The following is a 123,840-nucleotide window of genomic DNA, read 5'->3' on the forward strand; positions in this document are numbered from 1 at the left end:
TTGCGACAAACTGGTAATATAAATATTTCCATACCTGGAAAGCTGTGGTCCTTGTATTTACATTGGTTTCTGAGGTGCTGAGGTAGAAGCTCGTCCCACACACACTTGGCTCTTCACCCTGCATATCGTCTCCAGTGGAATCTCTCTGCACATGTGTAAAGCCTCCGAGGACTGAGCTAACAAACACTTCCTCATTAGCATAACGGGCTGATTGATTGCCTTAAATTACATCTCAGTTCTGCTGGTGACACATTTGGATTTGATGATGTGTTTAATGGACCTTAGCGACGTGTGAGCGCTGCCAGTTTAAAAGCTCGTGGACAACTGTTAGCGTGGAATTGTCTCCTCTCTAATGACGGCGGCGGCGACGGCACAAACGACTTCATTTGGTTTTATCTGAACCGACAGAAAACTGTTGCCGTGTTTATATCCCATCCCTCCTCTCCTTGCTTCCTCCTCAGCAGGTGTTGCCTTGCGATCGCAGCTCCGGCTTCCTGTCTGTCAGTCGAGAGCACTTCAAGGAAAAGGAAAACATGCTCTGTGCCAATTTGTCATCCTTCGTGTTCCACTCATCTGGCTGGGACGAGGACGAGCACGAGGACGGGTCGGGACAGCAGCAGCAGCAGCAAGGAGGATATCTGTGGAATATCTGCTTAACATCCTAATTGAAAATGACAGGCCCCGGTGGTGCGTTCAGCCCGGCAGGGGACGATCAAAGAGCCGGAGCTCGGTGAGACGCAGCATTATGGATCCCGACCAAACCCCATCCCCTCTCGCCTCGGCTAATTAACACCTGGCTCCTTCCAATTAGCTGAATCCACCCGCATTCCAGAAAACCAGTGGAAGGGAAAAGAAGAAGAAGCAGAAGAAGAAGAAGAGATGGGATTTACAACATGGGTTAAATCCCTGGAGCCCGTACCTGTCTGCAGGAAACAGGTGTTCTCTCTCTCTCTGTGGTGCCACACGGAGCGAGCAAATAAAAACTCAAGTTCCGTGTGTTCGGGGGGTTTTCCAGCCAAGTGTGTAACGCCGCCTGTTAAGTGGTCCCATCGGTGTTTGGCGCTCCACAGGATGTGAGTGACAGTTCTAGTCGACAATAATTGCTCCACTCGCTCCTCACTTGAAAACTCTTCATCAGAACTTGTTTTTTCATTTTCCCAACGTTGAGTTTTGGCAGCAGGAGTTTTTACATAAACACAAATGATGAAGCCTGAAAACGAGTGGGTTTGTACTTCTCTGTTGCTTCACTACAGGATAACAGTTTCTCTTCACAATGTTTCTTTTGATGGGAGTTTACCTGCGATTGCGTTTGCATTGATAATCCGAAGCTCCAGCGACGTCTCAGCTGGAAGAACGAACAAAGCTGCTGCACTAACTCTCCTCCGTTCGACTGCCTCGGCAACAAGAAAAACTGTAATTGTATGAGATGATGTATCTTAGCGGGGGTGCTGGGCTACATCCCGCCGGCGCTGATAAGTCTTAAGGTTGATCACCTCCCTGAAATTATTATTCCCTCAACAAGTGCTTCAACACCAGAATAAAGCAGTTATGCAACATACAGAGAATGAAATTGCTTCGGAAACTACCAGCGCTCATCTTATCACCTTTGCCCACTTACACATGTATATCAGTGACTGCAGTGAGACTGTGTGGTGCTGCATTAACATCCAGCAGAATATCAGAAGACTTTGAAGTCGTGTTCACAAGTTCCATGTATGATCCTCACAAGCTGTTATTGGGGCCTGGGAACCTAGAATCAGAATGTAGGGAGGATGATTGGGGTTGAGAATGATTTAGCTACAGTCCTGTGAGACTTCCAGATCCAGGCTGGTGATCATCTTGGTGGATACAATCCCAGGTGGCAGCAATACAAGAAGCTTGAAAAAGGGTCTGGAAGAGGAAATAGAGGAGATGTGGGAAGTGAAGGCCCCAGTGGTGAGTGTAGCTCCTAACCTGGAGAGAGAGATTCAAACAGATTCCACCATTAAGACGCAAGATCCAGAAGAGTGAATTCATTGGACTAGATAAGATACTGATGCTTGATGCATTTATGTATATATGTATATGTGTGTGTTTTGTGTATCCTGTATATGTGTTTATCTGTGTGTATGTGTGTGTTTTTATCTATGTATGGTGTATATCTGTTTTAATCTGTGTATATACGTGTATTGTGTATCTTTGTATATCTGTGTATTGTGTCTCTATGTGTATTGTGTGTGTATCTATATGTGTTGTGTGTGTGTGTGACTATATATCTGTGTCTCTGCGTTTATATCTATGTGTGTTTGTGGATATGCCTGTCGCTGTTTTTGTGTGGATGGATGTACATGTGTCTCTATGTGTATGTACCTATGTGTGTGTATTGTGTGTGAGTATGTATATCTATATGTGTATTTGTGTGTATCTATATGTGGTGTGTGTGTGTGTGACTATATCTGTGTCTCTGTGTGTATATCTATATGTGTGTTTGTGGATATGCATGTCTCTGTTTTTGTGTGGATGGATGTACATGTGTCTCTATGTGTATGTATCTATGTGTGTGTATTGTGTGTGAGTATGTATATCTATATGTGTATTTGTGTGTATCTATATGTGGTGTGTGTGTGTTTTGTGTATCCTGTATATGGGTTTATCTGTGTGTATGTGTGCATTTTTATCTAGGTATGGCTTTTAATATGTGTATATACGTGTATTGTGTATGTTTGTATATCTGTGTATTGTGTCTCTATGTGTATTGTGTGTGTATCTATATGTGGTGTGTGTGTGTGACTATATCTGTGTCTCTGTGTTTATATCTCTGTGTGTGTGTGGATATGCCTGTCGCTGTTTTTGTGTGGATGGATGTACATGTGTCTCTATGTGTATGTACCTATGTGTGTGTATTGTGTGTGAGTATGTATATCTAAATGTGTATTTGTGTGTATCTATATGTGGTGTGTGTGTGTTTTGTGTATCCTGTATATGGGTTTATCTGTGTGTATGTGTGCATTTTTATCTAGGTATGGTTTTTAATATGTGTATATACGTGTATTGTGTATCTTTGTATATCTGTGTATTGTGTCTCTATGTGTATTGTGTGTGTGTATCTATATGTGGTGTGTGTGTGTGTGACTATATCTGTGTCTCTGTGTGTATATCTATATGTGTGTTTGTGGATATGCATGTCTCTGTTTTTTTTGTGGATGGATGTACATGTGTCTCTATGTGTATGTATCTATGTGTGTGTATTGTGTGTGAGTATGTATATCTATATGTGTATTTGTGTGTATCTATATGTGGTGTGTGTGTTTGTGACTATATCTGTGTCTCTGTGTGTATATCTATATGTGTGTTTGTGGATATGCATGTCTCTGTTTTTTTGTGGATGGACGTACATGTGTCTCTATGTGTATGTATCTATGTGTGTGTATTGTGTGTGAGTGTGTATATCTATATGTGTATCTGTGTGTATATCTATATATCTGTATATACACCAAGCTGCAGTGGTTTCCTCCGTAGACACCAGTGTCCCGAACCTCAGCTCCGACCCAGCAGCTGTAGATTCTTCTCTTCAGTCTCACCTCTTCTTCTCTCTTACCTCTTACCATCCCCCCCCCCACCGTCCCCTCACAATTGGTGTTTAAAGTCAGATCCAATGTTTACCTGAGTGATGGAAATTGACTTAGCTTTCATTTGCCGCCTCTACACAGGAACACGCTGTGAAAAGACCATTCCAACACCGGCGCTTCAGGTAATGAGCGAAAGGAACCGAACCTTCTGCCGGCTGATTGCAGTCGGTAATTAAGACACCGATCCGGTAATGGAGGAGCGACAGGTATCTTGTGCTCTGAATGCTTCATCTCTTCTTTCCTAGCCTGTGGTCTGTTTTGTCTGTTTTGTCTGTTTTGCCGATTCTCTTTCCGTCCTTCTCCGCTCACGAGGGAGTTGTTATTGTACCAACACTGGAACCGGGCCACTTACCGCAGGTGATCAACTTGGAAAAACAACTCTCCTTCCCCTGAGTCGTGGAAAGATTTTGAAATTTTGTCTGAGTAACTTTTTCAGTCAGTCGAAGCTTTCATCCGTCGCTCCGTCCCCGGTCAATCTGTTGAGCTGTTTGTTGTTTGTCTGTCTCAGGGCTCGTCAGCCTCGAACTCCCGATGATCCTCCGCTGTCTCTCTCTCTTCTCTGTCTCTTTTCCTCTTCTTCCTCGTCTCCTCACTGCAGTGTCCAAGACAACCAGGCAGGGTTTCAAGAACCAGACATGCCGAGGCTCTTCTTCAAGTGCAGCTCTGTATTTTAGTGCGGAGTTAATTTTCACCCTGTCAAATATTTCAAACCATTTTTTCCCTGTGCCACCTCCACTGCCGGGCCTCAACTTCTTACATCATGTCTCGGCGTATAGTCGGAGCATATTATATTATGTGGTGGGGACAAAATGTCACCGTGAACACAGAGGGACAGTTGCTCTCTGAGTCATGGGAGGAATAATAAGTGAGATGTTTTAAAGTCGAGCAGGTTTTGTGTTACCTGCACCAGAGAAGTTGTGTTTTCATGCACGTCTGACTTCGATTTACACAAATCTACTCTCTGATATCTGTCAAATGTGGTGGGACGTTGGGCCGGATGAAAAAAATACATCATTTTTTCTTTAACTATGTTTTATGACAGATAAATAATTTGGGTTTTAAGGACATTTCACTTATTTTCTTGTTTTAAAACTATAACAAACGACATAAACATGTGTAGGATTGTTCAGACTTGACTGAAGGTCATAATAGTTTTAATCAATGTTGTTTGTTATTGTGCACACATCATTTTCCACAGATGATGGTATACGTGTATACAATTGTATTGATTCAATTTAAAAGACCATATCTACGTTGGAAGAATAATATGAATTCCTCAAGGCAGCATGTTCCAATATTATCAAGGGTTCATTTAGACCGACAGACAGAAATAGAGGACATTGCAAGAAATTATGATTTTTATATAAAGCTAAACAGCAAAAGAAAATGTGTTTTGATTAGGAGACAATATCTAGCTGGATGAAGATCACTTAAATAATTGAAACGCCACGTTTTCTAATGGATAAATGATGAACAAGGAGTCTGATGTAAAATAGGAAACCTACAATGAAAGATGTGCTTCTATCGTGTGAGTCACTGGGCAGATATAAAAAAAAGGAGGTATTCTAATTTTCCTTCTGGCTCCAGGCCTGAAACACTGGATACTAGCACCTTCCATTATGCAGCTCAACAGCGCCTGTCATTAGCCCCCCCCCCACACACTTGATAAACCCCCACATCATTCCAACTCCATGCTCAGGCACGAGACGTTAATGTTCTCTCTCCTCAATGCACAGCACATGCCTCAATTAACCTAAGATGCATTATTGGTTTCATGTAATTTCCATATATAATGGGCAAATATTAGGGATCAACAAAACAAATGCACTGGAGTGACAATGGAAATCAAATACACATTTAGATTAGAATCAAGTCATTCTGTGTTTGGTTGAAATGACATGTGCTATTTCAAATCATGTTTCAGAATGGAGCAGTTAAGCAGCTGATGTTGAGTTGTGTATAAATATTTGTGTGTAGTCAATAATGGACAAATCGAATAAAGTTTAACTCAATAATATTACAAATATGAGCCGTCTGAATATGTCAAGATTAAAAAGTGAATTCCGATGTTTACTTGCCCTTTTTTCAGAGGACGCCAGGATTATTGACTTCTCTTACTTGTCTCTGACTCACTCATCAGTGTCCATTCTTCCTCCTTCTGTTTGAATCACAGCGATTAAATCATAAATCCTCACAGATCAGAAGTCACAGGTCCGAGTACAGTTCAGCGTCTGTACTCAAACTTTTATTGTTATCGCGATGTGGGACGTGAACCAACAGCTTCTCAAGATCTCCAGACTTGTTTTATGTGATTAACGCTGCAACAAGTGAACCGAGCTCGATGCGTCACCATCAGGATTCCTCTCAATCTCACATCGCTGAACAAATCTGCTCATTAATCTTTGTTATTGTAATCTCGTCCTGTCCTTGTTTGATGGAACCGGGTCTGATGAGTCGCCGGCACATTGAAGTGATCCCATTGTTGCGTTAATGAGTGACCGAGTTCAAACAGACCAACTGATGAGAAGCAGCAGGGGGCTTTTATAATAGTAAAAATAAAATCGAATTACAGATCAGTGGGTTGCGCCACCAGCCGAGCGTTTAATACAGGGTTCTTTTTTTGTGTTTTGCTGCTGAGGCATGAAGGAGAAGCTTTTAAGGATCTGGGTTCTCTTTTGTTTCTCCGGGTTCAAGTGTTGCTCTTCAAGCGGCGTTTCTCCAAAAGCTCCAGAAGCTCCAGAAGCTCCGCCTCCACCGAGCGAGAAGGTGCAGCGGCTGCTCAGCGCACCGTGAACTTACAGTAATTGGAAAAATTTCATACATTTTCAATCTGTGCCGCTCACAACAAGGGCTTATTAATCAGTTTATTCCATCTCGGGGAGTGTGATGTATTAAAATATGATTTTCTTTGACTGAGATCTTTGTGTATGAAAGTTTTTGTGTTTTTTTTCAAATCACAGATCCAGAGCTATTTGCAAAAAGGGCGTCTTTCTCTCTCTCTGTCTCTCGTTCGACACCGGTGTTCAGTCGCAGCTTTGTAATTGTCTAAATGTCGACGTGACGACAGCTGAAATGTACTCGTTACTCTCAAGAGGCTCGATCTGGATCTTCAGAAGTTCAGAGCCTTGATGCAAACAAGAGCTTTACCAAAAATAACAAGTCACGAACTTTCAAAGACCAAGTTTTTCTGTGTGTTTTCTCCCACTTGAAGTTTGGATCTATTTCCTGCAGTGAGCTCATTCATTTATAGAGAACAGTTGTGTTTTTGATGATGACTAGAAAGAAGGAGAAGAAGAGACGAGCGCTCGGGAGCTTTGTTGGCAGAGACAGAATCGGGACAAAAGGGGATTTGAATCCTTTTGTGCCCTTGACGATGACCACAGCCGAGTCGGAGGCTGCTATCTGGAGCTGCAGGGAGAGATCAAATGCTCGCTGTGGCTTTTTTACTTTGACTCCTTGTGTTGAATTTCACCACCACCACTTGTCAATGGATCTCTGAGTGTGTAGAGTTTACACCTCGGTGAAATCAGATCGGTGTCGCCTGCCGCAAAGACCTAAATACTAAAAGGGACGCAGCTTCAAAAGACCCAGTGACACAATTTCAATCATCTGCTCTGGGAAAAGATGAAGCTACTGTATATTGGGGACACGTTAAAAAAAAAAAAAAAATCCTTCCATTCTCGAGACGTAGACTAAATATAATCCCTGTACAAAGCTGAGTATCCATGCAGTGTGAGTGAATAGGACAACTTAAAGAGTCGAGAGGTGAGCAGCTCCCTCATAGTACTCTTCAATCCATGAGACCATCAGTCACTGGTATAACATAGTACATTTACTTTCTTGTAGTACTTTGTTTGTGTATCTTTACTTGCAGATAGTCTTTGTCATTTATTTCTTCTTTTATCTTCTTGCACATGACCGAGAGTTGGAAGAACTCTTGTTAGCGTTTTCCAGAAATACCAACACCATGTTCATTTATTTTCCAGTACTTTTACAAATATACAGTAATATCTGTACTTTCAAATCCGCTGCAGTTTTGCAAAACACTCCACGATCCTGTATTAGATCGCTGCAATAGTCTACAGTCAAGTTGCTTTTACTTTTTAAAACTTCACGTGTATTTAAAAGCAAGAACTTAATTGAACTCAAGTAGAAAGGTTAACGTGGTACTTTTACTTTTTCAGTTAGAGTATTTCTACCTCTGTGCCTTGTCTGTCTGTTATGCAGATAAATGTGTGAATACATTTTTATAAGTCTTCTCTTCTTTAAACACAGAAAGAAGAAGAGATAATAGTGTTCATGGAAATAAGAAAAGTAAAAGATCGACCCTGGGAGTTGGATGTGGGGGAAAATACAATACACTACAATAAACTACAATAAAAGTTTTGACGACATGCACAGACGCAAATGAGTGTGAAGAGATTTGCGCCGGGTATTTATTACCAGATTCTCTCTCAGCGTTTCAGCTCGATTACGATTCAGGACCTCTTTGCCGTTTGTTAGATTTGTTCATTCGTGTCCATGCTTGGCTTTGACCCAACACGTCAATCTTTATCGCCACTTTGAGATAAACCTTTTGCGATATTGTCTGATAGAAAATAAAACACACAGTAAATAGAGGATAAATAAGAACTTTAGTTTTATGCCCCGACTCAATATTCTGTATTTATCCCATTGAATTGCTCACATAGAGCGACAGTGGACACATTACAGAAGATATTATTCCTGCAGGGGAAGAAAACAAATAAAAAAGTAAATTTTATTTCCGTCAGTCACAAGCTTCACGTTAATTTTGTGATGAACCTGCAAGTGTGTGTGTGTGTGTGTGTGTGTGTGTGTGTGTGTGTGTGTGCAGGGCAGTGTGGCACGACTCTATTTGTGTTTGCACAGTTTCTGGAAACAATTCTGGCACAAATCTGCACACAAGACTGGGGCAGATTTAATGGTTTAGCCCGACCCCTGGGTGCTGGTAATGGGTCGTTCCACTGCAAAGATGACAGAGACAGTTCGGTAATTGTCCCAAAACAAGTTTGAGATGACAGGATCTAAAATCAGAATATTTACATCATCTTAAACACATGATTATTTCATAGCATGACACAAAAGGTCCTTCAACATAAAACCATGTTAAACAAGAACGTGATCTTTTCTTAAACCCAAGTCTTGTTTTTGTGGCTTTGATTAAACAAACCAAACAGATTATTTTTATTAACCAGTTTACCCAGTGCTTTCCTAGAGGGTGTAGATAAAGTGATTTTGTTCGGTTTAATTATGGCACATCCCAACAGTCTCTTTAAAATTCAATTAGGCTTCGACCAAATTACACACACTCACAGATCCCATGATTCTACCTTGGTTCTGGACTTGTTGTATTTGAACTTACTGGTTTTCCTGTTGTATGAACTTTTCACTCTTTGTCTGTGAGAACATTATTTCCTATTTCACTTAGAATGTTCTTTCCTTGTGTCTATCTTACTTTACTTCCTGTTTTGTCCCTCTGTGCTTCCAACCGTCTTCCATCAGTTTGTTTGACACCCAGTAGAGAACATGAATCCACAAAGGCTCAACAGTCCTTTTCAAATTAAATAATTCAGCCCTCAATTGTCAAGTTATCACAGCTATAACTTCTCCTAATGGGCCTGAGTCTTTTTTTTCATCAAGTTCCATGATAACTTACCTTGGAAAATGTTGATAGAACACCCTGATGACGCGAAAACATTCCTGGCTCCTCCCTCTTATCCAGATCTATAACTAAATCTAATGGATTCTTCCCTGAACCGAATCGTTCAACCAAGTTTGGTGAAAATCCATTAACCACCTCTCTGGCGGAAATAGGCACCTTTCAGAATGATGTCACGGTCCAAAAGAACCAATAGAAATGGGAAATTGAGAGCAACATCTAATCCCATTGCTTTGGGTCACAATTAGCATTAATATCCATTGATTAAAAGACCAGAAGAAACACTGAGGGTCCAGCGTCGAACTTTATTCCTTTACTCTTCGCGAAATGTCTCCAACAAAACCCGTGTTCCCTCCTGCTGAAGCTTCTGTTCTCTGCCTGCTACATGCTGAGGGTGAGAGTCAGATCAGGACTGCCGGGACAATAGTCGGAGTAGTCGTGCTGTTTCAGAAGAGCCACTTAATACCGAGGATAAAACTGAAATCTGAGCACAAACACTAGACAAGTCTCTAATTGAATCCCCACTGAGAGAACCAGAATGAACCCTTCGTCGTAGCTTTAAAATATTCACCACCTCCCGGGGGCCTCTGAGAATTTAGTTTGATTCCAAGGTTATACATCTTTCACGAAGCCACATTGACGTCTATCAAGTTGGGATTATTTCTGCTCCCCTGCTTGTTCTCCACCCTCCTCCTCCTCCTCCTCCTCCTTGTGTGCCTTCGGCGTTTGTGAGTTTTATTAACCGTAATGCAAGTCAAGTACCACGAAAGACAACTTGTAACGGACAGATTGATTTTTTTTTTTTCAAGCGCCTCATAGAAGACGAGGGATAACAACACAACAGAGTGTGTTCGCGTTCTGGGAACTCGACCAATTCAAATTTCTTCCTCCTTCTTCTCAGCTCCGACGCCCGCTCCTCTTCCTCTTCCTCTTCCTCTTCCTCCACCTCCCACCAGCACAGTCTGTCTGAATACACCGAACCTCTGAGCGATTAAATACATACAGAGTGTGATGTGGACACATAGTGGGAGAATTTATTTCACCAAGAATTCAATTATATGCCAATAGGACCAATTTGACACAGCGTCTCCATCACCTCGGACGCTCGATTCCAGGAGAGTTGAAAATGTATTTTTTAGAAAACTGCGGCTCAGTGGATCAATGGGTGGAACAGCGTGTTTCCCAGTCGGCTTCATGAGAGATAATCCTTCGCCCACTTTAATGTTTGTTGTATTTCACATGTGGCAGCTGTGTGTGTGTAATCGGTAGAACACTGTTTGTTTGTGCCGATGCTTTGTGTCGCTGTGAAACCACGATTCCGCCGAGTGACTTGATTAAGGACACTTTGATTTAGTGGCCACGCGGAAAAATAATGACGCCACTTCACCTGAGAACTTGTATATGTTTACACTTGTGTCTTTTTTGTATTAACGTGTCGCCGGGAAGTAAACAACTGAAAAGGCAATTAGCACTTGGCCATCCTTCGCTGAGAGCATCACCGTTTGATAATGAGACTGTTCTGTCCCTGGTGCACAATTGCCTTGAGTGTGGCGTTTGATTGTATTTCTGGTAAGAGGACTCCACTCGGTTAGCAACGCAGCTCTGTGCCAGGAACAAGGGAATGTAGAAAAGGAGAAGAACCAAACAGAGGCATGTCTTTTCTATTCCATTAATCCTTTGTCCAATTCTCAGGTTTTGTGTTAGAGCATTTAAAATAATGGTGCCTGAGAATATAAAGACCTCCATTCTCTTCAGAGGTGGTGGAAGCACGTACAGAGGATACAGATTTGAGTTATGCTCGTGTCACATGTCTTCCTGCTGCTAATGTGTCCTTTACTAACCAAAAGGTTGGTGGTTCAATCCCCAGCTCCTCCAGTATGTGTTCAAAACTACTTAATCATACTGTTACTTGTCTATTTGTTAAATGTTACTGGATTTATTTGGTTCTCCCAAAATAGTTCATGAGCCCTAAGGCTAGCAACGCAACTCTGTGCCAGAAACAAGGGAATGTAGAAAAGGAGGAGAACCACAAACAGAGGCATGTCTTTTCTATTCCATTGTCAAATTCTCAAGTTTTGTGTTACAGCATTTAAAATAATGGTGCCTAAGAATATAGCAAACTCCATTCTCTTCAGAGGTGGTGGAAGCATGTACAGAGGATACAGATTTGAGTTATGCTCGTGTCGTATGTCTTCCTGCTGCTGATGTGTCCTTTACTAACCAGAAGGTTGTTGGTTCAATCCCCAGCTCCTCCAGTATGTGTTCAAAACTACTAAATCATTATGTTACTTGTCTATTTGTTAAATGTTACTGGATTTAGTTGGTGTTCCCAAAACAAGTTATAAGCCCTCAGAGGGTTTCAACCCCTTGTTTGGGAGTTGCTGTCATATTCAGTTGTGTTCTCTGTATATGAGCACATGTGTTGTCAAATTGTTTAATGTGCTTGTGTCGTGTCTCAATCCTCTGGACTGATTTAACATAGTAAATGCATGTTTGTGTTCATGTGCTTACTCTCATTCTCGAATCAATCCTAGAACGAGGTTTTTCTTTGTGCTTCTATCTGAACACGTTCCCACTTAGTGTTTCTACATCAAATCAAAAGCTCCCTGCTGCTGTAAAGCTTTAATAATACCACTTACCACTATAGCCTTGGGTTCCGTTCCTCGCCTATAGAAGTCTCATCTGCTCCACTTTGCTTTGTTGCGCTGTAATGAAGTCCACTTCTCCTCCGCGCTGCTAAAAGCTCGAACCCGGCGGAGCAGGAATCAGTAGATCTTTCAGACAACGTGCACGGGGACTTTGTGTCTCGCTGTGTGTGTCCTGCCTTGGGAGGCTGTACATCAGGGGGAAGCACCAATTTAGACAAAAGTGGTATTAGTTGGGGAAGAGAGGCCCAGTTCTGTGGAGTGATTGCTCCCCACGAGAGACTAAAACCTCCACATGAGGTTGTTACACATGTTTTTTCTAAGTATAAAAGCACGATGGATTGAACCCTTGTAAAAGACGAGCAACAGCATGTGTCCACCGACAAGCAAACAGAAAATACACCAAAATACAAGCGTTCAAGCCCAAACTAGTGTTAATCAATGAATTCCTGGCTGCTGCAATTACTGTACGATGCACCGAAGACGAGTAGAAATGAATCATGAGAGGCTTCTGATTTCAAAACTGATGAACTGAATAAACTGCTTGTAGGATTTTGCAGTAAGACGGAACCTGGAGTCTTTAAACCTTGGATGGAAACATCGTGTTCCATGCAAGTCGGTCTAAAAGTCAACGCAGATATTTTTCCGATGCTTCCTTTTGTTGGAAGATGAATCGGAAACTGCAGCAGATGAATCCTTCACCTACCTGTGATTTCCCCTATAGACCAAGGACGAGTACAAACATAAAAGGAAAAACGCCACAGATCTATTATTTACTCATTAAATATGCATTTATTTCATATGCAGTTTTTATTATGAATTCATATCAGAACAAATGGGTGGTTGAGGAAACTTATTAAAGGGTTTCGTAAGATAAGCCGTCCCAGAGAACTTCTCTTTTTTATTTTCCCTATATTTGCAAGTGCTTTCACTTTTGTTGCATTTCTGTATTTGTCAGATTCTCTCGTATGTGATTCGTCCCTGGGGAGAAAGACATAAATAGCAGCTCAGATAGAAACAGATACAGCCTCACTAAACAGACCTTATATGAGAATATTAAATATTCCAAAGAGCTATTTGCACATCTGGATCTCGCTCATTTTATGATCTTGAAACATCAAGTTTCATCTCACCTGTGCACCCACTTCATGCTTTATGTGCAACCTGCACATTGTTTCCTGAAGTGTTTGTATTTCCATCTCACCCCGATTAACAATATGGTTCAGACGAGATTCAAACACCTTCAGTGGACATATCCCAGTTTTCAAGATTTAAAAAACATATTTTTGATGCACTTGGTGTTTTAAAGGTTACTTTAGACATTTTCTCTGGACACATTTGGTGCAGACTTTGTGTTTTGTTCAGGAAACTTTGTTGACCTTCAATGTGCATCTTCAAATCTGTCTCTGTCTCTGCAGTTGAGTTTCTCCTCCGCTCTGTCACTGGGGGGGGGTCGACTCTCCCTTCAACTGAATCCTTTACAGAAGGAAACTGCTCTTTCCTTCTCTCATCGAGTTTCCACATTTGAAATGCATAGTCCACTGTCATCGTTAATTCCAAACCATTTAATAGATTTTATACGTTTTAGTTTTGAATATCCAGCTTTTTAAATAAAAACATCCTAATGTAGGGTTTCTTTATTTTGGGAAACACTTAGAAAAACCCCTGCATGAACGCACAAAGCAAATGAGAGCAGATAAAGCACAACATGTAAATTCTATTTTTACATATTGACTGCTCGTTTCAGGTCAAGGGGAAGACGCGGCGGCACAGTGAGTAACAAGAGAAGCGCCGAGGGGAACAGGAAAAGAGCTCCTTCTATAGAGGGCGACGATTGTGGATGGAATCTACTTAAGCCCGATGCAGACGGCAGGAGGACGCGGCTGAAAGCCAGTGGAGGCCGTGTGAGGACAAACCATTAACATCCCTGAGGAGCTCCATTACTGTGGCTGTGGGTCTAACAATGCCATAAAAAATCTGTGGCTGGCTGAGTCTGGAAAACGAAAAAAAAAAAAAGGACAAGCAAGTGTTACGGTTGCAAATCAGAGAGAGAAACAACCTGGGATTGTCTGAGAGCCACGAGTTTCTCCCTCCAGCAGCAGAGAGCTTCCAGCCATCGCAGTGCGGTAAAGGTCACGGGGAATCGCACACACACACACTTACCAGGCCACCTGACCCGGGCCAATCACACAGCAGCCACAGGGTTTTCTCACCCAGACGGAGACGAGCTGGGCTGTGTGCAATCAGCGGAGAGAGAGCCTGACCCCTCAGCCATGTCAGACCTTAACCTTTCCGATAAGGTGTGTGTGGCTTTTTTCCGAGGAGAAAAGCTGGTGCCGTTCCACAGGCTTCGCAATTTGGTGCGTTTTGGATGTAACTATAACCCACTGTGTGTTATGGTTTATATTGTTTCTGAATGTGACATTTTCACTTCAGATAAGCAGAGTAAAGTTTATGCTGAATGCAAAATGTACATAGAATTATTTGTAACTAACCCACAGTGTGTTATTGTTTATATCGCCAGAAGTGTCTCTTTTTATTCTATCGTAAACACGTCAGATGATTTTATTTTGAAATGGCTCCGGTTGAGTCGCCCCGGTGATGACGACAACGGCGCTACGGAAGAGGTGTTTGTTTGTAAGAGTTTGAGAGGCGGTGGACTAGTGGCAGAAAACTTGGACTACTGGCAGAGAAGGAAACTTCGGCGGAAACTTGCCTGGATGGTGTAACGAACCTGGACCTGTCCAAAGTTCAAAAAGACTCTTCTCCCTACCCTGTCTAGTGCCCCTGAGCAAGGCACCTTACTCCCCCAACATCTGCTCCCCGGGCGCCGTACCTGGCAGCCCACTGCTCTGCTCTGCAGTGTGTCCTGCACCAGATGGGTGAAATGCAGAGGACTAATTTCCCCAATGCATGAGTGTGTCTTTGCATGTTTGTGCATGTGTGTGGGATTAATAAAAGTGTATCTTCTTCTTGTAGCGACCCTGGAAGAGGCACAATTTCTTACGGTGTTTCTAAGATGTTTAAAGTTTTTATTAAGGTGTACGATGACAAGGACGGTTCAAATAACGACCTGAACATCAGTAAAGTCTCAACCATCTTTCGGGTTTCGATCTGCTACATTGGATTTGATCTGCTCACAGCATTTCTCATCACACACACACTTTGGTAATTTTTCCCGCTAGTTCAGTTCACGGAAACGAGTGAATCCTCTCTATTCATACGAGCATGACTTCTTTAGCAATTACCGCATTTCCAGATGAGCCAATTTGCATTAATTAGGTCGTTAGCGGTATCCATTAGCAACCCCCTCCTATCTGCCGGTTCCCTGGCGACGCGATACCTCTGTCTCGGGTGTCGACCCGGCGCCCTGAAAGGTGTGCGACCGCTGGAGGAGGAGGAGAAAAGTAAAAAGAGAGCGAGAGACCCGATGTCCCGAGAGCCGCTGTGAGCCAGGCGGTGAGCGGGAGCCTGTCATGTTCCTCCGAGGCGCTGACGGCGTGATGTGTGCACTTGAAGTGACAGCGGGCTGAAGAGAACAGATCTGCCGTCTCGGTGACACCGGCGCTACACCCATCCCCCCCCCTCCCCCCCCGCTCGCCGAGGGGATTCGCTTCCCTCGGAGGAACGAGTCAGCCGCGTGCGTCAGGTCGGCTTTGTGCTCGTCGCTGAGCCGGCGCTGTCTCCAGAAAAAGTTTTGTTAAAATAAACACCAACTCTGAAATGTTCGGGAATATGGCCACTTTCTTTTTTGCATTTCTCTCGGGTTTTATTTTTCCCTCCCTCGACTCCTCAGTATTTTTGGTAACGCTCAGTTGGAAAAAGAGGAATAAAGGCGGGAGTGTCACTCGTTATAAATTTTGTTCTACAACTTACAATTACTGGGTAAAAAGCTGTTTCATTTGCATCCTCTTACCTCAGATTGTATATAAATATCCACTCTACACTGCATATATTCATATCCTAATTATAATTTTACATTACCTGTGCATTTATTTTGCATGTCTACTTATTTATTACTTATTCCGATTAACTCTTTTTCTGCTGCAGCACAAAATTGTGATCCAGGATTTAAAGTGTTTAGATGCATTGGGGACAGACGCACTCTTCTCTGTGTCACGTGTAATTTCTGGTTAAATTTATAAATATTTTTCCACATATCATGTATTCGAATGTTCAGCAGTTAAAGTTCCTTATTTCCTGTTTTACATTGAAGTATCTTCCTCACTTAACTTCCTGTTTGTATCCTGTTTCCCTCCTCATTGGTTCCATCAGTGTCATGTAAAGTTGTGTATTTAACCCCTCCGCTGGTTTGTCAGTCTGTGAGAGCTCCACTGGTTTTCTCTTATTCTTCGTGGGTTCAAGTTCTTTTAGATAATCATATTTTATGTTTTATGGACCTGGTACAGATCCGGGGTCTTTCTCTTCTTCCTGCACGGCAGCGATATGCCTCTGTAGCTCTGAATCCGCTGCTGTGATGATGTGTGTCTGTGTCTGGCTTCATGTCTGTGGCCTCAACCGACTCATGTGGTGTTTAGAGTCTGACGTCTGCGTGGGACACAGGTGGACCAAGCATCTGCAGCCACAACAAGGAAATAGAAGTGCACTCTAGTGAGCGCTTCACTGCACTTTACATCCTATGCAGTGGAGATAAATCAGTGTCACATCTTCTCCCTCACCTCAGTGGTTTCTTCTTATCACAAAATATGAAATAAACCTCAAATAATTAGTTATTATTAAGCTGATGATTTGTGGAACTGTTTGACAAACTAGCATCCACCTCAACACTGTGTGGAACAAATATAGATATTCTGAGTGAATGGCTCTGTGGATTGCGTTGCTATTTCGAGGAATCCCTCGTCAGACTAACCACAGGCTGCCAGCGCCTGCTGAGCTCGGTTCCCGTCTCCTTGGGTCCCTGATTGCAGTCCTGCAGGTGGTGGAAGGTCCAGATTACACTAATCACTGTGAATATGTTTGGACGAGCGTCAAAAGGTCATTACCCCGTCAGTTACCCTAACATCAGGCCCAGTTTGTGTATTTTTGGACATCGAACCGAGACTGAATCAGAGGCTCTCCAGATACAATCGTGGCACAATGTGCTGCAGGAATCTGTACGTCAGAGCAGGGACTTGAGACGACAGCAAGGACGGTTGCAGGCTGAAGGAGTCGCATCTGCTTTAGCACCGATGCATCTGGAACTCGAGTTTGATCCCAGACGGAACAAAGTGGATTCACTGTAAAACACAAGAGCTTGTTAAAGCTTGAACATGCTGCAGGAAGAAGAGAAGAGCAAATGGAAAGGACACGTTTATTAACCGTCGCTTTTATGGTCAATCACCAACAACTATTGCAAAGTGCTGGTGTTTTATAAAGCACAGGAGCTGAGGGTGTGAAGTTTTATTTAGCATGAACGGCTTTGTTCCGGAGGGTTTAGCAAATATATCACTGGACTTTTTCAAACTGCTCGGTGACTTATCGTAGTTTTAAGAATCACTGGACCGTTCGCTGCTCGGAAACAAGCGAACTTCTTCAGGAATTAGACCCTATCAACTCAAAATCCTGTATTAAATGTCCTCATGACAATCAGAAGGATGTTGAATGATATCTGCTTTTGTTATCCATGTATCCTATGATGAGGAACCATGCAACTCTTTCCTATGATTGTGTGAACTATGGAGGTCAAGTGTCTGTAAAATGGATCCAGTTGTGATGTGAGACCACAGACATTGTCTCCTTGCACCAGTTGGGTTCTGGATTTTTTATTTCTGATTGGTTTCAAAGCTTCAAAAAGTGCTCTCTACCAAATGTTGGTTATTCCCAAGAAGAGTAGAAAAGGATGCAGGAGACCGGTGATGGTTCCCCCTCATCACTGAACTGGACTCTGGTGTAGTTTCTGTCTTTGTCTAGTTGTTTCCTGTACATGAAACCACACAGAGCTGCAGATTCACCAGAGGAGGACGCCGGGTCCGGATCCAACTCCTCAGTCCAGTGAGCAACGAGTGGAGCAGCCACGGAGAACTCATGAACGCTGCTGAAAGAGCGCTCAGGGATTTAGTGTTGCACTTTCATGAAGTCCCAAAAAGAAAGTGTGTGATGCAGCAGAGACGGATACACAACTTGTCGTCCTGTACTGTACCGCAGACAAATCTCAAAAATACACAGATTGAGTTGGATGATCTTTTTTGGCTTTGACTTTATTCAACTTACAAAAATTTACTTTGGCCTTCGATCAAAATCTCTGATTTGATCAAGTGGCATGAAATTATATCTCAGGACAGATGCACGCTGGTAAGTAGATGTGAATAATTAATTAATTTGATAATTCAGGTGAAATATCCATTAAAATTTTGACCAACTAACTTAATCCAGGTTAAAAATAGTTTATTTAAGGATAAACCTGCAATTTAGTATCTTTAAGCAGCATAAGTGTGTTTGGAGCAGTTTACAGAACTGTACATTCAGATACCGGAGACGTCACAACTCCCATCTTCAGATGTTTATTTTTGATATCATCATCAAAATTTTTACAAAACATTTTTCTGACAATAATATACTCAAAGAAGAGCCATATTTTTGCGCTTGGACCAGGTCTCCACAAAAATGCGTAAAGGTCTGAATACAGTTAAAAGAACCCAACAAAAAAAATAAAAATTCAGAATCCAAAATAAGAAATTAAAAAAAACAACCAACTACCAAAGAAAAACAATGCAGCGCATATTTACACCCTACAGAAACCAATGCTCTCTGCAAGAAATGAATGAGGAGACAGCATGGGGGGGGGGGGGGGGGGGGGCGGTGTCCTGTGGTTTAAGTGGAAAGCGGTTTTTTAGAGGGGAAAGTGCTCTGAGGCTGCAAAGAAACAAAGACTAATTCTGATATTGCGTTCTATCAGTTTCTCTCTCTCTCAGTCTCTCTCTCTCTCTCTCTCTCTCTCTCTCTCTCTCTCAGCCCATTTAAATGAAAGCCTTCCTTTCTCCGGCGCTCGCGTTCCGACCAATTAGGGGCATAAACGGGCTTTGTCGGACCCGAAGAAGAAGTGTGTTTTTCTCCGACAGAGGTTAATGACCGTGCCCCCCCCCCCCCTTCGACATGAGCAACAGCAGAAACACACAGTCAGGACAATGCGGGTCAGAGGTTAAAGACTTCCTGCTAATGTGGAACAGCATGGAACAATAACAATCAATGGGGACCGGCCTGAACATCAGTAATGGTTGTTTCAGAGGAGGTAGAGGAGTGGGTGCTGCTTTAGATACACACACACACACACACACTCGCACACACACGCACACTCAGGCCTTCTGGGTACATGCAGGGTCGCTAACTCACTAGCGCGGCTTCCTGTCTCGCTCGGCGCCTTCTTGGCACGACACACTTATTAATTCTCACCACTTTGCAGTCTGCACACGCGCTAATGACACACTAACAAAAATAGAAAGTGGGAAATCTTGAAGTGGCAGATGGGGAGCATTAGCCTGTTTATTCATTCATTTCTTCAGCTTCTTCTCCCCCCCCTCCCACCTCCCTCCTCTCCTCCACCGATCCGTACGTATTGGCGCTGCCTCCCGGGACTCAAGGCCTTGGGGATGTGCTCCGGCGCTGCCTGCAGGTAAAACCCAGATGTATGGCAGAGGTGGAAGAATAGGTCTGGCTTGGAATTAAATTGTTTAAATCTATTTATCAGGTAATGGATTAGAACCTGTGGACATTCGTAGATGGCCAGGGGGGAACTGGAATGAATGAGAACGTCAAAACCTGGAGTGATTATTTATCAAGTGTGTGTGTTTCTGTCCTACTTGTGTTTTGGGATTGCAATGATTGTTTATGCAAATTAAAGACTGAGGAGGTGAAGTGGATTCTGTGTGATGAAGAGCACATTATTAAATCTATTAAGTCCAAGAAGGGGTTTAAAGTATAGATGTGTGGTTTTCTATGCACGCATGCATATTACATAGAGGATGCAAGTATGCCTTTTGATTTGAGTGAGCCATATGTCACTCTACAGAATACTAGTGTGTGTGTGAGTGTGTGTGTGTCGAACAGGGAATCGGCCTGATGTGTCACTTCCTGTGCCAACACTCGTCTCGGCCGTTCGCACCAGAAGATCATTTCTCCACAACCGGTCATGAAGCCTTCCTGCTCTTTTTCCAATCACACGCTGAGCTGACCTTTTGTAACGACCTCATGAATTTATAATGTAGAGCTTCTCATGTGCTCCTGGATACGCAGGCGGTTGCTACCTTTGCAAAAAAATGATGTTAGGAGACCATTGTCTTCTGTGAGGATCTGCAGGAAGAGGCATTTTTTTCCACAAATAATTATACATGGAATAACTTAAAAATCACATTCAAAAACAACACTTGTGTTCCTTCTACTAAATTTAGTTGATGAGCTGATTTTAGAAATCCCATCGATTTAAAGGTCCTGGAAAATAAAAACCGTCTCCTGCAGGAAAAGGTAAACACATGTATGTGTGGGCGGGGCCTCAGGGTGGAGTATCTTGAAACGTGAACTCGCCTGACACTATCATGTATGAAAGTGCCAATCAGATTTGTTTACCACGTTATCGGGGGTGCCAGACGCTCGGATCCTTCCCAGCCCCGGTTCAACCCCTGGCTGAAGCTGTTTGTGTCATTTCTTAAAGTGGAATAAAAGCCGCCTGGGGGCCGTTTTTTGTCTGTAACAAAATAAAATGTCCTTGAACTCACCCATTTGTGCCTCAATATTTATTCTCTCTCTCTCTCTCTCTCTCTCTCTCTCTCTCTCTCTCTCTCTCTCTCTCTCCGCCCCTCGTGCCTCTTCGGCTTCGCCTCTCCCCTACGAGATTTGCATTTTGCTTTTTCCTCTGAGCATAAACACTGCAATATGAAACTTTTCTCGGCGATTTCTTCAGACCTTTCTTCACCCCACCCGGAGCCGATACGGGAAAAAAGCGGGAAAAAAAGAGGGGGAAGGAAAGAAGAGAACAAGCTCCCAGTGAAGACTTGAGCCCAAACTCTCGGGTCGTACGCAATCATAAACAAACAAAAGCAGAAGGGAAAATAAAGCCTGTTGGCGTCGTGGGGCTGTACGGTCCTGGAGTTCAGCTCAAACATGCATCATTAGCATGCAGCGCCCCCCCCCCCCCCCCCCTCTCTGATGGCAAAGGAAACGAAATGATTACTGGCGTCAGGATTCTGAACATTCCACTGAACGTGTCTAATGATGAATCGAATGCTTATTAGTAGATTTAATTGTTAATACACAGGGAGTTTTGAGCTTTTTATTCTAATTCCGCGTGAAGGCCAACGTGAAGCTTTGATCGTTGTGTTGATGTGGAATGGGCGTCGATGAGGTAATCACTACATGTGTGTGTGGGGGGGGGGGGGTTTGGCAGGAGACTATTGAATGGGGGGGGAAGTCTGTCCCTGGAGCGAGCGGCCCACCCGAGCCTCTTTCTCAACCTCACACGGCGCCAGGGAATCCTACTGTAGACGTAAGAGCGACAAAGTTGTCGGGTGTTGGTGGCAACAGGGCGACAGGAAACACCTCTGTGGCTGTTCCGTCTCCGGGTCGGTGCTCTTCCCTAAACCCGGGGGGTGTAAGTTTCCCAAAATATCAGCATGCGGACAGAAATAGAACATCGTTTAAACAGGTTTCACCCGAGTCGAGACATGAAATTCAGGCCCAGGAGTCAGCGGGGGTGACACAGAGCAAGGCAAGACAATACATGGATAGAATTGAGAGAGCTCCCATTATAAAGACATTGGCACAGCTGCTATTACAAAAGTAAACTCCACCAGCACTATGAAGCAACCGTACTGAGCGAATCAGATTTTTATGCAATGTCCTGTACACGAAGGGGGGTGGGGGGGGGTGGGGCTGGAGCCCGTCTTAGGCTCAGACTCTCGGGGTCGCTTGTCTTTTTCCGGGGGCTGGTTTTTGGTAAAAAAAAAACATTTAACAGAGAAAGAAATTATGGCACATCGTTAAAGAAACAATCCTTTCACAGGTTTAGACTCTCGTTGTAAAGAATATCACACTACTAGACCTTAAAATGGCAGAGGTGGAATTCATCAACAAGAGGAGTGGGATGTAATAAACCATCAGCTCTCACACGTCGGAACAGAAACCAGATCTCGGGATCTCGGTGAGGTTCGGTGTTTAAACGACCTCAACACCCCCCCTCCTTTCTTCATGTGATTCACTTAAAAACGGATTTTGGATTTTGGATTTGAGAAACAACCTCGGTAACTTCTGTCGAACGGCGTGATGCGTGGAATAGTGACGGGAGCAGATAGAAAAATATTTATCATCGAAACAACAGGAGCGTTGGACAGGAACCTCCTCCTCGGGAATAAGGCTCCTCTTCTGGTCACAAGCAGTTTGTGTTTCAGAAGAAGTGAAGTTCATTTTTCTTTTTTTTTCCTCCTCCTCCTCCTCCTCCTCCTCCTCCTCCTCCTCCTCCTCCTCCTCCTCCTCCTCCTCCTCCTCCTCCTCCTCCTCCTCCTCCTCCTCCTCCTCCTCTTCCTCCTCCATTAAAGATTCACTATTTACACGATAAATAAGTTCTATTTGATTTTTTGTCCTTTGATTAGTCTTATAGAATTTCTTGACATCATCTGTGAAACACCTCGAGAAAAAAAAGGAAATTGTCTCTTCCGTCCAAAGTCAGAATAACAAACAGAAACAAAACCAAATAAAGTCTATTTCTTTTCTCTCTCTCATCTTGAGGACACACCCACATTTACTTATCAGTTTCATCTGTGGATGAATCAGCTGCTCGGTGGGAGGACAGATTCCTCCGCCCCCCCCCGAGAGTACGTCCACCGACATGGCGAGCGTGACCCCGGCGCTCTGCTGGGGTTAAGCCGGAGATGATGTTTGACAGGCCGTCGTGGTCGTATCCGTACCGGCTCCAATAAGTCAATAAGTAGCAGTGGTCCACGTGGCGGCCGGGGGGGCAGCGGGTGCAATACAGTCCAGCACCACTGCTGCAGGGAAAAAGGAAAAGGTTGGGGGGGATGAGTCAGGCGATATTCCCGGTCCAGTCCGACGGGTTCACACGCAGGTCCAAGAGAAGCCACTAGAGGCGCCGGTGTTCTCCGTGGTCGACACGGGAACACGTGGCGCCGGAGCTTCGCCAAAAAAACCCGGCGAGGACGGCGCTCTCCAAAGTGTCCGGAGCGGGCGGGAGTCGAACGGCGACTCTGCAAATGTTCTGTTTCGGGGGCAGTGAGAGTGGTTCGGGCCTTCAGGAGAGTGGACCTTTTTTTAAGAATATGTACAATTCGTTTTGCATTCAAATGTATTTTTATCACAACAAAACAACCCCTCCCCTCCCCCCTCCCTTCCCTCCCTCCCCCCATGATTACCTCTTTAAAGCATAGTGAATAATTCAGCTGGGATATAATCATATACAAAAAGAAAACCTGCCGTTCTGAAGTGGAAAGGGCCCCGTGTCATGTGGGAGAGAAAGTGATGAGTCATGCTGTGATGAGTCTGTGGCTGTTGAGATGTGTAATCATGAGAAATAAAACTGTTTTTGTGTGTTTGTGTGTTTCTCTGTGCAGACGGAGCTCGGTCTGTAGCCTGAGACCAGCGGTAGATTTTGGTTGTACTTGTGACGTTGAGGTCAGGTGACGCTTTAAGACCGCCCCTCGGCTGAAGTAGCACATGTGCATTAAAAATGATAAAAAAACAAAAAAAAGTAAAACTCTTTGGTTCGACATGCACATTAATGGAGTTCAGCGTGAAATCCGACATCCGAGGGAAAAAATAAAGAAACAGAAACTCGTCTGAAGGAAGTGACTCATCTATACAAAATAAAGAGATTGATTTTTTTTTTTTTTTTTTATCCGTGAACGACTACCGACTATAAAAAAAAGTAAAAATCATCACAGTAAGAAGCCGCCTGCTCTTCACACCACGTTCACTGTCTCTTTATGTTACGTTTTTTATGACTGAAACTCGTGATTATTGCACTTTCCCTTTTCTCCCCTCTCCTGCCTCGGCGCCGGTGGAACTGTTTCCGTTCTGATCCGAGCAGGAAGCCGCGTGATGCCGACTCGGCAAAAACCAAAGACCGGATCTCTGAAACAAGGTAAAACCGTTTTTCTCACATTCCAGATCTCCTCCCGTTCAGTCGGTAGCGACACGTTTCCTTTAAGGTGCTTTTGGAAAAACAACAAAACAAAAAAGGAAAATGATCAGCGGCGTTGTCTCGACCTCGACCGGTGAGTCCGTGTGTTTCTGATGGCGAATCCCCTCCAGGCAGAATGTGATATATCATTTTTTTTTTTTACATTTTTTTCCCTCTAGTCATGTTCTGAAAACAAGGCCCCCCCCCACTGAACAAACCAGCTCACCTGCCCCTTCACCTCAAAAGTCAAGGGTTATTAAAAGGCCCCTTTGCCCTCGTTTCTAACAACCAGGCTCGGCCTCGCTAGCGTCCGAACTTGAGTGTTCCGGTGCGCTCGCCGGGGGGGAAGGGCCCGCCCCCGCCGCCGCCGCCGGGACCCTCGCTCGGGGGTCTGAGGGGCAGCGGAGGGGAGCGAGGCCCTGGCATGGGGGCGCCGATGATGGCGGCGGAGGGCACGGCGGGCAGCGCCACTGTCTGTATGGTGCCCCGGTCACGCGGGCCCAGGTCGTCCAGGCCCTGGGGGGGGCCCTCGTAGCCCATGTTGAGCCGCAGGGGCTGGTGGGCCTGGCAGTAGTCCACGATGGGCTGCTCGTAGCGGTAGAAGGTCAGTGCACCCATCTGGTGAGGGACCTGTTCAGAGAGAGAGAGAGAGAGAGGGAGAGAGAGAGGGAGAGAGGGACGAGAAGAGGACATGAAGAAAGACAATGAGACACAAAGGTTCTCAGGAAACTGTGGAATTCAAATTCACCAAAAAACAAGAAATAGAGATGAAAATACGATTGTCCAATGATATCATAAATAGTTATGCACACTATTCAATCTGTTACGAGTTATACACATCATGCTTTATGTTTTTATTTGATATTCATTTCATTGTAACTGAACTATTGTGTGTTCAAGCTAATCTTGTGTTGTCATGCAGAGAGAGAGAGAGAGAGAGAGAGAGAGAGAGAGAGAGAGAAGAGGGACGAGAAGAGGACACGAAGAAAGACAATGAGACACAAAGGTTCTCAGGAAACTGTTCACATTTACCAAAAACAAGAAAGAAAGATGAAAACTAAATTGTCCAATGATATCATAAATAGTTATGCACACTATTTAATCTGTTCAGGTTATACACATCATGATCTTGATATTCATTTAATTTTACTGAGCTATTGTGTGTTCAAGCTAATCTTGTGTTGTCATGCAGAGAGAGAGAGAGAATGAGACACAAAGGTTCTCAGGAAACTGTGGAATTGAAATTTACCAAAAAAACAAGAAATAAAGATGAAAAAGAAATGATAGAATTATGTCCAATGATGTCATAAATGCACACTATTCAATCTGTTCAGGTTATACACATCATGCTTCATGTTTTTATTTGATATTTCATTTAATTTTAACTGCACTATTGTGTGTTCAAGCTAGTCTTGTGTTGTCTGGCCATGCAGACACTTTGAGGTTCACCACCTTCACCACGAGTGACTGGAGGTGAGAGGAATTTCATTTGTGCTGTGAGAACACATAATCCAGCTTTTTTTGTGTTGTGGTGCAGGTGAACCAAACTTTTATTCTGTTTTAAAATAATCACGGTTCAAATGCAGAATATTGTCCAACTAGAACAAACGCACCCCCGACCACAGCTGTTTACTTTTTGTCCAAATGAAGTTGTGTTTGGTTAATTTGTGACACCACACTTCACTGAGCGTGTGCGACTCCGACCCGACGGCACAGTCCTGTTGGCAACTCGCTCCTGGCGCTCTGCAGTCGTGCTCACATGGCGACCACCTGAGCCTGCAGCGACCCAGAACCTGTTCGCTGCAGAATCCCCCCCCCCCAAAAAAAACAACGAGTGCTCTGAAGCATCTGCGACAAATCTACTTTTTTTGTCAGATGTGAGACGTCTCCCACAGTTTCACTTCCTGCTCGCGGCTCATGCAGCGGCGCTCACTGCGACTGACGCACAACTAAGATTAAGATACATTTATTTGTCCCAAACACATGCACAGACATGCACAAGCACACTCATGCAAGGAGAGAAATGTAACCTCTGATTTTAACCAGACACACAGAGCAGTGAGGGGCCATGTACGGCGCCCGGGGAGCAGATGTTGGGGGAGTAAGGTGCCTTGCTCAGGGGCACTAGACAGGGTAGGGAGAATCCTCTTGGCTTTTTGGACAGATCAATCCAGGTTCGTCTTTTTGTTGTTTCTCCGTGGAGTCGAACCAGAGACGAACCAGAGACCTTTCCTGCCCATAGTCCAAGTTTCTGCCACTAGTCCACCGCCTACGAAGCCGAATAAGTGAACGACACAAAACCACAGTCGCGTTTGTGTTCAACCCGAAAGTACAAGAGTTTGGAGCCTGTGTCTGTCACCGCTAGCAGCACGCGTCACATCTTTGCCATGTGTCTGGTCTTGTGTCTTAAAGACGCACAATTACGAGATTTCCAACGGGCCGTGAAAGCAGCAGCGGGGGGACAAGATGGCAGCTGACCTGGATCACACGCGGCGGCTCATCACATGTGAACGCAGCACACGACAGCAGCGGGAGATACAGATATGACACCGGCACGGAAGACATGAATAATACAACCCCTGACTCCACAGGAGGTGTGGGGGGGGGGGGGGGGGAAGAGCTAGTGTTGCATCTGCATCTGTCTTTCATGCACAAACCTTCTTATCGGCCTTCACCAGTGACGGTGACCGGAGCTCTGAACCAGTACGTGATTGACCCAGTTCCATCGACTTTCAAGCCCACAAACAAACGGAAAGTGGTGAAAACAACGTGTTTAAAAGAAATTCATGTTTTTCTACAATTGTTTTAGACTCAAGACAAAAGCTTTGGCACAGGAAACCAAATTTAGTTACTTGGTTAAACACCACGCGTAGAAAAATGTCCCTTTCGAATTTGTGAACTGCAACGTTAGAAATTAATAACAGTCCATAGCAATTACTGCTAAATGCTAAATTACGTCCCAGAGAGGCGAAGCATTAGAAGACAGGTTAATAAAGTGGATTTGAAAATAAGAGCGTCGTGTTCATTTATTAACTTAATATACAAAGAACTTCTGATAAGAGAAATTATATTCGAGGGACTGTAAAACAATTTAGGACACGATTTCTAAAAAGGACGATTCTCCGTGTCAATGAAATGCAGATAAATGCAGAAGGAGAGACAGGGGAATAGTGTCTGTTTATAAGCCAGTGTGTGTGTCTGTGTGTGTGTGTGTGTGTGTGTGTGTGTGTGTGTGTGTGTGTGTGTGTGTGTGTGTGTGTGTGTGTGTGTGTGTGTGTGAGTGTGTGTGTGTGTGAGAGAGCCAGCTCACAGATTTCAAAGTCAAATGGAAATGGCGTCGCCCAAACGCAGCCTGGCAGTTCAGGAATTACCCTGAACCAGGGGGCGAGGACAAACCCACTCTCAGAGCATTAACACCAGTTCTGTTCCAGATAAAAAATGCTGTTATTCCGTAACCTGGAGCGTTACAGTAACACGCCTCCGTGATGCACTGCGGCATCACAATCCAGCAATTTGCACAAATAAAACAGCTGCCGAGAGCTCGCTCATCCAGCGACAGGACGAGTTTCCATAGGAATCACTTCTCAGTCCACGACACCCACGCAGCTCCAGAGCCGCCACCTTCCTTCCTTCCTTTCCTTCCTTCCTTCCTTCCTTCCTTCCTTCCTTCCTTCCTTCCTTCCTTCCTTCCTTCCTTCCTTCCTTCCTTCCTTCCTTCCTTCCTTCCTTTCCTTCCTTTCCTTCCCACCTTCCTTCCTTCCTTACCTCTTCCTCCCCAAATGGACTCCATTAAGCCAGACTGACTCATTACATTATAGGCACTCAGTGGATTACTCCCCTCATTTAGATACTAAACCCTTCACCAACCCTGCCGTGGCTATATTCACCTCCACCACCTCCACCACCTCCATCCTCCTCGGCTCTGCTCACAGCTCTCTGCCCAGGTCCAACGAATTAATTAACCAACATTAACTCCTTACCGTTTCAGTGGATTCTATCAAATTGTCAGGGCATAAATCTGGCCTCGTGTGTGTGTGTGTGTTTGTGCATGGATGTCTGTCTGAATATATTTGAAAGAATAAGGAGGGTGAAGGAACAGAATGAGACCGAAAAGGGAGAGAGAGAGAAAATCCACTGTATATATATATTTATAAAGAGAGATGAGATGGCAGTTTTGAATTCAACTCGTACTTTTAAAATATTCAGCATGTGATGTTGAGTGATGCAAACCTTTCCCTCGGCCAGATGTGGTTTCTCGACCACACACAACCCAAATTGCTCCCTGAATAAAGCGTATCATTGATATTCAGCCCTAATCCGAGCAGTTGAAAGGTACAACTAACTCATTAGGAAGAGTGTCAGCCTCTTTTTGTGCCTCTCAGCATTATGGGAATTATGAATTCCTCACACTGAATGGTCTGTTGACAGTGAAGACAGCCAAATATGTAAATGGACCAACATCTGGTCAGAAGAACAAAATAATACAAAACAGACACTTCAATTTACTTTTCCAAATGTTCCAGAGATACGTGGTTTGGGTGAGAATGAAAGCTGGAAGGTTTTGGGCTTATCAAAACCAAACCAAACACTGGAGAGAGATTATTTTTCTATTTCAGCAAAATAAAAGCATCAAAGGGCGAATTCCTTTTTATTTTGACGTCCGTCCTAATCACGATAGATACAAATCGATTCTCTTTTGATTCAGTATTCACTAGGGTTGCAAAGGGGCGGAAAGTTTCCGGTAAATTTCTGGAAACTTTCCATGGGAAGTTAAGCTCCGGAATTTTGGGAATTTTGAAAAAAAATAAATACGCAAATAAAACGCTGAGCAATAAAAACATAATTCAAAACTCTATTTTAAAGATGATTGGAATGCAGCACACACTGCACGTTGAGTTTCAACCCTCCACTGTGCATTCTTCCATCACATGCACAGATAACTCCCAGCATCCTTCACTCTACAGCAGGGCTACTGAGGCCTGCTGTAGTGTGCAGGACTAGTCAGGTAAGTTTCCATGATATTACTGGGAAAATATATTAGCATGCTGATTGAGGATTGTTCATCTGTTCATCTAGCCTATTTCCATTCATTTATCCATCATTAGTGTTTTTTTACAAACTCTTTTCTCATCTTATTCTACAGAACAATGCCACGTGCACTCTCTCATGTGTGGAGACATTTCACCTCATCCAATGTAGAAGGAAAGGCTGTGTACATTTGCAAATACTGTGCAAAGACCTATGTTAAGAATGACACAACGATGCAGAAGCGTATAGTCAAGTGCCCAAAGTTTCCTCAGGGCTCAAATCAGTCTATGACACAACAAAATGTTTATATTTATGTCTGTATATGACAAGGTAAATACAGTTAGTATAAATTACCCACAACATTTCAAGTTTATTCCCGTATATTCCCGTATATTCCCGTTAATTCCCGTTAATTCCCATGGAAAGTGTCCAACTTTGAAAATTCCCGGAATTTTGCAACCCTAGTATCCACCAATGGAATCGTTTATCCCACCTGTTGGTTTATTGTTTAGCAAACGAAACACGGAGGACGTTATTAAGATCTAACATTAAGGTCACATTGAAATAGCAGCTATGCATCTTATCAAAGTTCCAACATCATTTACTTATCATCTTGATTCTAGCATCTATATATATCTTTGGAGCCAGTGTTTGTGGGTCTCTCGTCTGAAGACTCCGCCTCCAGTCAGAGACACGAGGACACAAAGACGCCGACTGTCTCACTCGCTAAATCTGACGCTTTCGGGGGGAGGCTTGTTGAGCGCTGAGCACCTCATCTACATATCCAGCTGAATGGAGCCCGATGACGTTATCGGGGGGGGGGCAAAATGAGCAGATGTAACGTGCTTGACAAATTGGTTCATTCTCCCACTGATTGTGGTGTTTTTTTGCCAGGAAACACTTGAGTCACTGTGTCTTTATCTGTGCATTACTGAAGCCTCCTCATATCCAGGACGGAGACGGGAACCGGTCCTGGCACCTGATTGCGTCTCTTTACATCGGATCAAGGGTGCGAGTCGTGCCGATCGTGAGCCGGAGCGCCGAGTACAGTAAAGAGGCTAAATGTAGCACCGGGGTCACGTGGCCATGCGCCAGGCAGCGGTGAGGCGGCAGGACATTTGAAAGGCAAAACGGTGAGCACGGCCGCACATGAATTATGTATTTCAGATTACGATAGAAGAGGGACGCAGCGGCAATTATCTTCCTTCTGAGACGAGCAAGAAACGGTGGCGACCGAGAAGGGAACAAAGTCCGTCAGGGGTCAAAGGTGAGAAGGAGCTTTGGAGACGTGACTGGGGAGCAATGACCAAAATAACACAACACGCTTAGCGCACACAAATCGATTGTGTAGCTGAGCAGTGGAGCTGCAGTTGGTGCAGGTGCAGTGTAACGTTTTATTGTCTAGCGAGCAGCTCCTACCAATCGGAATACATTTGCATTAACAAAAAACACACACACACACACACACACACACACACACACACACACACACACAAGCTCTCGTGCTGCAACGCTGGATGGATTTTTTTTTTTTTAACATCCTTGGATCCCGGCCACCTCCATCAGCATGTGCTTCAGCTCACAATGACTGGCACGCTGCCTCCTGCTGGACGTCTGTCACTGAACGGCTGAACGCTCCGGAGGGCGACCTCGGCCCTGGAGCTCTGATGCAACCTGCCCACGGAGAGACTCAGACCGCTGGCGTTGTGTTAATCTTTTACTTAAACTTTCTGGGGACTTGATTGGCTCTTGAGTTCCCGAGGTTATTTCTGCATATTTGATTGTCACGGTTCAGGAAGCGTCATTTTAAAAAAAGGGCTGTTTGTGACTAGGGTTGCAATGGGGGGGAAAGTTTCCGGTGTCGTGTGCAGGACTAGTCAGGTAAGTGTCGATGATATTACTGGGGAAAACATATTAGCATGCTGATTGAGGATTGTTCATCTGTTCATCTAGCCTATTTCCATTCATTTATCCATCAATTGTAAAATATGTTTACAGACGATTCCAATTGTTTGGCTAACTATTTTTTATCTCTGGCATTGCATTAGTGTTTTTTTTACAAACTTTTTTCTCATCTTATTCTACAGAACAATGTCACGTGCACTCTCTCATGTGTGGAGACATTTCACCCCATCCAATGTAGAAGGAAAGGCTGTGTACATTAGCAAATACTGTGCAAAGACCTATGTTAAGAATGACACAACGATGCAGAAGCATATAGTCAAGTGCCCAAAGTTTCCTCAGGGCTCAAATCAGCCTATGACCAAACAAAATGTTTATATTTATGTCTTTATATGACAAGGTAAATAAAGTTAGTATAAATTACCCACAACATTTCCAGTTTATTCCCGTTAATTCCCGTATATTCCCGTTAATTCCCGTTAATTCCCATGGCATATTTCCAACTTTGAATATTTCCGGAATTTTGCAACCCTATTTGTGACACACGTAAAAACCCGAATCAGAGAACGTGCATGTGTTTCTTCCACAACGAACATTCCAAAAATAAAACAGCTCTAATTTGTTCGCTATCATGAGTAACTTCAAAAACAAATCCCCCCCAAAATTAATTTCCACACCATCCCAGTGTCCCTGTGAAGTCGTGTGTTTCTCTCCTTTGCCTTCATGCTTTCACGAGCAGCTGAGGAGGCAGAGCCGCTGCCACGGGCAGACAATGCTAATGCCTCCGTGGGCTCGAGGAGCATTACAGTTCAAAAAGTCTGCAGCCTTTTCCCGGCCAAACACTTTGATCCCCCCCCCCCCCCGTCTCTGAATTATGGGACACAGCAGCAGAACCGAGTCGAGAGGAGGAGGGGGAGGAGGTGCACTAAGAGTCTGCTTCTGAAATGTGGCCCAGGCTTTAGTTCTGTTTTTGTTTTTTTTTATGACTCTAAACCCACGAATAAGGGAATTGTTGGTTTACCAGTTTTGAGTGGGAGGTGTTTTTGTCTTCCTCTGTTAACATGAGAATTCTAAACATTTTTTGTTCATATTTTTCTGAATATTAGCTGTTCTGCTCTATTGCGTTGTTAAATATAAAAACACATTTGCAGGAAACCGATTCGCTCTTGGAAAGCAGCCGCGAACCACGAGCTCCTGGAAATAACTGTTTAATTACTCTTCTCTTTGTCCAGTGCTCGTCCCTCTGGTCCTCTTTGCAGAGACGTATTACCATAATTCATTTTGGTCCATCTATATTTAAAGGGAGACGGCAATGCATATTTGATGTAAAGGTTCAGCGTCTGTGCTGTTGGAATTGTCTGAGTAGAACCACATCCCACACGACTGCAGTGTTGTACAAAGTAGTAACTGTCGCAGGGAATAAATCTCAGCTTCCACAGAGCCCTGCTTTCCTTTTTTTTTGCTTTTCAGATATTTTCCACTGAGCTCTACATCATTTTTTGGGGCAAATAGGACGTAAACAAGAGTGAAATCAATAGGGGAACTTAACCCACATGCAAATAAAGTAAGAAACATAGAAATAAACTACGTCATTACAACATGTCACAGTGTTAATGGCATATAAAGAGGTGACGTGTGTAAATATGGAATCGTACATATGGTCAAACGGTGCCAGATGTCTCTCGCTGAATTCCAAGTGATTCATAACGTGTCTTATATGCGAAATGTCACCTTGTGTGTGTGTGTGTGTGCATTGCAGTAAAGTCCATATGTGTGCGTGTGGTTCCGCTCACATGCATCTGTCTGTGTGTGAAGAGCCCGTGTGTGGGTGGAGCGCTGCTGCTTTGGCGTGCGGGGGGGGGGGCGAGGGAGAGTCGGCACAGATGTTGCTGGGCGGGCATCAGTGACACGGCGCCCACCAGTCGGGCTTTCAGCAGAGCAGCGTGCGTGGACGTGTCTGAGGGGGTGTGAAGCTAAACACCATCAGTTTGCTCTCAGACAGCACATCCCGAGAGGAAGCCTTCCCAGCTGCAGAGGGAAAGTGTGTGTGTGTGTGTGTCTGTGTGTGGGTGGGTGTGTGGCAGTGTAACAGACTTATGTGTGTGTGTGGAGTAGTGGTAGGGCACATCTGTCTTTGTGTTAACATCTGGGGTAACATTATCAAAGGCGGCATGAGAGAATGTTGATGAAGGGGAAATCATCTTCATTCCCTGGAAATTACATCTTCTTTAAGAACAAAGCAAAGAGGAAGTAGAATGGCAACAATCCTCCATCAAGGCCAAAGTCTGGAAATGTGCATTAAATCCATCATATGCGTTTGGACGTAGTTGTAAAAGTATTAAAGATGAAAAAAAACACATGATCTCCGATACAGATTTGTATGAAACCATGAAACCATATTTCAATCCACTCGATCTTGATTATTGTTTGGATTCTGATTATTTACATCAAGATCCATGCATTATTCACTGGGAAATTTGTATTTCTATCACGCAATGTTAAAGTGATGGAGGAGAAAATATCCTGGATCCATTTCTCTGTCCAGCTCCATGCCTAGATTATATATATATATATATATATATATATATATATATATATATATATATATATATATATATATATATATATATATATATATATAGTTTCTGCTCAACAAAAATTAGAGAATGTTGATGAAGGAGAAATCATCATCATTCCCTGGAAATTACATCTTCTTTAAGAACAAAGCAAAGTGGAAGTAGAACGTTAACAATCCTCCATCAAGGCCAAAGCCTGGAAATGTGCATTAAATCCATCATGTGCGTTTGGACGTAGTTGTAAAAGTATTAAAGATGAATAAAAACACATGATCTCAGCTACAGATTTGTATGAAACCATGAAACCATATTTCAATCCACTCGATCTTGATTATTGTTTTGATTCTGATTATTTACATCAAGATCCATGCATTATTCACTGGGAAATTTGTATTTCTATCACGCAATGTTAAAGTGATGGAGGAGAAAATATCCTGGATCCATTTCTCTGTCCAGCTCCATGCCTAGATTATATATATATATATATATATATATATATATATATATATATATATATATATATATATATATATATAGTTTCTGCTCAACAAAAATTAGAGAATGTTGATGAAGGAGAAATCATCATCATTCCCTGGAAATTACATCTTCTTTAAGAACAAAGCTAAGTGGAAGTAGAACGGAAACAATCCTCCATCAAGGCCAAACCCTGGAAATGTGCATTAAATCCATCATATGCGTATGAAAGATGAATAAAAACTCATAATTTCAGCTACAGATTTGTATGAAACATGAAACCATATTTCAATCCACTCAATAACGATCATTATATGGATTCTAATTAGTTACATTGAGATCCATGCTTTAGTCACTGGGACATTAGTATTTCTATCTCGCAAAAGATCCTGGATCCATTCCTCTGCAGAGATAATATATATATAGTTTTATGGAGGCGTAATGCTGCTCAACAAACAAACTTTAAATCAAGATGACCATTAATTTATTCACTGGGGAAACTGAAAATGTAGAAAGACGCAAATCTTGCAATGTTCAAGAAAGTGAAATTAAAACCTTCAGCCTCCTTCTTCCAGGTGTAAATCTGCTCGGTTATAATCTTACAGACAAAACAAACCTCTACGGATCCATCCATCACTCTGAAGCTGCGTGTCCGTGCATTCATTTCCTTTAGCTTCATTTGATTTGATGGGACCAGAGAGCCCCCCCCCCCCATCATGTAGAGCCCCTGTGAGCTTGTGGCCCGGTGCGACACGTTAACCCTCTCATTTCCAAAAGTGCAGCGGCTGTGATCGAAGTGCACGACAGAGATTGATCCACTAATCCTCCTCCTCCTCCTCCTCCTCCTCCTCCTCCTCCTCCTCCTCCTCCTCCTCCTCCTCCTCCTCCTCCTCCTCCTCCTCCTCCTCCACCTCCACAGGCCGACATCACACCACACAACAGCCCTGTGGCACCGAACGATGCTTCCACTTCCAGTGATCAAATGACATCCTGCAACACTTTGATCATATCTCCAGGTGAAAACGTAAACACCCTCACGTTCCATTTCACAATTTGGAAGCTAAGGACGCGTGTAGCTGCCATTTTAAAGAGCTGCATCCATGGAGTGGGCAGTAAAGAGGCCGGAGAGTCATGAAGGGTCAGTTCACTTCAGAGTGTGTGACCTTGATGTTATTCCCTCGATGAGCCGCGGGTTTAAAAAGAGAAAACGACCGTCCACATTTTAAACTAATTGATTCTCTAAACAAGCCAGTTAGTCTCCCGCTAATTCCATAATGACTTCAGGTCCTTTTATGTGCAGTGACTCTTGATTACAGGTCTCTGACACAACACAACACACACACACAGGTACACTTTGTATTAGAAGCAGGGGAAGGTGGGAGCAGGGCCGGACCCCCTTCACACACCAGTGAGCTCTCCCATCACGAACTCCGCCCACTTCACGGTACGTACAGTAAAGGAGCTTCTGCCGACCACAGGAAATGGGTCGTGAAATATTACTCACCGCTCAACACGTGATCTCACACACACACACACACACACACACACACACACACACACACACACACACACACAGACACACACACTGCAACACACAATCTCAGCAGCTAATGGATAACTTTTCCCTCATTTTACAGTTCTCACTTCCTTCCTGTACAAATCAGGACTGTGGTAAACGATAATTATCATTTTTAATTGTATTTTGGATGATTTACTTACTTTACATGAATTGTTATAATGTCATTAGTCTGTTTTGCCTTGACTGACAAATATTGGTTAATTTACAATGATGTTAAAAACTAGTTCTCACTTTTGTGAAGCCGTGAGCAGAAAATCTTTGGATTTGTTCCCCTTGATGGTGACTAACATATAATTAATATTCCAGACAAATCTTTGGTCACTTAACCGATCAAGTAAATTAGTAGTTACGCTAATTGTTTCAGCCAGGGGGCGTATGATTGCTGCTATATCACTGCGCAGCTACTTTAATAAAAAAATAACATGAATAATAATAATACAAGAGCCAATCACCTTATTTGTTTTAACACTCACAGTGATTAGCTTAACGAGGAGTAGAGAGTCAGTGTTAGCGCGCTGAGTTCTGCCTCTCAGGCTGTCCCACCTTTTCTAGACAGTAATGTGACATAATGATGCTTTTATCATCAATAGAGATTTATTTAATCATATATATTATGATTAAATCATTTTTTTTTATGTATTATTTGTCATCAACAAATAATTACAGCAGCTTTATTTTTCAGATTAAATCCAGCACTTAACCCATCACCGGTTTAAAACCTGTGAGGCGTGATTGAACCGAACACTGTAAAACGATACCGTTTGTAAATGTTAATGAAGTCCGGGCGATAGTTGAAGTTGTTTCGAGTTAAAACAAACACACAACTCCTCGTGCAGTAAATCTTCTACCGGCCGAGCGCCCGGCTGCGTCCGAGTGACGGGCCGAGTCAAAGGAGAACGATTTGTCGTTTCCTTTCTGCCGTCCCATAATGAATTCAAAGTTCCCAAATCTCTTGGCTGCCTGAGTCTCGCATTATGTGCCGCCTCCCACCGCGGCGGCGGCGGCGGCGGCACCGGCGGTGTGTCTGAGTAATGAGCATGACCCAACATAAACGCTGTGTGGCCAACTTGGCTCCACACTGGGAGCGTCCGTCGCACTTTAATCAGGGATATTGGGGAGAAGTGTGCCGGGGAAGGCAGTGCCGGGGCTTTTAAAGACCTGACTAATAAGACATGTCAAAGGGAGCTGGGCAGCAGCCAGAACTGATACCCACTCCCTATCTGCTCCTCCCCCCCCCCCCCCATCCCGCCTCGGCAGCGTACAGCGGACACAGATGGTCTTTTAACAAAGCTGGATATTCACTGATGCACACAAACAACGCGAGAAGCCTCCCGAAGCAGCATGCGCCCTCATGGCTAATCACTTCCTCCCGTCTCTCTTGGCTCGACTCACTTTTTTCACCCTTGTCTGACTGTTTGAAAAAGTTTGGGAAAAAGGTCACTTGCTTTCTCCCTCCCCCTCCCTAATTATTTCATTTTAAACTTTCCGCTCCACGAATCAAAACCTTCTCTCTTCGGAATGCCAGAAATCGAAGTTTCTTTTAATTATTTTCTTGACCGAACGCTACTTGTCACTCGCTCCTCGGTCGCTGGACAAACGCCAGTCGTGTGAAGTTTCTTATTCATCAGAGATATAGAAGAGTCGATATGTTTATTGTACCATTTCTTGTAATGATAAGTTTTGGCTATAGGCACAATAATAGGTTTTTGTAAGTCAAGGTTATAAATCTAATGCCAAAAAACGTTATTCCTGGTCCACATATTTACACATTTTCAATTATTATACATCTGATTTCACGATTTTTCTGGGATATGAGCTGGTTATGAAACCCAAAGGTAATTACTACAAGTTTAGCATTTCATCCTCTGCTTCTCTAAGGTGCGCAGACATGCACGGAGCTCCCTTTTGATTCAGAATCACAGACACTAATTTGAATCAGAGCGATAACAACAACTTATTTGCCAGTAATTATGATAGATTGTGGAGTGCAGAATTAATGAGGAGGCGTATGTTTTCATCTGAAAAGGTAATTAGCCATCGGGCTTAAGTAATCGTGGGAGAATCCAGGTCGCTACAGACGCTCCCCTGAGGGACAGCTTTGCATACGCCTGCAGCCGAGCGAATCCCTGGAGAGACGACCTTTCCTCTGATAAACCCTGACCCCACGGTTCCTCTGAGGAAAGAACATCTCCAGACTGAATCTCAATAACGCCGCGAAGGGAACTGAACACCGAGATCTGCAGTCGTCTTCAACTCAGAGGAAGTCGCAGCAAATAACCTTTTTGATCACCTTGGTTTCCTTTGACAAGCTGAGACGACGCCGGGTATCTGTTTTTTTTCCCTAGGGTTTATCTGCCTCACTTGGTTTTCAATTCTACTTGTAACTGTTGCCACTATATTACTTTGATATGTTGTAAAGGTTTTCCCATGTATAGGTTGTATTTGTATATAGCATTATTGTGTAATTTAGAGATAAGACTTTTATTTTGACGCCTCCGCTGAGCTGCTTGTTAGAGTGCGAGACACAGAGAAGCAAGCAGAGGTAGTTACACACATGTCTAAGATTAATGCCTTTAAAAGGTGATAAGGACTTATGTTAAGTTGTATACGAGAAGATAAGAAGATTCCTTTTCAGAGCAGGCAGCCAACGAGGTATTTTGTCTGTTTGATATTTACTTTAACCTTGATTGTAATTATTGCTACTGTGTTTGCTAACTCGCTAACGTTGTATGTTATGTCTTTGATATCGTGTGTAACCTGGTTTTCACGGTTTGATGTGGAGAACAAGACTTCATTAAAAACCTGTAGAGGAAACCATTTGCTGTCTGACTGTGCTTGGGTGGGAGTCACACTACTGCTTCACACATTCACCAGAATAAGTAAGTCAGCATCACGTGGTCTGTATTGTATCTCAGCTTTATCATTTTCTCACTGTGTGGTGCTGCTAACATCGTATCCTTAAAATCCTCCATCTCTTTAGGGCCAGAGTTGCATTTCCATGTTGAAGTCGTTGTTATGTATCCACAGTGTGATGCTGCAGCTGCAACATCTGCCCACATGTGACGCCTGCTGCACGTCTGACTCAAGTTTCTCGACCATGGAGACAAACTCATTTCAACACTACAGTGAACAGGGAAGCTATTATTACGCTGTTCAGACGTCAGACCCCTTGTCCAACTCTGTAAAAGCCAAGTATAGAAACGTGGAGAGTGATTTTTTACCTCTCAGACGATGCTCTCATTTGATTATGTGGATTCATTTCCAGAGTTGATTGCTTCCAGGGCTTCAACAACCTATATCCTGAATGATCAACGTCTTATTTTCTCTTATGAATACTTGTTTATATGTCTTATAAAACAGACATTTCTCCTGGAATAAATAAAACCCTGGTTTGACTTTACAGAGTCCGTCTCTTTCTCTTTTCCGCCTCCGACACTGTCAAGTTGTTTACTCATCTCCAGGTACCTGCCAATCACTTTTGTTTCCTTTGTATCGGCGTTTTACAGACGTCCCACTCTTTTGTTAGCTGCTCTCATTTGTGCGTCTCTGAAGAACAGTGTGTGGCTGCAGCCTGTTCACGCTCAGCACTCATCATAGCATCTCTCCAGGCCACTTAAATCTTCATGTTGGAGAACATTCTCAACAGCGAGATACGTACACGCCGTTGTTTGGCTCAGATTCACATTGAAAACAAAACACAACACGCAGCTGCGAGCGGAGCCGAGCCGAGCGCTGAGTGACGGGACCGATGGCGCCGGAGTGTAAACCTTGTGAGATGCCTGTTTGGCAAGTGGTAATTAAAACTGCCTGAATCCTCAAATCCCTGATAAATATTTCATCAGACTGCTCATGTAATGGAGCAACAATATTCAAATTGCCGTTAGTGAGATAACCACAACCCACACCCACGCACACATTCTACACAATGCAATAAACACAAAATATATGTTTATTTCTGTATTTGTGATGTTGCAGCAGAAATGGGAAAAGTGGATATAACGCAATTAAAAGGCGACTAAAACCAAAACATCCCATCTTTAATAAAACTGAGGATTTCTTTGGGTTTTAATAATGTTGCAAAAGTTTCAGATGCAAGTTCCCGAGGCAAAAAAATGTATAACAAAGGTGTTCATGAATAAAAAAGGATATAAAAATAAAAACTCTTCTGTTGATACTGTAATAAATATAAACTCTCAAAATGCTCGTGGAGCCGCTTCACTTGTTGAACATCACACCTCCGGTTCCAAACTCTCACATTTACCCTTGTACCACCTGAGGAGTTGTTTTTTTCTCCGGCGTCGGCGCTGCAGGATTTCAGAGACACATCTGTTAACAGATGAGGTTACACAAGCAGAGCTGGAGTGGTCCAGAGGGAGAGGGGGGGTAGGGGGGGGGGGGGGTCCAAACCTGACAGAATTTTGTAACAGCAGAATACCCCAGTCTGGTGCACTTTGACCAGCAGTCTGTCCGAGCCTGCAGCGATATGCTTCCATGCTCTGTCAGGCTCCCTGTCACCGCGGCTCTCGCCTCCCTCCCTCCCTCGCCCGTGTGTTGCTCTATTACCTCCTCCATTTTTTATTTTTCTCCTCTCCCTCATCTGTACCTGCCTCTTTCATCTCATCCCTCTCTCTCCCATTCGGGTCGGGGTGTGAGAATAACCAGAGGAAACGCAGAGAGATCAACAATATCACCTTTTCAAAAAACGTCCGTCTCTATTTACTCACTGATTCAAGATTCAAGATAAATAGAAATAGTATAAAATAGAATAAAACAGCGTATCAACATTTTTAAATAGAAAATAAAATGTATATATCTAAAACTAAATATATACAGCTCAAGAGAAAAATAGAACAACGATAGTTAAATTGTGTGCAGTAGTGCAAATATTCAAATGTGCCAGGGTGCTGGTTTGGTGGAGTTCTTGCAGTTCAGAGGAGTTTAAAAGTCTTATGGCCTGAACTTTGCACTGGTTTTGGTTTGCTTGTTAGAAAATGAAATATAACTGGAGTTAGGATTCAAAAATATACCTTTTGTGCAAAGCTTCTAGCAAATGCATAACCTGTTTTTTTCATTCATTTTCTTTTTCTTGCTTTGGGGACAGATGGCCGACGCTGTGCAAACTTTCTCTTCTCCTCATGCAGAACTAGCGTCCTTGTACCTGCGTGATAGTGCAAACCTTCCAGTTTACCATATGCTGCCGGCCAAGTCAAGTGTCAACCCAAACCTGCACCCGGCTCTCCATCTGGCGCAGAGTGCCGCTCTCCCTGCCAGGCCCCAACTGACTGATTTTAGCCGTCTTTGCAGATTTCACGATCAATTGCCCGTTCAGTCAAGCTGAGCATGTCGCTGCTTTTTGTCTCTTAGATCCCAGGAATAGAATTTATAGTTTCCTCTACTTTTTTTATTCCTGCCTCTGACCTGCAACTTTTTTCCATGTTACCCAAAACTGCAATCAGCGATTGGCAGAACGAAGCCACAACTAAACACACGGACAAACCAAGCGTACACAGGCACAAATCCATTTAGATCCTGGCATGAACTTCAACAGAATCCAAAGCTAATGTAAAATAACTGATCTGTTCTGAATACTAAACCAAGAGTCCCTCCGATTTGTTAACGGTGCAGATCTGAAAGTATCTGGTAGAGAGGGAGCAGGAATTTGGAAATTCATAAATAACGTTGAACACCCTCTTGTCCTTGGTGCAGCAACTTATCTCCCCCCTGATGGCATCACAGTCAAATGTCTTATGTTTATGGATATTAGAGACGTACATAAATTCATTAATTCAGCCAGAAGTGTCTTGCAGGCATGATCACACTGTTGGAGAATACTAACACCTCGCTTCATGCCCTGTCGAGACCCTGTCAGACTTCTAATGGGATGGATTTGGACGTCCTTGTCAGAACAGTTCGTTATCGCTCTCAATGGAAAAGAATGGAAGCTGCAGTGCGGGGGGGGCGTCTGAGGGCAATTAGTTTCTTCGCCGCTCTCGTCTTTTTCTTCTTGGACGAGTTAATGCAGATAAATATTTCTTCTATTGGCTAATTACACAGCAGCTTGTTGAGGCATTTGTGAAAGTTTGATTAAAATAATGGATTATTATTATTACTATCATTATCATTATTGTTTCCGCAGGCGTGTGGAGTAATTACATGTCTAAACACCGTCAGCCATATGTTCTTGATTTGGTCTAAAGAAAATCACAGGTACATATGTTAGTTATATCATTTGACAGGTGCTAACTGGTTCCATCAGGCAGCAGTTGTTATTCTTGTATTAAAACTAAATATAGATATGCAACATGTCATATGTACTGAAATGTAAAGGTTGTCCAATTAAATTCTCTTTTTATTGGACATTTCATTAATAATCCCTTTAATTAAATGTGAAGAACACTTTAATATATTATACATAATCTTTTCATGTGTTCTTTTTTGTATTGCTCTTATATTCTATGTCATTCAAAGCATAAGAACTTTATTAAAGGGAGGTTCTGAGCTGCAGCAACAAAGTCAAACGTATTTTAAAAACCGAATAATATGTTATCGAATTGATTATGAGTCACAGATTCCAGAAGAAGCAACACGTGTGTGATCTCTACATCGACTGGGAGCTAAGAGTTAATACGGCTCTGTGTCTTTCAGTGGTGGGTTTGCTCCCCTGGATTAAACCCTGATATATTTCAAATTAAATAAAGATTGAAGTGAAACACAGATACACAACGAGAGGTCACAAAGGTCGAGTCTGTGAAATGAAACCCCTCAAAGACAAATCTGCAGCAAAGGGAGAGGAAAAAAAAACTGAAATTCCCATCAACTGGACAGAACGTGTCAGATTAATACGAGAAGTATCTCTGCATGTGAATCATCTCTTTATCAAACGCCAGATACCGGCAGCGTACCGGTGTTCATGACACGCCGGTGACCGAGGACAAGACTCTTATCAGATCTAAATGCAACACATTAAAAATGCCACGCAGAGAACACACACACACACACACGAGCACACAAAAAGGGAAACTGAAGATCGAAGACGGTTTTCCAGCCTCACAGAGTCCGTCCTCTGCTTCCTGAGCGTGGACATGAAAGAGGCCTGATGTTCTCCTGCCTCTCCACCGCAGCCCTCCCGGGGTAATTGCAGTTTCTTTCCTTACTTTTAAAGCCCTGTCAGTCTTCCTGGGCTAAATGACATCCTGGTGGTAACCAAATTACTGGGGGGGGTGGGAGAGGGTGCCAAGCATTACCGTCCTCTGCTGCCTGCTAAGTGCTCTGATTGTGTGGTCATGTCCTGGGCTTTAAGACGACTGTTTCCATGGCGATTCCTCCAAAGAAACATATCAGAGAGTGTTATTTTTCTGTTTGAAAAGTAAGCTCGGTTATTAATAATATTAATTTTTAATTCCCTGCCATGACAGGGACAATCAAGTATTGTGCAACCATGTAAAAATCACGACGGTGCACCTGTAAACAACTTTCTCTTTTATATTTCTTTGAATGGAAGAGCAGCTGGAATAGAAAGGATCTTGGAAGATAAATGACAGAACTATTATGCTCATGTTGAGTGTGGGAAATAAAAAACATGTTAAAATTGTTAAGAGGTTGTTTTTGTGCGACGATTCGTCTCTTCAGTGGCAGAGAGATGCTATTTGAAGAGTTGGGCTGTCGACATGACGTAGTTTATTCATCGCAAGTGGTGCACATGTACAAAATGTCATGTTTCAACAGTTACATATTTCTGAATCGAACATAGGGCATCAGTTTTTTACGCTGGCTGGTTAATTTGGGCTTTGGGTTTTTACTGGGGGAGTCAGACGAGAACTAATATTGGCGGCTGTCGAGTGAGAGCAGATAACACAATGTTCTTTATGACTTGGTATAAATATGAAGGGGATGATGATGATGATCATATTGAAATATCACAGATTTTCTCAGCTCACATGCTGATAAAACATTAGATTCACCAGCACTAATGTATTTAAGTGTCAATATAGATGCAATTTGGACACGTGATGTATTTGATATATTGTAAAATCGTATTAAACGTAAGTGATGCTGTTGATTTTGATGATGGGCGCGAAGTCACATCCATTTTTTTTGCTTGACCAAACTTTGAACAAACTGGTTGAACATCTCTTGGTGCAGCAGCAGCGGGGGGGCAGCTTCAGGCTCCGGTTCAGCTGCAGCTCTTCACTCGCTGCAGCTCGATTTCTTCAGGTCACTCTCACAGTTTTAGACGCAGCTTCACCACGGGTCAAACTAAACAGCTCGTTCCAAAACAAGCAGCTTTAGAAACTTGTACTGCAGCAAAAAAACAATTTCCCCAAAAAAAAAACTGAATCCTTAAAATGTCACAGCGCGATTTTACTCATTGTTCTTCAGCTGCAGTCGGGGGGGAAGTGTCGAGTTCATGTTAGCAACACAAACGCACAGTGAACAAAACATTATCAGTGGAATATATATATTGGCAGCAGTGACTGTTTTGTCTAACTCACCAGATGTCTGACTCTAGATAATTCCACCATTTGGTTCCAGCAGACTTTGGCTTCCTCCGCTGACGTCTGCTCTGCGCTAACGAATTCCAAAGCCCCCCCCCCCCTTTCAATCTGCAACCACAACAAAGCTAACGGCGCAAGCTAGCAGCAAATATTGAGGAAAGTGCAACCCCAACAGTTTGATTAATCGCTCTCGGCTTTCGTGTTCAATCAGCTGTTGGCTTAATAACAGTAGATGGAGAGTTTTCAGGCAACAACCTTTGCTTCTGACACTGATGCATTTTTCCTCGGTTAGAAAGTGAGTTCTGCCTGATTATTATTCAACTCCGGCTAAAACTAAACCAAATTGGTGATAATGGACTGGCTGAGCAAGACTAACTGTAATTATAATGAGCTTTATTTAAATAAAGTGCTTTTTAGAAACCGGAGTAACAAAGTGCTTTACAGAGACGGATAAAGATGAAAACATTTATAGACCAGGAGGGAACACACAAAACGGCCGTAACTCATAAAAGAGGAATGAATCACAATTAATACGAAGAGTAGAACGGAGACACCGAATAAAAAGACAAAGACACAGTGGATGAAATGCTAATACGGGAGCAATATGAGACATTTCTCCACAGAACCACAAAAGGAAACAGGCTGGAGTCACTGGGATGTATTCCTCTGGGGACCATGAATGTCTCTACAAAACAGATTCATGGGGAATCCACTCAATGGCTGGGTTGTATAAACAATGGGAATATTGATTGAATCGTGATTTAACTACGGGTTAATTTGTACCAATAACAACACAGTTCCAGGATATAGTCAGGGATTATTACCTGAGTATATTCCTTCATTTGCAAATACATCTGCAGCTCGGTGACACTAAGCTGTAAATTCGTCTCTCTCCGTTCTGCAGTGCATCAATGCCGCCTTAATGAAACGGTGATTAAACCAAATGGTGTGTTTAAAATAAATCACCATAAAAAACCCTCTGATGACACGTATCTGCATGCTTGGAACGTTGGATTGGAGAACTGCATTTCAAGCAGTTGCAATAAACCCACGTTAAAAATTCCGGTGGCTGGGGAAGCTTCCTGCTGTTGATTGGTGCTAAAATGGAAGATCGCGTTCAGGTTCTCCGAGAGTCAAAGTTTGAGTTTTAATCATCGGGTTTCGAGGCGTAAAGGTTGTGCAGGAGATCATCTTCTCCCCGGGAAGATCGGAGGTGGGATTGTACCGGCGAGGATCACATGTGGTTAACCTTTATCTGTTTGCTCGAACTTACAAATGAATCGCTAAACATGCGCCGCCTCCAGGTAATATATATGTATAGATAAAAATAGACGACGGGTCACAGAACATATTAGTGTGATTATTTCCCGGGGGTTATAAAGATGTGCAGGAGGTTGGTGCAGTTTAATATTCTGATTCATTTTTAATGTGATTCTTTGGAATAAGGCTACGATGACATATCACTGGCCAAGAAAATCGAGCACAATGAAAACAGGGAATCTACACAAATCTGAGATAGGACGAGAATCCTAAAAGGAAAAAACATGATTTCCATCCAAAAAACACTGCATGATTATTCATAATGGCTTTGGAGTGTCCTTCATTTGCTCCATTTTGGTTGTACTCCATTCAAATGATGGCAACAGAAGCTCGATCCGGCTCCATAAATACACGGGTCATATCCTCGCTCTCTGTATATTTACTGTAAAGGTTCCAGAGCATCTGCTTTTCAGAACTGTATTCCTGTGTTTGAGATACAGTTCACGCTTCAATTATCGCGTAAAGAAAGAGCGTAGCCGTGTTGGCGTGGGAAGAGGAGATTGATATGTAGAGTAACATCAATAAATGCGAGTCGAGATGGTGAAGAGTGAATAGAGACGGTTCAGGAAAGGTAAAGACAGACGGGGGGGGGGGGGGGGGGACACATGGAGGGAAGGAGAAGGAAGGAGAGGACACATGAGTACACAGTCATGCGCCCACTGAGCCGTGGCGCTCGTGGCGGTGGCTGTGGCGCTCATTATTGATGTGGTAGAAAATTTGCGGCGACAGGAAACGAAGCTGCCAGCTGTCCCCCCCCATTATGACATTATCTCAGAAGAATGGCCCGACAGCGGCGGCGTGTCCCATCACCCGAGCCGGCCCCTAGCATGTCCAGAGGAGCGGCTCACACAGGCACACACACACTCATGAACACACACTCATGAACACACACACACACACACAGGCTGACGGAACGGAACATCACATAAACACGTATTCGCAGTTATCATAATCTGACCCAACTTGGTCAACGTGTCACTTGCAAACGAAACAATACGATTTCAATGAGAGCAAATTGCCCGAGTGATTCACTGTGTGATACGGTTATTAAAATAATGAGCTGGAGAAAAGCAGAACTGGACACGAGGCATATTTTCTAATGTGCTTATTACTCTGTAATGTTCCTCCGGTGTTGTCGGTGGATATTGACTGGGAGAGCCGTGGCTGCAGCGTTGTGCAAACACAGGAGAGGAAGTGAGGGAGAAGTGGTCTCGTACTGTTTATAAATCACATAATATGGGATTTGTTCGACCAACAACAAACACAGAGCAAAGGAGCAAAAGTGTAAAGTCACCGAGTCCCTAAGTCTTTGTCCACAAGGATGTGAGACGCGATAAAAAACTCTGCTTCGACCTCGTGGCAACGATCTGACAGCGGCTGAAAGCGAGTTTGATTGGTTTGATTAGAGGCGGAGCTCCGGCCGCCTCCGTGGATCCCTGACCTCCACCGTATATCAATCACCTCAGGGATCAATCACAGCCTCAGACTACAAGGATAACTGCCTCCGCACCGAGTCTGACTTCATCTGATCTCCTCAGGTGAACTGATGCTCCTGAGGACGTCAATTACACCTGAAATCAAAACGGGTTCTGACCGGGTCGTGTGTATATGCAGATAAACATCGTTTGATTTGGGGAAGACTCAATGATGTTGTTTTACTATAGTAAGAATTTAAAGATGAGTCCGATGACAATGTTTGTGTGTGTAGAGGCGATGGAGCGATTTAAGAAAACTATTGATTATCATGAGGTTTGAACGAGGTCACAGAGACACCAAAGGGAACACATACTGGGAAGCAAACTTTCTACACTAAGCCTAAACTTTTTTGGAAACTCTTGGTTGATAAAGTTCCTCCAGAGTTCAAATCGGGAATGACTTGAGCTTTGGGGGAAGCACCCGAGTGAGAGAGAAACTGGATTAGAGCGTCACAACAACCTCTGGCTCGTTGTAAATGTTCCACAGATGAAGACGAATGTGAGTTTCACATCCTCCTGGATTTAAAAGGCTAAAAGGCAGTGATAACACGCGGCTTCTCATTGGATTTGAACTCCACCTTATGTATAATGCAGATTCTAATGAGGAATCCTCATGCTGGGATGGTGGAAGTGATGTGGCTGTTTATAGGATCATTAAAACAGGAAGAGACAGCTTCTTTTACACCTTTTTATAGGTATTAGCCTGACATCCTGCTGGGGAGGAGCCAATGCAGACTGTAATGGATCTGAACTCTGCCTGGCAACCGGTCGGCACTGCAGATCCCTGGAGTGGAGCAGGCAGGACGCATAGGGAACAGGATGGAAAGTGCACAAGTCCTCGTCCGCGCCATCTTTCAACTTGAACTCTGCAACTCATCATTCAAGATTCAAGATTCAAGATTCAAGATTCAAGATTCAAGATTCAAGATTCAAGATTCAAGATTCAAGATTCAAGATTCAAGATTCAAGATTCAAGATTCAAGATTCAAGATTTGTATTATCAAATGCACAACAATAACATCAAGCAGTCGCTGGCAATGAAATGCTTGAGTCACAGGCTCTCTTCTAGCAATGCTCAAGTAATTACAACCAAAAAAGATAAAATAGAAATAGAATAATATAGAATATCAAAAATTTTAAATAGAAAATAAAATGTATATATCTAAATATATATATATATATATATATATACAGCTCAAGAGACTATTAGAACAACAATAGTTCAATTGTGTGCAATAGTGCAAATATGTAAATATGCCACGGTGCTGGTTTGGTGGAGTTATTACAGTTCAGAGGAGTTTAATATAGACCTGGACTGCTCCTGATCTGGACTGCTCCTGACTTGCCTCTTGTGCAATAAGGCCGAGATGCCTCACTTTTACTTTTACTGTAATCATGAGCAAAAGGGGGTAAAAAGAGAAAAAGTGCACACAACAGCACTTTTCCCCCCCCGTGCAGCGTTCTTTTTGTAGTTTTGACTGCCACTGAGTCGTCCCCACGGGAGATGAGAGAGCATTTTTTACCTCATTTAAATTCCTCGCTACATCAACGTAGTCGTGTAGCAGACTTGTCAGAATATCATCCCGCCGAGACCCGAGTTCGGCTCTTAAGTGCAAAACCTGGTCTTCGCCCAAACAATGGGAGTAGTCGCTGACCTCTGGCGTTCGAGCCCTCCGGTACGATACAAGGCCGTCGGCCGTGCTCACACCACGGGAAACACAGACGCACAACAAAACACACACACACGCACACTTCAAACTTCAAACCTTCTGTCTGTATCTCTGAGGGAAATGCAGCATCGTCAACAAAGCTCATCAAGTTTCACTTTGTTTTATGGGCCTTGGCATCAAATAAACTGTTTATTAATTGCACTTAACGCCAGAATTTATTATCTAATCTTGAATTAAAGACTCTCTGAAGAAGTGACGGACATGTAGTTGTAGGTGTTGTTCTCCTTTTTTAATTAACCACTGTCATCTTGAGGTGTATTAAAAAACCAACTGTCTCATCTTGATAACACTTGTCTTGTGTTACATTTTTTCAATCTATCAATTTTGGAACTTGTACACCTTTAATTTCAGTCACACTAGATGCAAGGTAAGACAGCAACGCCCTCCCTGTAATAACAATTATTATTTATCACTATAGTAAATGTCTTGGGGCCTTTTTTTTTATATCGTTAAAAGACTTTCAGGTGCTTCCCTGTATTCTGTGCAGGATTCTCAGCCTTCTCTCTCCTCACTTCTTTTCAAGGGTATTAACTCCACTTATTGGCATGAAATGATGAACCAACACTGTACAGCATGTTGCGTGTGCACTGAATCCCAAAGCACTTTTCACAGTGTGGATTTAAAATGCAACACAAACCGAATATGTATTTTGCTGCTGGGAATCAATTGGCTTTGTGTTAATGTGTGTCAGTTTCTGAGGATAACACAGGGTAAGACAATGCCACACACTATAATTACAGGTAATTCTATATGTCCTGCAGTCTTATGGTAAATCCAACATTTCATGCGCTGCAGAGGAGTGTGATGGAGAAAGAGAAAATGTGTCGGAGCTCACGTGTTTGTTCAGCAGAAAAGAGGAAATGCAATGTGCTCTTTCAGCCACTTGCATGAGTATTTACAGCTTCGCCTCTAATGGGATTTTCCTCAAATGGTGAAGGAGGGAAAACTGATCGGCAGCGTTTCGACGCTCGAGCACTCAGAAACTTCTTCTTCTTTACTATTCTGCTGTCGGGGGTAGTTTCACATGGACTGTTTTTTGACTCTCTTTCTCCCCCACGTTGCACAAGAGTGCATTCTGGAGGTCCAATGAATAAAAATGCCATGTCAACGAGGCAAGAAGAAAGAAAATCTCCACTCAGAGCTGTCAGTGATTTCCCCTCCTTGCTTCTTACCATGGAAAAGCTGGTATAAAAAGTTCACCTCCCTCACATAAATTGGCCGGGAGATTCATTTCTCCCCTGACGTTCTCTCTGGAGATGCCACCGGGAACCTGGGCATCTGCTCTTTGGAGGGAGATGACAGGGCTATTGTTAGGGGGGAAGCAGTGGTTGGAAATCTATTCTCTCGCCTCATCCTCTCTTCTGTCCCTTTTCCATTTCCTCACTCTCGCTCGTTCTCTTTCTTTCCTCCTTACGACGCCTGTCAGAAAGTGATGACAGCCACTTAAAAGGCAAAGGCCACGGCTCACATCCGTCTATTTCACCTTATTAATTTCCCTATCATTCCGACCTCATCATATTCACAATCCCTTGAGACAATCCATCCAAGTCATCGGTGGTGGGAATGTGCATTATGACAGATGGCGGGTGTGACACTCCCTTGGGTCTAAAAATACTTCCGAGTGGTAATTCCCTCGCTCTTTGTCGCCCGGTTCCCTTTTTTCCTCCTGATCTCTACGAAAAGTGATATATACAGTGGATCAAATACGAGAGGGAAAGAAAAAACGAGAATATTTAACAATCGCTCTATTATGGCTTCAGTTTAGGAATGCGCAGAGATAAGCGCCAGGCATTCTCTGCCCCATAAGCCGCTCATACGACGCCATTGTGTTGTGGAATCCGGCTGACTGGGTCAAATCGCAGCTGCTGCTCCTCCGGGGCAGTGGAGGCCTCTGGGAAGACGGCGTGGGGGTGTCAGAGGCAACCGGGACTCGCACACACAGACATCACCGGGGCCAGATTAGGGGAGTGTGACAGGGCAGACCCCCTAATCCATCATCTGGGAGATTACAGGAACATGACACAGTGCGCCACCAGAATCCCTTTAATCATCCAAATGTTCCATTCTCTGCCAGTGGTGCTGCTTGAGGAACAATGAGGGCTCAGGGGAAGAGGAGCTGTCGCGGAATATTTCCTCCCCGGGCCCCCTGCTGGCTCGCCTCATGACACTCACAAGCAGCTTAGGTTTCTGTAATACGGAAGAGCCTCTCTGGACAGAGCTGAGTCAATTAAAGCCAGACCAGTGGTTTTTAGAAGACAGAGAAGTGGGGACGCTGCTTGTCTGAGACGTCCCTACAGGTCCCTGTGAGACGTGGTGGTGAGGAATGGTAATTAAGAGGAGTGAGTCATCTGAGGAAATCTTATTAGACTCCGAGAAAACAGATTGTCTTCATCACTTTCCTCAAAAACAAAAAGAAATGAGGTTTATGCATTAATTCAGAGAGGAGTATGAAGGGCAACACTAGAGACGAGTTTGCAAACACAGCTGATGAAAATACAGAAGGTTTTTCACTGCCTTTCAAAACCACTTAGATGACTCATACGTTGTGAGTGTTTTGTTATCTGCTAACATTAAAGCTGTGTGTTGAAGTGGTGTTTACCGTCCACGCCAACGTACACAATATCCATCTAACAATTCAACAAACCTGTCTGCTTTTATGTGGAACGGATATCTGGAGAAACATCTGAGTTATCCACGTCCCAAAGGAAGCGCCGTGATGAATTCCGTGCGATTTGAACAAATGACCAAGCAGCCATTTTGTTTCTGAGATCAGCCGGTAGCACCAAGTAGTAAAAGCTTCTCCATGTTACTCTGTGGGTTTTAGTTTGCCTCCACCTGCCACTTCTTATCCTGAACTCTGTTTTTAGTTTAAGGCAATGGAAGGAAATATAATGTGTGAAATATGAGTTTGAATAGACTGTTAAAACTTTTTTGCGAAAAAACACTTCCAGCAACAAAACTTCTTCATTATGTTGTTAAGGAAACATCGGGCATCATTATGTCTCTTTCAAGCTGTTGTTGCACATAATTACAGAGACGGGGTTTGCTTGGTAAATCCAACACCTCCTCCAACTCTCTGCATTATTATTATTATTATTATTACGCAGAATGTCTGCACTAACTTTATTCAGTTTGTTTCATATCTGTCAGGCGAGAAATCTAAATGCCCTTGGTCCCAGTAGCCTTGCTGGAGGCGATGCAGATCAGTGCTGAACCATGACCGCCCACCCACTGGCCTCGTCCATACATGCAAAGCATAGTGGGAGGATGTTTAATTGCGCTGAGGTTGGAACTGATTTTTGTATTTCTATATTTTTGGCTTCTTTAATATGAAAGATCTTTAATGACTGTCATGGCTGCAAGCAATTAAAAACCAAATGAAATCAATGCAGAGTGGCCCTCAACAGTGGAATCTACACAGAATGGAAAACAAATATTCTCTCCAGCTACAGAAAATGAATAAAATAGACTTTATGCAAAAATACAGTACATTCATATTTACTGTGAACCTTTTAGAAGTAAATGCAACATAACATCTTGAGAAACAGACTAAACCTGCATTTGTCGATGCTAAGTGAACGTGAGGAGTCTCTGCAGATCTTCACATGCATCGCACATGCACTCAGCTTTTAATTATTACTTCTTAAACTGATTTCCCCTGTAAATGCAACCTGGATCTTCTAGGTTTTTACATCACTTCTGGTGAATGTATGCCTTCCTCTTCCCCTTACCTAGTGTGAATGTAAGGTAACATGTCTATAACTTTTTGACCTCATCAAAAATCGATAATAAAGTCCGTGCACGATCTTTCATATTTCAGGCTTATCTCTAATTCCACACCCACAATCCCCTCTGCTCTGCCATGTCTTGTATGAATCATGCATATGCGAAGCTGAGAGGTGCCGAACATGTCGTTAGGTTAGCAAAATTAACATTTAGTGTTTACTGGGCTTTTTCCAGTCAGTTAATTTGCTTTGAAGCTAATTGTGTATTTACCTGACAACAGACGATCAATAAAAAAATACTGTGACATGCGATATTAAAAAAGATGATCTCCAGCCTCCACACATGGCGTTACACAGGTGATTGGATCGATAACAAGACCGGGGGAAGCTGCGATGAATCGTTCAATCAAGTGATCGATTTGAAACATCAGAATTCCACACGTGCTCTAATATCTGTGGAGAGGGAAAAAGGCTTTCGTTCACATTTGCCCCAAGAGCAAGTAGATTAAGAGCGAGCTCATTAATCCTGTGTTATGCATCTCACAAGGTATTGAGATGATCCAGCTCTATAAACCTAACCCAATATTCCGGTTTTAAACATCTTAGAAACACCTCTTTAAAACCCACAAATCTTTATTTGTCTTATCTCTACGAGTCAAAGTGCAAGGTGAATGTCTTGGACCCGTCCACTGAGAGCAACATGCCGACCAGGAGTTTCTCTGCAGATGGAAGGGATGCAGATGAAATAGCGTTGCATGCATTTGTATATAAGGGGGATGATACACTCAGCTGTATAATTACCCAAATGACACATTCATATCGTGACTATTTTTGTTCATCTGTAATTTTTGAGTCATATGGTACAGGGGTGTAATTGGCTTGCACCCTGCTGCAGCCAGTCAGATCCTCTTCTAGGGGTTTGGTTGTGTAACTTTAACTCCTACGACAACATATGTTTTGTTTTTTTGATGATACAAAAAGCCGCAGCGGTGGCGTGGACGCCGGCGCCGTGTCACTTCAACTCATCATCTCTCACCTGCAGCGCGCCACAGCTGCGTCAAATCAAATGACTTAATTCAAACGTATTAACACTTAAGGCTTATTATGACAGGCGTGCCCGTCTGGTTCATCAGTTATCATAACGCTGCCCTCACAGAAGAATCATCTGAGATCCTGGAACATGTGTCACCGTGTGAAAAATACATAAAGTCCAGAACCACCACAATGAGTCCCAAGTTGTAACAGACTGGAATCGGCCCCCGAAGAGATGAGACAAGAGATTTTGTTTATTGTGAACATTTGTTTCTCTGATACGAGTAAAAAGAGGATTTATGAAACAGTGGTTTATGGAAAAGCTGTTATTGATAAGCACAAACCTGTCAGGAGACTGATGCAGAGATATATGCTTGAAAGATATGAAGCAAAATGAGAGCCAATAGAAAATAAAGGGTAGAACTAGAAAAATCTCTGCAGTAACTTGAATGATATGATATTTAATAAAGACATCTGCAAATTAAAGGAAGGAAATGCCAACTCTACATCATGAGTCGACTGTAATGAAGGAGTAAAATAACGAGTCTATCAATAATCACGAACCATCTGGTATTGATGCAGCAATCGGTAGACGAACATATTGTGCCTCCGATTTTCCATATTCTAAATCTGAGCCTTGTAAGTAATGTTTATCCAAAGAAGCTGAAATCCTGCCACTACCCACGAAGGCCAGAGCTGCTCCTCCTGCCTCAAACCAACAGATTGCTACCTCTGCTGAACACACTCCTGGAAAACAAATAAATAAATAACCACGTCGAATCAAATACAAATACCATTTCTCTGACTGCCTGCGAGAGGGAAGGTCACTTTACATGCATAGTGCTGCTCACACAAATACCACACACACACACACAAATCCATCACATGCACATGATGGAAGCAGAACTGTTACACTTCAGCAACTCCTTTTTGATTTGCCTGATGACAAATTATCAAACATTTATGTTGTGGGTTTTGCTCCTTCCATTCTATAATGAATAGGAAGCCCACCTGTCCAATCAAAATGCAGAGTTCTGTCTCTAATGGAGGGTTGTGCGAGTATGCAATTCCACAGGGAGGTTTGTTTCCCATCTTTACTAATGAGCTTCAACTTGTATGTATGCAGACGACACAACAATATACATGCAATCACCATGCAGAGCACTAGAACGACTAAGAAACACCCAAAACTATTACTGTGCCGACAACTCCTTGTGTTCTGGGCCTCGATTGAATCTGATGTTGATGAAATGAGGAGGAATAAGACTGTTGGAATCAGATGCTTTCACCAAACAAGTCCTGCAGACTGTGGCTTTATCACATTCTCAGACTATTGCCCAGAAAAACAGAACATGTCTTTGCCCTTTGATGCCCATTAAGGTTGAAGGTAAAAGAAAGTGAACGTCAAACTCTCCAGGCTGAAAGTTGAGGCAAAGGCAGTTCACACATTCGTAGCTAACACAAACACACACACTAACACGCACAACTTCTCCAGCAGACATGTCAGCAGAGGTCTCTACACAGTTCCTTCATCTGAACACACGATGAAAAGCAATGCACAAAGTGTTGTGTGAACTCAGGGATGAATAGAACTCAGATCGTGAAGCTCACAATGAAGAACAAGCTTTCAACACAAGCTTTAAAAACACAACCCTACGCCTGCAACCATATTTTCTATAGGAATATAAGTATGTTTATGGATGTGTTGCAGGATTGATCCACTTTCATGTGGGTGTTTTGTTCGCTGTAGTGCTGCTTTATGGTGAGTGTGGACCCCCAGGATCTAAACACAATCATTGAACATGCACCAAACAAACTTGGTATTGTAGCCTTGTTTTATGTACATCACTATATACAGTATATGTGAATATACTGTGGGGTACTGGATCTGTATACAGCTATTCCTTGTTTCCATGTGGAGCTAACTACATAAGAACTTCAGCTCAACTATTTCTGGATTCAGGCAACGAGTCGACGGGAGCAGAGCTAAACTGAAACAAGATTAAATTTAGCCGGGTCTCAAAGCACAAGAGCTGCGGCCGATAGTGAAGGAAGAGCAGAGTGCACGGAGTGAAGCACCCTGACCTGTTGACAGTGCCCGGCGTGCACGGCCGTGATAACAGCTGGGCCCGGCCGCCTTGTTCCGGGGCAGCTGGGGTGGCGCCGGGATGAGATTCAGGCCAAAGCTCGTTCCCTTCGCTAGTCATCACCGCTTTCTCCCTTCTCCTCTCCCCACCCCCCCCTCCCTCCCATGTTTGTGCAAGACAGTGTGGCTATGTAGGCACATGTTAGCGCGTGGGTGGGTGTGTGAGAGAGAGAGAGAGAGAAACAGACAGAAGGAGGGAGGCTGAAAGAAAGCGAGAGGAAAAATAACCAAGAAAGCTGCAGCCTGCTCCTGTTTCCACGTCTTGGAGGAAACAGAAACACACTTAGGTAGAGCTATACTGCAGGAGAGGGGTGAAGACAACATGCACATATATGCACACATGTGTCGTATATACACACACAGAGACACACACACACATTGGAGTCTAGCATGTGTGGGCCCTGCAGTGCCATGTGACAGGGGACAATCTGCCTACCTGTACACTCATCGGCTCGGCTGTGGGAGGACGGACATTAAGTCATTACCGCCGGCGCTGCCAGCTCACTCGCGGCTGCCAGGCGGAGTCTGCTGCCATCGGATCGCTCACGCTGCCTTTTTCATCACCGCGGCCTCATGAGTGCACGATAAAGAAAACAAAACTGCTGTCGTGGGCATTGGGAGACTCGCAGGCCATTTGGTGGTGGAATGGTCAGAGAGATGTATCGGATGCTATTTTATCCCCATTTTCTTGCATGATGGAGGAACAACACAGATCTGGGGAATTAGGAAAGCTTGGAGAAAAAGTGTTCTGGATTGTCAAAAGTAAAATGGATGGATTTTTTCGAACACACTCGAAAAAAAGGTGCCTGCTTATTACGACCCCTTGACTCACTGACCTTGCAACCGGGTGCAATCAGGAACAAATAGGATTTTAAGGTTGAGTTGGAAGTGGAGTCATTATTTTTGGGAGCAAACAGCACATCGACGTAGCAGAGCATAAACCTCAATGTCATCCACTTTGTGAAACACACACATGATTAAAAACCGTTGTGATTCCTGTTGGAATGGAAGGTTCCGGTTCCCTCTGTGAAAACGCTGCATCACAGCAGGAGGCCCGGTGCCACTTTTTTCTCCTGATGGAGGAACAACACAGATCCGGGGAATTAGGAAAGCTTGGAGAAAAAGTTCTGGATTGTCAGAGGTAAAATGGAATGGATTATCTGAACACAATCGAAAAACGGTGCCTATTTATTACGACCCCTTGATTGTGACTGACTCACTGACCTTGCAACCTGGTGCAATCAGGATCAAATAGGATTCTAAGGTTGAGTTGGAAGCGGAGTGAACAGCAAATCCACGAAGCAGAGCGTACAACTCAATGTCATCCACTTTGTGAAACACACACATGATTAAAAACCGTTGTGATTCCTGTTGGAATGGAAAGTTCCGGTTCCCTCTGTGAAAACGCTGCATCACAGCAGGAGGCCCGGTGCCACTTTTTTCTCCTGATGGAGGAACAACACAGATCCGGGGAATTAGGAAAGCTTGGAGAAAAAGTTCTGGATTGTCAGAGGTAAAATGGATGGATTTTTTCAAACACAATCGAAAAACGGTGCCTATTTATTACGACCCCTTGATTGGGACTGACTCACTGACCTTGCAACCGGGTGCAATCAGGATCAAATAGGATTCTAAGGTTGAGTTGGAAGCGGAGTGAACAGCACATCCACGCAGCAGAGCATAAACCTAAATAGCATCCACTTTGTGAAACACACACATGATTAAAAACCATTGTGATTCCTGTTGGAATGGAAGGTTCCGGTTCCCTCAGTGAAAACGCTGCATCACAGCAGGAGGGCCGGTAAAATGTCAAAACAATGAGGATTGAAAAACACACAACAATGTTATACCTAAGCAGAATTGAAAGGGACGCCTGGAATACCGAGGGGAGGTTTTGTTTACAATGCTTCACACCTGAAAAGATTTTTGGAATATTTCAACGTTTGGAAAGAGGCGAGCGAGCCCCCCCCCGTTTTTCTTGTGAACAGCGGCAGACCTGACAATCATAACGGTGACTTCAAAGATGAAACGCCTCTGTTATGACTCCCACCTCCCTCCTTTAGAGAGGTGGACCCAGAGTTTACAATAACTGCGTTTTCCCTTCTTTTTTCCAAGAATCAACCTCCAGCCAATCTGTTGGTTTATGCATGAGATGGATCGGGGGTGGGCGGGTGGAGGGTGGGGGGGTTGGATGAAAGGGTAGAACATGAGACATGAGACGGAGGAAGAATCCCTAACTAGATGGGATGAAAAAGTAAACACAATCTTCTGCAATTTGACTATCAATCAGGCCGGCGTGTCTCGGGGAGCGGGGGGGGTCTAATTACGGCCCAGATGAACATTGACTGGTTTCTAATGGAATTATTCAGACAGCCTGTGTGTTTGTCTAGGCCCCTCCCTCGTTTGCTATTCCCATTCATTAAGGCCGCACATCACACTGCGGCGGTATTTGGCGAGTGATATCTTTCTTCGTTAATTTCAGAAGTCGGATCAGCCTCAAAGAGAATCCCACCCACACGTCTCCTCCCGTCAGGACCTGACACCGCCCCCTGGTTTTCTCCCAGTGTACTTCGGGTGGGTGTTAGCAAACTGATGAGTCGGGCAGAGGGTTCGGTCTCAGGCCGGTAACCGTGCGTAACAAAAGGAAACACTTCAAGACGAGTGGGCTTTCCACCTGGCTGCATGTTGCAGGGTTGGTCTAATGGAGGGTGATCTCAGACAGTGGGACGTGTCCTGCAGAGAGAGGGATTTACACATAGATATATATATAAAGACTAGATGTCTCGTCTGCGTTGCTGGCCAACGGAAACGAACGTCCGCACATGGCGGCCATCTTGCTAGGGGGCAGCTCGCTCACCCATAACAATGTGTTTATTGGTAGTGGTAAATAACCATAACTTGCTCAATTTTCAACCGATTTTTAAACAGTTTGGTTTGTTATAAACGTCAGAGATGTAGTTATGACACTGAATAAATTATTCAATTTTTTTAGAAAATAACATAATTATTAATAAGTATACAGTGTCATATCGTCTCCGTTGGCCAGCAACGCAGACGAGACATCTAGTCTTTATATATATCTATGTGTAAATCCCTCTCTCTCTGCAGGACACGTCCCACTGTCTGAGTTCACCCTCCATTAGACCAACCCTGCAACATGCAGCCCGAAAATTGAGCAAGTTATGGTTATTTACCACTACCAACACATTGTTATGGGTGAGCGAGCTGCCCCCTAGCAAGATGGCCGCCATGTGATGACTTCCGGCTCCGGCGAACGAGACATCTAGTCTTTACTATATATATCTATGGATTTACACGTGTGGGCGGGGGGGGGAAATGGGTTGAAAACAGGCACTGAGCAACAGTCGGGGGACTTGCTGGTGTGAACGAGCAGCGCAGGAAGAGGACTTCCACTGTCTGAGCGGTAACGAGCTGAGGGATGCCAGGAGGTGTTGCTATGTGTGGACTTCTGCCACCGGAGCTTGTAAATCATCCTGAGAAGCCAAACGTGGAACAGAGAGAGAGAGAGAGAACTGGAGCGACAGAGCATGTTGTGCCCAAATGACAGAGGAGGAGATTAAAAAAATAATATCCCGGGCCTCATTCAAGCTCCCGCGGCTCCTCGGGCCATCGCTGCAGACTCGTGCTTCCATTGTGCTCGTCCCTTCCTGACCTCCATCTGAGTTATTTGAGGAGCAGCGCTGTGGCTCAAGGTGGTTCGAGGCCTTTTGGGAGAAATGCTCCTCCGGTTTTTGCAGCTCACGGACGAGCATTGTGTGTTTGTACCGGAGAGACACGGCACCGCGGGCGGCTTCTTCCTCGTTTGGAGTTGACGAGTCTCCGTGAAGCTCGATGTAAAGTCGTCATTAAAGTTGCATAACGCCTCTCGACTGCCAACGACAATAACTTATGACATCTGTCTGGCTGTTTGGTGTTGGCTGTCACAAGCAGTTAACAGCCAGTTCTCGTGGGTAATCACCAGGAAGATGGATTACCGGGGATTCTGGGAAGCCACTCCTACATTGTTTGCTGTCGTACGGCAGCAGAGATTTAAAATGTCGTGAATACAAAAGGTAACCCTGTCGACCGCGGGAGACACTAATGATGTGTACCCATACATTTTTAAACGTTGTCTTTTTATGCCAACACATGTTTTTGTAACCATACATTCTGGTTTCGAATTTTTTGTTGCTCTTTTAATGACATAGAAGGAAAAAACACAGTTGACTAGACACAGATAAAACAACAGAGTCGGCTCCTCGCTGCATAATGGAGCAGAAATAATAAATGCAACCAAGACTAGATGGCAACATTGAGATTCTGGAGGAGAGATGTTATTAACGTGGCGTCTTGAATCAATCTGTCCCCTCACTTTGGTCTCAAGTGGAACAAGAGTCAGGGATGAAGGGCTTGATCGGCGGAAAGGAAGGAGGGGGGGGGGGGTGCAGAAGGGACTTATGGGGAAAAGGTAAATCTATTTACAGCGGCGACGTCTTGGGAAATACAAGAGGAAGAGAGTGAGGGGAAGAGAGTGGGGGGGAGGGAAAGGGCTTCGGGGAAAAACAAACAAAAACGTGAAATGGAGCGAGAGGCATCGAAGGTTGATTTCCAGAAAAGAACGTCATAAGCACATCTTTATTTAAAAGATAAATAAATAAATTTGCAACAAAAGAAAACGACAGAGCCACTGGGCCAAAGAAATGAAGCCGTGCAATCGGCATAGCAGGACAATTACCTTATACTCTAATCATAGTGATAATTAAATAGAAGCCAGAGCATCATAGAGCCGTCAGTGAGAGAGGACGCCGGGCCTAGAAGTATGGTTATCAGAATTCATATGCAGATGGAGCACATGCACATGAGAGGCACTTAGTCAAATCGCTAACACTAGATGAAGAAAAGAGCCCGTAGCTCATCGACCGAAATACAAATCGTTGCAGCCTCCCCTGGAAATAATTAAGGACTGTCACATCCATGAAGACAAATGGCACGTAGCGTCTTTTGGCTTTTTTGGCTCAGAATCCGCGGCCGCTCTCGTGCTCGCCACGCCGGCCCTTACGTCTCGTCCTGGCACCTGTCAGACGTGTCAGTGCAAAGTGTCGTGGACGTAACAGACTCTGGATTCACTTGCTCTTAACCCGCACGGCTTCGGCAAATTGTAGAGGCCGAGAGCGGCGGCTCCCGGTGCAATTTCACTACGCCGCAGCGATAAGGGGCCGGAAACAATTGCAACTTCTAGCGTTTTCCAATCTTGGAAATCCAGTAGCGCCGGCTCTCTCTGGTGAAGCACCTTGCGCGAGGAGTGGCTCTCCAAAGCGTTTGGAGCCGACGTCTTATTTAGAATCTATCAGGGAGTAATATCCCAGCGCAACTACTGTATATCTGATAACTGACGGTGCACAACCCCTTCACTTCCTCCTCCATTTCCTGAGAGGAAGCCTTCAGAGGGAGCGTTGCAGAGCTGATAAAACTCACACAGGCCCCTTCATGCGCCGGGGTATAAGACCACCGGGGCGGAGAAGCGTTGTGTAAGAGGGTGGCTGCCGATGTGGTGACCCTCAGAGCTCGGTGTTTTTACAAGCCAAGAGTGAAGATAATGGGATCAGCACCACCACACACGCTCCACACGCTAGAGTCCCACAGCCAAGTTAAAAAAAAACACTCAACGACACACAGGAACATCTTTTCTCTGCCGTGCTTTTAAGTTGACAAGGCCGTGTTAACATTAACAGATTTATTATGCATCCACTTAAATTGTCACCGCTGCCTGCCGCCGTTAACCTGTTCTCTGAGAGGAGGAGGAGAATGGATGGCGGTTGTCCGAGGCCGCTCGGTGCACAGGAACCAATTTTAGCTGAAAAGCCCGAACAGGAGCACGAGGAGTTTTTCTTTCTCCCGTGCGCTACATTTTCCTTTTGACATCTTAAAAGCCATTAGTTCAGCAATGCACACCAATGCTCTGCACAATAGGACTTGGAACGGTGCCTTTTAGACATTATACAGGGGGACAAATGATGGAGCACTTGCATAGAGGGATGAACCGAAAAAAAGACTATGAAGCAGAAGTACAGTAGGGGGCGATTCAGGCAAGAGAAGTGAGTTTAAAAAGGGAATCTTAAGATGCACAAAAGCCTTTGAGATCCCTCCTGCTCGGCCAAATCCATTAAGTTTTAATAAAAAGAGCATCGCAAGGGCAGTAAACTTCTCGGATTCTGTGAAGCTCTCCACGTTGTGCTTTGTTTGTCTTGAGGTTTCACTTCCCTCCTGTAATCTTTAGATTCAAACTTTTAAAATAGAAAATAACGATTATACAAAATAGATTTAGCTCCTGTGGAAGTGCAGATCTCACCTCCTGAAGGAGACATAACCAGACCAGACGTTTCAAAGGGAGATTTTCTGACAGATAGACGGATTGAAGCGTCGATGTTGTTTAATTTTGGATTTGGATATCGAAGGCCAAATCGCAGATCTGAGGACGAGATTGTTGATCTAATTCAAAGTGTCTCTTCGTTAAAAGTCCGACCATCAGCTTCGATTTCTCAACAGATCCATCAGGACGAGCAGACAGACGTCGTGGGTTCGCTCGTCTGACCCAGTTCGGCGGAACCTTGTCATTCTCTCTGAATCCTGCACCGTACTTAAAATTCACTTTCCTTTTGAGGTTCTTTTCTTCCTGCACTCAGACTTTCCGATGAATAATTTTTGGTTATCTCTCTCGCTCTCCCTCACTGTCTCTCTCTCTCTTCCTCGCTGTCTCTTTTTTTTCCGTCTGTATGTAAATGGATGACCCAGATAGGGAAGCATTTGTTGTTCCATTTACTGATATTGGGGAAGTCAACACTGCACAGTGGGAACACGCTGAGAAGCTATTTTTTTTTTTTTAAGGTTTAAATTGGTAAACAGCTTTAAAATCCTTATTTTTTTTGATGTCAACACGGATCAGGGCAGATTTCAACCAACTTTTCTGTAAACAATATTGAGGACAACGATACTGGATTATTTTTTTGTTTCGGAGCTTGATGCAGATTCAAACTTTTAAAAAATATCAATCATCTCTTTTTCCAGCACATCAGACACCACTCATGCAGAAACCAATACGGCTCTAATTGCCCCAATACCAGTGGTGCTCTAATTGCAATTGAGCCACTTTTTGATTGACTTTTTCTTTTACCCTCAGTCTCTGAACAGATGCTGCCTGGAAACTAATTGAACAAAATAAAAAAGGATTGATTGCAAATAGAACCTTTATGAAGTAGATCAACAAACAGGATTCCAAGAGATATAAAGCGGAAAATGGACGGAAATAAAAGCAAAGAAGAGACATTGTGATCATGGTGTGTGTTCGAATCCCGAGCACAACTCAGCATTCAGCAACGTTCCCACCACTGACTGGGCAGCATCCTTTGATCGGCTCTTAATGACACTAAACGCAATCGCTTCAAGACAAGACAGCCCTGCTTATTAAGAGCGGAACAGATGTTTCACCAAAGTGATCTTGCCGTTTTAATTAGCCATTGATACTAAATGCATTAGCACCAGCAAACAGTGCGGGTTTTAAAATATAGCCAAGTGCCACCGGAGCTGAATCCCCCTCCCGTAAAGTGAAAAAATGGGAGGAGGAGCTGAGGAGGAATCCAGGGGGGGTTGCGGATGGGCGGTTGTTAGAAGAGCAAAGATTACCGGGCGCTGTCACAAACAGTGATTTGACCGTACACGCGTTCTGTCATCCCGGGGCGCCGAGCCGCCGTTAAGAAGATTCATCGGCAAATCTGCGGCGCTGCAACATCTGGTGGTTTATCTCCGGCGTGGGCCCCCCCCCGCTGCGGCCGTGGAGAACGTCTCAGAGAAGAAAAACAATCACCATTCCTTTTCCCCCCCCGCAGGACGCGCCCTTAACTGCACAATATTGCGCCGGCCGTTTCTCATTCCAACAGGTGTGTGCTCACGAGCCCGGTTGGAAACTCAAAGAGTACAGATGGCCGCCGTCGAAAGAATAAAAATACAAGTATCATTAACCGCGGGATTGGAAACCTATAGCTCGACGAAAAAAAACAATTTCAGAAGCCCGTGACACCCGTGAGGTGCGATACACTCAAAACTATCAATTTACAGTCGGGAGAATTATTGAGCAGCCTCACGCTCGACACGGAGACTTTATTCTAACCACAATGAATTCGAAAGGGGATTTTCCAATAGATGTCTGCTGAGGCTGTGATGTGAGTCCATCTCCAGCAGCACACTCCAGCTCCCCTGAAAGCAATTCTCAACGCCGCACGCAATTCTCTGGCTGATCCCACTTTCCCTCTCCGTGTGCATCAGACACACACACACACACACACACACACACACACACACACACAAACAAAGGGTGCACGGGGCTGATTGCCTTTTGTCCACCGCTGAAAGCACGGCCACCTGGCTCCTGCTCACCTTCAATAGACTTCGATACGGTGGAGAAGCACCCGTCCAGCTGCTGCTTAACACTAAAGACATGCGTGTGTCCGTCTCCCTGCGTCTCCCCCCCCCCGTCTCTCCTGTGCTGTCACGCCACAAAAGGCCTTCGACTTCCTCCCGATCACTAACCACCACCCGGCGCCTCCTCTCCACTTCTGCCCCCGAGGCCACATCTTCCACTCACATCACAACAATAGCCATCCCTCCTCCTCTAAAGATCTCCGGCTCGGGCGTCTGTAAACTACACACACGGCTGATGTGAACTGTCCCCCCCCCCCCCACCCCAACCCTCCTTCTAACGGTGACGGGAATGAATCCCCTGTTAGAGATTACTGTGGCATGTAACAGCCCTTGAGCGGCTCAGTTTACCGAGTTTAACAAGGTTCAATGAGTGTGCTGGGATGGTTAGGAAACAAAGGGGGCGAAGTTTTCATGTCTGGATTTATAAAAGCATGATGGTGCATCATACGCCTTTATAAACTCATAAACTCCGTGGCCGCCTGGATGTAAAAAGCCCAGGAAATATTAAGCTTTTAATAGGGAAGAATCCCCATTTAGACTTTAATCTACCAAAGCATCATATTATGAACCCGACCTGGTAACGACTCCGAGGGAGAAACGCACACGAAGCGCACAAAGGTGGCGAAGCTCCAACGGTGCAGGGTTCACTCAGTCAGCGCCACTTAGTGCCCACACACACACACACAGACACACACAGAGAAACACACACACACACACGCCCGCCCACTGGTTTACTGGGATTACATTACTTAGTTTTGATTGACAGCAAACAAATCTGCTCGTCTGAATTTGCATCTTTCTCATGTGGGGTAAATACACAACATACCTCAGCTCTCCTGCACCATGTCGCTCTTTCTCTTTACTCCGTGTCTCTGGTTTTTTATGCACACAGACACACACACAGACACACACACACAGAGAGAAGAGACTTTCTGTCTTTTTCACACTTACTTTAAATTAATCCCTGGGTTACCCTAAAATATTAACAGTGTTTTCACAACCCTCGCCAAGAAGAAGCCACACTCCTTCACACACTGACTTTAACTTCCCTACAGGAGGACAAGGATGAAATAAATTAGCTCCCCCCTGTATTCACAATGTCACTTCCTCTATAAAGTGGCGTCAAACTATATTTAAGTTGACGTCCCCGAGGTCCCCAAGCAGAAAATATCCCCATTCGTCAACAGATTTAAGTTTTTCGATGGATTTATTTGTTTCCAAGTTTGTTTATTTCACAAACTTTAGGGGTTTCAGATTTATAGGAATAAAACCTGCACGAGTATCAGTGTGTAAAGATGCAGATTTACTCATTTCATAGTTTCAACAGCTCAAGTACAAAAAACGAGTATAATCACAAGCAAAACAATTGCATGGAGACTTGTTGTGTTTGTGCATGTTTGTGTGTTTTCCCCACCAGAGTGAAGGTAAATGGAGAATGCCACTTGTGTGTTTGTGTGTGTGTGTGCGTGTGTGTGTGTGTGTTTCTGATGGGGAGCTGTGATTGTATTTTCTTTTCCCTGTCCCCTGAGGAGGTGACATGGCTGCTATTGTAATTCCACTCTCATTTCCTGCGTCGCGGCGGCGACTTGCAGACGTGTCACTCAGGAGCAGCAGAGAATGCTCCTGTCAATCAGCCGCGGAGCCATTACTGCGGCGGGCGGCGTCCGTGCAGCGGCGTGCGCCCTGATCCTCGTTAGCATAACTACATCCTAACACTTTGTCCATCTGCGCTCGCCGTGATTGGTAGGTGGGGGGGGGGGGAAACACACTGGGAGCAAAGAGACGGTAGAACAGAGAGGCTGAAGGAGGTGATGTGTAAAAAAAAAAGGTGACATTAGATGATGTTGTGTTGTCGGACGAGAGGAGTGTGACACTGCAGATAAGTTTGAGAATCCTGTGACTAAACAGCAGACAGCTAACAGGTTTACCGGAGGAGACGGCATTATTACAGGATATTACCTCGCGCTAAAATGACGGCAATATGCAAATGTAACTGGGGGGGGGGGGGGGGGGATCACGGAGCTAAGTATGAGACAATGATGGAGTGTCTGCAGCCGACAGATACCGGGTGCAAAGACAAATACTGGCAGGCGAGAGTGAAAAAGCCACCGAGTGGATGGAGAGCCGGAGCAAGGCTCGGCTCTGAGAGCAGCAGGAGCGGCAGGAGAGAATCTGGGTAATGCAGGGTGACGTGAGGGGGGGGTGGGGGGGGGTGGGGCGTTGTGTGACAGGTAACCCCCCCCCCCTCCCGCTGGGTGCCTTAAACAGAGCAGAGCTCTAACCAGAACACCATCCATCACCCAGTCAGTCACAAGTGTGACATGACAGGCGAACCCGTTCCCTGTCAAGACAGAGGAATATGAAAAGAGAGCTCTGGGAGGACTGGGGGGGGGGATTGGGGGGGGTGGGTGCAGGCTAAAACCAAAAAATGTGAGAAAAAGAGAAAGTGTGATTGAAAAGAGTGGCGGTGCTAAAAACAGTGGAGATGGAGGCTGTCACTCCAGACAGGACGGTTCATGCTGGTGAGTTTTGGAAGAAGTCGGGGAAGAAGTCGAGAGTCTAAACTCAAAAAAGTGAAATATTGCTTTTGACAATCGCTCTGACCACAAGACGCGACTTCATCCTTGGACTCGGATACTCCAAGTCCTCATACCCACAGTGCATACATAACAAAATACACCGCCAGTGGGTTCATATAAATATATGAAAGTGAAGAGCATATATTTTTAAATGGATCAACCATCAGCAATTCTGAGCCAAACTACTAAAATAACAAAAGTCTTCAGCTGGGTAGTGTTAGGATTTCAAATGTTTAACTATAGTCTGTGCTGACAGAATTCCAACCAAATAAAGCTAGAGGTAGTTTTAGCTAGATATTATGCTCTGTACAAATGATTTAATAATAACATTTTCCTTCCTAGGGTTTAATCTACAAAGGATCAGTCGGAGACAGAAGTTTCCTCTCAGGAATTGGAGGAGACTAAACCAGAGCAAAAAGGAGAATCCATATTGGACCAATGCATTGTCTGCTGGAGCTGTAAGTCATTGTTGAGTGACACATAAGCTAAAACATCTTTAGAAAACATTCAGAGGTCATCTCAATTCCTGATTCGATATCCAAGATAAAGGCTAGACGAGTATTTTCACTTCAGTGGTGTAAGCTGTTGACCAGTGACTCTGCTGCATATCGCCAGAGGAAATCTCATAAAACAGCCAAATCCCATTTAATAGTTTGTGTTGTGAATCCCTGACACGAGGCAGCTTGGACCCTGGAGAGCAGCGGAGATCATTCAGCCATGCAAGACGCTTTTACTTTCCATTGTGTCTTCTGTAATTCTTTTCAAGGAGGACCGTTTTTCTTTTATCTCTTTCTTATGCAAAGCGAAACAACCAAACAACCAAACACTCCACTTTTTTCCCTCACTGCCACGGGAACAAAGTGCCCTGCGGTGGGAAAAGTGTTTATTGCTCCAAAAGGCCACGACGATTATGATTTCAGCACCGAGATGAGGAGCAAGACAAATGTTGTTTCGGTGAGCGCTTGGACTGAATGAGGCCACGTGCCATCAAGTCCCACTTTGTTTTGTGCTGTAAAAGAACAAACAAGCTGCTGTGAGCGGGAGCGTGCCTATGTTCCCACAGTCCAATGTTCCCACAGCCCTATGTTCCCACAGCCCTATATTCCCACAGCCCTATGTTCCCACAGCCAAATGTTCCCAGAGCCCTATGTACCCACATTACTAATATTCATTACAAAATTAGGCCCTATGTTCCTACAGTTCCCACATTTCTACCCCTGCCTGGTAGTTAAGGGTTCACCATTTCGTAGCTGGTGAACCCTAACCCTAAACTCTCTTGAGTTAAACACCGCTAACCCTAGCCCTAAACTCCCTTGAACTCAACACCGCTAACCGTAACCCTAACCCTAAACTCTCTTGAACTCAACACTGCTAACCTTAAACTCTCTTGAGCTCAATACTGCTAACCCTAACCCTAAACTCTCTTGAGCTCAACAATGCTAACCCTAACCCTAAACTCTCTTGAGCTCAACACCACTAACCCTAACCCTAACCCTTAACTCTCTTGAGCTCAACACCCCTAACCCTAACCCTAAACTCTCTTGAGCTCAACTCCACTAACCCTAACTCTAACCCTAAACTCTCTTGAGCTCAACACCGCTAACCCTAACCCTAAACTCTCTTGAGCTCAACTCCACTAACCCTAACTCTAACCCTAAACTCTCTTGAGCTCAACACCGCTAACCCTAACCCTAAACTCTCTTGAGCTCAACTCCACTAACCCTAACTCTAACCCTAACTCTAACCCTAAACTCTCTTGAGCTCAACACCGCTAACACTAACTGTAACCCTAACTCTAACCCTAAACTCTCTTGAGCTCAACACCGCTAACCCTAACCCTAAACTCTCTTGAGCTCAACTCCACTAACCCTAACTCTAACCCTTAACTCTCTTGAGCTCAACACCACTAACCCTAACCCTAACCCTTAACTCTCTTGAGCTCAACACCCCTAACCCTAACCCTAAACTCTCTTGAGCTCAACTCCACTAACCCTAACTCTAACCCTAAACTCTCTTGAGCTCAACACCGCTAACCCTAACCCTAAACTCTCTTGAGCTCAACTCCACTAACCCTAACTCTAACCCTAAACTCTCTTGAGCTCAACACCGCTAACCCTAACCCTTAACTCTCTTGAGCTCAACACCCCTAACCCTAACCCTAAACTCTCTTGAGCTCAACTCCGCTAACCCTAACCCTAAACTCTCTTGAGCTCAACTCCGCTAACCCTAACCCTAACCCTTATTTTTAAATGTGGGAACATAGGGCTGTGGAAACATCGGGACTAATTTTCAAAATAAATCTTGGAACATAGGTCTGTGGGAACATAGGGTCTTATTTTCAAAATTGTCAGTGAAAAAAAAATTCTTAGCAATGTGGGAACATAGGGCTGACCCCCTGTGAGCGAGAGAATCCAGTGAGCGTCAGCCGGGATCTAACAGGGACGGAGCAGCGACCGGCCCTCGGGAGGAGGAGGAGCCTCAGGAGGAGGAGGAGCCTCAGGAGCCATTCCAGTGAGCGACTGCACAACACTTAACCCTTTCATCAGCCGGGGCCTCATTCATCGCCTTCATCCAATTCCTTATTCTGCTCCATCCCTCCTTCTCTCCCTTCACATCATCCCTCTCTCTCTCTCTCGGGGGTTAGTCCCTCCTCTTTTTTTTCTCCTTTGTACGCTCTTTTCTGCTCTCTCCTTCATTTCTCTCTCTCTCTCTCTCGTTCCCTTTGTCACTATATCTCTGTCTTTCTATCTCCCCCCCCGCTCGGCTGTCTCTGGCGCACAGAGCAAAGGCCTCCGCAGGGGACCAGCTATCGATTGAACTGAGTCAGCTATGTACACTTTAATTCATTAAACCCCTGCTGGCAATGCCCATTGGGCAATTCCAATAATGTAAAGGGACGAGCCGGAGCCTATACATGTCAGGGTTATGCATAGGTGTAGGTATAAGGACCTGATGGAGGCAATAATTGCATGCATGTAGAAAACTTGGACACAGCTGCCTGCTGGCTCATGGCGGCAAAATGAAAATGAATAAATCAGGACGTACAGAGGACATCCAATAATATTTTTTCTTCCAACTTAAGGGGATAGGGGTAATTGAATGGAAGTAATACATATGGTAATCCACACACTTTACTGCCCCCTGCTTGCAAGCATGCACGATGATTTACACACCTGTAGTTGCACATTATGGATGAAGGCAAATCATTTGTTGGATTTGAATGAGAGCGACAGAGAAATCTTGAAATCGGATCTAGAGAAATGTGACTGTGGATTGAACGATTATAGAAATATTTAATGTTGGTTTGGCAAACGAGAGGAAATGAAAAGACACAAGAACCAATAGAACTCAAGCTAATGGAGCTGGATTCATCTTCATTTTGTTCTGTTTCATCTTTTTTCTTGTTAAAAAAAAAGGGTACAAGCATTATGACGCCCTCTCTGATCCCTCGGCCCCCCCGCCCGCCAAACACCAACTGCGTGAAAGGGAATCTCGAGAAAAAGGAAAACAGAGACGCGTGCATGCAATCACATTACACACTTGTCAACTTAAAAGGTCACCGCATTAGTTTGGTGCCGGTTGCATTTGCGAGTTGCTCCAAGTCGTCGTCGTGTTTTTCCTTCAGTTGCTACAAAAAAAACGTATTATTTAGAATTGTCTCCTTTTTCTACTTGTCCCTGATGACATTGGACGCCGGATTTCTTTTGGGGTTTTTGTTTCTGATCCGCACCCTCGCTGGGCCCGGGGGCCCCCCCTCGAGGTGCATCCCATAAATTGCGACACAGGATGTTGCCGAGCGTCCGGAGTGTGACAGCAGCAATCCAATGAGTGCATCGCAGCACGCCAGCATCTCGGCCACTTCCACCCGATCGATCACGGGCTCCGGCCCCCCGGACGTGTGAACATTATGTACGACTCTCCTTTCATCTGCGTCGGTCATGAAAGCAGAGTCTGGATGCGACACGTTGTGCGACAGTCGGCGGCTGATGGGCCGCGAACACTGATATAAACCATGTGTTGTGTTTGATGTGTGTCGCTGATCCCGCCCACTCCTCAGTGTCAGTGGGCTCCATACAGGACAAGTGCACTGCACAGTTATGGCGTTACAACATGGACCCGGTTTCCCTGGTGGTTAACTCTGCCAGACACTTAATTTACCATTTATAGATTTGCTTTTATAGTAATTCAAGATCTAGAACACATTCACCACTCGTGCCGTTATATCTTCAGGACACGGAGCATTTTTCTTCATGTGCACGGCCTCATTCTGTGTTCTCTAGCATGCAAACACACCTATGCATGATTTGTGCCCCGACCTCACTCTGTATACTTTGTGCACATGCGGTGGAAGACGTGTGAATCTTTGTGTGTGTGTGTGTGTGTGTGTGTGTGTGTGTGTGTGTGTGTGTGTTTGGTTTCCCCCAAGGGGATGAAGCAGTGGTATTCACCAGCCCTTATTAAAATGCCAGTCTGGCCTAACAGAGTCAGGGAAGGCACAGGCGGCTGCCCTTGATTTTCTCATCACCCTCCTATCCCACGACACACACACACACTCACACACAAACACACACACACACACACGTCGCAGTCAGCCGAAACCTCATGCACACGGTTGTTTACTTGTCAACAAATAGGTGAAAGGCTTCTAGAGGAAAAAGAATGACCCTGATAAGGTATGTGAGAGTCTACTGGGATTCCAACATACTATAATCATTCATGTCAAAAGTATTACATGTGTTGTATATCTATAATATACACAGGGGTTGTTATTTAGAAGTATTTACACCTCTTGGGAATAAAAAGAGTGGGTTATCATGTTTATTTTTGCATTTGAGTTATTTACTTACATTAAGCTATACTAATAATGTGTGGGAGTAAATAACCGCTTTACCGAATCAAGTGAAATTGGACATTTTAACATGTTTTCAACACCGCTGGAGTCTTTTCATCTATAGCAGAGTAATGACTATACTTGAAGATGACGGGCTTCAATAATGCTTCTCTTCCTGTATGGCCGTCTCCGTGGCAACGTACACTTACAGGGTTCTGACATCTGAGAGAGAGAGAGAGAGAAATGAGTGACCTCCTTTCTAAAGACCATTGAAGCTGTAACTTGTTAAAATGGAAGTACAAAAATTAGGCTGAAAGAAAGAAAAGACCTCAAGACATCAACTAAAAACCCAATTAAGGACCCAGATATATTAAGAAATGGCCCCTAGCCCCAATTTAGTTCTGCAAACAGCCGGATTCCTTTTTATAGACGACGAAGCAAACCTCAAAAGAACAAATACACGGAGGCAATAGCTACTAATGGTACACTAAGCATCGGCCTGTTACGATAAAGTTAAGTTATTGACTTATCGTACGATATTTGGAGGTGACCACGATTATTTTAGCTGACCTCGATATTGCCTGTTTGAGACAATGCGATTTGAGAGCTTTTGGCGATTAGGGGTTAACGCTGGTGTGGACGGGCTCTAAACTAAAATGTGCTGATATTTCCCAGAGTTCATGCCCTGAAAACGACTTCCCTGCGTCAACCTCATGTGTCACATCCATCCCTTCACTATTCTTCTCCTCTGCACATGAATCCCTAAACAGCTGCCAGCTCCATTTTCCCCCCCAATCATCATCCACAAGCAAAATGTGCCACTGAACTGTCTGTCGTCTTAAATACGTGAATCTCTCTGCTCCTCCGTCTCCATCCCTCCTGTGTCTCCGTGCACGAGGTTAGCACAGCACGAATGGATCTGCATGACTCTTCATTGTGTGAGAGCATCACTCACACAGGAAACTGTACATTAAGGGAAAAGATCCCTCAGCAAATGGGAAGCCTGCCACCCGCTCGTTCACACTTGTTCTGCATCCACTTCTGACACTCCGTCTCTATTTGTCACTGATTTCCACCGAGGAAGACGAGTGCCTCTGAAGCAGCACATCCTCTCAGAGAAGGCTCACCTTCAGAGCCTAATGAACATGTTGAAATTCAATGAATTTTAATTTGCCGTTATATTAGGACAAGGGATAAAAGCCGGTGGATTTATTAGGAGGGAAATTGAAAAAGAAGAGGGGGCCACACTTCTTGATTTCCTGCACATTCTCCAGGAACAGAAAAAGGAAGAAAGAGGAAAACAATTAGCTTTGAAGCTATAATCTCCACCTTAATAGATGGAGAGGTATTTAAGGAGGAGTCCTGGCTTATCTCGCTCGCTCTGTTTTCCTCATGCCCTCCAATAAGTCTCCGTTTCCCAGAGAGTGAGGTTCACGGAAAAAAACAAACAGAAAAGACACAGGAAAAAAAAGGAAAAGAGACAACAAGGTGTTGATGTGTTGTTTTCTGCCCTGAAGGTTTCTCCTCTTGAAATGGTTGTTTTCAGAGGAAAATAAGGTCAAGGAAAGAATGCATGGAAGCCGAGACTTGACAGGAAGCTGCTCGCCCTCTGTCTTATGTTTTCCTGTATGTGATATTTCTGTAATACGGGTTTCTTACATTCTGCTACTAATGATATTTATGCATGGTAAAACCTAGAAAGTCATTATTTACGTGTACCCTGATACATATGCAAGAGGTGCACATGCAAACAGGCACATGCACAAACATGCATCATGCACCAAGGTGCCCGGATGAACGCTTGCACGTTGCAGCATAGTTATAATTAACAACTGGCCTAGTAATTTTTTTTTCTTCCTGCAAGTCTGCCCACGAGGCAAACTCCTCCCCCAACACAGCCAGGATAAAACCATTGTGTGGCTCTGCCTGGCGATAAGACCTCCTTTAAAAATAAAAACACACACTCCACTTTACCTCTACATGCCACTTGTCACTGCACTGAATTGCTATCATGTGGCACAAGTGATTTCCTCACTGCAGAGGATATGAAGTCTGATCCCGCGGGTGCAGGTAGCAGCCTGTCGGCCGCGGTACAACACGGCTGTGTCAGTGAGGGTGTCGGCATGAACTGTCACCTGCGAATCACATCCATCACCTGGAACCATCGGTTAGAGTCTGTGTCTCCTGCTGTCGCCGACTTCCTGTCTTGCTGCTTTGCACAGGACAAGGCAGAGAGCTGAGCACATGTAAAATGTATAGCTCTAAGGCGTCTGTTCTCGTAGTCAATCCTCCGTATTTAAATCAACTGTTCATATATTGTTAACAAACAGCTGGAATGACACAAGATCAGGGGTTTTCAACCGGGGGTCCGCAAAATTCGCTTTGCTATTTCAACACATTTCCAGATTACTCATGAATATCGTGTAAAATATCTAAAATAAGAAAAATATGCCTAAAATAATATAATAAATGCTGGTGATCATGAGGTTAAACTTAAGTAGGCCTCAATTTTTTTTGTGTGATATTGTATGATTATCATTTGTGACATATTCTGCATTACTTTGTCATCTTCCCTCTTCAGTTGTAGCCCCAATTTATGTTGATCACCGTTACTTTAACATTCTCTCAACATGTCAGCTACATGTCTGTACATTTAAGTCATGAACATTATATATTGATGTACATATGGGTCTGAGATGCAGTACAACTACAAACTGCTTTTTAAATTTTTTTTTCAATTCTTAAGCACTGAAAATCAACTGTTTTTGTTGTTTTTTACACAGATTTTTCTAAATTTGTTTGAGGGTTTTAAGCAGATATCTCTAGATTTGTTTGAGGTTTTTAAGTAGATATATCTAGATTTGTTTGAGGTTTCGAAATAAAACCAACATGGAAAACCAAATGTTAAAACTTCCTTCTATCCACATGCACGCACGCACACACAAACACACACAGGTAGGCACATCAGTGGGCCGCGGATCACTTCCTAGTCAGAATGGTGGTCCCTGGGACAAAACCAGTTGAAAACCCCTGCTCTAGATGAAGGCACCTGGTGGCAAAAAATAGTGAACGCAGCATATGTGCAGTCGCTTAAACTACATTTATTACGGTTTAAGAGCAGAAGCTCGACATCACATCTCTTAATAAAAATAAATTCCCAGACTCTCTTTGCACTTAATAATAAAGCCGCCAAATTGTCAAACTTGAAACTTCTAAAAGCGTAAATACTTTGGGGTTTTCAGCAGGTGCACTTATTTCGCAGCAATAAATTACGACCTGAGTGGAAAGTGCGTCCGCGGCTGCAGCTGCTTCTTTACCCGCTCGACTGAAGACGCAGGTACGGTGGTGAAAGTCTCCGGTAGAAAGACGTGACCTGAGTGAAACTCCTGCATCGTCCTCCTTCTAACACGTGAACTATGTCACCCCCCCGACTTTATCCTCTGATAATTATTCTCCCCATAAATATCACGGCTGCTAGAGGTCGCCCTACAATAAAATGTAACTATAGGTCGTAATAAGCTGCTTGCACCGACGACCTATATGGGCTCAGAGGGTGCGATTTATTTTTTACTGGAAACTTGCAGTAATACCTGTATTTATAACAGCGACCGGTTACTGGAATAGCTCCCTGGGCGTGTGGGGCTGTTTCATAACTAATATTCTCAATGCTGTCATTTAAATGCAACAGATACTGTCACTTAATACTTTGCTGTGCGCACCGGGGGACTATGGCGAGAGGGGGGGGGCGAGAAACAAAACAAATGAACTCTTTAATCGTAACAACTCCAGCAATGCATCAAATTGAACCATTAAAAAGCTTCTGCGGCAGAGAGAGAGGGAGGAGATTAAAAGTAAAAAAAAACACATAATGCACCAGGAGCTCTGATACAAGTTAATCCAACAAGTTTGTTTATAATTTCCTGAAAATCGAAAAAAAGAAGAAAAATAAAATAAAATAAAATAAAAACCTACAAAAAGATGTCTTTCAATATCACTGGCTAATTAAAAGTTATTTGTAGTAAGCCTGTGAAAATATTTTATCACATGTTATTCGACTGTAGAAGAAAATACCTGCAAATAAGTGATAACTAGTTCTATACGTGTTAATGAGAAATAAATCCTCCCGCTTTAAACAATGGACGACCTCTTGCACTTTGTGAAAACAATTATTTCTCGAGCTGTCATTCCTCTCTCTCTCTCTCTCTCTCTCGCTCTCTCTCTCTCTCTCTCCTGCAGTAAAAACCTCGGCTCCGTTTCTCTGGCAACTTGATGTGAGAGCATCAGCGACGACTTCCACATCTTTCTTGAGCAAATGGAAATTACTGCAAACTGAACGCTGGTGGGCAGAGAACATGAAATGGTGAAGCCACAATTTGAAATGTACGTGCAGATGCGACTTGCAAAACACAAAGGAGAAAAAATAAGACGGTTTTCTAACAAACTTTGCAGCCGTTGGTGATTTATTCCAGCGTGTGGGATGTGCCTCGATGACATGAAACTCTATATCTCATCGTCTTCCTCCTCCCCCTCTGTTCCTCCCTTGCCCTGTTTGCTCCTCACTCACTGGTAAACATTTCATCACTCCTCAAGGAGAGCCGTAAACCACAGTCACAGCTCAGATGCACCAGGAATCCACCAACACATAGTCGTGCATTTAAAAAAGGGGGGAATGAGAATCAGTTGCAAATTGTAGGGACGGAATATTTTTTATCTATGCAGGCTTTTAATTTGAAAATGTAAGATGAGGAGTTCCCTGAAGCAAAAGAGAGAAGAGAGCGAGAGAAGGGAATGAGAGAGGACGGATAATGTAATGTGGTCTTTCTTGTTGCCTGGATACAGGAAAGACGATGGTCATTTCATCTTGTTATGTTCGTTCAGTTTGAAATGAAATGCGAAGCAATGCATTTTAAAGAACAGCCACTTGTTTAGAGAACAAACCCTCGTGACTGTTTACAGGCTGAGGCAACCCCCTGTAAAATATTCTCATAAATGACAAAGCAGAGTAGATAAAATAAAAACAAATCTAATCAGTTATTTTCTACATTTACCTTTTAAAGCCCTTCCACTGTTCTTATACGGATTAACTTTCCCAAACAAACCATCCAGTCCCGCCCCCCTCCGCTAAGTCTCTCCACGGAGGCTGTTCCGAGTGGGAGCCTGTCCGCCCGCCGCTCTCACTCGCTTGTGAAGTGCTGATTTTTCGCAGCTAAGCCCGGAGGAGAGAGGAGCTCATTACCAACTCTGAAAGATTTACGAGCTATTACAGAATGACTGCGACTGTTCATTTACTTACATGTGCTTTTATTTGTTTGCGTCTGTATTAAAACATGGATTAAGTGTTTAAAACTAGAAGATGAAGGTTGCTCCTCAAAGGTGAGGCGAGCGGCAGCGTACCTCGGCTTGTGTGGGGGGGGGGGAAGCAGGACGTGACACAGCAGCTTCATGACGGGATCAGAGCTTTACTGAGAATAGTCAAATCGTGCGCTAAGCTGTTAAATTAGCATCTTAAGTGGCCGGTCTTAATTTCTCCCAGTCAGATGGAGATGTGGACGGTGATGAGTCACGTGGAGCCTCAGCGGAATTGGCTCCTTACCTCGTTTACTGTGAATACAACAGCGTTCGCGTGAATCCTCGTTAAGCTGATCTGAGGCATCTGTTTTTCTAAGATGGGACAGATTTACATTGTAATTTGCAGGTACAAAATAAGAGTTTTGATCAACCGCCGTCAGAGAATCCAGAGGGACATCAGTTACAGATTCTTGTGGGACATCTGATCAAGGACTCCGGCTGATTGGTTACATATGCTTCTTCTGCAGAAGCGTCAAACCACCGAGGATGATTTAGTTGTCAAGAAAATGGGGAAAGTTTCCACAATTACCAACCTCTGCAGTTTAGCATCGCAAGAGGGAGAACAGAGAACTTTTCGTTCCTGTCAACTCGTCAACATTCTAACTGCAGAACCATATCGGCCTAATGTCACGTCAGGAAAATGCAAGATCATTAGAGGAAATGCAATAAAAATGTCGTTTAATCTACATAAAAAGTCACTCTCTGTTGGTCAAAACGTGCAGATTGTTTCTGGTGCAGATAATGCTATGCTGATTTATGTTGTACAAATTGGATACTGGGGCTTAAGTGGTTTATTGGACTGGTAAGAAAGTGCTTTAAGGATAAGACATGAAATTTGATTTAGTGAAGTGAAAGATACTGTATGATAAGTTTCTTTGGCAACTTTTGGAGTTAGCTTGTAATGTGTGGGTTTTCTCCAGGTACTCCAACTTCCTCCCACAGCCCAAAAACTGTGGTGAGGTTAATTGGGCACTCTGCCCTGACTGATGGTGTAACTGGGAGTGTCAGTGGTTATTGTCTGTCTCTGTATGTTGGCCTTGCAACGCCCTGGCTGGACCCCTGCAGGGTAAATGATGGATGGACGATTATATTGTACTCACCAAAAGCAATTGTAAAGGCAGTAACAAAGAAAACTGATGAAAAGAGAAGGAAACTTTAGCTCTAGATTATATAATAGGCCATTTATATTTGAGGTAAAAGTGAATGCATCCAGAATTGTCAGTAATTGCACAGGTTAAAGGGTAAATCTGCAAACTGCTGCATATAATTACCAGAATCCATCATTATACGGTAATAGATGTGCGATCGCTCTGTTTGACACGTGCTGAGGACAGTGTTAGTGTTATTTGTAGGAGTGATGGACTCAAACTATAAACCCTCAGACCCACGTCTTACTGAACCAAAATGGCAGCGCGAGGGGGCAAAGGAAAATCAGATTGAAAAAAAAAGATGGAGAGGGTGGAAGGAAGAGAGGAAGGAGCCGGCAGTGGAGGACGAGTGGGTAGAGAGAGAGAAATGTTATAACTCAGGCCGGCTCTCTGGGGAAAGGTCTCTAAATTACAGTGAGATGTGGACAGCTTGTCAATGCCAAGGCCCGAGCTAGAGCTGTGGAACGACACCACATGCAGCACACTCTTTAAAAGCCCACTGCTCTCTCTCTCTCTCGCTCTCTCTCTCTATCTTTCTCTCTCTCTCTCTCTCTATCTATCCATCTATCTATCCAGCTATCTATCTATCTATCTGTTTTCCTTGCTGACTCCAATCTGAATCCTCCATGTGTTACCATAAGATCATGGCCGTCCATACCTACAGCTCAGACTTCCACTGACGTCCACTGAAGCAGAAAATTGGACGGTCCATTCAAATTTCCTGCTGGCCACTTTTCAAGCGCGGAGGCGTTTTCAGTTTATTATCGAAGGACCTGCTGCCTCTCGTCTTGACGGCTCCATGCATGGATTTCATAGAGAGTTGACTGGGATGTTTTTATGGTTCACCGAGCGTTCACCTTCAACGATCGGTCATCCTCGGACATAATTAAAATCAAATGTGTTAATTTGTCATGTAGATTTCATACTCGGGAAGCAGGAAACATTGCAACGGCTGCATCTTCTCGAAAAAAATCAATTTCGATTGCATCCCTTCTATGTATTGGTTGTATGGATTTCATATTTCTCCCCATCGAGGCAGCTCACGGTGAATCAATAGGATGACCTCGGTGCATTCAGTGTGTATCCAGTGCAAATTAAAAAAGATATTAGCTCTGGATCAGCTATTGTTTATCAGCGTTGCTCCAGAGTGTGTTTAAAAGTTATTGAAACCGTGTTTGTTGCCGTTATCCTCCGGCTCAGAAAGTTTGTATCGGAGTTTTGCATAAAGACCTGAAAGGAGACGGCCCCAAAGTAATATGGGAAATTAAATAACTCATTGAAATGTTAATATTGTTGCCAGACGGCTTTGATTCAGTTACCGGAACAAATGCAGGAACCGGGAAGTGAATGGAGCAGGCAGCAAAAGACAAAGAGAAGAAAATATGCTGTGAGATCATTTGTTTTAGCAGGATCTTATATTTGGTGAGCAAATTGTATTATTCTTTTTAATATATGATGCACAACTTTCCCTCCACTGCAACAGGTTGTGCAGAAACTGTCTCTTCTGTCTCGTCGCATTCTCCAAGGATTCTGCATGTTTTTTCTAATCTGTTGAAAAGAACAACTCCAGATCCAGTGTCGTCTGCTGGAAGTAAATAATTGGAACACATAATTTAACACATGACTGGTTCTGCTGGCGTGTTCAAAAGACAGCATCAGGTCCTGCTGTTTGGCTCCAGGTGTACATCTCTATTTGTTCAATAATTCAACCGGTGAAATGCTTTATTTAGTAGAGCCCCTCAACTCCATCTACCTCTAACTTCTGCCTTCAGGGCCGCGGAGACAGTGTTATAACGGAGAAGGGAAAAGGTGGTGGTGGTGGTGGTGGTGGTGGTGACTCAGAACATCAACACCCACATGTTTATGGGGAAAGACAAAGTGAGAATCGACTCAGCCGTGCTCATGCATCTCTGCCGAGTCGCTCCTGCAGGATTCATCATTCTTACGCTATCTAAGGAGAGAAATAGCGGCGTGCTGCAGCCATCCACCAGCTGGAAGACAGTCAATTAGCCCCGGCGTCGCCCCCCCGGCCCCCCCTCAGCAAGCTGCTCGTACCCTTAGTGTCGATCAATGTGGATGACTGTCAATCACACAGCGAGTCAATGAGGGGAAAGAAGAATCCAGAAGAATTCCCTAATACTCCCACTGTGGCTCAAAAACTGTGCAATGATGGGAGATGTGGAATCTGCACGTCTGGTCCCGAGACCTGTTGGCCCCTCCCCTCACGCAGCCGGCGCCATCGGGTGACCCCTCCCACCCTCGGCTCTCATGCTCATTTACAGTCAGGCCTGTGTTGTTTGTTATGTGATTCATTCTCTCCAGCCCTGCCACAGGCTCCTCCCCTTCTGTCCGCCAGGTGTCCGACTCCCTCCGAGAGGAGAAGCTGGAGACCGATTCCTGCTGAGCGGAGCAAAGCTGCTCCGTCACCGGCCTGATGCACCGTAAAGGAGCGGGAAGGACGGCCAGCACCTGCAGCCGTCTCCCGGGGATCAGAACTTGTTTTCACTAACGAGAAAGGACGGACTGGATGAAATTCAAAGTGGGGAAAAAAGTTGGTACCAGTCTTGCTTGGCGATGCTTTTGTTTGAAGAAGTTCTGAGCTCCGGGGAGAAGGGATGCGGCGGATGAAAAGGGTTTGATCCTTCACAAGGTTCCAAACGAGGTTTTAGTCATTTCTGACACTAATGGAGGAAGTTGTGAAAGTTGTCTTTTAACTTTTCAGCAGAATCTGAAAAGATGCCGACGCTTGCAACATGGACAGAAGCCATGAGGATTTAGGAGAAGGAGTCTGAGCGGACACGCTTGTTGTTCGCCTGCAGAGCTGCTTCACAGTTATATTGTTGATCCTTCCCACCTCAGCGCTGCCCAGTTCAACCATTGTATTCTATTTCTGGTAACTGAATAGCTCTACCAGCAGCGATACTCTTGTACTCAGGAGTAAACGCAGACAACACTGCAGCTTCCTGGGGAGGTCGAGATGTTCTTCTTCCACTCCTGCTGCCTACTGAGCATTTTCCAAGAAGCAAAACATGTCTCGAGTCGCACATAAATCTAAATGATCTAGCACTTAATTGCCTTATGTCCTTATATGTAATCCCTTGTGATGTATCGTTTGCATTTCAATTGCATGTTGAAATCTTTGTTACAAATGAATAATACAGAACAATAACTGGGTTCCATGTCAAATGGCCAGTTGAAGAAAGACAGGACAGTAGTGTCCATGCTTTTACTCTGACGTGTAGCGTTTCACTTTCTGTCTGTTCCAGGCTTAGTGCAATGTATCCTATTAATAATACATGGCTTCACCCAGCGTGTGGCAGGTGGACGACTGGTGTTCACAGTGGAAGGGCGCCTTCCAGGTTAAGTGAGTTTTTCTGTCACTGAAGCCACATGACCAGTTTCCACACAGTGTTTAAGCAGGAGAATCGTGTTTCAGTCATTTTGTATGACGTGACAAGGAGATAGTTTCTGAGAAAAGGGGAAACACAACGTACCTTAAACACAAAATCCTTGTTTTACGTTGGAGTATATAAATAAAAGGCACAGATTCACATTCCATTGATCCTTTAGTTTCGGTTCTCCTCCACACCCTCAACATCTCTCTTTCAAAGAAATAAAACACACATTTCACAGCCCTGCTTGCATCAGGCAATTTTTCAGGAAAATATGCAGAGATTTGTTCGGCTTAGACACGACGGGACATGGCGAGGAATCTAAACAAGCTTAGAGAGAGACGGGAGACAGAGGGGGACGGGGGGGGGGGCGGAGGGAGGTGGGACGCACCACAGAAATCTGAGGTAGCGGCAAACTCGAAGCAAACTCCTTCAAGCATCTGAGCACCCACTTCCCCGAAGAGGGGTTTACCACCTCCCGTACTGTTACACAGAATGCACCGGGGGAATAAGAGCACCAATGAGACCATGAGAGGCACATTGAGAGTCATCTGCACAGAGGGTGATATGAGAGAGGGGGCGGGGGGGTGATGGGAAGAGAGCAGGGATTGAGAACAAGGGTCATTAAACTATGTAGTTTCCCCAACTGGATTTCCATGCAGAAATGAGCATTTACACTTAATTATTTAGTTTCTACGTCCATTTTTGCTTTTATTCACGTGCTTCTAAACCTTAATAACTATAATTATTACATTTCATTTAGCTGACGCTTTTATCCAAAGCGATTTACAATAAGTGCATTCAACCCTGAGGGTACAAACCAAGAACAACAAGAATCAAGAAAGTACAAATTCTTCAAAAATAAAGCAAAACTACAAAATGCTATCAGTAAGTGCCATTTAAGTGCTACTGAATTGTTAGTTTCAAAAATTGTTAGTAATTTTTTTTTTTTTTATTCAAGGTTTAGTCTGAAAAGGTGTGTTTTTAGTTTGCGGCGGAAGATGTGTAAACTTTCTGATGTCCGGATGTTGATGGAGAGCTCATTCCACCGTTTAGGAGCCAATTACTGTTGTTGTACTGTTGCTATCATGTAAATTGATCCATAGTAAGGAAAGTTCAACTCACATTTTGAGGTTCCGGACAAAATCACGAAAATACGAATTTGAATCGATAAAAAAAATTCCCTTAAAGTGTGTGAGACATCCTGGCCTGGGGTTTCCAGAAGGTAGAACCGGCTCATCCCACTGAAAACCCAAACTCCGGTTGACAGGCGAAGGTGGGGTGACAAATTGAATCTGTAATTGGTCGGAATCCCGAGCATCGGCTCAAAATTGCCGGTAATTGCTATACCAGTGATGTGAGATCTGCCGATAGCGGGCGGGAGTTTCTGCTGGAATTCCTAGTGGTGGCTGACGGGTGGGGTGTGGGGGGGGGCTGGGCTGCTGTACACAAGCACAATTTACCAGGGGGCTCGTTAGATGCACATCAAGTCTGAGCCTGTCATAACTGAGCAATGTACACCTCTGTGGCGCCGGGGGGGCCCGGGGGGCCGACGCCGCTCACCTCACACCTCGCTAATGGCCCTCTGTGGTCATTACCGCCCAGCGATGAGTCATAGCCGCTGCTCCTCCCGGTGCCTCCATCGCGGGATTCAACTGCAACACCAACACCAACGCCGCCGCCGCCGCTGGTTGTTGTTGTTGTTGTTGTTGTGGTTGTTTACCCCGGCTGCTGTTACTGATGTTTACTCTCATCCTGCCTCCTCCAACACACCACACTGACCCACCAGCACGCCGGCAGTCATGCAAGGCGTTGCTTATCCGACAGCAAGATGAGCGAGAAGCACACACACACACACACACACACACACACACACACACACACACACACACACACACACACACACACACACACACAAACACACACACACACACGTCGACACGGACTCTCTAATGGAGGATCCTCTCACGCTGCTTCTCCTCGCAGAGAATATCCTTTTCATTCTGGTTCAATCCCCCCCCGCGCTCACTCCGCGTCTTTTTCTATTCAGCTCCTTCAATCTCCCTCTGTCTCTCTCTCTGCCCTCTCTCCTCTCTCTCTAGTGCATCAGCCAGTGTCTGGGCCCAGCTGTGGATTAGATCACAGTGGGTAAACCCATAGTTGTGTTCCATCAGGCCTGAGAATGGCGAGCCATTTCATCAAAAAACCCATTTCTCATGTGAGAACTAATGCACTGTAGGCGAAGTCCCGACTGTGCCAGCGCAAGGAGATGTGGATTCGGCTGCCGCTGCTGCCGGCAGATAAAACCCCGGCAGCTAAATAAAAAAAGTACAACCCATAAAGGGCCGTGGAGGGAAACGCATCGGGCAATGGCGACTTTATCTGTTTGCGTGCAGGGGCGGACAGATGCGTTTCCTCGCCGTGTGACGACAGGACCTGCTGTGTGAGCGCGCATTTATATGTGAGTGTTTTCTTCAGTGTGCGATGTGTGCACGGATGATCGTGTCCAATGACGTGACTCGATATTCGCCGTGTGTACGTGCATTTTGTGCCCGTCGAAGTTACGGAGGTTTTTATCGTCCGTCGCACACCGGTTGATGAGGGTGCATTTCTCTTCCCGCCCACTAGTCGGCGGCTCACAGCAGGCTTTTCCCACAAACTATAAAATACAGCCACCCCCCCCGTGGCGTCGGTGATTACACCGCCCATCAGGGCCAGGAGTGAGGAGGAATACCAATGAGTGGTGGAGAGTGAGGACAACAGAGCTGCCGCGACGGCACGCACGCTGATTTATACGTACCTGGACCGAGCCTTGTCATGAGCAAGGAGCCAATTCCAAAAGGATGAAACCACTCACGGCCAATGCAATATAACAGCAACTCCATACAAATACAATTATACCACTATTCAGCAGTGGGAGGTGGGCGAGGCCAAAAGACCCCCGCAAGGAGGAAACTGGATGTTGGATTAAACTCGACAGACAGGACGGGGTTTTTTTTTCGTTTTTTTTATCTCATTTACGCCGCACAGATTTCTCATCCCGGCTCCCGACCTGGGAACGGTGGCATGCGGCCAGAGTCTGGTAGCCGACGATGAGGTCAGACATCGCACATGCAGTGTGACTGTGAGGAGGATGGCGTGTCACTCATTTCAAAACCAGGTCGGAGCCATCATAGATATATATAAAGACTAGATGTCTCGTTCGACGGAGCCGGACGTCACCACATGGCGGCCATCTTGCATCGGGCAGCTCGCTCACCCATAACATTGTGTTGGTAGTGGTAAATAACCATAACTTGCTCAATTTTCAACCGATTTTGAAACGGTCTGGTGTGTTATAAACGTCAGAGGTGTAGTTATGGCACTGCATAAATTATTAATTTTTTTTAGAAAATAACAAAATTATTCATAAGTGTGCAGTGTCATATCTACATCTCTGACGTTTATAACAAACCAGACCGTTTCAAAATCGGTTGAAAATTTAGCAAGTTATGGTTATTTACCACTACCAACACAATGTTATGGGTGAGCGAGCTGCCCCATAGCAAGATGGCCGCCATGTGGTGACGTTCGTCTCCGTTGGCCCGGCAACGCAGCCGAGTCATCTAGTGTTTATATCTATGGGAGCCATCTTCTGTTGCAGGAGAGTGATGAGGCAGGAACCGTGCAGAACGTCCACCTGGTGCTGCCAACGCCAAGCGCCATGAGAGTGGGGGGTGAAAGACCCTCGTCCTCTCAGACCGGCTTCAACCCCTTGTAGACAGATGTCACGAATTTGCCTCAAACCCCATCCCGGTCTTTTTATCCCACTAATGCCTGATGGTGCAAATTCTACACATACCATGAAGGTATTGGAAGTACTCTGCCGCCACATAGTGGTCGGAGTGGAAAATACACACTAGCCCCTTGGTACTGTGCAGCAAAGTTATTTTGAGGTATTAAGCTGTATTTGAAATACTGTGATGAGGGAACAGCAATGATTGAACAGAAACATATTGTAACGGACTGGGGTTTATGGTTATGTGTGATGTGTTGGCGTTGTCAGTAAGACATTGTGTTTAAGGAATGTTCTGATGTCCTGAGCGGCAGTGAAGGGGTCGGGGGCGGGACATGTGATTGTTTAGACAAATAGGATGGGTTCTTTGGTGAAGAGGGTCTCTCATTGGCTGGTTTTGCGGGGGATGGGGGTGGCAATGAGGAAGTTGGTTTTGTTGTTGATGTGCGCGAGTGAAGGAAAAAGGCACATGTTCATGTAAAAGTTGATAAAGTTGATAAACGGCAAAGAAGCTTCCTGTCCTCTGCTAAGTGAGGACGTTACAATATGTTGTTATTCAATTTCAAGCAAAAGCAGCATCAATATAATAATCTACATACCAGAGACTGGAAAATTTGTTAAATTACGGTTATACCCGGTTATTATGCCTAATGTCGCTAATTTGCCTCATGCCTTAATTTTATATCTATTGTTTATGCTATATTGAAATTAACAATCTCCACTTAATTTAGCATCTGTATGACAGCCAAAAACACAAATAATATTTTTTTTATATAATTGGAAATTAATTCAGGCAATAAGGGGAAAATCTGGACCACATTTCCTCAAGTTGGGGTCAGAGCAGTGATATCTCGACCCTGAGGGGGAGGAGAGAAAGAAGCTGAGCAGATACAAACCCGGAGAAATGAGAAATCTGCATCCCTCCTTGGTGTTTGGAGAAATGCATATTTATTTTCCCCATTGATAAATGGCTGCAGAGCGAGTGAGTGGGCATTGTGCCTCACTCTATCATCCAAACAACAGTATCTCTCTCTGGGAGTCCTTCCGCTTCCAACCCCCCCCCCCCCGACTGGCTTTGGCTCTGGACAGATCTGCCAAGCCTTCTTACCCGATACGCGGCCAAACACAGAATTATCCATCGCTCGCTTGTTCTCTCCCTCGTTTCCTTCCCTTCCTTCCTCATCCCTACCTCCCTCCTTCAGTGGAATGGAGCCACTGACAGGCAGATGGGCAGATGGGGATGGACAGTGTTCCCCCCCCCCGGGCCAAAGCTAATTGGGAGAGACTGGGAAAGGATTTTGCCGCTGTTGAATGGTCCTGACATGATGGGAAAATCAATGCACACTCCCAGTGTATTTGCATCATGGGGAACTGAGAGACCACAGCCGAATGTTGTGTCTGCTGGGAGTCATTAAGAGTTTCGTTTCAACTCTGACCCCCCCCCCCCCGATCTGACAACTGGAGTCTGATTGAGCCGAGCGCGGCTGCCAGTGTCGGGATCGGGGGGGGGCGGGTGAGTTTGTGCATTCCTCATGACAGCGAAGGGCCTGAACTTACTACACCCACTGTCAATTGAACTCTTGTACATCTCCATACCAGCCATCACAAACAGAACGTGAGCAGAACTGCAATTCCTCATTTTGACCACATGCACATATTGCACTTGACATGAGGAACTTGGCTGGGAACCTTCTGGGAACCTTTTGGGAACCTGGGAACCGCACGGAAAAACTGGTTGCGTAGCTCTGGCTTCAAATCGATTAAATCATTTGAGAAGTGAGACAGGTATTAACCTTGTTGAGTATCCAAGGTGAAGGAAACAGTAAAAACTCAAGTTTAGACCAAACATTGTTCAGACCTGCAATTGTGAGAATAAGCTCTCACTCTCATGCCTTCAATTTTCATCGCAGACATTAGCAGATGTGGGGAATATTCATGAATTATTAATAAATATATGTAATTATGGTATTTTTGACGTTTTTTAGGCTTATTTATGATGTTTCTTTTTATTTTATCGACCTATAACCCCATTATATAACATTATTTTAAGGCCACCATATAGCTGTCATAAAGAGTTAACGGTCCAGAGCCCTTTACTGGCATTAGGCTCCTATGTACTCAATAACTTTTACTTTTATAATTGAATATGATAATGACATCAATGTAAAACAACACAACATTGACACCTAATCAAACAATATGATTAATAACGTGACGTTTCATTGATTGTGAACGTGGCAACAGAAGAAAAGAATGATACCTGATTGATTATGGGAATGACTAAAAAACTAAGATCTGAAGGTTCTTGGTAGAAATCAAAAGATAATTCTGTCTTTATTTGAAAAAGGTTTTTACCAGTACAAGTTCTGCAATGTCTGACAAACAGCCTCCTTCGCTTTGTCAGTTTTTTCACAGACGAGCATGTTGATGAAATGAATAAATTAGATTTGTGGGAAAACTCTGGGTTTGGAGAAAGTTAAAAGAAGCCTGAGCTTTGCATAATTATAGAATCACACTTTGTCATAGTGTTGTGCCATAGTGGTAGAAGTTGAATCACTATGTCGCATACGAATGCTTATCCTCTCCTCACTCCACAATTTCTTCCAAAAGTTATTTTTATTTTCTGTAACGACTCTGAGGAAGCAGAACTACGAGATGTTATTCATCACCGGATTCATACCATTAAATTCACAACCATTTGATTGCCTCACTGACATTTAGGAATGTGATATACTCTGGAAAATAAATACATGTGATGGCCGGGGAAACAATTGTGAAACCAAAATACAATATACTGTTATATACGGTGTAATAATCTGCTTCAGTGAGGGTGAAATGGACCTTGATTATCACCGTTTGACCAAAGTAAATACATTTTGAAAACCATGCGTGCTGCCGCAGGTCTGTCACTGTACCTGGGGAAGTGACTCGATGTCAGGCGGGGGGGTAGGAGGTACAATCTGTGCTCCAGATAAAGAAAAAGAGAGCCCACCCACAGCTCCCCAAATGAGCGATGGTGCAGCATGATGCAAACGTACCGCCTTAAAATCAAGAAGCCGACAGGGGACTGTCTCTCGCCGCGTGGGACAGATTGGCCTCATCATTTTCCAACAGGGTGACGATGGGAAAGTGGCCTCTGATTCTGCTGGAACGCGTCTCTCCTGTCGGCGTCGGGTTTGATTGTGCACGGAGCCGACGGTGCCTCGGCAATACCAATTCGATTAAGGGCAGAGAACCTCAGACCTCCGGGCTTTAGAGACAATTCGACCTGCGAGGCTATTCATACGTGCAAAGAAAAGGGCGACTATATATATGTATATGAGTAAACGGTCTTGGAGTCGGGCTGTCCAACATGCAGCTCTCACAGGACTGCACTCTGACAGAGACTAATAGCTCAGAGGCTGAATTCCAACAGGATCATTTTTAGTGCTCGGTCGCCACTGTGGACCTGCTGGAAACCAGACAAAGCAAAAGACTTCTTCGGTGTCAGTTCCTCTCGAAGCACCGAACGCCTGACGGACGCCTCAAGTAATTTTCAGACATAACAAATACAACCAAACGGGCCATTTGTGCTCGTGGGATCACTGCAGAGGAATCGCTGTCTCTGCAAGGCCCGGCCGAAGGTGAGGAGACGTTTGAAGAAGGTATTTGAGCTAAAACCCCGACATCTGAAGTCCGATGCCTTGCAAAGAGAAGCAGGAAGAGAGGTCGGTGTGATGCGTGTTCGATAATTCAGTCTGACCCTGTGAAGGATGTTGTAGAAACTGAAATGGCCCTGGATAGATCTTATCTGAATCAGTGCCGTTACTTACAGCTTCCTTCTAATGGAAAAATCCTCCTCACACAAACGCTGACTTCACTTTTAGTGGTGATTCACCCGAATAACAAACGGACACATATTTTCTCTGAGTGGCCGGGAGACAGTTTGTTTTGGATTACCTCCTGAGGATTTGAGACATCTGTATCTTAGAATTCTTCCAAAATCTACTGATGTCAAAAGATTTGTTTTTTTTTTTAAATGTAAAATGCAAAAGTTACACATCTATGTGTCCAGGTTGCAGAGGAGGATCTACAGATGTCGATGTGACCAGGACAAATATCTGAGTCAACATCATTGAAATATCAATATGAATACTTTGGGTGAATGCTAATGGGAAAAGCCTCCTCACACAAACGCTGACTTGTTTTTTTATTACCTCCTGAGGATTTGAGACATCTATATCTATATCTTAGAATGCTTCCAGATTCAATAGATTTCAAAAGATTTGATGTCTCTTTTAAATCTAAAATGCAAAGGTTACACATTAATGAGTCCAGGTTGCAGAAAACGATGTACAGATCTCGATGTGAACAGACGAGGACAAATATCTGAGTCAACATCATTGAAATATCAATATGAATACTTTGGGTGAATGCTAATGGGAAGAGCCTCCTCACACAAACGCTGACTTCACTTTTAGTGGTGATTCACCCAAATAACAAACGGACACATATTTTCTCTGAGTGGCCTGGAGATAGTTTATTTTTTATTACCTCCTGAGGATTTGAGACATCTGTATCTTAGAATTCTTCCAAAATCTACGGATGTCAAAAGATTTGTTTGTTTTTTTTAAATGCAAAATGCAAAAGTTACACATCTATGTGTCCAGGTTGCAGAGGAGGATCTACAGATGTGGATGTCGACAGACGAGGACAAATATCTGAGTCAACATCATTGAAATATCAGATGAATACTTTGGGTGAATGCTAATGGAAAAGCCTCCTCACACAAACGCTGACTTGTTTTTTTATTACCTCCTGAGGATTTGAGACATCTATATCTATATCTTAGAATGCTTCCAGATTCAATGGATTTCAAAAGATTTGATGTCTCTTTTAAATCTAAAATGCAAAAGTTACACATTAATGACTCCATGATGCAGAAAACGATGTACAAATGTCGATGTGAACAGACGAGGACAAATATCTGACTCAACATAATTGAAATATCAATATGAATACTTTGGGTGAATGCTAATGGGAAGAGCCTCCTCACACAAACGCTGACTTCACTTTTAGTGGTGATTCACCCAAATAACAAACGGACACATATTTTCTCTGAGTGGCCTGGAGATAGTAAATTTTTGTAATTGACCTCCTGAGGATTTGAGACATCTATATCTTAGAATTCTTCCAAAATCTACAGATGTCAAAAGATTTGATGTATCTATTAAATGTAAAATGCAAAAGTTACACATTAATGAGTCCAGGTTGCCAAGGACGATCTGCAGATCTCGCTGTGAGCAGACAAGGACAAATATCAGATGACTATCTCAAATCTTGGGTGAATGCAGGTCTCCCTACAGCTGTATCCCTGCTCTGCACCCCCACACAATCACCAGAGGTTTTGGGACGTTCCCTTATTAAACCACTGGGATGACCTGACTCGCTGCTGTGTGTCAGAATGCCGCGGCGCCTTATCCTGGATCACAGCACTGATACATTTCATCCCGGGGATTTCATGGATAGAGCAGGAAGCATCCTAAACCCAGTGGGTTGCTGTTATCTTTACAGATTGCCTTGGGATTGCAACCTGTGCCCTTCTTTGTTCCCGTCCCGACAAAGTGAAATCTCCAGCGCCTCTTCTCCCCGGCTCTTATCAGAACTCGCGGCGTCTGATAGTGCGAGAGGGTGACAACTTGATTGTTTTTGTCTTTAGATGTTAAACACAGATGTGAGACATTAGTGGAACCGTGACACAACAGACTATAAATTGACTCTCCCACTGCCGGCGTTTGATGTAGAACAAGCGGAGCGACGATCAAACGGCGCCGCTTGATTTGAGCAGAATTAAACAGCAGCGTGGAGGAGGCGGATCTTAAGAGCGAAGGGACGACGACAACAGAGAAAGACGCAAGATTGATCTCGCAGCGTGGAGGGCGGGAAAAAAAACCAGAAATGTTCCTCTCGTTTATGTTCGGTGGTGAAGCGGCACGTCCCTGCTTAAAGACCTCATCCCACCGGCGCCACACAAATCAAAAAGACGGGGACGAATTCCCAGTTGTCATGGAAACATGGTCCGTCCCGCTGACATGGTCCGCTGTTGTGACAGGTGCTTGTGTTACGACGACAGGTGAAATGAAAAACAGCCGATTCTCATTCTCCACCGCTCCGATGGTAATATATGAACCGTGGCCTCCGCCATCTCCGCCGTCTCTAAGCAGTTTCCTGTTCCCCATCTTGGGAAGACAAACCTCAGCTCAAAGGAAACCACCAACACAAACTCCCGATAAGTTGTTTTATGGTGCAGCCACGACGCCGCATCCTCCTCCTCGGGGGGGGGTCCTGATGTCCCAGAAAGCCTTGCAAATGCAGCGGGAGATTAGCTTTCCCGGAGATCTGGCTTCCGTCGCCTTTTTTCCCCATCGCACATACGGAAGAAATCAATGCAAATGTGCGAAGGCAGCCGAACATTTGCTGTGAACTTATGCATTCGGCACTTCAATGTGAGTCTAGTTTCTTCTTCCGTCTCTCTGTAGGGAACTGTGAAAGGGGGGGGGGGGGGAATAGTTGAATGCCCCGGGGGTGTATGGAGAATAACACTCAGGTTGACAGGTGAAGACTTTAAAGTGAAGATATGTGGGGTGTTTGCATATAGTCTACTGATGTGTTTATACTTTACTTTTAAGTTATCTGTATATTTTGATTTAATATATGTGCATACGGTGCCTTTGCATGCGTGTGTGTGTGTGACTGCAAGATATTATGAAAAGGAGAAAGCACAGAAAAACTAATAGTCTAGTCTCGAAGGTAATGGGGCTCAATCCCAAATCATCTCACCCCCTAATATTTTGAATATGTTTCAAATTTGAACCCCATAATAAGCACGGAGGAAATCAGATCACGGATTTGCAAGCGTTGACACACACTTCTCTCGAGTGGAAGAGGCACAGCTGCCACACATCGGAAACTCACATTTGCAGAAGGGACTGAGACAGGTGGAAAACAGTGAAGAGACCCGCTGCGAGACGTTCAGGAACACGGACAAACTCGGGAGTAATGTGCGCTCTCTGCCGACGGATCAATAACTTTAATTAGCAGCCGATGCCTTCGAGGGGTTTTCTTTCCTTTTCTCATGAATCTCCGCACTCGTACGTAAGAGTGTAATTCCCTCCGTCTCTGAAGCAACTCCTCCCGCAACAAGGCAGGTGTTCATCATTCTCTGATAGGGTAACTCAGATTTCACACAGGACTCGGAGTGGGAATTACCGATTACGTGCTAGTGCTGCGGATAACTGAGTTAATACGATTATCGTATTAGGTGTCACTCATGGAAGGAAGGGAGTTCTCTTAACCCTGCAGATTTGTTTGGTCAGTTCCTGGAGAGAAGTGTGGTGCAGAATGGTATCACAGGCATTAAAGAGATCAAGTCTTAAGTGGATCAGTTCATTCAGGAAAGCCCAGTGGTAGTCACGGCAAGGGAAGTGTTTACTGCTCAAGTGTCTGCTCCTGGGTATTAACCAAACCCCGTACAGAAAGTAGGCCATGCAAATGCTGCCGACGAGGCCCTGGGAAAGAGAGCGCTATAGAAATAAAGACGCACGCAGGACCGGAAAAAACCCACACGGAAGAATTGGGCCACACTGAACACACCAAAAACTGTTTTTCTTTCCCCAACCAACCAAAGAGATGTTCTCAAAGAGGCGATTCAAAGCCGGTGAATCACGACGCCAAACACAAGAAATGTGGGAGAAACGAAACTGGAGCAGACTAAACAGATTTGTGCTGGGTACTCAGGGACTGGGATGGCAAAGTCTTCAGACCGCAGCGTATAGTGGTGAGTCACCAGTATGAGATCTCAGGCCCACACAGCGCTGAGGCGACCTGGGATCACACCGGCCAGGACGGAGGAGTTCCAGACAAACTCGCCGAGCTGTTACGGAGAAAGTTAACACCTCCTGCTTGTGTTTTGGCCGCACACTCTTTTCCGGAGGAGGCTCTCTATCCTGCGGCTGAGCTGGATGATACGCTCCAGCTTACATAAAGTACACAATGTTCACAACTCAATCATAAACTGCTTTAGTTTTCACTTTGAAACACAACCCTGAAAAAAACCTGGGAGACTTTTCCACTGCAGCCACCAAAGCCTGGAGAAAAGGGGATTTTTTTTTTGTGTCTCGACCCTCATCTGGTCTCGTCCCCCATGGAAATATATATATATAAATATATATATTTATATATATATATATGAGAGAGAGAGAAGGTGATGATGAAAGAGAGCGTGAGAGAAAGAGAAAGTGTTCTGGGGAAATGCAGCAAGGATAGAAGATGACCTTGTTACACAAATAGCTCGTCTTTACAAAAAAGAAAAGTTTAAAAATCATCCCTCAAGACATTTATCACATTATGGTCCATCTGCAACTTTTTCATGACCCTGAACCTGAGGGGACGCCGCTGGTTTAAGACCTGTCTCCTTCAGATATATTATTAAAACCCATCAAAGTCCTTATTTCTTTACAAAATCTCCCTCTGCTGCATTTTAGGATTTCATTATGTGGTAACTCACCTTTCTTTCCAGTAATGTTTTTAATGAAAGAAAATGCATAAAAAAAGAAAACCTGTAAAGCTGTTTGCAGGATGAGCATTTATCCGGTGGTAGTTTAACAATCTGAATTGCTTGAGGGAATAGTTTGACATTTTGGGAAATAAGGCCGTTTACTTTCTCGCCGAGAATTAGATAAGAAGACGGATCCCACTCCCACGGCCGAAGCTACAGCAAATAGCAGTTACACTATATACACTGGCAACATCTTCTTCAGCGGCTTGTTAATAACTTTTTCCTGTCAGGAAGCTTATGTTATATTTATCTGGGCTCAACACACACACAGACACGCACACACATATATATATATCTTTATATGATTGAGTAATAATTGGGTACATTTTAAAACGGGTATATATACATCTTGCGAGAAAGACAAGCAAACCCTGATGAATTAATCATGCAGCTCATTATAAGACCAGCATGGCGCGTGTAGGAATGTCAACAGTTAGTCTTGATCAGGATCCACAGTGCAGTCGTTTTGAATGGCCGTGGCCACTGGTGGAATAACTGCCTCATTATCCCGAGCGCAGAGCGTGTGGGTGGGGCCTCTGCGTCGCACAGCGTCATTAAAGTCAGCGAGTTTGAGCAGAACAGACTCGGCCACGGTTACAGCTGCTGCCTGCCGTGGCCTGTTTGCAAGATGACTGCCATGATCTGCAGGAGGAAGGTGCTCAGTGACCACCTGCATTGTGAGACACGCCGTATATCTGCAGAGGTGATGTGGTGCAGGAGATCTCTGGGCCTTTTGTCTGGTCCTCTAGTGGCAACGCAGGCAACGGCACAAACAACGTTTCCTAAGCAGCCCTCAGTAGCAGCGTGTGCTCGTTTATCACCTCGGAACATATTGTCACCGTTCGGTCAGAAGCCCGGAAAGATGGACGAACCAGACAGAGCAGAGGAGGAAGGGAGGAAGAGGAATGTAGAGGGAGCTTCGTGCATGAAACGGCGAGAGCAGAGGAGGAGAAGGGAGCATCAGAAGATCGTCGAGTGCGTGAGGAGCGGAGGAGAGACTAATTAAGGAAGGCTGGATTAATTAGGCTTCCAGTCCGCCTGCCTCTCTCATACTCCCTCAGAGCTCCGTGCCAGCACAGGCCCCAGACCGGCTCAGGAAAAGCCGGGTCCATCCATTGTTCCACGGATTTCCCATTCATCCGTCGGAATGTGGGTTATTTCCTGCTATCAGCTCGGGCCACCGTGGAGTTTAAAGCCACGCTGTAAATCCACTAAATTACAGGAAAACAACCTAGAAAGGACAAACACAACATAGCACGGACAGATTGTGGCAGCATGTGTGCAGGAGATTCACAACAAGTCATAATTTGTTAAAGATGCTTTCATTTGGTAAGAGTTGAAATATTCTCTGTTTGAGGGTTTCGGGCTCTTTACCCCCAGTTGGGTTGTATTGATATACTTGAGAGAACAAATTCGCTTTTAATTCACATGTTGACACACTGCTATTCCTCCTCGCAGCCTTCTCAAACCAAACTAAAACCATTTGTATCTGCGACCCACTCGACCGTTTGACTCCCGGAGTAAATGAATGCAGCATCAGTCCATCCAGAGGCAGAGGAAGGTAAAGTGGGGGTTCTTCATCTTGAGCAGATGCAACGAGACATCCCACTCCACTTCTCTTTCCCCGTCTTCTGATGAAAAACAAATGGAGTCGAAGGGCTTATAGCGGATGATGAGAGATCAGTGTCTCCGTTTCAGTCGCTACAGAAAGAGCCGGAGACAAGTGGCCCCCTTTTACCGAGTGTTTAAATTTAGCAGCGAGCACAGAAGCCACGAACCGGAGACACCAGGAAATCAACATGAGAATTATACATCTGCCACGGAGGAGAAGGGTGAAGCTGGGAAAAGTGATGATTCATTAACTAATGGCAATAAATACTGGTGTAATGGTGGATATTAAGAGATGCTAAATAACTTAAGCTCCAGTAATTGTCGTTGTTATATATATATATTTTGCATGGTTTGGATGGAGGCGGAACAATAACTGCCTCTGTGGTTGTTGGTTTTACTAATGAGACCAGAGGAAATCAGCCCTTTAATAAGTTCCAACCCCCCCGCTGTTCGTGACACACACGCCCCCCCCCCCACCTCCCTCCCAGCCGGAAAGTAATTCAAACCTGCCTTCAGCTCTTCTGCATCTAATATTCTTGGCCCTGTCTGGGTCGGGGATATGATGGGATGAATATTTATTGCGGGTCCGGGGCTTTGATGGGCCGCAATGAGACTGGAGCAAAAACAAAGTGTGTGTGTGTGTGTGTGTGTCTGTGTGGGGGGGGGGAGCTGCTATCACCGTTTCTGGCCCTGACTGACGCTCCAGCTTGCAGCGAGTAATTCATTCTGAGAGGAGGCACAAGTGCCCCTGCTCCTTCTCCCAGCTCAAGTTTATGATAATCCTAATAAATTATGATGCGCCGCACAGACATTAAAATCTCTGATTGGCACTAAATCAAACAGGCTGTGCCTCTCGGGTCAGAGCGAGCTGGAGGAGTGACTCTCTCCTTTCCTTACTCCTCATCTTCTCCCTGTCCTCAAACCCTGCAGGTCCACCTCCTCACTTCTGTCTCTCCTCTCTCTCTGCTTTTGTCTTCCTATATCTTTTGGCTCAGCTTGTAATTTTCCATTTCTTTCTCTGTGTCCTTTTCTCCACCGAACCTTCCTCTGCTGCTGGCTTGATAAATTTAGGTGACAAGGATGTTTCCCTGCAAAGAAATAAATAAATAAAAAAACACAGTGTGAGCTATGGAGCCGGGTCCTGGGTGCCCTGGGAGAAGGTGTCATTGCAACTCTCCTGTATTTGTCATGATTTGTCTGCATGGCTCTGTAAATACCTGTGTCCCATTTGCAGGTGATTCCGTTCACGGATGAATGGATAAGCAGATTTACACCCCCCACTTTCATTTTACCTGAGCACTCGTGCACTGTGTGGATTATTCTACCTCCATTAACTCCAGCGGTCATAGGTCCAAAACATCAATTTGTTAAACCCAAATCTGAATAGCCTGATGTTGATTGCTGCCCGGCATGGCCCCCTTATTATGAGGAAATCGAAATAACTCCATCTGCCTTGATTAAAAGGAGTAGAGGACAAAAAAAATCTGCTTCACTATTTGAATTGTGAGCAGTTGATCTCTTTAGAAAAAACACGCAGAATGTAATTATCGTGGGTCAAACTCACGTCTACTTTGTTGATGGTTCTCTGTGAAAAGGTTTGGGGGTCTTCTCTTTAGAGCTTCGGTTATGTCACAGGAGAGAAGCCGCCTCGTCAAATCAGAAGCAAAGTGTTTAATCGATCAGAATAGAGGTGAAGGAGAATAGCTGGAGATGATTAAAATGTTCTATTTGCATTGATTGCGATTGCACTTTGGAATACATCCCATTTGTAAATCTCCCGGCGTTACAAAGAGCACATCCTCCCACTTTGTGAGAGCAGCCGCTAAATCATATTCGCTGATGAATGTTTTACTGTTGAGGGTAGTGACCCCATCCATTCACAGACAGACTGCTGCTTAATGGTTATAATCAGTGGCAAAAACAGCACCGGGGATCGTAGCTCACAGGCGGCACATCAGGTAGGATGAGTGATTGACGTGTCGGACGCACAAAACCGACTGTCGATACTTTTACTAAATGCTCAGTTGTGAAAAAAGTGTTTCAAATTACGCAATCATTGCTGCACCCGTACTTCCATGTGACCTGTGCGTTGGCGTGGTCGACAAATTCATCCAACAGAGGGCAGCACAGAGTCTAGACAGGGTTCACACACATTTTGACCAATGGATTCCCATGACTTTTCCATGACTTTTCAACAACTTTAAACCAAATTTCCATGTCGAAACATTTTGTGAAATCTCGGTGTATACATGAGAACGTGACAAAATGTAGTATTTAAACTAGCAATGAGAATTCTAAGGCAAACAGTATACCTCACGCATACGCTCTCACACTAACTCAGTTAGTTTGAGAGCGTATGCCTGCTTATATTTTGAGCGTATTTCTTTAAAAGCATATGTATTATTTAAAACTCAGCGTAAATGAACGACATGAAAATATGAATATAACAAATTTCCATGACTTTTCCAAAACTTTTGGGATTTTATTTTGTTTCCAGGACTTTTCCAGGCCTGGAAATACACATTTTACAATTCCAAGACTATTCCAGGTTTTTCATGACCGTAGGAACCCTGTCGAGAGTTTCTCACAACAACTTGGTAACGTTGGAGGAGGTTGTGATCCCCCCTCCCTTGCCCGATTTCCAGTAGTATGTGTTATGTCTGTATCTTTTAGAAAACATATAGCAATACGAATGAAAACAGACTCTGTGAATCTGGATGCCACTAATGACAATTTGCATCACGGGATAAACCAACTTCTATGACCGTTTAAAGTCCAAAATATGTCGGTTTCTTTCCACAGCAGCGTGAACGATTGAAGACGTGTTTGCTGCAAAAAAAGGATTTTCAGTCAAATTCACAAGTAATGAGCAGAGCTGGAACATCGGTGCAGCAGAGAGAGGATTTCTTTCTGCCCTTTAAGAAGCCTGAGAACACAGCCACTCGTTCACGGTGTGAGTCATTACGAGGTTAACAGGAGGCAATGCGTGGTTCGATATCTATGTTGGATTTTAAATGTTTTATTCTCTTGTATTTGCACTGAATTGAGTAAACGTCTCGGATGGGGCGAGATTCCCCGACGCACAAAATACACAATACACTCAAGGATCCTTTTTTTTATACAGTGAAACTAAAGTAGGTGCAGAAAGAGGAAAAAAACTGCCCTTGGACCGAGACACAGCTTTGTTCAGAGTGGACAATTCGAAAAAAATATTTAAGAAGCACAAATAAGAGACGCAGCCGATCCAGATATATGTTTCTTGGTATTCCACTCAAGTCTTATTCCTCTGAAAAACCTGGTCCGTGCCCAAAATGTTAAGCATTCCAGCACTTTGAGTAAATTCCCTGCCTGTGCGACCTCTCGACCTCGTAGTGATTTTTGTAACTCTGAGATCTCTTGGGCGGGTTTTCGTTTCACCGGACTTTTGTATTAAACACCTTGATTTCGATCCTGATCCTCTGACCATGATACTGTCGCCCTCAGGCCAAAACCTCAATAACGCAAGTTTTGTCAATTGAAGCAATTTGAACAGACTTCCTGACACCAAACTCTCTAGAAGACTTAATCCCATTTTTTCCTAATGTGCAGATTTGCTTCTCAAGAATGATTTTCTCAATTTGAACCTATATGGAAAATGGCACACTACAACCAATTTGTATTTCTTATCTTCCTTGACTCCCTCTCTCTGTTCCAAATTATAATATACAGGGCACATGCTTACCTGGTGCACATTCATAAATGAGCTTCAGTCAAATCCCTACACACCAATTACCACGCAGTAAAACCTGGGGCGGCCGTTATTCTGCCGTCGCTGCTTCCCCGACGCAGCTCTGCAGAAAGCGAATTCTTCCCCCGATGAGACACTGAAGTAATTGTCCTTCACGAACTTTCTTCACGTTTGCCTCTCAACAGAGAAGAGTGAAAACGGCAACATAAATATAGTGGAAGGCTGCCAGAGAGGACAACAGGTGGACTTCCTACTTCCTGTTTAACCTTTTTACTTCCTGTCACATCACGGGTCAAAGTGCAACATAGTCAAAAACAAACGTAAATCTCTAGTGACTCATTATTCCAGCTCAGCGGCAGGTTGGTTTAATGTATAATGTAGCTACGTTGGAACATGTCAAAGTGGAAGTTTTCAGTTGGAATAACCGCCCATGAAATTATCCATCGTTTAAACTGGCACATTAGTCGGTTTCTTAGCAAATTACCATTTCCCCTGTCACTGCAAATACCAGTACAATTAATTACAAAATGAAAAGCAGTGAATTAATTATTCTTTAAAACAGGAAACCTAATGCACAAGACGTGGAACAAAAGGCGGCCATATAGCCACAAAGAATAGAAGCTGTCAGCTCGGGATCAACTTGAAACCTTTTTGAATGAAGTAATTGAGATTATTATTATTATTACTGCAAATATATATTTAAAACGTAAGGATTTTGAAACGCCACGTTAAAAGGCTTAAGAGGCCCAGGTGCGGTTTGCAGTCTCTCATTGGATCCTTTTATGATTCTCATTATCTGTGATATCGTTCTCCTGTGGAGAGACAGGCAACAGATACAGAGAGAGAGGGGGGGGGGGGTTCCTCATCCTTAAGTAGCCTCACTAGCTTCATGGAACAATCAATCCCCAACGTATCCATTGTCACTTTTGTCAATAAAAAGCTTTTATTACCTTGCTAATCCAATCGATGAGAGGGACCATTATGTTTTACGGTGAACGATGGGACTGCAGATCTGTGACATTTTGCTATATGGAGCGTGTTGCATTGTCGAGCAGATATTGCTCGAGTGTGTGTATTGGAGAGCGATAGCGTTCCAGCCACTGATTCTCCCCTTTCACAAATGTCTCGTGATCTGTGTCTGTGCTGGAAAACCATTCATGAAAACAAAACAATAGGTATTCCAAGAACGTGTGTCTGGATTATGTTTTTTTTCCCTTCAGGCTGGAATACTGAAGTGAAGCTGAGGGAGGACAGAAGTCATCAATCACGAGGGCTGCACATGTTCCTGCAGTGGAAGACAACCTGGTGCAGTTAGACCGCAGTGTGGGATGCAGGCGGTTGACAGAGACAGGTAATTAACTAAAAATAATATGTGCTTGACACGGCTTTAAAAAGGAACAGGAGACGCAACGAAAATGACACCTCCGAGAATAGCCCAGCCGGGGAGATGAAGGTAACTTTGTTATGTGCTCGAGTGGAAGCAGCACATGCAGCCGCATGTTTCCACACCTACACACTCGGGAAAGATCAAACTTCACGGCATGGGAGATTTCATTGGACATTCAACATCAATATATCTCACTCACCCACATCCCTTCATGTGAGTTCTTTATATACGCGGCATAAAAGACTGGCAGCACATCACAGCGGCGGCGGAATTTTTTTTTTGTCGGATTGCGCCTTTCAACTTTGAGCCCTTTGATTCGAACAATTGTCGGAGGAGAAGCTAAGTGACGTGTGCAGAGCGTGAATCTCAGGAACCAATAAAAATTCTGTCAAATCAAGAAGGAACGCAAAACACCGGGAGAAAATCTACAAGTTTCTGTCGCTAACGAACCTTTCAACAACATTTGGGTCGATGTCTCAGTTATAAGAACTTTTGAGACTCTAAAGAAAAGAAGCCAAACGTGATTGCATCATTTAAACTGATAGTGTTCCCCCCGTGGTTTCTGATAATGACGTGATCATCCAAAACAACAGCCTCAAATAACTTTACTTGCTGCTGCAACTAACAATTTAATCTTTCTTTGTGTTGTGTGTGTATAATTGACTTAATCACTTGTGCACAAATTTGCAAAAAGTAATGAAATCACAGTCATTACAATTTTCTGGAACACAAAGCAATCTTCAAAAGTTATTAGGGTTTGACAAAAGATCCAAAACCTCAAACTATTCATTTTCTGTCGGCTGTATTCAATCAGCTAATTGTTTCAAAACCACAACAACCTTAAATAAAAGAGTATTTCTAAGTTGCCCATTTATGAGTGAAGCGTGAATATTATGTCAAACAAACTGCAGCAGCTTCTTTTATATTGACCAACACTTGAAGTCTTGCATTGTCACCTCAGCTGTAATTATTCAAACTACTTCCCTTAAATAACCCCGACAACTTGGACAGGGTATTGATCAAGTGCCTTTAAATCCACCACCGTGGAAAACATGCCAATCTGCCGCGGCCTCGCCTCAAATTTATTATCTTTCTTCAGAGAAGCTTGGAGCCGTCACCGATCGGAGGACGGACAGCTGCTCCGTGGACAAAGGCCTACGTGTCTTTGTGGACAGACGCCTGCCAATCTAGCTGTCGACTCTGGATGACTGCCTGATTTTCACGGGGCTTGCTAACTGCGTCTCCTGTTCGACGCTCGTCTCTGCCAGGTTCACCTGCCTCCCTGTCTTACTCCACATCAACCCTGAGTGCCAGTCTGTCTCTTCTGCCTGTTGAATCCGCTGAGCAGCAGGACTTCAATTCTGTCAGTGCCAATAAAAATCGCTAATGTCTCCTCTGCTCTGGAGGTGAGGGGGTGGCTGCTCTGACTTCTACATGATTCCATAGTCTGTTGAGAATACCGTGTACTTTTTTAAAAAAGTTTGACTAAAAACAAGACATTTTCATCTGTTGGAAATGTTGAGTTTTATTTACAGTGTGCTCATCCTTATTATAAATAATATTAACAATTGCTCTGTGACCTTGAATCTGAATAGTTAGCCGACAGAAAGACAGTTGTTTGTGTGGAAAACGCATCATTGCTGTCACATGTTGTCTAAAGCAACACAAAGAGCTTCTGAATAGAAATGAAAAATAAGTATTAATGCTGATATTCTCATTCAGGCAAAGTGCTGAGAGGTCATAATCAGTAGAATAACCTGTTGGGGTTTAAATACCCGTCCAAGGTGACCTGATGATACCTGGGTTGAGAATTAAGAAAGAGATCTGCTATCAAAATAGGTTTTTATCTATATTTGCTTCTTACTTTGTTGAATACTGACTATTTTCAAGGCTTTTTTTATCCTTAATACTCGGTCCACCCCAAAGGACGAAGCCAAGACGAGGCCTCTGCCCTCTCTTTTTGAAGAATGTTCTTCTTAATTACCGCAGTTAGTTAATTAGGACGAGCTACAGAATCAGATAACGAGTCTCCCTTAGAAGCAACGAATTGAGAGTTTACTTCTTTGAAAGAGTCCGTCTTTAACTCCAAGTATGTTCCTTGACACTGGGCCCTGTGAAACCTATTAAACAGAAATATAGAGTTGAATATGAAAAGCCAAAAAAAAAAAAATTCGACAGCTGCGTTATGTAAAGATGACAGGCTAATTATACTTGACTCGGTGTCAATTCGTGAAATAGCGCATCATCTTCTGGAAAGAAAGATCCACTCGGCACAAGTTCAGCTGCCTCCTCCGGCAGCGAGTGTTGCTGAGATAAAAAAAAGTGAGAAATGCCCATCACAGCGACGGCTTGGTCGCATTTTACGTCTCCATTTTATTGCACTTTAAGCCTGAACAGATGTACTGCTGCAGGTGCTTAGTGCTGTGCTTAGATGCAGAGCCGTGAATGACTCATCTGCATCTTCCCCTCGTACCCGCTGATTTACACGTATTTGAATTCTGTGACTAATGGACGAGGTGATAGCGAGGCTGTCCAACCTTACGGGAAATGATCATATAGTTAATGAGAAAAAACGAGTGCTCCATTGGGGCGCTAATGTCCTCTAACCTCGCCTTGAGTCCACACAACTGCCAAGCAATCGAAATTACAGGCGAGAGCACCGGGCGCCCGCTGTGAAAGAAAAGAGGAGAAGCGCTCTTGAAATGTCAGGATCTCGTCTCTCAAGTTCGCTCGAGGCATAAAACTGATTCAGCTTTAGATTGAAGATTGTTCTGGCTTTTTTGTGGAAGATCCAAACACAACTATGGAAAGTCGTCAAGTGGAATAATTCACGATAGAGAAATATTCATTGTCTTGCAAAAAAGCTCATGAGCTGCTATGCAATAAGCTTTTTTACGAACTATAATTATATTTTCTTGTTGGTTGACCTCTAGCAGCCGTGGCAATTAGAAAATAATTCAGGTGACATGGTGTGAAGGTCTAAAAAGAGAGGATCCATGCTTTGTTTTTCTTGTTAATTTTCTCCACATATGTTCCCTGATCCTTTTCCTAAACCCGACAAAACCTCGGCTAGACTTACAAAACCGTAATCACATGTTTATCACTGTTACCATGGAGACAAAATGCTGGTGCTGCCGCCACCTGCAAGCTCCTTGAAGCTTTATTAAGTGTTACCATGACGACAAACGTCCAGGGTTATTATGTATTAGTATGCTCCGGGGGGCCTCATCGGAAAATATAGGGACATACTTTTTAGACTCTATTTGTTAGGAACACAACAGGGTTGTGTATGCTGCTGTGAATGTAGCTGAAGGGTACATGGTCGTCTGGCAGGTCTGGAACACTTCTGACGCTGCTCTAATGTAATGTTACCCTTCCATGAATTGTTCTGTCACTTGAGATTTTCTTTTATTACACCCAGTTTATATATTGTCCTGCTACACGTGGTCACCACACGTCAGTGAAGTGTTCCCATCCACGAGGAGGAACAAGCTGTGTGGAGGAACAGGACTCGTATCAGTAGCTGGTGAAGCAAATAAGAGGTAGTAAAAGAGACAAGAGGCCTCTGTAAAACAAATGATGCGCAGCTGTGAAAAATGGCTTTGGAAGTAACCAGACCAGTCGAGAGGCCAGGAGAGGGGGGGATAAATAATGACTGCAGAAGGAGAACGTACAAAGCAAGTGCATCAGATGCAAATTACAAAATAAATAGGTTTTAAGACGGGTAGCGCAGGCGAGAAGAACCGCTAGCAGAGGCCGTGCATCACGAAGCGTAGCATTAACGATGCACTTGGGTTGCATTGTGAAAACTCGGAAGGGAGAAACAAGAGTCTTTTCCAGGTAATGTAATTGCTGTACTTGTGATCTAACGCCCTCATTAAGCTCGGATCAAACTGGGGGTGCAGAGAAGCAGCGTCACGGAGGCAGAGTTTGAAACAGACGGGATTAGCAGACGACAGAGCTGCTCACTCACGCGCGCCGAAAGTTTGAAGTCTCCTGCGCGGCTAATTGTCGACTGTGGACACAAGCGTGGAGAAGTTCTGCCTCCCCACTGAATCACAGAGAGCTCGCTTGCCCTTGGCTTGCCTCCCAGCGTTTGTGTTGATTTTCTCTGAGCAATTAACAATCTGACACCGTGACCTTGGACTAAAGGAGAGAGAGAGAGGGAGAGGGAGAAGGAAACTGCCTTATGTCTTCAAAGAATAGCTCCTAGAATCCAAGAATATATCTCTGCTTTTAGATTTTTTACGCTCATTTCCGAGTCTTGTCTCATGGGCTGTGAATTACACAAAAGTCACAAATCTCAGGAGCAAGGTCAACAATGAGTCATTGACGAAACACCACAACTACACACGGCCTTGGATTCACTCTGTGGATATAAATCCAGGAGGCAGATACAGTTTTTTCGGGTGCATGCCTCAATTTAAGATTAAAATCCTCTGCTGTCCAAAAGTGTAAGATCACTTTCCCAGAATGCAAAGGCGTAGAGCGATGTTTACAAAGCAACATGTTGATGCAGTGTGAATTAACTAATACTTTTTATACTCATAAGTATGTTATACTATTGCCAGGAGATTGTTGCAGTTGATTGGATGTAGAAACCATACGATTTTGACTCTAAACCCTTTTATACCACCAATGTACCAGTCTTGTTTTTATGTGTTGTACATTTGTTGTCCGTTTTTATGTTTGTTTTTCACCTCGGGTTTTAGTGACATTTTACCTTGTCCTCCCTGTCCTTGAAGTCGTTCCTTATTTTCTGAGTACAGTGGCGGAATTTTATGTCAAGTTGAGAGTCCTCAGTGTCAAAACTGTGACTGTGGAAGTATAAACTTACTCTTTAAAAAGAATGGTACATTCAAGCATCTACTGCTAAAGGGACTGTTCATAAAAGCACTAAATAATGGTATTTAAAAGGTTATAAGATTTTCATTTTGTGTAAATTGGCATTTCTGTTTGAAATTGCTCAGTTGCTACGATCCTTGTTGCTTGACTTTGACTCAATCATCTAATTCACGAATAGATTTTGTTTAATCACAACAGATCAAATGTGCTGAGGTGTGCGTAAAGCTGAGCCGACAGGTGCAAAAACAGAAAACAATGTGAGTGACAGCGATGATGATGCTCACGGTGCTAAAGGGTAACGCTATCAACAGAGGTAGTATAATTGTCTCTCTCTCAAAAATAGGAACAACATAATTAATTCAAAGACAGACATATGCAGCTTGACATTAAAGTAAGTGGCTGATTTGCTGTTTGGAAAATGTCAGAAGCCGTATCAAAAGAAGAGATGAAGCTACCTGGAAAGGGCATGAAGAAGTCCTGCTGGCACAAATGAGTTTAAAGACTTACTTAGAAAAGGGTAATGCAGAGTGTGTTTGGGAAGGTGAAACTGTGATGGGGGGTGCACTGCTTCCAGAGCCAACCTGGCTTTTCAATCAATCACCTTATCAAAGAACAGGATTTGAGCGGCCAAAAAAAACAATGTCTGCTCAGTTCCTTTGGCTTCTGGCTGCCGAGGAGCAGCCGGCAGCAAATGAGCAGATCTGTGCGGAGTGAGGCAGAGGTCAGAGGTCAGAGGATGATGATGGATCTCTGAGAGATGTCAAAATCCTATGAAGTGAAAGAAGATGAGAGGAGAAAGGGAAGCAGTGGTGAAGGGGTGAAGAAGACAAAACACAGATGCTTCCATATCGTGGGGCCAGGTTAGAAAAATGGGTTAGAAAGAAAATGGATGCTCTGTGACATGAAAAGGTGACATAAGGCCACAAGTGGAACAGACTCAAGATCAGGATTACAGCTATAAAGGAAAATATCGACAAAAGAGAAATGAAATAATCAAAATAATCATCTCTATGCGAAAGATTGAAGGGACAACGGAAAACTAGGATTGCACCATCTTCAGGTAACTCACTGAAAAGGGGCTGCAGACCTCAGTCATATCAAGTGGACCGGGGGGGCTCCAGGGTGAGAGGTGGCACAGAATCCAAATGAAAGAGTGACACATGGAGAATACGAGATTCCCCCTCAGCAGAGACGAGCAGAGTGTCTTACGTCTAAGCGGGGGGGGGGGTGCAGCAGGTTCTGCCGAGTGATTTATGTCTACGCAGGGGGCAACAAAATGTAGAAACAAGATGGGAACACATCCTGCGATGAACTCAGGACTTTTGCAGACTGCTGACTGATAGTTCCTGTCTCTACCCCCCCCCAGACACACACACACACAATGCCTGGAGATGAGACAGAGCCACAGATAAGGCCGGGGTGAATAGCATCCTCAAGGATGTGTCACCAAAACAAGATGGAGGAGGAGTGAGCGGGTGGGATTTCTGGGGACAAAGAGAAGCTCAAGGAAACAGAAGTGCTAATGTGACGGGAGTGAGCAGAGTGCTGTGTCGACACTTCGGCTTTCCTCCGCTCGCAAATACTCTAAATGCTTTTCTTGCAATATCTGCCACGTAATACGGCTTTGGCTTCGCAGGTCGTGTGCTGCAAGAGTCCTGAGGCCAAAATGTGAAAACTGTTGACAATAACAATCGCCTGCAGATGAAGTGTTAATTAGCAAATTGCAGAGGAAGGAGGGGGGGGGCGAGGGAAAGCATTGGATGAAAACAAATCAGCGCATGGAGGAGAGCAAGAATTCATTAGGGCAACAGCACCTCTCCTATAAGCCCTTGTTGTCCATGCAGGGGAATTCCAACTGTTTTACGTTTTAAATATATATATATCCCAATCATATTTGATGTTTATAGTGTGGTATGAATATGCATTTCACCTTCTAGCCTTATCTAAACCCCCCTGTGTACAGCAGGTTGTGGCTCCTGCTCTTCCACAGCTTACATAAGAGAGGTGGGTCGTGTCGGGGGTGATAAAAAACTGTTGACGACCAAGCTATCAAAATGACATTTATGGGACCTGCACAGTTTCAAACTTTTATTGGCAGTCATCGTTGCTCAATTATATTTTATTAATTTTCTGCCGTGTAATGTTTGCCCTTGGTTGAGGAAGGTTCTTGCTTCTTCTTTATCGCCACCCTGTACTCATGTTGCATTGGATGAAACTATACTTGCTTTTTCCCCTTCTTCCTGCTTCTGCAAAATCGTCAACAGCCCCTTCACGTGCTTGTTAGTTGATGATTTACACATATTCCCAGAACCTCAGAGTTATTACACTCTTCTGGCTCTGTAACGGCAGTTCAGCCCTCGCCCCTCTCAGCAGGGGGTAATCCCTGCTTTATTTGGCTCACTGGATAAAAGAGTCGGCTAAATTGCCAAGTTTAGTCGAGTCAAGATGAAAAGACTTCCGTGGTTTCGAGCCCGAATCGAGTTCACACTGCTGGCGAGACGGTGGTGCTCCGTGTTTACCCTTTAAGTGGAAGTGGAGGGCACCTTTCATGGATAGCATCTCTTACAGGCCCAACCCCCCCCCCAGGCCTTTCATTATGAGTCTGATAACAGTGCGGTCTCACTGGCATGGGGCAACAGGAATAAATCCGAGAGATAAGAAAGACAGTCAGCCATTTCATCTCTTGTAATGTGAATCATTGGAATGAACCCGGAGTATTTTGGTCTGCCCTCACCTCGTGTGACAGCGTCCACTCCTCTGCAGCGCTGGTAATTCCTCCTGATCCTCAGTGCTATAGCCTTCTGTGCTTTACATAATATCAGTGTTTACAACACTCAAGACAAGCGATTACATTTGTAAGTTCTTAGATTTAAAATGTCAGTAACTAGGTCCAACACTCACAGACAAGTCGGCGTTTATGAGTTTGCAATTTGTCAAAGAATTGATTATTGACTAGTTTAACAAATGAGCTGAAATAAAATAAAAAGGGCTGTAGCTTGAAGGTCAGAAACTAGCTTTCTATATGTATTCATAATTGATTTAAGCTAACAATGACACCAGGTAGAGTGCACACGCTGCAGCTCTTAAAATGATCACAGCTAATCGAAGTGACAGATGCACAGGTCGACACAGAGGGGACGACAGTTCCTGTTTTCAGCCTCTGTAAATGGTAAATAATATTTAGACAACAGATCAATTTGTACTAGAAAATACTGCATTCCCCTCCAGAACTGACTCTTCAAAGCAGCATCATAACAAAAAAAATCCACATAATACACAAGGCAGCACTTGGTGCCTATGGGAGGGCAAGGTGTGATGTGTGCTCGCTCCTTGCAATCAAACCAGCGTGAGCAGCCTGCATGTAGAACATACACCAGGTGACCTGCCTCGAGGAAAGCCAGACAGTCAGTAACTAAAATGGAAAACAATGTGGAGGATCGAGCCCTCCTCCTCCTCCTTCTCCTCCTCCTCCTCCACCTCCTCCTCGCTGTTTAAACCTATACACTCATTCCTCCAGAGATAACACGCTAGATATTCATGACATGGATATGCCAAGTCTAGGAGATAGACTGGGTATGAGTGGGCCGGCGAATAAAAACACAAGATAGAGAGAGCTGAATATCTCTCACACGTCGGGTAACAGCTTTGCAGGGTGGGCTACCTGATCCAGGTGGGCTTAGCCCATCATTAGCCCCGTCTTACAACTGTTCCAGATAATCAGCGATTGAAAAATGCACGTCTGTGGAAGTATTACTCCTTGTAGCTGCAGTATATTGTGCAATAGGACAAAAAAGGTTTCACGTAGAATGGAACAGTATGTCAGGTACACGAGTCGCTAGCAAATGAAAGCAAGAACAGAGGGAAAAGAGGTATTCCCACATTGCTGTAGTCTGTAAATACTGTTTTGAAGGAACACAAAACCTTTCAGAAGATTCCAATTCCTTCTAGGACTATAAAACACTATTTGTGTGTCTGTGTGTGTTCTCTCCTTCCATGTATGAGCTTAACATGAAAGTTTACACTGAGTTCAGCGAGTGCTGTTAGGGAGACGATGAGCATTAGGTATTTTTCCGACATCTGTCATGAGTCATCGATATGTCAAGAAAAGTGTGAAGTCATCACCTCGGTGGAAGCTGAGCTCAGTGACAAGAGCCTCTATCAGCATTCACACCCAGTGTCCAGAAGTGTGTCTCTACCATTCAGCTATCCTCCGCACACAATACGGCTCGTCCAAAAATGTAATCGCAGCAGAGCAAACACAAAGCACTAAGTCTGTGTTATGCTGGAGAAAAAAAAGGCAAATGAGAACCTAAACAAGCACAAACAACATTGTTTAAGCTCAAGCTTACGCAGAAGAGAGAATGTAATCGTACTCATTTATCTGTATTTCTCTACAATTGTGCAGCAAAAACCAACATTTGCATCTTCAGAGAGATTATGTTTACGCAAATATACAAGCACCTTTCTGACAACCTGAGATATCTGGTTATACCCGACGTGCTCCTATAAAACCGATTCTGCTTTTTTTTCAGTGAGAACCCAGGGCAACACCGTGTGCGGGGTCAGTAAGCAAGTAGCAGACGTATCATCTTTCAAAAGCGGCACAAATATTTACCTCTGGTCGCTTCACTGTGGACAAGGTTTTGTTTAGGAGAAGTGGTGGCGGTGGTGTGGGTCATACCTCGCATTCTCGGGAGCCTGAGATAGTATAGGTGCAGGGTCCTGTCCCATTGACCAGCACATCCATGGCCTCAGAATTGGTGGGCTTGTAGTCCACATAGTACTCCTGCAGTGGAGAGCTCAGGGTGCGCTCCGTCTCCCTGGCTTTCTTGCGGCGCTTGCGGGCGGCTGCCGAATGCTCCTGCAGCTGCTTGACGCTGCTCGGGTAGCGCTTCCAAGACACGTAGATCACCAGCAGGATCATCGCCACGGATAGAAAAAGGGCGACACTCCCCGCCACAATCTTATGGAAGGACACGGGCTCCATGTCCTGCTCTGGGGGAGGAGCCACGGGTGGTGTCACCGCCGAGGAGGTGGAGCCCCTGACAGAGCCGTCTCCTCTCTTTCCAGATCCAGTGGGTGAAGCCAGAATGGCCGGGCGACGGTCAGTCTGCACCGGGACGTTGGACGGGGTCGGGGCGATGCTCTCAGAGAGGGTGGTCCCCAGGTTGGATTGACAAACACCAAAAGCGTCAATAGCATCCATCACTTTCTCGCCCTGGGCTTTCTTGGGAGAGGCGCAGATCATGGTGGTCTCCTTTGCTCCTCTGAATTTCCTCAGCCAGCCCACCAGGGGGCAGATGGCCGGGCCACAGTCCCATACATTCCCAGCTAAACTAATGGTAGTCAACGAGATCCAGGCATCAGCCACCTCCTGGGAAACATTGGTCAGCTTGTTGGAGTCCAGGTTGAGCGTCTGCAGGTTGGGTAGACATTGGTAAACCACAGCATCCACCTCCGTCAGGTCGTTCCCAGACAAATCCAGCTTCTGGATGGAGGCCCAGGTCCAGGTCAGGCCCTGGCTCATCGAGCGAATGCGATTCCACTGCAGATAAAGAGCCCGGAGATTGTAGAGGCGGGGAAAGTGGGAGAAATTGATTTTTGAGAACTGGTTATGCTCCAGATGCAGCTCAGTGAGCTTGACCAGGCCTGAAAATGCATTCCGAGTGATACTGCGCAGGCGGTTGTAGCCCAGGTCCAGGAACTCAAGGTTTCTGCAATCCTGAAACAGACGCATTGGGACAGTTTTCAGAGAGTTTGAGCGTAAGTGGAGGCTGAGAAGCTTCCTCAGGCCCTGAAACTGCCCGGGCTGCAAGGCCTGCAGCTTGTTGTACGACAGGTCCAGGTTACGCAAATTAGGGACCGGATGGAATGTGGTGTTGTGGAGGGACGTGATCTTGTTGGAGCTCAGGATCAGTTCCTTGAGCCTGCGGACCCCTTGGAAGGCCATAACGTCCACAGTGGCAATGTAGTTGTGGTCCAGGTAGAGCCAGATGAGATGGTTGAGCCCCACGAACTGGCCGGCCCGCAGGCTGGCGAGGCTGTTGTAGCGTAGCGACAGACCCTCGCAGCCTCCGGACAGGTTCTTGGGGACATCACGGAAGGCGCTTGACTCGCAGTAGACAATTTTCCCATCGCACCGACAGCTTTTGGGGCAGGGGCGCTCACTCAGGGATGGATTCGCGGCCAGCCACACCTGCATCAGGAGTTGGACCACTAGCCAGCGATGCCGCAGAGCAGAGCCTATGGGGGGGGGGAGAGAAAGAAGGGTGTTTAGTAAAAGTAAAACTTCCTTCAACCTCCTTTTGAAAGACATCATAGATCATTTTTAATTTACTCCCCCAAAACCTGGAAACTCTGTACCTCCACTCAACTGTCACGAAAATAATGTTCATCATCCATTTCCTTTTCAGTCTTGGTTACGTATATTAATTATATAAAAATGTAATATTTTATATAGCCTAACCTAACTTGAAGGTTAAGTTCATGACCTAATCACAGGGATTTATGGTGTTACTCGAAACGATTGCTGTAAACCATCAATCATTACTCCATCAAGTCATTTGTAGTGTAGTTTACTTTATATTGACCATTTATTTGAACGTAATTGTTCATTTGGTTTCATAAGAAGTGTTTAAACTTATTTTAACAACAGAGTAATTTCACATCGTGTGGATTAATCTCTAGCAATAGGTCTCGGCTGTTGAAACTGCTGTAATTTGTGCCTCAATGAATTTGCATTGACAATCAACGTTTAATCAAAGCCACTTGTAATCTACTCAATCGTGAATTATCTGTATTTGTATTCAATGCACCAGCAGCAGAGGCAGGTTAGTCATAAAAGGAAACCGATGCAGAGCAGATTAACATTCAGGAGCTGTTGAGTTGAGTCAACAATCCCAGAGGCATTTCAATTTAGACTCCGACCATTTCGTGTTTGACCAAACCAAAGCAGGACAGGTTCAGCTGGAAACCGTCGCTCCTGCTTTCCACGGGTCCAAAAGGAAAAAGTCTAAATAACCCCAATGGAATAACACAATTCACCTCTGCTGCAGGAACCAGCTGCATGTTTGCCAAGGCTGTCTGCGGAGAATGACTATCTATGAAGCAAATCTCCTAATTCCATGGGAGTAAATGCTGTGTGCCCCTAATGTGATTTTAAAAGTCAGGCAAAATGGCCAGTGGCTTCCTGATATCGCTCCTTGTTCTGAGGTAAGACAGAGTTGTTTCCATTAAAATCGTTCCCCCTTACAGAGCCACTAATGATCTGTCATTAAGATGCATTGATTTCCCCTTGAGGAGGAGGCATGGAGGGATTCACTGCTTATGTGTGTTTCTCAAGGAAACACCATCAACTTTGGACTTTATGACCATTATCACAATGAGATAAGACGAAGATGTCAGGATACAGGAAGTCCGAGCTCGAATAAGCTCACAAAATGTATTCTGTGATGTTCTGGCAGGTGCCGGGCTCGTAAAATTCATTTCAATGTTGTGTTTTTTACCGTTACGAGGAACTGGAGCTGAATTTCCAGTGTTTCCCATAATTTTTACAGGATTTGTCAGAAATAATTCCCTGACATAGAGCGCCTGAGAGGCATCATACAGCATATGCTATCCAACATAGCCATTCCACTCATTGCCAAGCATCTGCTCTTCCCATATGGGTGTTGTGTTTGTGTGTTTGTGTGTTTGCTCGTGTGTGTGCATGTCTAAAAGTGTGATCGAGAGAGAGAGAGAGATGGAAACTGTTTTCAGAGGAAACTTCCATCGTTCCCCTACAGAAGTGTGGAGCTGTTCCAATAACTTGCACCAGCAGATGCATCCCTCATGCATCTTCGTTTCCCTTTAACGTTGCTCAGAGACACATGCTGATCACAAGATGTTTCTGTGCGAAGCCAATTTGTTTGTCTCAGGTTTTCCTGAATGTAAATTAATTCGCCCACGAACTCTTGTGTTTCAGAGGCTCAGAAAAGGAAAGGTAGCGTTGGCAGAGGAATACCGATATAGAACAATTCCCATGTGCAACGTTCCATGTGCATTTACAGGAATTTTAATAGACACCGCCTTTGACTGGGGAGCACAGTGTGTGGGATGTTAAACACGAATGCGTGTTTTGTGAATTTTTTAGCGTTCCCAGGAGGACATGGCAATGACCCCCAACTGCTTTTATTCCCCATGTGCATATAAGAGTCTTGCTTTATTAGAAGCGTCTCCCTGCCGTCTCTTTCAGATTGTGACTGTCTCATAAGACACCTCTCTCCCCTCACTGACACCGCATGTGGTTTAATGAGCGCTCTGTGCGCTAATGCCTCTGTAAGCCATCTCCTTCCTCACTACTGCTCTAATCTTATTCACAAAGGAGCACAAGTCACTCTCTGATGTGTCACTCATGGGAGCTTGTGCCTCCATAACCTCGTACCTGATACCAGAACCTCACAATTACTGTTCTTCTGCTGTATCTACTTAGGCGAACACTTCTGCTCCCTCTGTTCTCCGTCCTCCGGAAAATATCCGGGGTTTGCATATCCTTGAACCCTGCAGCCATCCGGGTGTTTTTTTGAGGATATTAAGTCTGTTTTATGCATGGGGTCAAATCCATCTTCACCCCTATCATTCCTCCTGCTGATTTACATTCCTCCTCCCTTACTTTCCTCCAACTTTCAGTGTTTTCCTTACTTTCCTTTTCAGTGTCGCGTATAATAATAATACATGGATATTTTCTACTCGTTTTTCATCGTCACCCTCTGCACTTAACTGTCCAACTCTAATATGGATGGATAAGTCCAGGCTAAAGTTTGTCTAAAGGTGTGTCCCTAATGTTTAGTTATGTAGCAGCCAGCCCTGCTGTCCTCAGCACAGGGAGATAGCTGTTTCTGCCTCTCAACTCTAACACATACAGAGAGTGAGTGCACTTTACTGCTGACCTAAAATAAAACCAAATGTAGCTTAATAACTTGGCAAATGGACTCACTAACTGGTGCACTTTGAGTGCACACAAGTGGCTCATTGCTATTTGGTACCTGTCATTGACAAAACTGCTTCCAGCCTCAGCCTTGACTGCACATAGCAGCTGAGCAGCAGCCGGGCACATAGGGAAGGACGTATCCAAACCAGCCGGAGCCGTCCTATTAGTCCCCCATTATCTTTAAGATGGTAGCAAGGTCTGTCAGGTTAGACCCATTTCAACTGTGGTCGGGAAACATTGTGTCCTGGACTGTCTGTCTGGCATTTGCAGCACTGATTGGGCAGAATAACCCGACACAGTGTTCACACAACACACACACACACGTTGTATTGCATTGTGAAACTGACATTTGTGTTAGGAGACTCTGGAAGTCAGATCCTATTTGGATAAAGTAACAAAAATGTGCAGGTAAATAAATGGTTACCAGGGCACAGCTTTACTCCAGCTGATAATATTACTGGATTAAAACATTACTCATGGAAATTGTGTTCGAGGCACAAACGTTTCTCTATTTCTTCGTCTTTCACATCCTGCAGAAAAGACGCATCCCCATCAGGTTCAATAAATCCAGGTCGACATGACTGTTTTCGTCATGGAGATCATATTCAGAGTTAAAGTAATCAGGTTGTAGTGGTTGCTAGGTGATGGTTGGAGGCTCTGAAATGCATCATGCTATTAGGAGTCCTTGAAAGTATAGATGTTTAGATACCTGGCAAAATATCAGCTACATTATCAGACTGAATTATGTTAAGCTCCTCTGTGGTATCTAACATCCTCTTAATCCACATTAAATCTTGGTTTCAGGAAACATTCCTCTGTCCTTCTTCAACTGCAGCCATTGTTTAGCAATCTGTGTTTTAAGTATTCATGTACCAAGAGTTACTGGTGATCCATCCCAGTGTGCACTCAGCCTGCAGCTCCGTGCATCCAGGCCCTACAGACCTGAATGGTAAAGGCCCACTGTAGATAATGGATTTTTCCCCTTGTGTTTCACAACCCATTGACTTTGTACTTTGAAAATAAGCAAATGTAAATAGCGAATTCCTGGATATGGCCCTTAAAAGGCCTGTTGAATCTCCTCTCTGCACTTTGTTCACCTGACATTTCCAGACTGCTGCCTGTTGGATGCTGTGAAGCCACGAGAAGGTCATCTGTTATCTATATTGTATGATACTGATTGTATTGCTCTGTAGTTTCATTACATCTCGATTTATTTTATTTATTATTGTGCAGACAGGTGGTCGTACTTTTCTTTACCCCTGCAGCAGATAGATGTGAAATGTCATTACAGTTCTAAATTCATCCTAAAGCTCTGCACGGGCTTTGCTGGCTGTGGCTTTTTAGCGTCCCCCCTTCCTGTGTGCAAAGCAGATCTCTAATGACGTGGGCCATGAAACATAAGTGCATCGCACGCTGTTAATGAAGAGCATCACAGTCGGCTACTGTTGTAGATAACTGAAGCTACAGTGCCACGTAATCACCAAATAATTGTGGGCAACAGCATGAAGCTCTTGGGTTGAAAAGGCTTTTTGTTATTTTGTTGTGTGCGCCTGGATACACGTGTGTTTGTGTGCACATGCGTGTGTGACTCTCAGGGTTTTCTGGAATTCAATTTAGAAAAAAGCCATGAACCGCACTTCTATGATTAACCATATATGGTTTCTTTGCGGTGCACATAAATTGCATCTGAGCTAACACAGCCCGGTACTGTAGGGCTTTGTGTGCTGTTGTAGCTGATATTGATGTGGTGCAGTAACCCGCCGAGGGTCGATATATCATGCGGCCTTACAATTAATGGCACAGCACCACCAGTGAACTTGGCCATCTGTATGCTAGTTAAGAAATGGCTGAGGAGATTAGAGCCCATCGAACGATAATATCAGAGGGAGAGGATGCATGGAGGTGGAGGGATCCCAGACTGAGGGAACATTTGTGAGAGAGAGAGGGGGAGGAAGAAAACCAAAAAACAGTGAAATACCAACAGAAGAACAAGATTGGACATTTTAATGGCACAGAAAGGAAAGATAAAATGAGAGGAACATGCATATAGACGACGCACAGGCAGGGGAGTGAGGAGAAGGAGCTGAGACATGGATGCACAGTTTCACTCTGGATTCTTAAGGAGTCACAGGTGAAGACATACGAAGCTTTTCTAGAATCCGACGCCGAAAAAAAAGAGAAACCTGCACGACCCAGCTCCTGCAGAACCACAAGAGTGTTTTTTTTAGGGGAGGCGGATGAGAACTGGACAACAGGCTCCGTGCGAGCAGGTTTTAAAAACCACAGGCAATGATTATGCAGGACCACGCGTTCTAAAGTTGACTGGCTTCCAACATTTCCCCTGATTAGCATTCCGCTCCACGTCAATGAGGCAGCCCCCTCTAACTAGTCAGGAATAAGAATGGATAGTCCTCACTCCCCCAACACAGATCCCCCCCCCCCCCCCCCCCCCCTCGATTCTCCCCCAATTTTTTTTTTGAGGGGATCAAATCCTGATGCGCAAAGTCTTGGGGAAAACCAGAGATTGTGTGTCCTGGGGTGTCTCATGATCGATACCCGTCAGTGAAATGGAGGGAACAGTATGTTGCAGCACAGGCTCCATGCACATTCCTCAAGCTCCATGATCCACTTGACTTTAGAAGAAGATGCCCAAAACCCCTCAATAGCATGAAAACACGATGATTTTCCTTTTTCCTTTTGACGCAAAACATTTACACCAGATTCCTCTCGGAGAAGTCTATACATTTTATAAAGGAAGGTGAGGGTGGGGGGTGCATAACGAAAAAAGGAGGACAACTGGAGCATCCAACCAACCCACGCAATGTAAGGGAATGAAAAAAAACCAAGATGGTACCACGACCAGAACTTACCCATATCCGCGGATCTGTCAGCTCCAGCCTACAGGTTCGAATGGCTCCTGGTCCGCATGACGCGCAGTCCACAGGCAGGTGATCCGGATCCGGGACCCGGTGTCTCCAAAGCGCACCAGCCCTGTCCTCTCTCCCTGGTCCTCTCTCCCGGTCCTCTCCCCGGTCCTGGATGCTCGATCCGGATCAGTTCTGCAGCTGGGACCGCGAGACCGAACCGGGGCTAGTGTCATTTACTTCCCAATATCCAGATGTCAGGGTTGGGGGGGGGGGGAAACAATCCTTTACTCCCTCTCCAGGTCTCCGCGGAGCCAGGAACCGTCCTCTCTCCTCTCTGTGTGATTTTTTTTTTTTTTTTCAACTTACAGCCAAAAGGAGCACTGCAGTGTGCGCAGAGAATCACGCAGCGCCATCCCAGCGACGCATGTCAGTCGGAGAGAGAGATTCCGCGAAAACCCTGTGGTGACACAACTTCACAAATACATCTGCACGATGCGCAATAAACAACACACACACACTCACACACAGACACACACAAAAGGCGTAATTTCCCTCCCCAAAAAACAGGAGTAGATTCCTTCCTCTCTCCCGAGTGAGACCCCCGGCGTCTCTCTGTGTTCTTACAGGATGCTCAGAGGGATCCGCGCATGGCGCACAGGGGGGGTGGAGGGTGGGGGGGGGGTGGAAGTAACCACCTTATCCACAAAGCTTGTCAGCGAGACCCCTGCGTATCCCCCACCAAAAAAATCCGCTTTCTCTCCCCCGGAAAACGTCCCCTCTCCTCGGCTTCTCTCTCCTGCAGCACCGGGTTTTGAGATGAAAGCTCGACGGCTCCGTTAATCACGCCTGGTGCACGTCGAGGCAACTTTAGCAAGGCAGGATCAGGAATGCCCTCTTCTGGCGAGACCGCGACCCGAGTGAGTTCACACACATTTCACGGTGGAGCAAATCCTCTGAAAGACCCCCAACCGCTCCCTCCCCTTCGCTGCATTTCATTTTTTGAGCGAAATGCAAAATCGTGCAGCTGGAAATTGTAGTTTTGTGTCTCTGCAGCCTGCTGTGTGTGTGTGTGTGTGTGTGTGTGTGGGAAGTGCACGTTGTGTACTCCTCACAAGTTGCCTGCACACACACACTAGCACCAGCAGCATGTGTGTGTGTGTGTGTGTGTGTGTGTGTGTGTGTGTCCGTCCCGCTGGGATCCAATACAGGGTCTTCACAGGGCGCTGTCCGTGGTGCTGAATGCGGACGCGCCGTTTTCCAGCCACCGTCCAAAAAAAGGGTTTGATTCCCTCCCTCTCCCACCCCCCTCACTCACTTCATGTTTCTATGATAAAAAACCCAACTGGAGCAGAAGTCATGAACAGAATCCTACTTAACATTCTGCTCTAACCCTGGTATTGGAAATGCAATGGTGCTTAATCGACAGCAGGCCTCCCTGTGCGTCACCCCAGCTGCCTGTATTTAAGGAAGCGATGGGCAGCTGAATTTTTAATGTGCATGGCATCTGCACCCGGGGGTTGCTAATCTATGTGGTTCCTCCGTTTCCCCCCCCCTTTCAGCCTCCAACACAACTGGCCTCATAATGAAATATACACATCCTCAATGAGAAGCTTTTAAAGGTGTAACGATCCGCTAACACGCGTCTTAAAGAATTTATGAAGCATGATGGTTTGTGAAACCTCCTCATTAGCAGAGGTGATTTTTTCTGTTTGAAAAGTGGTTTGTTAACTTCAGCTCCAAGATATTTGAGTTAAATATAGCACTTTTATGTACCACTATATATGTAAATCTTGATCCTATATATATTTAAATGATGTTAGATCACAATTCTCTGTAGCACATGAAACTCCCAGACAGTTAAGATGCAAACTTAGCAGCAGCTGAGCCAATTACAAACTCAAAATCCCACAAAACCATGATGTTCTCCACTTTTCATTGTGCAAAAACAGGACTTTTTGAAATTGAAATTGCTCCCAGAAGATGTTTCATCTGAAGCACGAGGGTTTTATTTCCTGCCGCACCTCTAACACTTAGCTAATCACTGCTGTACGCGTGCCACCAAACGCACCTCTTCACACACATCTTCCACTCCAGTAGGTCGTATTCACAGAGTACCAGGGTCACTGTGGATAAGAGTGTGCATGGTTCACGTCAACCCCAGTGATGCTCGGTCCTTCACGTCTTCTCCACGGTAATCCCCAGTCCTGATGAACTAACCAGTTGTAGTGATGAACCCGTTGGTCCGCTCACTGTCGGCTTCCTGTTTCCAGATATTCGCAAAACCCAGCATCTCGCACTGTAGCCGCCACAGCCTGGGTCTCTGCGCCCGTGCAATTTGGCTGATGACTTAACTTCTGGATTCCATTCAACAAGCCGAGGCCATTCTGCTGACGGCGCTGAGACAATTAATACACTGTGAAGTTATGGAGACACGGACAGCGCCAGTCCACGGACTCCAGCTGTGATTTATCTCCTCAGGAAATATGACTGGATTGTTTACTATCGGCTTTTTTTTTTTTCGTGACCACTGACTTGCATCTGTTCATCCTTTGCAAGATTTATACACACAAAGGAAAAAGAAAGTTAAGGACCTTGAACAGCCAGGACTCTTATGAACAAATTCTAGTTATAAAAGTAGTTTATCAGAAACACTCTTCATGAGGAGTTTGATCAGTGAAGAGTTTGTTGCCTGGCAATTTCCACTCGCTGAGCGGTTTCAGGTCGCGGCTGCTGCTGAGGCCTTGAGTCATTTCAATAGCGCCGCTTTCCTGAGTTCTATTCATTTATCAGATTGAAACAAAAATCCTTCAAATGCTTATTGTTGTTTTTGTTTTTCATTAGATTGACATTATAAACATCAAAGTCTCCACACAGAGAACATTGTGAATTATGTACAAATGGAACAATGCATAATGAAAGAAGAAACAATGCTGAAACTGCAGTGGCGCGCAGCCCTCTACAAATCAGTGGGTTTCCTGTATATAATGGACACAGGAAAAAGCTGAAATTGTAAATCCAACAAACCAACAACTGAACGCATGACTCAGTGATTTAAAAGTTTCTTCTCAAGCTGGAACATCTGTCTGGCTTCGTCATCAAGGACAAAGCAGAAGTTAGAAAAAATACAAATCTGCTAGAAATGTTAAAAAACATATTCTTCCTTGGGAGATAGAGCAGAGAAAAGACATCAGACATGTACAGAGACGGACGGAGGGAGTGTGAATCGCTCAACTTCCAAACTGCATGGGATGAATTTCTGGCCCTTTCACAGGTGGACGTGATCTCCTCAGCGATTCTGACTGCAGGAGATATTCCCGGATCTGTCTCCGGGGTGAGAGACAGCTCTGTTCTGTCCGTCCCATGTTCACATTACACCGGGACTTGTTCTCTTCCACTGTTCTTTTTTTCTTTTTCCATTTCCTCTGATCTTAAGCCTGGCAGAATAATCTTGACTTGCCTCAAGGCAATTTTCAACCTGACACCGAGTTTCTGGAGTTCACCTATGAATGTGAATCATAGGAGCAAATATCCAGGGACAGCTTATGCGGTAAATACAGTGCTGTGTGAAGGTAAAACTTTTTTTCTCCTGCCTTTGCTTTTTGTTTCTGTTTATTTATTTTTTCTCTTTTATATAAAGAAATATGTTTTTTGGTAGAAAGAATGTTACATTTCCAAGGTTGCCACAGCAGATGTGGTTGTTGAAAATCTCTGTTTTGCAGTCTCTTCCATTAACCTTTACCCCAAGCTGGGTTTCAATCTGGACGGCTGTGTAGCACCTGAGCTGGAAGAACATTAAACCAGATCAGATCATGTAAAACAAACGTGATGATTCACTCTGTTGGTACCAGTGACAATAAGACATTGACGTTTCTTAACTCCTCCAATCCCCATACTTCAGATACGATTTGCAAAACCAAGGTCAGGTGTTTTTAGAAATGTGATTGTGTCTCTACTTCAGTTTCAGATCCATTTTGTTGATCCATTATTTTGAGTTGAGTGATGCACAAAGGAAACATCCATTAGCCTACCCTGGAAACACACCTCACAGTGTTGGGCAGTTATTCTGTCTTTTTATCAATAACTAAGGCTACAGACCTGCAACATTAAGGACACATGCTTGTGTCTTTGCTTTGCTTTGGATGTGATAGAATGAGAGTTGGTGTGAGTTTGAGCTCCCATCAACTCAAAGCTTCTGATGAAACTTTTCTCTCTGTAGGAGTCGGTCCCAGTGATGATTTGGATCAGTCATTGCAGCTTCATTGATTTTTTTCCACAGTTGAATGTCTCCCAACGACTCGACCAAAGTATCTCTCCATATAGCAGGTCCAACTTCCAATCAGGAAGATTTACGATGTAAATTCAAATATACATACGGCACCACTGGGTTCTTTAAACTGGTTTCTTAATCTGGAAAAGCAGGAACCAGCATATCAGCCCTAGAGAGACATAAAGATGCACTTTTAAAAACTGAAACTGGTCAGTGGATGTGAAGTTAGAAATCTTAAAGTCCAATGTTGTTGGTTGGATTTCATTTTTTTTCATCAATCATATTAGGATTTGTTCTACTTTTCCTTTTATTCCCTGAAATCCGACCCATTGTTTTGATTGTCTGATTTTGTCTATGATCCTCAGTTTTCTCTGTTATCTCTGTTATATCTGATTATATCAGAGGCAGTTATCGAATCATCTGTTTCCATCCCTCCTCTGATAAGCTGATAATCCACTTGATAATTGCCCTCGAACCCTTTGTGCTACTCATGTGGGAATCGCTTCAGATTTTTCTTTTAGTTCGTGCAGCAGATTTAAATTTTACATTCTTGGATGATATTATGAATAAGGCATACAAGAGGATAATCGGACCAATTTTAGATCTGATTTGCCGTTTCCCATAATCGCGGGTGGGGGGTTTCCTGACTGGAGGTCAGTCGGTGCCGGTTATAATAATTATCGTCAAGTGTTGGGGGTTTTACAAATAATCTTAATAGTTTACCTATTGAGTGGCAGCCTCCACGATGTTATAGATATGAGATGTTTATATTTACGATAATCGGCTCTTTCACAACCTTGCAACAGCCAATAAGAGCGAGCCGACTTATTGGTGTAGTTTTTCACTCTTAAACAGAACACGACGTTAGTCCTCCTCCATGTTTGATTTTCCTCTGAAGTCACATAAGTTTTCCAAACTCCGGTTCAGAAATTAGCGGCAATCAAATCAAAGTCGTTTGCCAACCACCATCAAAACCTGAGTAAGAAGAATCGGTTAGATTTTCAGTTTCGTGTCTGACGATTACGAGATTAAAGATCGGTTAAATCAATGAAAAACTCAGGGACATAGAGCCACTATAGAAACATTGGGACTATAATGGGATTTAAACTTTCTGAATTAGCCTTTAACGTCTGAAACTGTATATTCTTGGCCAGTATAAAGAATAAACTCTTTGGTGCTTTTGTCTTTTCTTCTATTACACATACATAAAGATATACAAACTATTTAATAACATTTAAAAAATCTCAGTCTTGCATAGTTGTGGAACAAATTGCATAAAGAGGACAATTTATTGTTGAACACAGAAAACAAACTGTTTCTCTTCCAGACATGACAACAGTGAGAAAACAGAATTCTGCTGATTTGACACAACACACATCTCTGTAGTAGAGGAGAGAGTGTGTGTTTCTTCCCTCAGCGTTCCTCCCTGGATTCTGTTCTCGACTGCTTGATCCCGTTGTCGGCTTCATGTGTTTTGTCTTGGCAGAGACGCGAGACATAAGAGGTGGGCATCTGTGGAGGGTAGTGCTTTGCCATCTGTCCACTGCCCATGGGGTCTCTGTGGACATAAGCTCACATGGGTAGGACATGGGTAGGCAGGGACTGTTCTCTGCACTTTGAGGGTTGTCAACGCAGATGATTCTTCATTTTAATCAGGAATCAAAGAAAATATAAGGGGAAGCAAAAGGACAAAGAGGAAATAGTCGATCTTAAAGTTGAGTCTCCTCCCAGAAGGATCAGTGAAAAGCTCCAGAGCTGCCTTGTGACGCCATCGTTTCCTCCATGATGAATGCAGTCTTGCGTAATGCCTTTCATTGCCACTGAGTCTCTGATACAAGCGGCCTTTCACAACCATGTGGGTCACGAGTAAAGTCACAAGGGATGTCTGCTAATGCTCTTGGGAGATGGAGGAATTTACATAATGTAAGATGATAAGGATCTATAAACCCAGCGGATCAATGAGGTCCAATTACAGGCCACTGGAGTTTCTTATCTGCCTCAGTTTAACTTTGTGCCGCCTGTGGTCCTCCACTTTCATTAAATCCCCAATGTGATTAGGGCCGGGTGATTGGCAGCAGAAGATTATCACCGAGCGCCATCGCCGGTTTCCCTGCTTTACTTTTGTGTTCAAAGACACAAGAGAAACCTCCTCAAGGACACGTTGTTGTGTCGTCGGCGACAAACGGCGTTGTTGTGCTTCTCGTTTAACGCCGTTGTCGCGTTGTGTGTCCCTTTATTTTTTTAATAATTCCCGCAAGTAAATGAGTCTTTTATTTGTGACCTCAGCTAGTGTTTTTGGTTTGTCCCTCATCTTGCAGTTTTCCGGGGGCCTTTGGGAGGCTGGGAGCTGCAGAGGGGGGGGGGGGATGCACCTTTGTTAAAGAGCATTCACCTGTGAGAGAGGCAGATCCATCCAAGGTTATAGCCAGGAGGCATCGGGGGGGGAGACACACACACACACACTCACACACACACACACACACACAC

At 44.3% G+C, this 123,840-nt stretch overlaps 1 protein-coding gene across 1 annotated transcript; it reads right to left on the reverse strand.

The window, feature by feature from the left end:
• Positions 1 to 24,357: 24,357 nt before the first annotated feature.
• On the reverse strand, positions 24,358 to 119,376 carry LOC133011642 (leucine-rich repeat transmembrane neuronal protein 4). Its single transcript, XM_061079452.1, has 3 exons — positions 119,304 to 119,376; positions 109,933 to 111,494; positions 24,358 to 24,684 (listed from the first exon to the last, which is right to left on the reverse strand). Exons 1-3 carry the CDS (start codon positions 119,374 to 119,376, stop codon positions 24,358 to 24,360), a joined length of 1,962 nt encoding a protein of 653 aa, XP_060935435.1.
• Positions 119,377 to 123,840: the final 4,464 nt, after the last annotated feature.

Source organism: Limanda limanda, chromosome 1, assembly GCF_963576545.1.
Source record: "Limanda limanda chromosome 1, fLimLim1.1, whole genome shotgun sequence".
Lineage (NCBI taxonomy): Eukaryota > Metazoa > Chordata > Actinopteri > Pleuronectiformes > Pleuronectidae > Limanda > Limanda limanda.

Bases quoted from the DNA above. Each gene is read 5' to 3' on its own strand.
- LOC133011642 (XM_061079452.1), bottom strand. From the start codon at position 119,376: ATGCTGGGTTTTGCGAATATCTGGAAACAGGAAGCCGACAGTGAGCGG. The intron at 111,495-119,303 runs GTTAGTTCATCA...CCCCCCCCATAG, and splicing joins CGGGTTCATCACTACAACTG to GCTCTGCTCTGCGGCATCGC. The intron at 24,685-109,932 runs GTATGACCCACA...CTCTCTGAACAG, and splicing joins CAGGCTCCCGAGAATGCGAG to GTCCCTCACCAGATGGGTGC.